Source organism: Solanum verrucosum, unplaced genomic scaffold (genome assembly GCF_900185275.1).
Source record: "Solanum verrucosum unplaced genomic scaffold, falcon-dt-bn FXZP01000262.1, whole genome shotgun sequence".
NCBI classification, from domain to species: domain Eukaryota; kingdom Viridiplantae; phylum Streptophyta; class Magnoliopsida; order Solanales; family Solanaceae; genus Solanum; species Solanum verrucosum.
In genome coordinates this window covers 792,571-917,930 of record NW_026020366.1, presented here as the reverse complement: position 1 = coordinate 917,930, position 125,360 = coordinate 792,571, and the positions used below count along the sequence as shown (strand labels likewise).

The 125,360-nt window shown below is 35.3% G+C and overlaps 3 protein-coding genes across 3 annotated transcripts; all 3 read right to left on the bottom strand.

Moving 5' to 3' along the window:
• Positions 1-37,263: 37,263 nt before the first annotated feature.
• LOC125837888 (uncharacterized) lies at positions 37,264-96,694 on the bottom strand. Its single transcript, XM_049516961.1, is given in 36 exon segments — positions 37,264-37,731; positions 38,415-38,474; positions 38,553-38,665; positions 38,751-38,909; positions 46,628-46,748; positions 48,685-48,852; positions 55,924-56,034; positions 56,177-56,330; positions 57,515-57,850; positions 67,115-67,299; positions 67,423-67,521; positions 67,924-68,187; positions 71,927-72,103; positions 74,942-75,235; positions 75,357-75,524; positions 76,254-76,595; positions 76,816-76,985; positions 77,077-77,227; positions 79,158-79,230; positions 79,346-79,530; positions 79,640-79,942; positions 79,944-80,019; positions 82,636-82,754; positions 82,916-82,975; positions 83,080-83,188; positions 83,337-83,415; positions 83,514-83,601; positions 85,484-85,548; positions 86,302-86,454; positions 92,943-93,049; positions 93,185-93,267; positions 93,380-93,470; positions 93,568-93,704; positions 95,743-95,832; positions 95,942-96,109; positions 96,477-96,694. Coding segments are annotated over 36 exon segments (5,475 nt in total). The 5' UTR covers positions 96,690-96,694; the 3' UTR covers positions 37,264-37,527.
• On the bottom strand, positions 73,105-73,457 carry LOC125837906 (uncharacterized). Its single transcript, XM_049516980.1, has one exon. The coding sequence runs from the start codon at positions 73,446-73,448 to the stop codon at positions 73,134-73,136; it is 315 nt and encodes a 104-aa protein (XP_049372937.1). The 5' UTR covers positions 73,449-73,457; the 3' UTR covers positions 73,105-73,133.
• A 22,772-nt stretch (positions 96,695-119,466) lies between the features above and the next one.
• LOC125837903 (blue copper protein-like) lies at positions 119,467-121,724 on the bottom strand. Its single transcript, XM_049516977.1, has 2 exons — positions 121,476-121,724; positions 119,467-120,120 (listed from the first exon to the last, which is right to left on the bottom strand). The coding sequence occupies exons 1-2, from the start codon at positions 121,669-121,671 to the stop codon at positions 119,615-119,617; spliced, it is 702 nt and encodes a 233-aa protein (XP_049372934.1). The 5' UTR covers positions 121,672-121,724; the 3' UTR covers positions 119,467-119,614.
• Between the last annotated feature and the right edge of the window lie 3,636 nt (positions 121,725-125,360).

Sequence of the window (125,360 nt, the reverse complement as noted above, 5' to 3'; positions counted from 1 at the left end):
ACCCTCACCGTCAATGTTAAAACCTTCAAATGGATATTGTTGCTTCACATCACAATTGACGACTTCGACTTTCTTCTCTTTCTTTTTCACTTTCTCCTTCTCCTTCTCTTGCCCCTTCTCCTTCTCCTTCTCCTTCTCCTGCTCCTTCTTCTTCTCCTTCTCCTCCTCCTTCTCCTTGCCTTTTGGGTTTGAGTGTGATACTGGAGCAGTAGTCATTTATTTTTTTCTTTCACTAATTATAGATAGTGATTGGGAAATAGATTTTTTCAACCTTCTACACTTCAAAGGTTGTGAAATCTTCTTGGATGTATGGACATCAATATTATAAGTCATTTCCTTAAAAATATCAGTGAGTTCTTTAACACGACTAATAAAATAATCATGTTGCTGCTCACATTCTTCGCATAGACAAAAATAACATTTGATGTTAGAAGAGGAAGCAACACCAATAAAAGATTGAACTGTTGTCATGGATGAAGCTTCTTGTATCATTTCATCTACAAGGTAAATAAAAAAAGGTTGAGAGTTTACAATTGATTATAAAATAATAATGGGTAGTAATTTATACTTATGTTGATACAGATGAATATTATGTTGACAAATGTACCTTTTGTGGCCACAAAATCTTCTGTTACTACATATGACCATTTTGTTGCCCTAACACATAAATGATATGTTCCAACATATGATAACTCTGTTGGAATATATACCAACATATCACTATTCAGGTTTGCCCAATTCAAGATTTAGTAATAAAATGAAAATAATAGAAACATCCGTATGTAGCCGCTTCTTCTTGCTTTCTTTGTTCAATTATTATTGTTTCTTGATTTGAGATTTAAAAAAGTGAAAACCTAAAATGAAGATAAAGTTTATTTTTTGTTCATGAAAAATCAAAATTAGAGTACATCCTTTACCTGAATAGAGATAGAGTTTTTTTACCATGAAAAATCGAAATTAGAGTACATCATTTTGCTAATTTGTTGTTATTTGGGGGAATTTGTTGATGGAGCACGAGCTTAAAGAAAGATCGCCATCCTATTATAGTGTTCTTACTTCTTAGTGTTAATGTAGACCCAGCAGAATATAAAAAGTTAGTTAGCAAGGGTGTGATGGAGTTTACATTTTGTCCTAATTGTATTCTAATTATGAGCATAGTTTTGTTGTGTGTTTGGATTTGGTTGCTAACTAAATTAGAGTACATCATTTTGCTTTAGCCTTATAGAACCATCTAGACAAGTCTGCAACTATCTTATCTATGCACTTCCTCCTACAAAGACTTCAAATTTAACTCAACATCATCGGGTCTATTCTTGTGATGTTGACAATTCTTTTGAACTTCAGTATTCGTTAAATACAACCTGCTATTCCAGAGTACTTTTTTTCTCAATCTCCCCCTCCAAGCTCTTTTCATCTTCTTTGTCTCCGATTTCAGGTACGATTCTCTCATTTTCCTAGAATCTTCTGGGTATTTTAGTTCTCTTAAAAATTTGCGATTTCATGACTGCATTTCTTCTTCTTTTTGTTGTCCTATTGTGACAATATTATGCGAACATCATAATGAAAAAGTTGAACTTTTGATTCCATCTTTTTTCCATTCCCGATTTCAGTATTGTTTGACTAATGCGTAATCATCTTAATAGAGAGAGAATTCAATTATGCTTTGTTCTCTATTCTGATACAATAAGAAAGAAATTTGGCACACAGAGTTCTTGATTGAGCTCATTCTAAGTCTCGGCTGAGAACTTTGATTGTGTGCATTTACAGTCCATCAATAATGAAGTATTTGTAATATAACCTGTAAGTTTCAACATCTGCATAGAAACATATAAGTGAGGAACTGTTGCTTTAGGTGTTTTCTTTGACTTTTGATACTTTGGTTGATTGTGGTGTAGTATATTGCAAGTCTGACATAAGCACTGACGTACTGTCATGAGAAGCATGCTATTCATAGGGATATAAAGCCGGAAAATCTATTACTTGATCATGAAGTAACATCTTGATAAGTACTAACCGCCTTCCTTTGCCACATCTGGTAAGTTTTATTAGCACCATTTGCCAGAAGCAAGAAAAATGAACACACTAGACACAATGTAGTTTTTCGATAAACCAAGGAGTGTCAATATGTAATATATATATACACACAAAACAAATACTTTTACCTAGACACACAATGTAATTTTTTGACAAAGGGGTGTCGATCAACATACACCTCAGATATATGTGGTTCCGCTACTGAGTGCAAGGTGGCTCCAACACGGACAATGGAGTAACACTTTGAAATATTCGCTCATATGTTCCAACTCTGCAGGCATTCAGATTTCTCCTAAGAATGATATTACTTGAGTTATTGCTTCTCCTCTGAGTTGCATTCCTATCCCATCCCCGCCTATTCAATAATGAGAGAGTGATCAGACCAATTAGGTGTCTAGCAGTTGGTATGTAGGACGAGCATTGTAAAACTTTGAGGTCGATTAGTCCTATGCTAAAAAAATAGTTGAACAGAAATTCCTTTATATACTTTGATAAACAATGTTTCTGGTTTGGAAGGATTTGAGGATTTCAGGTGTAGCTATATTGAAGTTATTCATTTGTCAACAATGACTTTATTTGCTAAAACTTTTATACTTCCAATTTCTTTTTATCATATGATTGGTTTTATTAGAAGCAACAAGTAAGTGTCGGCATCCCTTTAATATTTTTCCTTATTTTCTTTTGCCTTCCCCTAAACATTAGTCTTTATCATACTTGGATCTATAGTTATTAACATTTTCATGATTAAATTCTTGAATTTTACGGTGGTTGACTTCATAAAAAATAAGGTGCAAGCTAGATATAGTTCATGTGATTCGACGCTTTGACAAATTGCAAATCATCTGATCATTGCATGACATGATAGAATACTTTTTTTTTTTAATGACAAGGAAAATCCGCAGTCGCTACCCTTTGGGTGTGCATAGGGTAAAACCCTCGCTCCTAAGCAATGTCTCGCAAACCACACAGGAGAGAGGTAACTCATACTAGGCAAGCCTGGTGTGATGAGCTCGACCCAGAAGGCAAACCCCTTGCTTTCGCTGGAAAGGGATTTCGAACTTGAGACTACAAGATGGAAATCCCAAGCCCTAACCATTGGGCCATCCAAAGTATCAAAAGGTGAGCGATTAGATCTTCATAAGGTAATTACTAAACCAAGTATCATATTTTTTATTCCAATCAAATTTGAAGATTTTGCCTGGACATCATGGAAGTGGAACATTTAAAAGTATTCTTGGTATTATATTAGTGCTTTGGTGTTATAGTAGAGAGACAAAGAGTACCGATTGAAGAACTATAGTTGCGTACATTATTACTACCTCACCGGTAAGTTACTCATTCATTTTTTTTCATGCTTTTAAGCTGACATTCAATTTCTCCATTTCTTATATTTTATAAATTCACTCATTCTTGAAAAATAAATGTATAGCACTTCACGTGTTTGTTTGTACTTTGCGAGATTTCATATAGGGGAATTGCTGATAATTTCCTATTCTAGATATATTATGTGACGAGGAAGAATGAGGTAGGCTAAACGAAGAAACAATCTCCTATACTTATGTTCATACTTTTTTTTAGAAAAAAGATAGTGAAAGACTAATCACAAGACTGTAATTGCATTATATTGTAAATCTGCAATAGTGTCTAATTAAATAGATTACTATGTTTATTTTTATTTTGAATAGTAGAGCATATGAAGAATTGTCTTTACAATTTATATAATGTAAATAGTTTGAAGCTCTTGTAGATATAAAGAATTGAATGTGTCATTTTGTAACCAGGCAGCATCATTAATTTTGCACAACTTGTAAAATGTTGTCGTTAAATGCATGTAAATAATAAGATTCTAGATTTTGCACATTGTGGAGTTAAATTTTGAAAGGATAAAGTATATATAATGTGAAGTTTATGGTGCTAGGTAAAATTTTGTATTCTGAAGGACACAATCCTGCAACAAACCTCAAACCTATCCAATATATAACCAATTTAAGAACAACTTGAAAGTAGATGGTTAGCAGAAGAGCAGGTTCAAAATTGGCAATTCACTATATATGTCCTTTATAATAAGTGTTCCACCATGACAGTAGCAATATAAAGATGTGCTTGGTGATGCATTTCTAAAATCTTACTACTCTCACTGACGAAAAGGACTGTAAAATAGTTAACTACTTACGGAGTTATGGTGATATATAATTTGATTTATGATGATATAACAACTTCAAAAGCATGTTTGAAAAATTCAAGAGTTATTAGGGTTTTAAAAAAATTATTCTATAGCTAGGTTGTGGGAAGTTTTTGAAGCTACGGCAAATGGTCTTTTATTCAGTAATTTACTTAGTTGAATCCAAAATATGGTCAATGTTTTGATGACTTGCAAGTGAAGAAGCTTTACTTTCAAATCAAATGCCAAATAGTAACAAGTAGTTTATAAATGTCTTGTAGTATTAGATTAACGGGAGAATTTTGTATTATTATTTTGTTCTAGCAATGTATCTTGTCTCTTCTCTTCCAAAGTAGATGCTTCCATGAGTTTATAAAAGTGCGCTCCTTGGTAAAAAAAAAGAAAGTACATTCTATAGTTCTTTTGACATTATAGCACTACTATAGTCCTTGGGCTGAGGGCTATTTGAAACAATCTCTATATATCAGCAAGGTAGGGGTAGGGAATGCGTACACTCGACCCTCTTTCAACCCCACTTGTAGGATTATACTAGGTATGTTATTGATGTTGTTGTATAACTTGAAGTTGATTGGTGTTTATCTGCATTTTGAAGGCGGGTTATTCAAGCTTCTAATACATTGTTTTGTGATGATATTGTGGAGGCTAACAATCTAACTAGGGACTATCCTATATATTACTCAAAACTAATGAAACATGATTGGTGTGTATATTTAACATATTGAGATGTAAATATATTTTTTATGTTCTAAGGTGCCAAACAACTTGATACAATCCATCAGTTGGTACTTCAAACCTATCGTACAAATTAAGTCTTTTTGCCTAATGCTTCTTGTTTTGATCTTGAATTGAGAGGATTGTTTTACCAACTGTATGTGTTCTCATTCATTTTGCAGATAATTTTAGATGTGTAGTATTTGAAAACCATTGCTGATAGACTTCCCATTTTACCCATTTATATTGCATAGTATGGAGATTTTGAAGGCTGAAGAGTGAAAATATCTACTCTTTTAACTTTTATGCAAGTGAGAGTTGTCTGAGGTGGAATTGTTCCACCAGGGACTTCCAATGGTGTTGATAAGTTCATATGTTACAATTGGACAAGATTTTCCGTCAATGAAGTCGATTTTGGTTGGTGAAGACTTTTATATTAGCTCTATCAAGACTCAAGAGGCGAACATGTCAATTCAATTAAAGCATAAGCTCAGGCACACTCCGCAAAAACATTCTCTCTCCTACTTCTTAGGAGAGAGAGACCCCCCTTTTTTTGACCACGTTCCGGTGGCAGCTTGCCGGAAACAGCCAACTTTCTTTCTCTCCTTGAGCTATTTCCTTCTGATTTAGCTATCCCCTTGCCTTTTCTTCACTTCTAAACCAGTACGGTGGTGATTCGCTATTCTAGCAATGGACAAGAATAGGATTTATTTCAATGCCGGTTTTAAATCTTTTGACATTACGAGATGGAGCTCTGGAAAATCAACCTGGTACGAATGGGTAGAAAGGAGTTGCAGACTTATGAGGAGAACCTCCATAAGCAATAAGATCATGGAGTGGATTTGCTTCACACTCAAAGAAGCTTCTAACGACCAGAAGAAGGTAGTGAGGATATGGAAAATTACAGAGAAAGATGCTGAACATTTTAGTACAAGGAAACAAAATGAGTATGGAAGATTTATGAGCATTCTGTCACTAAATAGAGAAGGAAGATCAATCTTGATTTTATCAGAAACTGCCTTAAATGCAGGTTGGTGTGATATTGCATATAAGATAGAGAACTTCATTAATGCCCCCAAAAGGCAAGAGATTGTAGGCCCTCCAAGATTGACATAAACCAACTACCTCTATGCTAAAGCTGTACAAGAAAGTAAATGGCCTTCTAAGACCATTCGCGAAGCAGAGGTGAGAAGCAAGAAGGGTAGAATAGAAATAGATGAAATTTCAGACCCTCAAGGGAAAAGACTACTGAATAGATGTTTGGTTGGTAGTATAGAACATGATTGCAAAGAAAAACCTACATTGGCGGATATAAGTGGTCTAACCTAGCCTGGAAAAACACCTTTGGGGTCAATATATGAGATGCATGATGATAGATTTTTATTCGAATTTCCCAACAAACATATGGCTAAACAAGTTTTGAAAGGTCAATGGAGCTGGAGGATTATGAAATTCAATCTTGTAAGGTGGTCACCGACAGTAGGATACACATCGAAATCTAATATTAAGAAAGCAAAATGGATTAGAGCAGTCGGGGTTCCACTACATCTCTGGTCTCACAAGGTCTTTTACGAAATTGGTCAAATCTGCGGGGGTTGGGTAGCCACAGAAGAGGAGACAGAAATCAGGAACCATTTGAAGTGGGCAAGAATTCTAGTGGCTAACGACGGGAGAAGTGTGCCAACTGAAGTCTTGATAATCCACAATGGCATCACTTTCGTTATCACGATTTGGGTTGAAAACAAACCTAGATTTGAATATATGTCGGAGTTGCACAATGCAGTTATTGGAGAAGATAACACAAGTAATTACCCAGTCCATGAGTTTACCCAAAAGACAAAGAAAGAGAATGTCTGTGGTAAAAGTCTGACTGTTCAGAAATCCCACCTACTTGAGGATTTGAGTGTCAAAGATCACATAGGGGACTCACATTATACAGCTGGATCCAGTGGTCCCATTGAAAACACATGAGGAGCACATGCTGAATTTAAATGACTTAAATTTTTTGGGCCAATTCCAGAAGTCCAAAGAAACTTCTTCATTTAATTTAAAAGATGGGTCTGATCTTGCAGCCCAAGTAATAAGTAATGACATAACACGTTTTAATTGAGGCTATCAATGACTCCTTCCAACAAAGCTTTGATCAATGGACAAGGAGGCTCCATCAAATAGTGTCGAAACCATCAGAAAGGAGGTCGGGGAAGAAGATTCTACCAACGTTTTGGTAGAATTAAGAAATCAGGGGAACTCGAGGGAGAAGGTATCTCAAGAGGAAGGTGACAAGAATGAAATCATGGTGCACAACACAACAGAAACAGAGGAAAATTGGGACATTGAAGATGCAGAACCATTGAGTGTTCAACTGAGGTTGTTTATTAAAGAGAAAGAGAAGGAAACCTCACTGTGGGTGAGACAAAACTTGTTGAAATTAGGCAAATTGTTGGGGGAAGATTTCCAGGGACATGAGTAGGAATCAATGGAACTACTATTACAAGTCGACAGTTGTAGAATTGCAAGAGGAATGGAGTCAGATGCAATGTGCAGGAAAACAAGATTCAAAGGGGAGCAGGAATTAAAGAGTTTAGTAGCTTTTGATGTGAAATTCAAAAGCGGTGGGGAAAGAATTAAGGGGAGAAACAATTTACAATCTGTATGATGCAAATTAAACTAGTTTCATGGAATGTGAGGGGATTAAATTGCAGGGACAAAAGAAGATTAGTCAAGAGTATATTGGCTAGTTGGAATGCAGACATCATATGCATTCAAGAAACAAAATTAGAGGGGAACATGACAGAAATAGTTAAACAATTGTGGGGTGGTAGATGGGTTGATTTTACTTGTTTGGAGGCTAGTGGGACAAGAGGGGGAAAATTGATGTTGTGGGATAGCAGGGTATGGAAGGGAGAGATTCTAGAAATAAAATCATACACTCTCACTTGCAAGTTTGAAGCTCAACTCCGGAATTTCTTCTGTCACGTTACAGGAGTTTATGCTCCAAATTGTTATATAGAAAGAAGATTAGTTTGGGAGGAAATAGGGTCGGTTAGGGGACTTATAGAAGGGCCATGGGCACTCTGTGGGGATTTTAATGTATGCAGATACATTTCTGAAAAAAGAATTTGCACTAGAAGAACAAAAGGAATGAAGGAGTTCTCAGATTTTATTGAAGACATGAATCTCATTGACCTGCTCTTAGAAGATGCAAAATACACATGGTTCAAGTGGGACCTCCATGAAGCTGCTTCAAGAATTGACAGGATGTTGATCTCTGCAGATTGGGATGATAGTTTCAATAATATGAATCAGATTCCCTTGCAAAAGATTACTTCTGATCACACCCCTATTGCTCTACAAGGGGGATCTTGGCAAAAAAAGAAGAGTTACTTTAAATTTGAAAATTGGTGGTTAGGTACTGAGGGTTTTATAGACATAATTAAAGGTTGGTGGAATAGTTTCAGCTATGAAGGAAGACCTGATTCATTCTGGCCTGTAAGATGAAAGCTTTAAAGAACAAACTCAAAGAATGGAGTAAAAGTGAGCAAGCGAATCTAGGGTCACAGAGGAACACTTTGCTAAGGAAATTGGCTGCTTTAGAGACAATTGTCGGGATAAGAATGCTTACAGATGAAAAGACAACAAACAAAAGTGAATTGTTGCTTGAGTATGAAGAGTTGATCAAGAAAGAAGAAATTTCTTGGAGGCAAAAATCAAGGGCACTATGGCTAAAAGAGGGGGACAGGAATACCAAGTTTTTTATAATGTTGCCAATGCTAACAAAAGGTACAACAGTATAGATCAACTTTGTGTGCAAGGAAAAATAATTCAGAAGAATGCTAGAATTGAAGGGGAGATTGTGGAATTTTATCAAAGCCTATATACAGAAACAATTTATTGGAAACCAACTTACCAGTTTCCAAATTGTCCAGTTCTATCAACAGAGGAAAAGGAGAGTATGCAAGGAAGTTTTGAGGAAGAAGAGGTGTTGAGATGTCTAAAGATGTGCGCTGCAGACAAGGCACCAGGGCCTGATGGTTTTACCATGGGATTTTTTATCAGATGCTGGGAAGTGGTGAAATATGTTATAATGAATGTTTTTCATAATTTTCATGAGAAAGACATGTTTGAAAGGAGCTTCAATGCTACATTTATTACACTCATTCCAAAGAAGAAAGGTGCCAAAGAGCTAAAGGATTTCAGGCCAATAAGTTTGATAGGTAGTATATACAAAATCTTCTCTAAAGTTGTCACTCCCCGAGCCTACACCCTGGGCGGGATCGGCACTCGAAGACCATTGCTGGCCCCAAGCGAACCCTTGGCCTGACTTACTTAACTCAGCGGAAAACCTAACTTAACAGAATAACTCCATGCAATGAAAGGTCATAAAACAACCCAACAGATAAAATCTTGGCCAAAAGGCAACTCGAGTCTCAAAATAGAATATTTATATATATACATAGATGAGAGACTCAATACTAACTGACTGACTGACTGTCTATGAAACCTCTATAACACTGAGATGGATGTTGGGACAGATCCCACAACATCCTAATAACACAAAACTAAGAGAATAAAATAACCGAGACCTCTGGAATGCAAAGAGGCTCACCACTGACTCTGGGGTGCTCAGCTGGATCAACGGCGTGCTGGATGCTGATCCTGGGTACCTGCGTCTGCATCATCACAAGATGCAGGCCAACTGACATCAGTACATTGAATGTACGAGTATGCGAGTTGGAAAACTAAACAACAACTTAAGCTTGAAAAGGATACAAAAGAAAAATTACCTTGGCTCTATTCAATTCATGAATAACTGAACTCAATATAAAGAAATAAGACACATACAATATATATAAAGCTTACAAAACTATTTAAAATATGATGTCAAAATCATATTCATAATATCATAAAAATACCATGCTCCCTCTCAAAGTCTACTTGTGCAATGCATGAATGAAGTCCATACCCCCATCCATACTAAGAAGAACCCCGCGAGGAACCACACAATTTCTACTGTGGGAGTTTCTCTAACCGACAACCACCACTATAAGCCTAAGTGGTGATACAACGTCTTGCCCACGCTGCCAGAACTGTCCTATACTTTGCCGTCATATAGAACGCTTTAACTTAGTGGATCCACTAGCTTAACTTTACGTGATCATCTAAAAAGTATGACCCGTTAAATCCCATGTTGGGTACATGGTTCTTATGGAGAGTTGAGTTAATACGAACTCGTGTCCCCAATTCGGTGCTCAAGACTACTCCCAAAAATATACTTTAGCTCATATGTTTTAAAATAAACTTCTTTAGTTTGAGATAATTGGTCAAAGCTTAGCCCAAAGACTCTCTTGGAAAACATAGTTTCTTTCTTACTCCAATGTAAAAACATTTATAAACTTTTTTGGGAATACTTAGTTCCCTAATAACTTTTGAGAAAAGAACTCAACTCTATACTCTTTACTTAACTTGAAACTCTATACTCTTGGCTTAACTTGAAACTCTATACTCTTGGCTTAACTTGAAACTTGAGCCTTAAAACGAAGTTAAAACGTTCAATAAAGACTCTTGAAAAACTTTAAAGACTTGCTTTGACTTACTTCTTAACTTCTAAGCTTGACTCTAACTTCACTTGACTTTGATCCTAACTTTTCTCAAATTGGATTATGAATTCAAGGGTAATGATCTCATGTTTATGGACGAGTCGGGATGTTTAGATGTACCTTAGAGTGTTGGAAACAACTATAAAACATAGGTACATTACCAAGGAACATGCATGAACAAGTGGGGAAGAAATGGGGAGAATTGGCATCCTTGGTGCTCTGAGAGGCACGGGGCGCCAGCCCTCAGACTTCAGAGAGGTCTGCTGGGCGTTCTGCATGGTGCGCCGCCCCAAGGATGGAAGGGCAGAAACTCTTTTGGGGCGCGCTGGCTGGCGCGACGCCCCAGCCTTTTCCTCGAAAATCCGACTTTTCTCCTTTGTTTTTCCAACTCTAAACCTTCTTAACTTCAAAGGTTCCAGCCCCAAACACTTAGAATCATAAAACCCCTTAATATATAATAGATTCAACTTGAAATCACAATCGGAAACATGCACCAAACCAACAAGAAACTTCAACAACACAACCACAACTTCAACAAACACAACTAATCTTTTCTCGAAATTAAAACGAGTTTGGCGTGTGGGGGATGAACCAACCCAACACTATAGTCTCACATACCTTAATAGGGATCACCCCCGACGAAAACCACGACGATCTCTACGAACCTTGATTCTTCTTCTCCTTCTCTTCTTCTTCTCCTCTTCTCTCTCAAAGCCCTAACTCTCACTTTAAAAAGGAAAAACTGATTTAAAATCAGTGTAAAACCTTAATATAACCAAAAGAAATGGTTAGGGAAAAGACCAAAATACCCTTACAAATTCGGACTAAACTACCATGTGCCAACAACCCAACTTCCAAAGGGCTTAACTCACTCATACGAACTCAGAATCGAGCAAACTCGGTGACGTTGGAAAGATCATTCCAAACATAACTGGAAATACACCTAAATCATCCTGATCTAGGAGTTACGACTGCTTGAAGTTGACCAAAAACTCACGTTTTCCCATACTTGGCTAAATTTCCAGATTGTGAATTCTTTCCAAAAATGAAAATTTCCAATTTCAGGCTTCTTCATAGTTATTTCAAATTGCCGGATGTTACAAAAGTACTCACAGAGAGGTTAAAATGAGTGATGGCAAAACTAGTGGACTCACAATAAATGGCCTTTATTAAAGGAAGGCAAATCATGGATGCAATTTTGGTAGCTAATGAAGTAGTGGGATCCAAACAGAAGTAAGGAAAACCAGGGATTCTTTGCAAACTTGACATAGAGAAAGCCTATGACCATGTCAATTGGGCCTATCTATTGGGAGTGCTAAATAGGATGGGGTTTGGACAAAAGTGGATAATGTGGGTAAAATTTTGCATATCAATTGTGAGTTTTTCAATTATCATCAGTGGTTCACCAACAGGTTTCTTCAAGGCACAAAAAGGTCTAAGGCAAAGTGACCCTTTGTCACCATTCTTATTTTTATTAGCAATGGAATGCCTCAACAAAATGGTCAAAACAACAAATATGAATGGGTGGTTGAGAGGTTTCAATGTAGCAAGAGAAGGAAGGGATAATCTGGAGGTGACTCATTTGCATTATGCAGATGATACCCTTATTTTTTGTGATGCAGATGAAGAACAAATCAAAATTTTGAGGGTGATATTGATTCTCTTTTAAGGGATGTTAGGATTGCACATCAATTGGGGAAAGAGCTTTCTTTATCCGATCAATGAGGTCACAACCATGCAACCCCTAAATGCAATTTTGGGAGGAGAGATTGGTAGTCTTCCAACAATGTACTTGGGTATGCCTTTAGGAGCAAACTCAAAGTCTAACGAAATCTGGAACAATGTGGTTGAAAAATGTGAGAAGAAATTGGCAAGGTGGAAAAGACAGTACTTATCACTAGGGGGTAGATTAATCCTCTTCAACTTCGTGTTAGATTCCTTGCCAACTTATATGATGTCTTTGTTCCCTATACCAGCAAAAAACATTAGTAGGCTAGACAGAATCAGGAAGAAGTTTTTGTGGCAAGGAAATAAAGACAGGAAAAGCTACCACTTGGTCAAATGGGAATCTCTGATAATTTACAAGAAGTTTGGAGGTTTGGGGATAAAGAATCTGGATACTCATAGTAAGACACTCAAAATGAAATGGCTATGCAAGTATGCCAATGATAAAGAGACATTATGGGGAAGAGTCATAGAAGCTAAGTATGAGGAGGAAGACAGATGGATAACTAAGGAAATTACAACTCCTTATGGAGTTAACTTATGGAGATCCATCAGAGATCTCTGGAATGAACTGAAGTGCTTCTTCAAGATCAAGGTGAACAATGGGGCTAAAACTAGGTTCTGGAAAGATTAATGGCATGAAGAAGACAACTTAGAAAAGTTATTTCCAGATATCTACTCATTAGTACTACACCAACAGAGTACCATGGCAGAATTATGGACAACAGAGGGATGGAGATTCAACTTCATAAGGCAATTCAATGATTGGGAAATACCAAGAATGGTAGATTTCATCAACAAGATTGAGCAATTCAGTGGGTTGGAAACAGATGAAGATGAACTATAGTGGAAGAGAGATGAGAAAGGCACATGCAAAGTGAGCAAAGCGTACAGGAAAATGAACCACAACCAACAGCCAAACACTTGACCATGGAAGAACATTTGGAAAACCAAAATACCATATAAAGTGACATGCTTTGTGTGGCTTTTGGCAAAGGAGGCAGTGCTTACGCAAGAGAACCTAATGAAAAGAGGGATAGTTTTAAGCCCCAGGTGCTTCTTGTGTGGGGAGCAGGCAGAAACTGTGAATCATCTATTCCTACATTGTAGAATCACAGGACAACTATGGAGATTGTTTTTGAACCTCAGAGGAATAGCATGGAGCATGCCTGGGAAAATTACAGATGCCTTAACAAGCTGGAAACAAGCTGGGTTGTTGGCCAAGAATAGAGGCAGGTGGAGGATAGTCCCAACAAGCATTTGGTGGACAATATGGATGGAGAGGAATTCTAGGTGTTTTGAGAGCATAGAGAACAGTATGCAACAGATTAAGCTTAATTGCATCTTGCTACTGTGTTTTTGGTGTAATCAATTACTTTTAAATGATCCTATATCTATCATTGATGTTTTAGACTCATTATAGACATAGGATCATAGAATCATAGATGTAGGTAGTACTTTGTACGTAAATATGGGGCTTCTACAACTCTTGTAAGATTCAGATTCTAACATATATAAAAAAAGTTAACAGTTTCAAAAAAAAAGAAACATGTCTCAAGTATAACATAAATACAGTCGATCTGTAATTATCTGCAATTTTCCTTGTGCTAAACTTGTAAACCATATCAAAATTGTCAATTCGAAGGAATGAAAATCTAGATTGCATTTGATGTTTAAGCCATTGACTTCCATGTTGGGCCCGTGCAAAGCACAGGCATACATATCTAGTATAGATATAAAAATTATGAGGTTGTGTCTGAGAGGATGCGGTGGATCTAACTATTATTTTGAACAAAAAAATATGTTTAAAATTTCTTTTTAGTATTTCGTGTCAAATTTAATATATTTTTATTTATTAATTTTAATAGAAACTAATTATTAATCAAAATTTAAAAAAAGAACCTCGTGATAAAGAAGGCTTAGACCTTCAAAAGAACCTCGTGATAAAGAAGACTTGGAACTTCAAAGAAACCTATAGCACTGATTATTTGTAGGTGATGGTTGTGTAATGATTGTATCTGCACTTTACTACCATAAATATATATTATTATTTTTAAAACAATCAAGTAAAATATAAAGCTCTTCTAACTATTTTAGTTTCTTTTTAAGTGAACACATGTAACAGTTGTACATGTAAATAGGCTTGATAATTTATATTATTATTTATTTGTGCAGACTTTTAATTCATGAATTTCAAATAATTATATAAAACCTCATTATTCTGAAACCTACCTGTCACTATTAAAAAAATTGCACTATTAATTTGGTGTCTTTATTCTAGTATGGGTGAGCTACATGCCTATATAGATCACAACTGAGTTGTTATGTAATATTTATCAAGCTGTTTTATTCTTATAACGTTCTTGTTAAGACACTTTTCTTCAATCTTATTTGATGTTTTCCCTGTTAATTATTGTGTATCTTGCTCATTGCTATAGTTTTTCATTGATTGTTTTGTTGCATGGATGACTCATAGCTAACCCAAAGTAATGAATTTCATCTTGGCTGTTAATATTGAGCAGATTTGTACTTTTTAAAGTTTGCTGTGAGGAAATGTTATTTATTGAAGAGCCAAATGATTGTTGTAATGCATCCAAAAAAATAATAATTCAAGAGTTTATAATGTTGAGTCCACGCTAAGCACAGATATAGATTATCTACTATATAAAATGCATGTGGTGTGATTTTTTACTGCTATTGTTACGCCAATAATACTACAAGAATGAAAATAGTATATTGCTATGATGTGAAGAGAGAATTTTGAATACTCATATATTCAAAGTATAGTTAGAAAGTTCAATACATAACTTGCAAGTCTTAAAGTAGGGGTGTACAAGTCAAATCGTAAAGTCAAATTGAACCGATGAACCAAATCAAACCGAAAAAAAAAACCGATTTATGGTTTGGTTTGGTTGGTTTGGAAGTTAACAAAAAAACCGACCACTCTTGGTTTGGTATTAAAAGAAAAAAAGTCAAACCAAACCGAACCCAAACCAAACCAACATAATATATATATATATATATATATATATATATATATATATATATATTATTTATAGATAAAAAATATTATTTATAATCTACTTTGTTGATATATTTTTAGTTAGTTTATAGTTTTCAATGTTTATATATTTTATTTCAAATTTGGGTTGTAAAATTTTGTAAATATTATATATATATATATATATATATATATATATATATATATATATATATATATATATATAATTTTATTTTATTTATAGATAAAAAATATTATTTATAATCTACTTTGTTAATATATTTTAGTTAGTTTATAGTTTTCAATGTTTATATATATTTTATTTCAAATTTGGGCTTGTAAAAATTGTAAATATTTTATTTTGTATTAAGATCCGAAGTTACAATTATATTGCTATAGTTTTTCAAATTCAAAGTTAACAATTTACTTTGTAAATATTTTGTTTTGTATTCAGTTTGCCTCTAGCCTTTAATCTTATTAATTTAACATAATGAACGTTGATATTTCAAAAAAATATATTTTGTACTCATGTGAATTTTACTGTCTTTTCAAAAATTTCTATTTATTTAACATTTTTTAAATTTAGCTTATCACACAGGTAGTGAAAAAATATTTGATCTCTTTTTCAAATACTGTATAGTTGTAAAAAACCGGAAAATCGAAAAAATCGACTAAAGCCAAAACTGAAAAAACCGGTTTTATGTGGTTTGATTTGGTTTTTAGATTTAATAAACCGACATAATTGATTTTGATTTTTCTTTTTAATGAAAAACCAAACCAAACCGACCTATGTACACCCCTAGTCTTAAGATAACCAAAGTATTAAAAACTGACAAATAAAACTCTAAAGTTTTAAGAGACAATAATGGATGACAAAGACTCTTCATCCACTTGAACCACATAATTAACAATGGTTGATAATTATTTGGGTGCATAAATTGTACTTTATTATTTTGCTAGAACAAATTAAAAATAAGTGAAAATATTTTTAAAGATATACATAACTTACTCGAAAATTATTAGGGGATGGGTAAAGTATGAAGAGAATAGTGAGGTGGTATTTCACATGACGTTCAACTCACCTAAATATTAGGTCACACGAATTTTAGCTAAGGAGTACATCCGCTAGAAATAGGGATATATTTATGTCATCTCTATGATTACGAGAGAAATCTGTTTATTAATTAAACGATTATAATATTAAAAAAATACACTTAATAATTAAGATCTAAAAATGACCTACATTAAGTACAAATAAGTCGGCCTTATATGTTTGCAATTGTTAATAATGTTGAGAGTCACATTTATTTATTGAAAGTTTGAAAAGGATAATGTTACACAAATGATGAGGGGAAAATATGTATTAAAAAAATTCCGCTGCCGGGATTTGAACCCGGATTCTTCAACAAGATAGAATTGCCAGTGCTACAGCGGACTCATTTGGTGTTAGTAGTGGGAACACTTTTATTTGTACCTTTAGGAGAAATTTATTTCACATTTGTGCACAAAACAACCTTAAATTACATATAACCCCCAAATTTTTTCTTTGAACAAATAAAACTTTTATTTTTCCTCTCGATTTAGGATAATGCCGCAAACTTAGGGAACACTTTTATTTGTACCTTTAGGAGAAATTTATTTCACATTTGTGCACAAAACAACCTTAAATTACATATAACCCCCAAATTTTTTCTTTGAACAAATAAAACTTTTATTTTTCCTCTCGATTTAGGATAATGCCGCAAACTTAGGGAACACTTTTATTTGTACCTTTAGGAGAAATTTATTTCACATTTGTGCACAAAACAACCTTAAATTACATATAACCCCCAAATTTTTTCTTTGAACAAATAAAACTTTTATTTTTCCTCTCGATTTAGGATAATGCCGCAAACTTAGGAAAAAAATTCATGGTATATATTTTCTTCTCTTTCTTTATTATTTTACTATCTTTTTCCCTCCTAAAATTTCTAACTTATTTTGTCGTGATTTGTGAATATCCCTTGATGATATAATACAAACTTAAATGAAGAAGTGTATATTAATATAGTTAATCCAACTTGTTGGAAAACTGGGACGTTATAAAGTAATTATTATTGTTGTTGATGTTGATATTGCAAACACACCTACTATGCTAGTATTTGAATATTATAGTTGCATATTAGAAAAATTGCCTAATACTGTCGCCAAAATTTACTAAGATTTCAATGTAAAGAAAAGGATTGTTACAAATCTATTGTTAGAGATGAAATTAATCAAGAACAAAAAAGAACGTATATCTTGATCTATGCTAATGCATTATTCTAATTATTGTTGTTCCTTTGTCTTCTTGATTTTCCAAGTTATGTGTTGAACTTTCTAACTATACTTTGGTTTTCATTCATATTGCTTGCAACCTAGAGAAAGTGAGCTTACTAGATCAGTGAGTAGATAACACTTGATCCACAATCATTAAAACATGTCAATGCATAGTATTCAGAAAACATAATAGATATGTCCTTATTTTGTAATGCTAAAAAGTCGAATCATATCATGTATACATTAGTCAAATAACATTGCGGTAATAAAAATGGAGTGAGGGTGTCATGGACACCCTTCGTCGAAAAAAAATAACACTGCGGTAATATCCTTCACGCGTGATGGCAATTGAGGGTAACCAGTAATTTCATAGTAGTCCTTCCCGATAACCTCAAGTCTAAATCACTTTCTATCAAAATCCAATCGTCGTCTGTATTTAGGTACTTGATTGAAAAGATTTGAAGTGGTATATTAAGTCTCTTTTTGACTTCCCCCTCCAATTCTACGCCGGTTAATGAAGAGGAGAGATCGAATTTTATGATATCACTTCCACATGTAACCTCTCCGGTCATCATCACACTATCATAAGGTTGTCCTGTAAGACGAGATGTTTCGTATACCAAATCATGATCTGCCCCTTTTTCTTGGGAAAGATGAGAACATTGTTTATCTCCCTCACCCTGTAGAGATGTCCCTTGGCTAACATGGTGATAAACCTTTCTAGTCTTAAGATGTGGCCATCTAGATGGACCATGTTGTTTACGTATTCGTTTCAATGTTGATGGACTAACTGCAAGTCCAGAAAAGGTATTTTAGTGAACCTATGCAAATACCATACAGATATATGAAGGATAAAAAAAAGCCCCAAATAAAGATATATAAAGGATAAAAACCTCAAATGCTCGTATTGCATTGTATGAAGCTATATGCAATGATGGAGCAATGCAATACAGAATAGAGCTAGGGAAAAGTATAAAATAGAAATACTAAATGATAAATTAAGACAAAATGAGAAGGAAATATTGAAGGAACAACATTGATCATTGTACAAAATGTGTCTTTTCATTTTACCTATATGATACAATAATACAAACATGATTATTTAAAGTAACAATACAATAAAATAGAACGAGTTACCATTTAGAGCTTTAGCAGTTTGTTTAAGAGTCATGCCAAAATGCTGCTCCACAATCTGTCGAGTTATCCCATAATCTTTTTCTATCCTCTCTATTGCATTCTTTTTCTTTGAATGACTAATTCTAGATCTAGCAATATCCACATTCGATTGCGAATCAATTTCATGGGCAACCTCTAAGGGTTGTTGTGGTGTTTGTTTGTCGAAAAGACGCATCAAGTTGTGCTTTCTCTTTCGAGTTAAATCGTCCAAGCCAATACTGTCACGACCCGATTTCTTGATTCATGATAAACTTGTCACAACCCGATTTCTCAAGTCATGATGACACCTACTATATCCCACTAGCAGGTAAGCCAACCCGTAACCCGTAACCCGAAACCCGAAACAACAAGTAATGGGTCTGAGGGTAGAAACTAAACAAGAGTAGGCAAAATTTAAGATAACATATAAACAAGCGAAAGCAGACCAAAAACATATATACAAGTAAAGATCCCTCCCAAAACCTGGAAGTCACTAGTACAGAGCTATTAACAAAATGAGTACCAGTCCCAAAATTGGACCACAGAGACTGAACTGTCTCGAAAGGTAAAAGACAACTCTATATATACAGATTGAGACTGAAATAGTACAAAACGCCGTGTGCTCACCCCTGTCTCCGGATCAAACTACTCTAAACTGGAGCAATGCTGGCCACTGGTGCTCGGACCTGCATCACGAAATAAATGCAGAGCGTAGCATGAATACCAAAACAACAGGTACCCAGTAGGCATCATAGGCCGACTGAACTTGAAAGTAAAGGCAATATGAAAAGAAGGAATAACACAAACCGAGGTCAAGAACAAACATCTAACTAACAAAGGAATGCACACGAGTGTAGAAAGAACTAACTAAAGTAATCTAAACGCTAACTACACCTAACTGGACCCCCATAAGCCCAGAAGGTACACTCGTGCGCAAGTTTAATTAAAACCCGAACGGACCCCCATAAGCCCGACAAGTACACAGAATAACTATAACTAAAGAGAATAGCATATGAGAACCAAGAACGGAGAACATCGAACCAGAACCTCAACCCCAATTAGTAAAATTTGACAGTACGGAGGCCGGACCTCGAACCGGATGCTCACCAGAAGTACCCAAGTAACCAATCACAAGTATCAAGTAACTAAGGCCGGACCTTTAATCGGATGCTCTATATAAATATTTGGCAATAAAGGCCAGAACTTAAACCGGATGTTTTATATAAATATCTAGGCAATAGAGGTCGGAACTTAAACCGGATGCTCTACAAAGGTGTCAATGTAGCTGCTGAAAGAGTCTCAATCGATCCATACTCATAAATGTCTGTGGAACGCCGTCCACACTTAGCCAATCAATGTAAGTCCTTGAAACCGAATCGAAAATCAAATTTAAATGGTGAAGCAGAACTAGTGTCGCCGATGTAACTCGTGAAGCCGTAACATCGGGGAAATAAGGATAACTATCATCGGAGCAAACAAATCACCTAGCTAAAGCCCAAACTATTAGACTCAAGTCTGCTACATCAATCTACAGGGATCTAAGCCGGCCGAGCGGCGTCGGGGCAAAACTAAGGCCTATCGGATCCGAATCATGTATTTCTAAGACAAGCCCTAGTCAAACCTAAACTAAGGCCCAACATGCTTCAAATAAACAGTAATTAAGCATGCAAACACTCCACATAGCTCACAGTTACCCAATAATTTCCGAAATAGGCCGAAAACATTATTACGGTTATACGTGATTCAATAACTACCCAACCCAAATCCCAACTAATCAACATGTATTCACATTCTCGAGCTCAATCTAAGAGAGAGAAACCGTAGCCTACCTGTAGGCCGATCACAATTGCTCCAAAATCACTTCTCCGGAGCTTTCCCTATCCGAACAGCCTCGCAACGCTACCCCGCTATCAAAAATAGAGTCACAACGTTATTACGGTTGTTTAGACACCAAAATCACAACAAACAGAGATGGGTCAATTTTGGAGTCAAAACGAGAATCGTGGGACCCGCATCGAACTGTCCGAATTTGACTCCATCAAGATCCCTAAACAACACCCCAAACTTGTGTTCCAAAATGGAACACAATTCGGGGCTCAAAACGCAGCAAAACCCAACAAGCAAGAAAACCACACTTAAATCACTTAAAAGAAAACATTGCAGCAGTCTAAACTCAAAATATGCAAGGATATAATGGTGCCCAACACTCCTTGAACACTCTACGACGAAGCCACGACAATTTCCAACATGTGATACTTTGAATCACCCAAAACCGAGCTAAAATGAGTGAGATATGACCAAAACAAGAATGCCAAAAACAAAGGCTCGAAAAAGGGTACAACAGTCAGGTTATCGCGAAATTTATCTCAAACTACGTGCACCCGACAACTTCCGAACACTCTACAGCGAAGTCACCAAAAAATCGAAGTTCCCGCACTTCGAATCGCCTAAATCGGTTGAGAGATGAGAGAGAGATGAGGGTTTAAGTTTGGGAATTGTTGCTGGTTTTTCTTCATTTATAGCAGATTTTTATTTTTTTTTCCAAAATTAAAACTATGACGGGGTGCTCCGAACTCGTTCGGAACCCCGTGCACACAAACAAGATATGCAACTATACCAAATTCGATATTTCAGACTCAATGGCACAGTTGGAATTTCCATCAGAGGTCATCTCGTTAAAAAGTGGCTCCCACTTCCAAAAGCCATTTTAACCAAAAATCACAAAAGAGCTCAGAAAAATATCGAAAACCTCGAGACACAAAAGAAGGGTCAATCTAGACCAAACTTGACATTCCAAAGCTAACCGCGCTGATGGAATTCTCATCCGAGCGCGTTTGCTCAGAATGTTGACCAAAGTCAAACTTAGGCTTAAACTTAAAGTTAAAATGCATAATCGCACCGACTCACACAAAAAATCTCGGGAGTCATGCCGACCATGCTACCAGCCTAAAATGACCCTTCCGGAGCTGATGGAATCGTCAGAAATGGATTCCGATGTCATCTTCTTGAACTTTTGATCGAAAATGATCATTCAAGGTTCATAAGCTCCAAAACACAAAAACTCGCACCAAGACCAAACGAACGACCGGTGACCGAACTGTCAGTCCCAGCAAGTCATAAATGACTTGGGGTCGCTACAGGAATGCTCTTAACGACACACAGAAGGCAAGACACAGAAATGACCAGGAGGGTCATTACAAATACCCATCAATTTCAGAGGTATTGATCCCAACGGATGCAAGATCATGGTAACTGCGTTCGGGTTGGGATGATGGAGCATAACATTTCATCAAATGTTCAAGTTCTTCAAAAATTTTGTTCCTATAATCAATGCAAGTTTGTTTGGTGCTAATGTACATATCGATAGCTGCACCTAACACACCAAAACAAGAACTGACACCATAAATGTGAAAAGACGGAGTTACTCAGCACCTTCACTTTCAATCCTAAGATTGTGACTTCTAGTTCCCTCACTTTCCAATTATAATTATTCTGCAGTCCAAGGAGCAAAAACAGAAGAAAAATGTGAGAGCTTTTACTAAGGGCCCTTTGGCCATGCGATATGGTATCATGATATGGAATCATGAGATGAAATTGAAGTTTTGTTTGGACATGCGATATGAAATTTTTGTATTGTATATTTTCTCATAAACGTAAAAATTTCATAAGTTGCAAAACTATTAAAATAGCCCCAATTGTTTATTCAATCTTATTAAATAAACAAAAGTTTATAAAATTGCATAAGTCTTTAATATAATCCTCTCACATAGTACGAACAATTTTCTCACGTTCAACGCATTTCTCGATCATGTGACCAAGAAGATGAACCAACATTGTTACTTTGAGCCATTTGTTGGTCAATATCATCCACAACTATATTTTCATGCTCATAGACCATAAATATTTCATCAGTACTTTGGTATTCTCGCAAATAATTATGTAACACTGCACAAGCTATGAAAATTTTCACTCCATGTTCAAATAGATATAACTATCGTTGTAATAAATACAAAATGGTAGAAGTAATAAATTAAGTGTTGGAGTAAATGAACATAACAAATTATTACTCAACAATCAATTGGTGTGAGTTAAAATGATTATATGTTGGTGAGAATAATAAATTTAAAAAGTAATGATGTGATTACATATGAAATGAATGGTTAGTAGATGTAAATGTGGGGTTGTTTTAACAAAATATAAACTCGAGGATCAATTTTTGTATTAAAATATCTCAAATCATGATATGGAATTTCCATATAATTTAATATCATGGTGTTTGGAGAATATGGATTCACATCTCATGATATGGAATCATGAGATGGAATTAGCGTAAAATCGCATGTACAAACATTGATTCCATCTCATGATATCATATCGTGATATGGTATCATATGGCCAAACGCCTACTAAGAAAAAAACACCACAAATATTCTGCAAAGGGTTCAAAAGGCTCTCATTTTCCTCATTAATTAATATACTTACCCAAACCTTTGACATTTCCTTGTCTTTTTTTATTAAGGCCCGTTTGGCCATGCGATATGGTATCATGATATGAAATCATGAGATGAAATTGAAGTTTTCTTTGGACACGCAATATGAAATTTTTGTGTTGTATATTTTCTCATAAACATAAAAATTCCGTAAGTTGTAAAACTATTAAAATAGCCCCAATTGTTTATTCAATCTTATCAAATAAACAAAAATTTATAAAATCGCATAATAAATTATTACAAAGCTATTTGTTCTCCACTTAAGTAATTGTTTCATCTAACTTTAATTTAATACAAAAAAATGAATATAAATTGTAGTATACTAGTCTTTAATATAATCGTCTCACATAGTACGGACAATTTCCTCACGTTGAACTTGCATTTCTCGATCATGTGACTAAGAAGACGAACCAACATTGTTACTTTGAGCCATTTGTTGGTCAATATCATCCGCAACTATATTTTCATGCTCATGAACCATAAATATTTCATCAGTACTTTGGTATTCTCGCAAATAATATGTAACACTGCACAAGCTATGACAATTTTCACTCCATATTCAAATAGATATAACTACAGTTGTAATAATACAAAACGGTAGAAGTAATAAATTAAGTGTTGGAGTAAATGAACAGAACAAATTATTACTCAACAATCGGTTGGTGTGAGTTAAAGTGACTATATGTTGGTGAGAATAATAAATTTTATGTCGGTGAGAATAATAAATTTTAAAAAGTAATGATGTGATTATAAATTTTATTTACATATAAAATAAATGGTTAGTAAATATAAATGTGAGGTTGTTTTAATAAAATTTAAACTTGTGGATCAATTTTTGTATTAAAATATCTCAAATCATGATATGGAATTTCAATATCATGGTTTTTTGGAGAATATGGAATCACATCTCATGAAATGGAATCATGAGATGGAATCAGCGTAAAATCGCATGTACAAACGTTGATTCCATCTCATGATACTATATCGTAGTATGATTTCGCATGGCCAAACACCTACTAAAGATCCAAAGGACCAGAAAGCACATTAAAATATTATATATATATATATAAGTCAACAAGAAAAGGTCTAACAGTGCGATGAATACACGTGTGCACACTTATCTTTGGCAAGTATAAGCCAAGATATGAGAGGTTACGTTGTACGAACACAGTTGTAGGTGCCTGTACAAAAGACTTCAACAATTGTACTTTATAGCCACCTATAGGTACTTTCAAATAACTGTCTTACCATTACTCAACTCCTACACCTTAACCAAAATTTCCTCCGACTCGATAAAGCAGGGTAAAAGACCTCAAAAATCATGGTTAACCCTTTACTTTGTCTATGTTTGCCAAGTTTTGCTTTATACGTTTGTCTCCTCTATTTTTAATTGTCTCATTTAAGCTTCTTTCTCTATTTAAAAGAGGAGATGCATTTATGTAAGTATTACAAGTGTGGAGGTCTTCTTTCCTTCGCACAATAACATATTTGATGGAAGTCCTATTCAATATGTATGCAGAAGATCCAATTTTATAGAGCATCAAATGCTGACGATTTTACTTGGTAAAATAAAATACAAACCAAAATTCTTATCTTTAGCGGGACAAAAGAAAAAATATGCCCATGATATCTTAAGATTGCTTTCTATGCCAAAGAGTTGATCCAATTTTATTTCCCTCTTTTTTTATTTTGACCTATTTTGGTTAATGTAAACATAAATTCAAAGATTAAATTCTCATTCACCTCACACACCATTTTACTTTACTTATAAAAAAAAAATGAACTTGTGTACCCAAATAGATACTACTCCTTCATGAATTTATTTTGAATTGAGATTTTTTTCTTAAAAAGTATGGACTTGTGCAAATGTGTATTTGGATTAGTTAGAACATGTATGACAACTACGATGAAAGTTCAATTATAAAAGAACCACTTCCTTATATCTAGATCTTCTGATATTATCATCGTGATATAAAATTGTAATCTGTGCAAATTGTGAAGTTCTTTCTTAATTATTATCCTTTGCCCATCATTCTTCAAGAATAACAAAGATCATTTTCAAGTTTGAATTTGTTCATTTGGAATCTGGGTACTTCTACTTCATATTTATTTGATATGAATATTTTCCTTTCATTTTTGTTGATACAATTAACATAAACTTGCCCGACTATATCTGGTGCGTGGCCTTTATAATAATATGCAAGAACAACAGATAACATTTTCTAGGCACCGAAAAGAAAATACTTACAAAGAGTTGAAGAGTTTACGTTCTCTATGACATATTGGATACTCCAGAAGTTGTGACACCACTAGAGTTTGAACGATAGATTGTAAAATCATTACGTTTTGAACAACTTCTTGAGCATTTTTCTTCTTTTTTTTCTGTACAAGTTTTTTTTATCCTTTTTTTTGTACAAGTTGTTTGAGTTGCGTTAATGCTTGAGACTTTCTTTTTAATTATACTTAGATCATCCCTTATATTAAAACATACACACAACTTGAATTAATTAAATCTTTGCTATTGATGCTTTTATAACTGAATAATCTCCAGCAATACTTTATTATAAAGAACAAACAATTGTGCTGGGCCGTGCTGCCCTTCTATATATATATATATGTATATACTGGTTGGACAAAGCCCGTGCTTACCAACATTATATATTTTCAGGATAAAGTTAATTTTTAGGTGTTTGGTGTAGTCATATAGGCCCAACATTATATATTTTCAGGATGAAGTTAATTTTTAGGTGTTTGGTATAGTCATATAGTGCTGAAGGATAGATAAAAACTTAACATAAAGCCAAAATTGCATTGCTTGTATCCTAAAATGTTAATATATTGCTTCAGGCATCTACTTACAACCTGAAGAACATGTCGATGACAAAACTAATAATGTCAAGTCAGATTTAGGTTTAGCATCTAATAAATTAAATCTCAAACTATCAAATAAGGAGAGAACCTTCAAAATTGAGACATACTTGCTGAAGATGCAACGAAACTAATATGTAGGTATATTATTGCCAAAGTATAGCTAACAAAGTACTTTACTTTTCACTATACCTTTATTAATATATCGGCATTTCACATATCAAAATAAAATAACATAAAAAATAAAAAATAAAAATGCTCATCTAATAGACAAATCTCAGCGCCAATCTGAGATCATTAAAGCTCTTTAGTTAACCATCTTCGTATTTCTTTGGAACATACATATGGTAAATTCATGTCATATGAAGCTTTAAAGGTTCGTCAGATCTAGAAAGAGAACCGCTCCACCTGGGAATCCCATATAATGCCAATGTCTATAGTATAATATCAGTCCTTTCATAAGTTTTCTTGTAGGGAGAACCTGCATGACAACTCACCTTATTAAGATCCAGGAACAAACTTAAAGTAATGGACATTCTGATTTGCCTTGCCTGAAGCTCTTGGATATAAGCCTTTTATGGACGTTTTGTTGTTCTTCTTTGATTCTCCAAATAACTGACTTAACTGTTATGGACATTCAAACTAACAAATTTATTTTAACTGTTGATCAGCTTAGTGCGAATTCGTCGTCAAACTGAAGTCTCACCATATACATTCAACTGAAGAGTAACAACTTTTAATTACCTCAACATTGGAGTTATTTCATCTACTCACTCTTAACATATCAAAAGAAAAAAAAACATATTTTAATCCTCGACATTACACAAATTGCAAGTACTACTCAGAAAAAAATAAAATAAAATAAAATTGCAAGTACTACTCAACAATACAAAACAAATAGAATAAGGGTCATGCAAAGCTTATACTCCGCAATTTCCCTTCTATGATCTAGTTACTATTGGGAGAGTTAAAGATGCTTACTTTGAACATGACTTTGTCAAATAGAATAAAAATATTTTGAGTTGTTAATCATGATGACTTATAATACTTTTTATTTAGTTTTTAAATATGTACATTTAATCGTATTATGAATCTCTTTTAACTTGGCTTGCTATTTTGGACACCTTTTTCCTATTTTATCTCTTTATTTTGAGTCTGGTATGTGTTATATGAACCTGGCTCATGTTATCATCATCAAACGTATTTTGAGCAATTCATTATTCATCAATTTCCCCCTTTTTGATGATAACAAATATACTCAATTTCCCGCACCTGTGTCAGCAAAAGACTTTCCCCTTTTGACATATCAAAAAAAAAGAATAAAGATCATAACAGCAGGAGATCATAATAAACTCAGAGTAACACTAAAGGCAAGATAACAGACAACGAACACAATCTAAGGATATTAGTCATCCAAACAAGATGCAAAAGATCAGTCAAGCAGGGATAAAGAACAAATCAAAACATGATGCACAATGTTTTAAGCTCGGTGAAGAGCTCCAACACAATATCCAAACCATACACAACACAAGAAGCAACAAGATTGTCTCCAAATAAGCAAATAGGATGAGTTGGTATAGGGAATCAGGACGAGGAAGGGGGAGGGGAATGAGATGATGCCAGGAGCTTTAGAAAATTATCCACTTGAGTATTACTATCCTGTTGTTGCTGCAGCAATTGGTCCTTCAACCGAGCAACTTCCCCCTGTGACTCAGCCAGGTTAGTGTGCATAGTCTCAATTTCAGTACGGAGGGCATGATTCTGTTCCCTGGCAATATGAAGATCATTCAAAAGACTGGCTACTGGGTCAGTAGCCCTTGGAGGAGCAGTAGGAACCTGGTCGTTGTCATCAAGTAGCCTGCAGTCAACAAGAGTAGACCTGTTCCTGTTCAGAACCAAATGATCTGCCACACCCGGTAGAGATCTGCCTTGGCTAACATGGTGATAAACCTTTCTAGTCTTATGATGTGGCCATCTATATATATCATATACTTTACATATTCGTTTCAATGTTGATTTACTAACTGCAAGTCCAGAAAAGGTATTTTAGTGAACCTATGCAAATACCATACATATATATGAAGGATAAAAGCCCCAAATACAGAAATATAAAGGATAAAAACCTCAAATGCTCGTATTGCATTGTATGAAACTATATGTAATGATGGAGCAATGCAATACAGAGTAAAGCTAGGGTAAAGTATAAAATAGAAATACTAAATGATAATTAAGACTAAATGAGATGGAAATATTGAAAGAACAACATTGATCATTGTACAAAATGTGTCTTTTCATTTTACCTATATGATACAATAATACAAACATGATTATTTAAAGTAACAATACAAGGGGTTACCACGTAGAGCTTTAGCAGCTTGTTGAAGAGTCATGCCAAAATGCTGCTCCAGAATCTGTCGAGTTATCCCATAATCTTTTTCTATCCTCTCTATTGCATTCTCTTTCTTTGAATGACTAATTCCAGATCTAGCAATATCCACATTCGATTGCGAATGGGCAACTTGTTGTGGTGTTGGTTGTTGAAAAGAAGCATCAAGTTGTGCTAGCTCTTTCGAGTTAAATGGTCCAAGCAAATTCTCATCAATTTCAGAGGAATTGAGCCCAACGGATGCAAGATCATGGTAACTGGGTTCTGGTTGGATTGATGGAGAATCATTACATTTCATAAAAGGTTTAACTGCTTCAAAAAGTTCGCCCCTACAGTAATCAACGCAAGTTTGTTTGGTGCTAATGTACATATCGATAGCTGCACCCAACACCAAAACAAAATATTTTATTAGTCTAATTCAATAATGCATATATTTATTTCAATTTGATGAGAGTCAATCATGTAATTAGTCATACTTACTAATATTACCTTATAGACGATATTTGTTGTGCATTTTTCTTGTCATCTAACCAGATATGTTTTGCATGTGTATTCCACGTTAAACTATTTAGATGTATTTTTTAGAACTATTTTTTTTATATTAATTTTTATTTGATTATTTATAACATAATAGATGGCATTCTTATTGTTGGCTCGCATATTTGACTTCTCTATTGATTGTGTACATAAATAAAAGATAGTTATCTTAATGTCCATAGTTAACTAATAAAAGTTTCTTTTTTTTACTGGAAAAACTAAAAGTTAAAATTAAACAATATATTCTATCTATGAAATCATATATATAATCATATTTTTATCTTACACCCAAAAAAGATATAGTTCATATACTTCAGCACCCTGTTATGACATATATAGGGGTGGTATAATAATATGAAAAATTATTGGTCAAAGGTTAATATAAGGAAAGATGAAAAATTGATATGATTAATGTAATAACTATGAGAATTCATAATATTAAAACTAAAGAATGCAAAAGAGTGTGAATAACGTTTGCAATAATTAGTAATAACTAAGAGAATTTATAATGTTATAACTAAATAATTAATGTGCAATAGCTGAATTTCTAATAAATTTTATACTTACATAAATAAATAGGGCTTTTAATTAATGTTCCCATTTTTTTTATAGTTATTAGATTTTAATTTAGTGTAGGGACAAAATGAAAATATTTATCCAATATTACTGAATATAAAATTTATTTTGTAAATGATAAATTTTAAATGATTCATAAATATCCACATATTTTCAAATTTGTTTTGAGTTGTTTTTTTTAAAAAAATATCATAACATTATAAAATAATTTATTTTGAAGTTAGAAGATCTTGTTAGCTTTATGATACATTCGTGACATATATAATACTTTTATTTAAATATAGATACCTACCTCTATATACATATTTGCATTAATAAAAATATTTATCTCATAAAATTAGTTATTAAATAAATAATAAAAATTAAGCTAACATAAACTTAAACTGGCATTATTACAAGTCATATGAACTTTTCTTCGTCTAAAATATTGAAATTTTAAGAATCAGTAAATAAGTAAAACAAAAGGCCAATGTTTATATAGTAATAACTGTTTTGAAGCAAACTTCATGACAATCCAAATCACATGAGTAGCATTGATAAATAAAGTCATTCTTTGTCTTGAGCATCCAAAAAATAAATCTTGACAATTATCTAACTCTTGAGAAGTCTAATAATTTTGGAAAAAAGTTATTCAAAAGCATATATCTACATCACAAGAGAAAATGTTAACAAAAACAAATGAATTTAGACTACATCATGTTAACTTCATATATTGGAATATTACATACTAATGTATATGTTAAGTAAAAAAATAATTATTATATCATCAAAATTGTTTTCATCAAGTACTCGAGGTTATGAAATATACCTTCTTATGATAGAACGATTTAGTTCATTAGAATAGTGGTACCTCATATTCCGCTAAACTTCGGACTAACTCAACATCAATAAATCACACGGAAATTTTATAATATTCAAGAAGAAGAAGAAATGTAGAAGATTAAAAAAATTATTGTTGAAAAATGAGAGGAAACCCCTCTATTTATAGTCAACAAAGGGTAGTATGAACAATTGTTTTTTGTGGCTTGTCTGAAAAGTCATGACGTTTCAGAGAATTCACAATACTTTGGAAAAAGCACAACTTAGTGAAAAAGTCACAAATCTTTGGAAAAGTCGCAACTCATTGAAAAATCACAACTCTATGAAAAAAGTCACAACTTATCGGAAAAGTCTACAACTCATCGAAAAAGGCACAACCTAAGTTAGGAATATTATAGTAATTTAACATTCAAGTTAGGAGTTCATGCTTTTAAGGTAATATATAATATATATATATATATATATATATATATATATATATATATATATATATATATATATATTATTATTATTATTATTATTATTATTATTATTATTATTATTATTATTATTATTACCCTTATCAGGGCCGGATCTACTAAGGCTCGTGGGGGTGCCACGCCACCCACGAGCTTCGGTCAAAACGTGATGTATGTATAGGTGTATATATGTACAATGTGTATAAATAAACAAATGCACCCATAGAACCAAAAGGTGTTGTGGTGCCACTAGTAAATGACTCCCCACCTTCCAGACGCGGGATCGAGTCTGGGAAATGACTTTTTGTTAAAATAAAAAAAAACTCGTAGCCTCGAATAGATGACGAATTCAGCTTCAACAATGCATATTTTGAAGATTATATTTCCTTTTTTCTTTTTAATTCTAGTTGGCTTAGTTTTAATTAGTGATTATTATTGACTAATTTAATTTATTAATCTTTGATTTTTTTATAATTTGTTATTAGTTATTTGTTTGATGGAGAAGTGTTAAAAATAGCTTTAAACTATGTCATATTGAATAAAGATATTCTCTATTAATAGTTTGATTAAAAAATGTCCATATTGTTAATAATTTGTTCTAAAAATGTCTTCACTATTAATAGTTTGATCCTAAAAATTTCTCTATTGTTACTTTATTGTGTCAAAAATACACTTTTTCTAATGAACATAATATTTTTTTTTATTTCTCTAATGAACATAATCTTTTTTTATTTTCCTAATAAAATTATTATTTTTAAAGAATCTCTTTCTTGTTTCTTTTCTTTTGAAATGCTTTTAACTAAAAAACTTTGGAAATAGTAATATTTTTCTTAATCTCATTTTGTAATTTAAATATATAATGTCATGTACTTTTTAAATAATATCATAGTAACTTCATCTTTAATTTTTATTTAGATATGATAAAATTCTTTTTTCCTAATAAAATAAAAATATTTTTATTTCTTAATCTTTTTAAAATTATTTAACTAAATATTTTTCTTGTAGCTATCGCAACTGTGGAAATATCATTTTCTTCCATGAAGTAGATAAACAATGAAATATGAAATAAGAGTGGTGATTAATATTCAAATGATTTGTTTAGTTTGTTACATAGTAAGTGATATATTTATAAATATAAGTAATGATGCTTTAATTTATCGTTTTCGAATTATGTAAACTCGTCGTGAACTATTATAAATGAATAATATATATTTATAATATTAGTAAAATTATTTTTAAGAAAGTTATGCTTTATGGATTTTGTGCGGAATCGAAACTTAAGGTTGATTTAGTGATCTAAGCAACATGTCTACTTGGCACCCAGGAAGTTCAAATTCTGGATCCGCCTCTGACCCCATATATGTAGTCTAACAAGAAAAAGACTAATAGTGCGATGAATACACGTGTGCACACTTATCTTTGGCAAGTATAAGTCAAAATATGAGAGGTTGTACCAACACGTACAGTTGTAGGTGCCTGTACAAAAGACTTTAACAATTGTACATTATAGCCACCTATAGGTACTTTGAAACAATTGTCTTTTACCAATTACCGTTACTTAACTCCTACACCTAGGGGTGTTTACGGTTTGGGTAAAAATCGATTCAAACTGATTAAATAAACCGATTTTCATTTGGTTTTACATTTTTAAAACCGATAATATTTGGTTTGGTTATGAATTTGTTTAAAAAAAAATCACAAAAATAACCAAACCAAACCGACAAATTATATATATATATATATATGTTCAATAAAATGTATTCAAAAATAATAATAAAAAAAGACATTAAAACCTAGCAAAAGGCCCATAATTTGAAGCCTCATTCAATAAAATACAACTACAAGGATCGTAGCTTTTTGACTCTTAGGTCAAATTCAATGAAGTACTATTGCAACACGTTCTTTTGAGGTGAAAAAATGCAGCGGCACTTTTCATCAACTCTTTGAGATTTGTTTTCTATTGCAACTTGCAAATTAATTTTCTACATCTCTTCAACCATTTGTCATAGGTAAAGTATTCATTGTTAAATTTTATTAATAGGTTGTCTACTAGTAAATCAAATTTCTTGATTTTTGCTTGATTTTAATTTTTGATTTCTTTTTTTCAGATTGAAACAATGGAAGTTGAAGGTGGCTGAAAAAGAAATTACACCCACGCTAGCAATAATTCGAGCACATGGTAACACACTTCAAACTTCTACAAGTTCTACTACGTGAAATCCTCCTAAAAAACAAAAAAGAACTACTGTTTTTGGTGCCATGGAGGGAGTGGTAGGGAAACATCACAAATTTGGAACCACTTTGAAAAATTTCTTGATAAGAAAGGTGAACAAAAGGGAAAATGCAATTATTGCTCTAAAGTACTTTCTTGCCCTAGTAAGTATGGAAATTCTAATCTATGGACACATATAAACAGTAATTGTGCCAAATCTCCTTACAAAATCATTGATATATGCTTAAACCTATCAAAGAAGGGGGACAAGGGACTTTGGAAAAGATTGTTTATAATGTTGTCGAGGTTAAGAAGGCCATTGCTGAGTTTGTTATTCTTGATGAACAACCATTTAAAGTTGTAGAGGGGGAAGGGTTTAAAAGATTAATGACACTCATTTTGCCTAATTATGAGTTACCTTCTCGCATCACCGTTGGTAGACAATGTTTGCAGATTTATCAAGAGGAGAAAAATAAGCTTATTAAAGATCAGCGTGTGTGTCTTACAAGTGATACTTGGACATCAATTCAAAATTTGACCTATATGGTCATTACTGCTCACTGGATAAATGATGAATGGAATTTGCAAAAGAAAAAGGGATAGGAACTTTGAATGAGCATACTGTTTGTAACTCGGTGCATACAACTTTCTCTAGCATATTTAGTAAAGATTATCAAAGTTTTGGGCGACCTCTTTTGGTTTAACATTGTAGAGACAGTATGGCTATATAAATTTCTCCAAGAAATGATGAGATATTTTTACATATGGTTAATAACCGAATAATCGAACCAAATCGAAAACAATCAAACCGATAAATATATATTATATTTGGTTTGGTTTGATTTTGATAATTTTAAAACCGATTAAGTTGGTTTGGTTTTGGTTTTAACCAATAACCGATCCAAACCAACCCGTGAACACCCCTACCTACACCTTAACCAAAAATTTCCTCTGAAGGGGTTGCTATTGAAGAGCAATACAAAAATTTGTTTGACTCTCGAAATTTTATGTGTGTCACATAAATTGAGATAAAATGAGTAACATATATTAGACCCGTATATTCTATCGATGCCACATAAATTAGGACAGAAAGAGTAACATATATTATCTAAAAATTATATGAAAAGTACTATAAATTACACTTACAATACTTACAAATTGAGCTCATATATACCCTTACCGTTATACAAATGACTCACATATACCTCTACCGTTACAAATTGAGCTCATATATATCTTTCATCTAACAGAAGTGAAAAAATTAGTTTAAAATTTATATTTATATTTTTGACTTTTAATTTTAAAAAATTTCATGTAGGGGTATATATGATCCTTCTAGCAAAGTTCAAGGTATATTTTAATTTTTTTCATTCATAAATTGTTTTTTGACCTTTTTGATTATAATAATTTGAGTTTCTTATTTTTTTCTTTCATTATTTAGTGTAAAGAAAACAAATTTGAAACTAATTTTTTTGGCTATATTATAATATTAAACTATTTTTTCGGCTATATTGTAATTTAGTTCTTGTATTTGTAAAACAAATAAAATTGGGGCATCTATAATAAATTTTACAAGAAAATTAGTGAAACATAAATAAATTTGACCATCAAAATAATAAATTCAAATTAGTCATTGAAACAAAAAAGTCAACAAAAATACGTATGAGGAGGATCAAATATACCCCATCTGGATTTTATTTTATTTTAAAAAAATATTAAAAATTAAAATTAATTTTTTCACTTCCTTTAGAGGAAAAGGGTATACGTTAACCATTTGTTTAACAATAGGGGTATATATGCGCTACTCTCATAACGACGAGTATATCAGCTATAAATGACAAAATTGAAAGATAAATTAGGTCATTTTCCCTTGTATAAATAATAGAGTATATAGGATATAAGTGCAAGTGAAAGTTATTAGGGACTAGGTAATTTAAATTAAAGTATTAAGAGAAAATGGTCTAAAGCCCCCCCCCCCCTCCCATCTATACCCGAAATTTCAACTACACACTCCAACTTTATGAGTGTTCTATCACCCCTGAACATTTTATTTGTCTATTTACTACACACTTGAGTGCTGCCCAGTCCACATAAACCAAATAATGCGCGTGTCCCCACCCACTTCAACCCCCAATTTTTGTTTTTTCTCCATTTCCCTCCTAAAAACGTAAGAAACTCCAAAAAGAGAAGTTTTTCATCTCGTTTTTTCCATTTGAATCGAAACTTTTTTGGTGATTTATCGAAGAATTTTTGTGTGTATTCATCCATACAAAGCTTATTCAAGTTTTCATTTGCCATTTTTAACGAATTTCGAGAAAATTCAAAATTCAAATTAGAGACCCTAAATAAGAAATTAGAGCAGATTACAAATCCTAACTTCAAGATTTAAAGTAGAAATGAATATAAACAACTAAAATCTACCATAGATTGAAAGAAAATCGTGAAATTTTCAAAAAAGGAACAAGGATTAATGTTGGGGAAAAAGCAAAAATGGTTTATTTAACTTGGGAAATATGACCATGGAAGAAGTACACTTTTTTTAGTCAAAATTTAAGGCTATTGCCTCTTCTCATGCGCCTAGAGGTGGTGTTCTCACCTCCTATGACAGGTCAGCACTCAAGTGTGTAGTAAATAGACAAAAATATTCAAGGGGGTGATAGGACACCCGTAAAGTTGAAGTGTGTAGTTGAGATTTCGGGTATAGGTTGGGAGGGTTTAGACCATTTTCTCAAGTATTAATCATTACAAAATCAAGTTCTAATTCACATAATTACGACCTTTACACAATATCACCCACTAATTTATATTGTTATGTATTTGAAACTAATTTTTCATATAGAATAAAATATATTTTAAGTAATACATGACAGGGAGTAATAATTGTGGCAGAAGGGTAATTTTAGGCTGAGAAAGTGAGTATATTTTTAATTTAACATTCAATAGACAACTCTCTGTTTTGTTGCGCAAGAAAAAAAAAAGTGTTAAGAGACCTCCTAGACCAACACTAGAGAATAGAGATCCTTTTTAACCGGCTCCCATTTCGATTTAGAGTTTGGAACGAAGATTTTATTTTATTTTTTCCATTTTGATTTAGAGTCTGGATAAATTTTTTATTTTTTTTTACGCTTCCTAGAAATCCTCACCTTTTTACTCACTAGTTGACTCAAACTCACAACATTTAGATTGAAAATGAGGAGTGTTTACCATCCAAGCAACTCCCTTTTGTCAATGAAGATTCTTTCAATTGGATGATGAACGTAATAGATATCGACTCAATCCGAAAGAAATTACGTAGAAGCTTTACAAAATTATTATAAAAAAACTTACCTCATTGTTATAAATCAAGTCATTGAATATTTCAAATAAACTCCTAAATTCAATACTCTCCTAAAATTCCTAATAATAAACCAAATCCCCTACACCATTGGCTACAAACGCTTTTTGACAAGCATTTGCCTCATTGCTACTAAACAACCAAACGAATTTTGAACATCCTCTGGAAAAAGTATGGTTAATAATCTCACAGATACTGAGGCCATGCATAAAGACCATAAAATGAGCTTGGTTTTATGATTTTTTCAACTACATTTTCTTTAATTGAATGAACATTCTGATCCTTGATTTCTCAAAATACTTCAATTAGAACACACAAAAAATAAGCTATTTCAACAACCTTTTGTTCAATTTCTAGTCAAATTCTCATCAGCACGGATCAAGGGAATGGACCCCTAACCTCTTTTTATCTTGTTAGTTAAGCACTAACGACCATGAAAACAATTGTGCTATGAAGCCGCCATGCCAAGCATATTAAGTTCACATTTAAATAAGTAATTCCTAGGATAAAATGTAGATTTAAGTCACTAAGAATGGAACCAATTTAATTCATTCTCAATAGCCATGAGATGATCATTCAAAGCAAAAAAAATTATTGACGAATGCTCGCTCTTACTACAATCGTAGTCTCTTTTCCCCCGTGGATAGGAAATGCATGTGGAGGAATGATAATGAAACCCTACTGAGAATTGAACTTTATATGTATCGAATGTAAAGTAGCAATTATACTGGTAGGTATCGCTTAACGTTTAGATAGTTACCAAAATATAACTTGACAAATGTGAGACATCCTAAATAATCATAAATGATGACTGTTCAAGATCAATAAGCAATGAAATGATGTAACAAAAACATTCATAAAAAAATTTCATTAACATTTCAAAAATTCAAAGTTACATTGATTGATCTCTGCGCAATCACTTAACCATTAATAATTGACTTGTCATTACATTATAATAAAGTAATGTTCACCTTTGCTTGACAAGCTCAACATCTTTGAATTTGATTTTCCTTTTTTTCTTTTGCTACCAATTTTCTCCTCTGCGCGGGATGGAGAGTGCAGCCTCTAGCAGATCCAAATGAAGCGCAACGGGTTCTGCATTCCGTACAACGGTGTCGCTGTAGTCCAGATATAATCAATGAATTCAACTTGAAACTTTGTGCTCTTTTTCAAGGTTTTCGAGGATGTCGATGCATCTCTTGAGCAAAGACTTAGCATGCTCATTCTTTTCCATTTCATAGACCTGAACAAACTCGCGGCTGAATGCCACTTCTCCACCAGGCAACTGCCTGATAGCTTTTAGTAAGTTCACCATTTCCACAAGGCACTCTGAAGCTGCTATGTGAACCTGAGTTTGTGCATGGATAACAATGTTTGAGGTTCACAATACAAACAAAAACATTAAAACTCAATCGAAATAGCATCACCCCAAACCTTCTAACAAACTTGAGCAAGAAATCATACTATATCCCCTTTCATTTCCTTAAAAAAAATTCTATAATTGAAATTACTAGTCATAAATTCCCTTTTTATGAGTAATACTAGTCATAAATTCCCTTTTTTTGAGTAATACTAGTCATAAATGTCTGCTGTTGAGCTTTTCTCAAATGGATGACGAGATCAGAGATTATTTCAGAACATTTAACATTTCTTATTGAATGCAGAAACACTGCTAAATGCATGCAGTGGAACCTAGTGGAGCCAGGAAAGGATGCCAAATCTATAGAACAGTTACCAAGTTCTATCACCCTAGACATAGGATTGGGTGACCAGAAGACAGGATCGCATAAAAATAAGTATACAACAGCTATCCATAATTAATTGTCCTAAACAGCAGAGAAAAATAGCTGAATTACTGAAGAAAGGATGATATCACAACTGAAAAAAAGAAAGCTAAGGCAGGAAGAGACACCAGCATGGAGATATCTCCATTCAACGTAATAACAGACAATCAGGTGTAGATAGTCGATGAGATGAAATAGTAGTAATGACATATGTGAAAGATAGGAAGGCATAATGAAGATGACATACCTGGGCAATTTTTACTGTTTGTATAATTTCAAGTACTTTCACAGAGGTTTTGCAGAACAACTGGAAAGACCAGAATTTTAATTAGAATCCAGGTACAGTACAAGTGAGGACAAAATGCAACTTTGGGATATGAATCACCTCATGGGCAAAAGAAACTATGCTGGCATATTGAGAAGAATCTTGAGAACCAGCTGTCTCAGTGTGCAGCTTTGAGCAGAGCTCTTTAATTGACGAAAAAACAGACACTTTCACTGCAGAAAGGAAACAAGCATATCAGAACAGGCAAAACTGTTTCACTCTCATGGTAAGGATAAATAATGTTGTGAAGGCAAATACCTGGCCATGAAAAGTTTGGTGAAAGTGAAATTAAGAAAAAATCAATCAAATTCTGCTGCTGTTTAATAATATCAGGTGCCCGTGCTATGTGAATGCATGCTGTTACACAATTTACTATCTTATCATGCGCAGAAGAAAAATCCTCCTTCTCATCTCCTCCTGCAAATAATAAAAAGACATAATCAGACAAATGACATTGAGCTTCTTGCATCATTTGTCGTCTGGATTTAGAAGCATTGAACTATAAGAAAGTTTTTGGTGGTTTGAGCAATATGATGGTTTCCTTATCTGAATACACCGAGTTTCCTAAGTAAAGGAGTCACGTTAGCAGACATATCAGCAATTTGCATCTATTGTCCAAACTGATAACTCCGTGCTGCCTATTTCTCTGATAATAAATCTCTTTTCTCAACTATTTCCTATTCTAAATCCCTTCTGGAAGTCACATTGACCAATGGATCCAAGACCATGACACTTGGAGTAGGTCACTTGACCCCTTTACCCTCTTTGACATAAGATTCCTCTCATTATGCACCTGGTTGCCTCTTAATCTCATCCATTAGCTGTTCATCTCAAACACTAAATCATGCAGCCACCTTATTGAATGAATTTGTTGTAAGATAAGATTGTAGCATGGGAAAAATAAGAGATATTGAGCTTAATTAAGAAGACGGACTTTACTAGCTCAATCTTCCAAGATCACCCACAGATTGCCTTTTAATCAACTCCTCGGAGATGCTTTCATAGACGCTGAGTCCAACCTATTTAATTTTTTTAAAAAAAGGTACTTTGTTCATTCTGCTTATTCACCATAAACTGTGAGTCATCTCAACTCGGTAAGCATACTCATTTTTATTTTTTTGACAAAGGTAACAAGTTTGTATATAAATCTTCAGCACTGAGTCTAAGATACAAAGAATTTGAGCTACATACAACTGAGTAGGCTCAGCAACCCAAAAAAGAAAACCTATCTCTAAGACCTTATCTCATCTTACAAGGATCCTAAGATGTCTACAGTTGCTACAGGATCATCTATATACTCCGAACTACACCAATAGCAAAAAGTGATAATGCAGTTTATTTTAATCCTATGCAAAGGACTACTGAAACATTGAAAACATCTTGAATTTCTCTCCTTCCAAATGGTCCACCATGTCACTGCTGGGAGAATTCTCTATCTGTTTTTGTCTGTGCTACCACTCCCCTCATTGTTCAAGCTTACTAGAGCCTAACCTACCCTTTTGGGCATAGTCCACCTTACGTCTCTGAAACTAGTAAACAAGTTCCACAGTTGGCTAACCACTTTACAGTGTAAAAACAGATGGTTGATTGTGATAAGGCACGTATCTTCCATACTTATTCAAGGAGGAAGAAGCGAAGAAAGATAGGAGAAGATAATGATTTGCATCTTCTCAAATTCTTGTCGGTTTCACCCATGGAGCAATGAGCAGTTTCTTACCGTTATTTGGCAGTTACTTATGGTTACTAGTAGTTATCTATCCTTATCCTAAATAGTTATAAATTAGTTATAAGTTATCTATTATATAATAGGAGATCTAGTAAATAAGTAGACAGATGGTAATACATCTTTTAAATGCAGAAAAGGTTGTTCTAAGAGATACGAGATACTTGTCTCTCTTTGTATTTTCTACTGTTCTACGAGATACGAGATACTTGTGTCTCTCTTTGTATTTTTTGTTGCTTTTATCCAATAAAAAACCTTGGTTCCTATCATTGGTATCAGAGCAGTAAGATCTGCCATGGTTAATACACGAACCATTGCTTCCCACACGGAACCTATCATGTTGACTCCTGATCATATTAGCCAGCAATTAACCACTATAGCAGTGAAATTGGGAGCCATTGACACTTTGGCTGCTGATGTGGCTGCATTAAAAGCACAAAACATGCAAAATCAGCATGGAAAATCTAAATTTTTAGTGGAAGAGGGTGAGGTTGATAGCACTTGGAGGCATCACGAAACTTATCGATGTTCACCCACAAAGATGGAATTTCCTAAGTACGAGGGAGGAGATCCTCGAGGTTGGATTTTGAAAGCAAAGAAGTATTTTCAAAATTATCAAACACCTAATGATTGCAAGGTTGATGTGGCTTCAATGTATTTGGAAGGAGATGCATTGGATCTTTTTGCTTGGATCAACAGTGAAAGAACAATTTATTATTACTGGGCTGAGTTGGTGAAAGTTATGCAGGAAAATTACGGACCCGCTGAGTTTCAAAATCCAGATGAACATTTGTGTAGTATCCAACAGACTGTATCAGTGTTCGAGTATAGGCAGGAATTTGCAAAACGGGTTGCCCGTGTGCAAACTTGGCCAGAATATTGTTTGCATGGAGTTTTCCTTAGCGGACTCAAAGAAGACCTTTGTGTGGATGTTAGGAATCACAAGCCTCGATCTGTGTATAAGGCGATGAGTTTGGCCTTAGAATATGAAAGAAAACAAGGACTAAATCAGTCCACTAAGGTACCTGCTACCTGCTGGGCCTTCTGTATCAAGACCTTCATCAATTGGGACTTCCTCTCCGACGGCTTGAGAATCCTTTAATTTTCAATCATCCCGCCAACCAGTCACACGCCCTTTTCAACAGTCGTCTCTTCCAAACAATCGCCCACTGAATTCTGAACAACAAATTCGGCGAGAAAAAGGCCTATGATACCACTGTGGAGACAAGTTTACCCCTGGTCATCGCTGCAAACCTGGGACTTTTGCACAATTGGAGTTAATGCAAGGGGAAAACCATGTGCAAAGTGTTGAAGGTAATCATAATGAAGACATACCCCCTACTGATTTGGGGGAGATCTCTTTTCATGCAATTTTGGGCAAAGAATCTGCTTCAACTTTTAAACTTCAAGGCACTCTTTGCGGGCATAAAGTGTTGATGTTGGTAGATAGTGGTTCGACAAATAATTTTGTAGCAGAAGAAATTGTCACGAAACTTGGGTTGGCAGTCCAATATATCCCTACTTTTGGTGTCCAGATAGGCAATGGTGAAATTATCAAATGCAACAAAGTTTGTCATGACCTGTCATTAGAGGTTTCTAACTTGGTCATAAAGCACAATTTCTTCCCTTTTTCCTTCGGTGGCGCAGACATGGTGTTGGGTATACAATGGCTAGCATCCGTGAACACAATACAAGCCAATTGGAACGAGATGTTCCTAGTCTTCCAATTGAATGAGAAAACTTATAAACTTCAAGGCGTTCCTCGGAAAACACTCACAACAACATCTTTCCATTCAGACCTTGAAGAACAGATGTTGACTAAAGATGCTATGTTGAACCTTATGAAGGCAGATTATAAGCACATAGACCTCTCTTCTAATGTTGGTGATGCTTCTATTTTATGTCTTCAGCCATATGGCCAAAAATCTGTGTTAGCTGCATGGTTTCCAGATTTTCACCTTGAGGACAAGTCATCTTTCCAAGAGGGGTGTACTGATAAGGCACGTATCTTCCATACTTATTCAAGGAGGAAGAAGGGAAGAAAGATAGGAGAAGATAATGATTTGCATCTTCTCAAATTCCTATCGGTTTCACCCATGGAGCAATGAGCAGTTTCTTACCGTTATTAGGAGTTATTTGGCAGTTACTTATGGTTACTAGTAGTTATCTATCCTTATCCTAAATAGTTATAAAGTAGTTATCTATCCTTATCCTAAATAGTTATAATGTAGTTATCTATCCTTATCCTAAATAGTTATAAAGTAGTTATAAGATATCTATTATATAATAGGAGATCTAGTAAATAAGTAGACATATGGTAATATATCTTTTAAATGCAGAAAAGGTTGTTCTAAGAGATACGAGATACTTGTCTCTCTTTATATTTTCTACTGTTCTACGAGATACGAGATACTTGTGTCTCTCTTTGTATTTTTTGTTGCTTTTATCCAGTAAAAAACCTCGGTTCCTATCAGATTGTCTCTGACTTTTGCTCACAAAAAAAGCATCTTAGACACATTTGTATGCCCCTCTTGAGTTAGAGTAACCTCTTTCACTACCAGCCAAGTGAAGACTACCACTTTGTAGGGAATTTTCACTTTCCATATAAGCTTCCAGGGTAAGAAACTAATTTGAGACCCCATCTGATTCGAACTCTTATAAGCAGAGCTGACTGTGAAAAAGCCTTTATTATGGCATTTCCATCTGAGTATCTTCTCCTTCCTTTGCTCTTGTATACTGCTCTAAGGTGCCATAAAATTCGGCTAGTCTTTCCACCTCCCAATCTTGCATCAGTCTTCTATATGTCAGGCTCCACCCTTTAGGAGTCCATACTTCTTGCAGAGTAGACCTCTGTTGCTGATTTAGTAGATAAATATCTGGAAAAAGTTGTTTGAGACTGCCACTTCCTAACCAATCATCTTCCAAGGACATGATCTTCCTTCCACTATTTACATTGAAGCTTGTTCTTTCAAAGAAAACATGCGCCAAGTTTCTGATTGACCCCCACATATTGATGCCATAAGCAAAAAATACTTCTTTAGTCTTTCAGAAATCTTGCTTCTCATATTTTGCTTGGATCACCCTAACCCACAGCGTCTGCTCTTCTTTAGGGAATCTTCACAGCCATTTTATAAGCAAGCTTTTGTTATGTTTTCTCAAATTTCTGATACCTATCCCCCATGCTTTTAGATAGGATTACAGTTTTTCATTTAACTAAATGGAATCCTTTGTACTCCTTATCTCCTTTCCACTAAAATTTCTCCTTATGGCATCAATTCTTTCTTCTACTTTGGCTAGAATGGGGAAAATTGTCATCAAATAAGTTGGCAAGGCATCTAAGACTGAGTTGATCAAGACTAATCAACCCCTCTGGACAAATATTGTGCTTTCCATCTGGACAATCTCTTCTTGCATCTCTCCACCACTCCATTCCAAATATCTTTGGATTTGCTTTTTGCTCCCAGAGGCATCCCTAAATAGATAATTGGCAACTGCCCTATCTCTCCTCCCAAGACTTCTATATGTTGTTGGATTCTATTCACTTCATTGATTGGGAAAATGTGACTTTTCCTCCAATTGATGTGGAGACCAGAAATTGCTTCAAAAAGAATAAGGATTACCCTCAAAATCTTGAGTTGTTTCTCCTCTGCATCAGAGAAGATAAGAGTATCATTTGCATATTGTAAATGTGTGACTTCCACTCTTGCATTCCCATCCTTTGCAACATTAAAGCCCCTTATCCAACCATTAATGTGAGCTGTCTTTATCATGTTATTGAAACCTTTCATTTGTCTCAGTCCTCAATCAGAAAGGAAGAAACCTTTCGGAGATCCATTTATTAGCACTAAAAATCTGACAGTACTTATGCAAAATCTCATCCACTTCATTCCAAATCTCATCCTTTGCATGATTCCAAGCAAAAAGTTTCAATTGAGATGATCATATGCTTTTTCTATATCCAATTTGCACATAACTCCTGGAATCTTGTCATTTATTCTTGAATCTAGACACTCATTAGCAATGAGAATTGCATCAATGATTTGCCTACATCTCAGGAAGGCTATCTATTGTGTTTCAACTAGCTTATGCATCACTTTCTTTAGTCTTTCTGTGAGAATTTTGGATATCAGCTTGTAGTCACTTCCTACTAAACTGATTGGTCTGAAATCTCTCAATTCCTTGGCACCATTATTTTTTGGAATGAGAGCAATGTAAGTTGCATTAAAGCTCTTCTCAAAAAGCTCATGTGAATGAAAGTTTTGAATAGTTGCCATCACATCTTCCTTCACAATCTCCCAGCATTTTACAAAAAAACCCATAGAATACCCATCTTGACCTGGTGCTTTGTCTATGACACAAGTCTTAAGCCCAAATAGGACTTCTTCCTTTTCAAAAGGTCTTTTGGCAATTGTTGTTGTTCTTCTGTATTGATAGAAGGGCAATGATTCATGTTGTAAGATGGCCTCCAGTTCTCACTATCACTATACAGCTTCTGGTAAAAGGATACAATCTCTCTTTTGATGTCTGCAGCCTCCTCCAATTCTTGTCCTTCTACTACTAGTTTATCAATGTGATTTATCCTCTTGTGAGCATTTGAAATTTTCTGAAAGAACTTAGTGTTCTTATCCCCTTGTTTAATCCACAATGTTCTTGATCTTTGTCTCCAAGCTATCTCTTCCCTTTTTGCAAAATCTTCAAAATCTTTGACCACATTTGCTTTCTGGACAACTTCTTCTTCCGTTAAAGGTCTACTCTGCTGAATACAATCAAACTCAATAATTCTGGTAAGCAATTCCTTCTTTTTTTCTAGATTCCCATATGTACTCGCACTCCATTCTTTCAGTTTGGACTTCAGAGCTTTTAACTTGAATTGTGTATCTACATTATTACATTGAGACCATATTTATAGACACTCCCTTAGACTCCTTTTTCAACTAGGACACTACAATACAATCATTTTCTGAGTAGGATTCTATATACTATTTCTATTTATATTCCTATTCTAAGTAGGATTGTATATATTATTCTTGCTCATATTCCTATTCTAATACTCCCCTTCAAACTGGTGAATACAAGTCATATGTACCTAGCTTGTTACAAATATGGTTAATACGAGGACCGATGAGAGGCTTGGTGAGATATTTGCAAGTTAATCACTTGACTTCACAAAATTGACACACAATCTCAATGTGCTTAGTCTTCTCATGAAATACTGGATTTGATGCATAATGTCGATAAAACACATAGTGATAAATTCCTGAATTACAGTGTTGAACTTCCCAAACCAAGCTTAAGAAGACTATTTTAGACCATAGAGTGACTTACGTAATCGACATACAAGGCTACTAAACTCCCCCCCCCCCCCCTTCCACGAGCAACAAAATTAGGTGGTTGCTCCATATAGACTTCTTCACCGTGCAACAACCACCGGAAAGTGCTCAAAATTTGGTACAAAATATATGGATCGTCTCTAAATCAATAGATGAGTTGATTTAAACAAGAAAGTCACTGAAAATCTGGCCAAAACATGCTCATGCGTCGGAGTATTAGATTTGATGGCTGAAAGTGGTCACAATCTGAGAAATAAAATTATATAGGTAGGCTCAGAATGATGACACGACCTTACTGAGAAAGAGATTATATGGGTAGGGTCGAAATGATGGCACAACACTACTGAAAAATAAAAATTATATGGGTAGAGTCAAATTGACGGCACGACCCTACTAAAAAGGAGAAATTATATGGGTAGGGTCTCAATGATGACACTGACCCTACACAAATAAGAAAGGATTCACCGAAAGGAACGGTGCTACACAAATCAAATATGAAAAAATAGTCACCGAAAATATGGCATGGTGCTACACAAATCAGATATGAGAAATTAGTAACCAGAAAGATGACACAAAGACAAATAAGATATGAGAAAGTAGTCACAACAATGATGCACGGTGCTACACAAATAAGATATGAGAAAATTGTCACTGGAAAGATACATGGTGACCCAACTTTTGCTAACATAATCGTTGGCCAGACGGGTGACATATATGGATAATAGCTGCCTGCCGGCAGCGGAAGCTCTTTGATTCTCTACCAAGATTGTAGAGGCTCGATACCATGTGAGAAATATTGAAAAAGAATATTATTGAATTGTGTATCTACATTATTACATTGAGACCTTATTTATCGACACTATATTAGACTCCTTTTCCAACTAGAAAACTACAATACAATCCTTTTCTACGTAGTATTCTAAATAGTATATATTATTTCTATTCCTATTCTAAGTGGGATTGTATATATTATTCTTGTTCCTATTCCTATTCTAACAGATTCAAAGACAATAAAATATGCATCATAAATTGTTGTACATCTTTAATGAGGGAAATGACAAATAAGATAATTCATGCAATACCTCCTCTAAGATCACTGGACAAATTATTCTGACCAGTCGTATTAATTTGCAGAGTGCACATGTCAAATAATTGTGGAAAAGCTTTATTGAAGAAGTCTGGATTATTGAACGCCTTTAAAACCTGAAAGGAGAGATGACCAAAGGAAATAGTATTTAATGCCACGAAACATGAGGAAGCTAAAACATTACACAAAATGATCAAATATTAAACTAGACAATAAAAAGCAGAATCTAGATAAAGCATAAGTAAATTACTTTCTACCCAAATTATTTTGTAGTGTATATGGAAAGCAAGCAAGGGTGCAAAGATCATCCCTATCGGCATACAACATATGTACTAAATCCACCTATTTTGTCCAACTTTTATCCCAAAGCGCATTTGATTTGTTGAAACTTTCAGTACAGCAGTATAATGTAAGTTCCTTGCCTTTCAAATTATAGCATGCAAACAACAACTATGCCTCAATCCAAGAAATTTGGTGTCAGCTGTATGATCCTCAGTAACCATGTTGCTCCATTTAACTATACCATATGACATACATTTCCTCTAGAAAACTAATCCAAGCAATTTGGTGTCAGCTGTATGATCCTCAACAACTATGTTGCTCCATTTAACTATACCATATGACATAACATTTCCTCGAGGTAGAAAACTCTCTCTGAAAACATTCTGGAATTTCTGATTGAATAGCAAGGAGTCCTCAAGACAGTTCCAGTTAGCCAAAACCCAGTGCTCCAGCTTAACAATACATGCAAGTATTCTATTTCATTGAAAGCTTTGCTTTTAGATCCACATATATCTATCCAGTTATCCACTTCTTGCTATGCATAATTTTCACCTTTCATCCCTTTGGTGCAAAATCTTGAACATTCTTGACATAAGTTATGGTTTTGAGCATTCTTCAACTATTGGGGATCTTTTTACCTAGAAGAGAGATTGTGTGTGCGGGGTGGGGGATCAACTCACCTGAAGGTTTCAGAAGAGTTAACAAACTTAACAAGCAAATGTCTTAATGAGACTTTGAACCTATACCACATACATACTGCTTCAGAATATACCTATGCAAAGTAGGCGTATAGCATCATGCATGTCAGTACCTTTTCAGTTCCCGCTGCACAATAAAGTTCCATTTTCTATATTTACATTATCTAAAGCATATTTTATTGGATTATGGAAGAAGCTAAAAGATTGGATCTTCAAAATCCTATCTACCAGTGTTGAATGTGTCTGAATGATGTGATACTATTCAACTATGAAGGTTTAATTCATTTCACTTAAGGGTGGTTTAAATTGTGTCACAAGGGATAACAATCCCAGGAAAAGATACAAGATTATTTTATCTTGCGTTTGGTTAAGATTTTGCTTCCAAGATTAACAATCCCAGGATTATATATAACACAATTGTATACATAATAACACTATTCTTCCTATTTTACCCTTGAGAGTTATTAGCCTTGAAAGTATGAATTTGACCAACATAGGAAAACTAAATGATTAATTCATGTTCATTGGCAAATTTAATTAATCAAAATAAAATAATTTATGTTCATTTATTGAAAACTTAACTTCAAGAAAACGCTAAATAAGGGTACAATGGTAAACTTACATAATTTCTTAATAGACGTGAATCTAAAATGGTGACATATAAATAGGAACAGATGAAGTATAATTTTATACCGCAATCAATGTGGGAAGACAATCCCAGGATAAGACACTAAAATGACAAATATGCTTTTCTCCAAAGCTCTCTCAACTGAAACTTTTATCTACTTCCCATGAAGTGGGTTCAGAACCTGAGGTCTCAAGCCTCAAGTTCAAATCCAAGTAGAGACAAAAATCACTAGGTGATTTCTTCCCATCCGTCCTACCCTTAGTAGAAAGAGTTATCGAGTACCTGTTGCATGTGGGAGATGGCAGCTAGCCCGGACACCACGGTTTTATAAAAAAATGAAAATATTTCATAGACAGAAGATTATTCACATAACTGCTGTAAGATATTTCAGGCAAAAAAGATTGCATTTCCCTGCCTGCATGAATAAAGGTGCTCAAACAATACCTGCTCAAGACAGGAGAAAGCTGCTTCACGATACTTCTTCGTTTTCTTTGAACATGCAGATAATATAAGACTCAAAATGGCATCTGGTGTGTTAGGATCAGCAGCAGAAATTGATTTATGACACGACATACAGAGTGCAGATAACGCAGAGAGTACTGCATCCTTTCCCTGAATCATATCAATGCATTTTTCTGTTAAATTATCACTATGATAATAATTAAACAATAAGCACGATATTCTGTACGGGTTTAAGTAAAAGATCTGGGTGATAAATTAAGCCTTCAAAGATTGCAAAAAGGGATGGTTACCAATACATATCATTCAGCCATCTAGTTTACCAAACATGGCCAAAGTATACACTACATATACACTCGGTTGTATATGGTGTGTATGTGTGTGTATATTAGAGGTATAGGTATGTATATTAGTATAAATTATACACTACATATACGTTGTGTACATAATTTGTAAACTAGATGGGCCAAAGGCATTGTGCTGTAATTTTCTCTTGAAAAAACCCTAAACTATCGTGGTTTGACATGATCTCTCGCAACACAAACTTGAATCTGCATCAATAATATATTGTAATATGAAGCAAGTTGTAACAAAAATATACCAGTGTGATCTCACATATGGGGTATGGGGAGGATGAGGTGTACGAAGACCTTACCCCTATCATTGTGGGGAAAAGAGGACATTTCTGATAGTCCCTCGGCTCAGGAAAAAAATAAATTTCAGGAGAGTTTTGAGAATGCAACAGTACAAAATCTATGATAGAAATATTAAAGACAGAAAAATACTGACATCAAAACTAGTAAAGTCTAAAGATAACCAAAGCATAATAAACAACCATAGTAATACAATGGACAAATAAGATAATGTTAGCTAGGTGCTCACTAGAATCATGCTACCACTGAAAAGAGACAATAACTCGACTACCTCTTATCTAGGGTCATGTCCTCAGTGAGTTGAAGATGTGTCACGACTCATGTCTTGTCTAATTACCAGTGCATTCTTCCTTGGTCTACCTCTCCTCAGAACTGTCATTCCCAACCTCTCACAACTCCTCATTGAGGAATCTATGTTCCTCCTCTTCACATGTTTAAACAATCTCACCCTCACTTCCCGCATCTAATCCACCACGGAGGCACTCCAATCTTGCCTTATATATCTTTGTTCTTAATCTTGTCTCTCCTACTATGATTAGTTATCCATCTAAGCATCGTCATTTATGCTACCTTCATCTTCTCAGCATGAGAGTTCTTCAGCCAACACGCTGGTACAACAATGTCGGTCTAACAACTACTCTATAGAACTTACCTTAAGTATTGTGACATATTCTTATCACATAGGACACCAAATACAAGCCTCCATTTCATCCACCTGGCTCAAATATGATGTGAGATATCCTTGTCGATCTCCCCATTTCCTTGGATTATAGACCTAGGATACTTGAAGCTTCTTCTCTTGGGGATGACTTGAGTATCAACCTTCAGTTTCTCATCGCCTCTTGTGATGTGTCACTTAACTTGCCTCCGTGTATTTTGTTAGTCTTGCTCAACCTGAGGCATTTAGACTCTAAGGTTGTAGTCTATCACTAACTTTGTTCCATATCTCGTCAATCAATATTATGTCATCTGCAAAAAAAAATACACCATGATACCTCCCCTGGGATATGCCGCATACTTGTCTATCACTAAAGAAAACAAAAAGGGGCTAAATGTCGATCTCTGATGCAACCCCATCACTACCGAGAAGTGTTTTGGGTCTCCTTTGTTTTTACTCGGGACTTGGCTCTATCATACATGTTCTTTATTGTTCTAATGTGTGCCATGAGTACACCTTTAGACTCCAAGCATCTCCACAAAACCCCTAGTGGACCTTGTCATATGCCTTTTCTAGGTCGATGAGCACCATATGCAGGTTTCTTTCCTATCCTTATACTACTCTAATAATCTCCTAACGAGATGAAGGCCTCTGTAGTAGTAGATCAGTCTGGCATGAATCCGGATTGGTTCTTGAAAATAGACACATCCTCCTCATCTTAATCTCCCCCATCCTCTCCCAAACTTTTTAGTGTGGCTTAGTAGCTTGATGTCCCTATAGTTATTTTATCACCATTATTCTTGTACAATGGAACCACAGTGCTCCACCTCCATTGATTGGGCATTTTAGTTGTCCTAAAAATGACATTAAACAATTCAGTTACACATTCCATACCTACTTTGCCTACACTATTCCAAAATTCCACCAGGATCTCATCTAGTCCGGTTGCTCTTCCCCTCATCATCTTACAAAATCACCCATCACAATAATCCTATACTCGTCTCATTTAAGAGTATATAAGTACGCATGTCATCGTCGTCTAATGTGTGCCTCTTCCACCAATACTTTTGTTATCCTCATCTTTGACACACTTCACTTGATCTAGGTCGTGGGCCTTCCCCCTCTCTCCACTACTATAATATGAAGTGTTACACATAATTTTCTTATTGGATTCACTGCATATACTCATATTCCATATTAATTGGATTTAAACAAAAAATAATCATAATACTGATCTTCGTTTACGAACTGAATTTTAGTATGATAAAAGAATAACATGGGATCATAATTCAAAAATCACTCTAAGATGAAATTCCTCCAACTAGAACTCTTTTACCCTCTGATTTTAGATGATCACAACACTAACAAAGTAGGAGGATTACAAACTAGTCATTTTGGAAGTATATGATCATTAATACATATCAGTAACATATATACATACACACAAGCAACACATATACAAGCAGTTTGATGATAAGCAAAGCATGATGTAGTGATCATAGGTAAAAAAAAAATACTATTACAATATTTCTCAAAAAGAAAAAACTTTTACAACATGAAAAAACATGTTCTTTTTTTAAATTGGTAACTTTATGAAAAAACATGTTATGAAACAACATAGTACTTCCTTTTGCTTCATTTTATGTGATAGTTGTTAGTTTGAAAACATAGTTCAAGACATAATTTAAATTTTATATAGTATTGTGGCAATGTTGTTCATAACAAGGGAGACATTCAAAATTGCAACTACTAAAGGGGTATCAAGTTGCTAGGCAACACTATGAAGGTGTGGGAGAGGGTGGTGTTGAGGTTGAGGTTGAGGTTGAGGAGGCTCGTGAGTATTTTGAGAACCAGTTCGGATATATGTCAGGACGCTCGACTACAAAAACCAGTCATCTCGTAAGGAGACTAGTGGAGCAATATAGGGAGAGGAGGATCTTACATATGGTGTTCATTGACCTAGAAAAGACTCACGACAAAGTACCTAGGGAGGTGTTTAGAGGCTAGTAGTGTACCTGTTGTGCACACAAGGTCGATTAAGGACATGTATGATGGAGCTAAGACCCAAATAAGAATAGTGGGAGGGACTTAGAGCAATTCCCAATGTTGATGGGGTTGCACTAGGGATCAACCCTAAGTCTGTTTTTATTTGTCTTGGTGATGGATGTATTAACGCGACAAATTCAAGGTGAGGTGTCATGGTGTATATTATTTCCAAATGACATAATTTTGATTGACAATACTCACGAAGGAGTTAATGCTAAGTTGGAGTTTTGGAGACAAACCCTGAAGTCTAAAGAGTTTAGGTTGAGCAGAGGACCAAGACAAAATACCTAGAGTGCAAATTTAGTGAGGTGACACACGACACTAATGTGGGAGTGAGGCTTAATACACAAGCCATCCAAAAGAGAGGTAATTTCAAGTATCTTGGGTCTATTATCTAAGGAGATGGAGAAATACACAAGGATGTACGTATTGGTGTAGGGTGAATGAAATGGAGGCTCGCATCCAAAATCTTGTGTGATAAAAAGTTGCCACCTAAACTTAAAGGCAAGTTCTACCGAGTGATGGTTAGACCAATTATGTTGTATCGGGCAGAGTGTTGGCCACTCAAGAACTTTCATATTCAGAAAATGAAGGTGGCAGAGATGAGGACGTTGTGATAGATATATGGGTTTACTAGGAGGGATAGGATTAAGAATGACGATATCTAAGACAAGGTGGGAGTGACTTCAATGGAAGACAAGATACGGGAAGCAGTAGCCTGAAGAAGTATTGGGAAAAGGTGATTAGATGGGACATGACACAGTTGCAGTAAACTGAGGACATGACCTTAGATAGAATGGTGCGTAGGACGCAAATTATGATAAAAGGTTAGTAGGTAGGAGTGCATTGTCGTGGTGCCCTTACTAGTAGTCTTAGGGCTATGTTTGTAGTTTCTTATTCTTCGATTTTGTTGATATTTTTTGTTTCGTGTAGCTTGATTGTAGTATTATTTGGTTGTAGTACTTTCTGCTACTATTTGTTGTTAACCCTATTGTTTCTTGTACTCCATTACGTTTTTCTTTAATCTATTTATGTCTTGAGCAAAGGGTCTATTGAAAACAGCCTCTCTATCTCACCTCTGAGGTAAAGGTAACGTCTGCATACACCACCCTGCCCAGACCTCACTATGACATGTTTTTTTTATTTTATCTCACGGGTTGTTTGATCGAACAAAGTTTAAGACATTGAATGGGTCTATCGGAAACCTCTCTACTCACCTCTAAGCAAAGGGTCTATCGAAAACTGAACATGTTGCATTACTCCTCTGCTTCATTTTATCTGATGTTGTTTGATTGAACAGAGTTTTAAGAAAATAAGAATTTGTATTATATATGTGAGAAATATAAGAGACGAATATTATTGAATTGTTGCATCTATATTATTACAGAGAGACTCTATTTATAGACACTACAATACAATTCTTTATCAAGTAGGAAACTATACACTATTCTCATTCCTATTATTATTATTCATATTTCTATTCTAAGTAGGGTTGTATATACCTATTCCAATTCTAACACTCCCCCTCAAGCTGGTGCACACAAGTCATATGTACCTAGCATAGATGTAATTAATATGAGGAACGTGAGGAGCTTGGTGGAGATACTTGCAAGTTGATCACTCGACTTCACAAATTGACAGTCAATCTCAATGTGCTTAGTCTTCTCATGAAATACTAGATTTTATGCAGAATGTTGATAAAACATAAAATGATTAGCCCCACTATGAGTCATGCCAAACTCTTGAATTACTATGTTGAACTTCCCAAACCAAGCTCGAGAAGACTATATCAGACCATAGAGTGAACTACGCAATCGACATACAAAGGCTACTAGACCTATTCCAATTCTAACACTCCCCCTCAAGCTAGTGCATACAAGTCATATGTACCTAGCATAGATGTAATTAATACGAGGATCGTGAGGAGCTTGGTGGAGATACTTGCAAGTTGATCACTCGACTTCACAAATTGACAGTCAATCTCAATGTGCTTAGTCTTCTCATGAAATACTAGATTTTATGCAGAATGCTGATAAAACACAAAATGATTAGCCCCACTATGAGTCATGCCAAACTCTTGAATTACTATGTTGAACTTCCCAAACCAAGCTCGAGAAGACTATATCAAACCATAGAGTGAACTACGCAATCGACATACAAAGGCTACTAACCCCCCCCCCCCAAGTAACAAAATCAGGTGGTTTCTCCATATAAACTTATTCACATTATAGCGGTCGCCAAAAAGTGCTCAAAATCTGGTATAAATATATGGATCATCTTGGAATCAATAGATGAGTTGATATTAAACACGAAAGTCACTGAAAAGCTGACCAAAACATGCTCATGCGTCGGAGTATTAGATTTCATGGCCGAAAGTGGTAACAATCTAAGAAATAAAATTATATGGGTAGGGTCGAAATTATGGAACAACCCTACTAAGAAAGAGAATTATATGGGTAGGGTCTAAATGATGGCACGACCCTACTGAAAAATCAAAATTATATGGGTAGAGTCAGATTGACGGCACAACCCTACTGGAAAAAGAGAACTTATATGGGTAGGATCGCAATAATGGCACGACCCTGCACAAATAAGAAAGTAGTCACCGGAAAAAATGATGTTACGCGAATCAAATAAAAAGTAGTAAACGGAAGGATGACACAGAGCTACACAAATTGGATATGAGAAAGTAGTCACCAGAATGATGGTACGGTGCTTCACAAATTAAATATGAAAAAAGTAATCACCGGAAAGATATGCTCTAATATCATGTAAAGATATATCACCTAGGCCTAACTCAACCCCAAAAACCAGTTCATTACCCAACCAATGTGGGACTGTTACCCGCTCTAACACCCCCCCTTCACGCCCAGGCCCGACTGAAGCGTGGAGTGAGAGTCCAAACGCAGATGGACCTTACTCTGATCCCATTTGAGAAATATAAGAGAAGAATATTATTGAATTGTTGTATCTACATTATTATAGAGACCTTATTATAGACACTACAATCTAAGTTGCTCGGACTCGGGTGCAGGTGTTCGATACGGGTGCGAATCTAGAGATCGGATCCTTCATGATTTAATTTTTAAGATTCGGGGATTATGGATACGGGTGCGGGGATTCGCCTAAATATAATTAAAATATCTAAAAATAAAGTTATAAAACCTAAATTATGAGATATTATGATGAGAACTTGAGGAGAATCTTGGATAAAGATTAAAGGAAAATGAGTGACATAGCAAATTCTATATAAAAGGTATTCCATTTTCTTTAGTTTCACCTTAGCTTTTGTATTGATTATAGAAATCATTAAAACTGTCCAGACTTTCTCCATCGATTTTGGTCAAAGTACCCAAAATTAGTTGACCAAATCGGACACGGATCCCACACCCATGTAGTGTGTCAACACGGGTGCGGCACCAAAAGTGAAGAGTCCGAGCAACTTAGATTACAATACAATCCTTTATCAACTAGGAAATATATACTATTCCTATTACTATTACTATTCTAATTCTTATTCCTAGTCCTATTCTAAGTAGGATTACATATACTTATTCCAATTCTAACAATATAGTGGCACGGAATATATATATATATATATATATATATAGATATATGACCAAGTGAAAAGCTAGTTTGGCTGTGAAAATATTGCAAAATTTGAAAGTTGAAAAAGTTTAGTGATGTAAATTCTTTAAAAAATTGTGAAATATGCATAAAATAATATTACTATCAACGGAATCATGTTATAAGATCTTGGAACATCCCAAAATGGAAAGGCTACCATATAAACTGGAATGGAGTGAATGAGAAGAAATAATACCAGTTTACCCAAGGAAATAAAAAGGTAAAAGTACCAATTCCTACCTCCCATATGCGTCCAGGGATTTCTTTCAAGAGGGATGAGAGGAGCACATGGTGCTGTGAGGAAACCACCTCACCAAGGATGTCACAGAGCTTACTTACTGCCTGAGCAGCCTGCATGATGAATAGGATAGTAAAACTCTTGAAACAGCCCAAAATACCTTTTTCGCTAAGGTGCAAGGGGAAAACTGCAGATAGTTAAATTTCCATGCACTTATCTAGGATTGGGAGTGAATATAAGAAAGATCATTAGTACCTTCTGTTTACGAGACCATGAGGATGACATAATTCCTCCACTGATAAGCTCAACGATCTCCCCCAAGTACAATTGAAGAGTAACCCGTTCACTACTCATATTTTCCTCCCACATTTCTTCATACAAATTAGAAACAGATTTTTCATCCTCAAATCTGCATAAGATTATTTATTGGTTCAATTGATAAGCACTGGTCATAGAAAATACCGTTAGGAGAAATTTAAAATACTTGGCATTACAACCGGACAAAACCTGCAAGCTCAAGTAGAAGGTTCAATTATGTAAATATTGTTGCAAGTATTTAAAAATTGTTCTAAAAGAGGGGGATGGGGGTACTTGTTACCATTTCCCAATAAAAAGGGAAGGTGGTGGAGGTAGAATAAACAGAAAGTTCAGAGTTCACATTGACTACTACATCAGGCTGTCCTACCACTAGAAGTTCAAGAACTTCATAACACTTCCATTTTAAAATGACATAAAATATTTGTCAAAGGTGGCCCTTAAGTCAGTAGCCAACAAATAAAGCACCGGACTCAATCAGAATTACCAAGGAAGGAAAATATAAGGATCATGATCATTGAATAATATCAGAAACTGGACTTCAAACCATAAAGAAGAACGTCAATCATTAACTGGAAGTCTAAGGACAACACTTGACAACAGAAGATTTAGTGAAACAAGAGGGCATATTCTTACGGAGAATTGATAGAAAGAAACTGACAGCAAAACCTACCAGTATGCAAATTTGGGGGGAAAAAAAGAACCAAGAAACAGCATGCAAGATTGACGTTAAAAGCAGGTATTATCCTGACCTCGAACTTACAAACTTCTCCCAAATATCCAAACTCAGAGAATTGGGCAATAAAAAGTGCCATTCATGTGTAGAACAGGATACCAGATAACTGGTTCCCTAACTATACTACTCCGGAGAGAGAAATTAAATCCATTTTATGTATTTGAAACAAGATAATATAATATTCTTGAATTCGCTGTCCCAGTAATATTGAATTTGTTGTCATGTCAAGAGAAGTTAGCATTGTCCCATTATCCCAAATCCATACTGCTTAGGTTGTCATGGCATGTAAATTTTTATGTTCATTTTTACATTTCTATACTTCGTTTGAACAAGATAACATGGCAATATATAGATTTCTTCGATAATTAAGGTTACCTCATTTTATACACATAGATGCGTTGTCATGTAAGAAGTGACAGCAAATTCAAGATTACTGGGACAATGCTAACTTCTCTTGGGAAAATTGACATAACATGAAACAAGATTACATAAAATTCACCATCACAGGCTATGAAATAGAGAAAGGAAAGATAGAGTCTGACCTTGAAATAAATATTACTGGCACAATCACATCATTATATCCACCCAAAACATCAGTAGCTGAGGAAAAGTAGCTTTTCAATAAAACTGCACATGCAATCTGTTCATTCCTGTCCCCGAGATGTAAAGCAGCAGTGTCTTCAATCAACTTCTGGGCCTGGGAAGGAGTTGCATACTTCAGAACTGTGGCACAAGCATTTGCAAACGCACGTTTTGAAGTAGCACTTCTTTCCTCCTTAACAGCTTGAAATAGAAGTCTCAGTAGCATGGTTGTAAAAGGTTTGATATTTACGCCAACTTTCTGCGCTAACAAGCTTATAAAATTTGCAACACCAACCCTGTCAATAGGAGAACAAATAACATGACATGAGAATTCAGAACTAGATCAATGGCGGTTCATCACCAAACAAATAGGATCTCTTCAATTTTTGAGATCAAAAGGTAATTAATCATTCAAGTCACACATACAATACAGAGATTGTTGGAGAGATGTGGAGTATGGAGGTACGGTACTCTAATTTCAGAAGAATGCTCAATGACTGGGAAATTGAGAAATTGACAGAGTAGCTGAATACAAAACCAGGTGGGGTTATTCCAGGGTACAACAGACAGTGAAGGATTAAAATAGAGCTCCAGATGTTACTTATGCAGTGAAGATTCAGAGTTAAATAGCCACGTGTCTTTACACTGTAGTGTCACTTCTCAACTGTTGCAACTATTTTTAAGTATAGTTGGAATCAGGTGGTCTATCCCAAAAACTACAACTGACCCTACCGAGGTACTGGTACAATCAGGGGGGAAATTTCAGGCGAAAGAAATGGTGGAACCTCATCACAGTTTGCATTTGTTGGATAACCTGGAAGGAAAGGAATGCCAGGTGTTCCATTTTGAAGGCAGAAGCAGGCAAGCAGCTCTACTCAGAAGTTAAAAATGAATTGTATCTTGCTGATTATGTTTTGGTGCAAAGAAAATTATGTAAATGATGATGAATCCATAATAGACTTGATAAAATCCTTGTAAGAAGAGCAAGGATAGGTTTTTGCTTACTTTTGGAATATGTAACAGTGATATCAAAAGCAAAAAGCACAAAAAAGCTCTAAGGTTTGTTGGAGCTTTAAGTGCAAAGCACAAATAAAGCGTGAGCTTTATTGAGAAACGGTGCAAATAGAGAAAACATACAACTATATATATGTTCAGTCCAAGACTAATAATTATAAGCATAAATAACAAATATATGGACAAGGAAATTGATTGTTTTTTTTTTTATAAAGCTAACTTTATATTCATGTCAAAACTCATCAGCAGAGCATGATGAGGTGGGATTTACAGCCCCACAGGGGGTAGTTTCAAAAGCCGAAACTGGGCAAAAACTTTACAATTGAGCTATAAAATCCACTAAGCTATCTACCTCCCCCACCAAATCCTGTTTACACCAAAAATACAGCAAGCTCAAGCTATTCATCTTGATTTTTTGAGTGTTGTTAAGTTTCCCATCGTGTGATCTTTCATTCCTTTCCTTCCACAATATCCACCAAATGCAGGCTGGGATGCACTTCCACCAGTCTTCTTTGGATCTTCTTCTTCTGCCCACTCCTTCCCACTATCTCAGCAAGTCTAAAGTAGTCTCGGGCATTACCCAGTTAACTCCAAGTATACATAAGAACATGTCCCACAGATTTACAGCTGTTCTGCAGTGTAAGAAAAGGTAACTGTTAACTTCTGCCTCTTCCCCACACATGTAACACCTTGAGCAAATCTGTATACCTCTTCTTTGTAACACTTCATGGGTTAGACATGCTTTCCTGATTGCCAACCAAGTGAAACCTGAAACCTTGTGAGGGATCTTGATTTTCCAAATTAGTTTCCAAGGCCATTCCACTTCCATAGTCTGATTAGAATTTAAACTCCAGTAACAAGACTTCACAGTGAAAATCCCTTTTGCATTTTCCAGATTGGAGTGTCAGGACCTTCAGTGACACCTGGAAATGCATTAAGTGTCTATAGTAATTCTGCTACTATGTCAATCTCCCAGTCATTTAAACCCCTCCTAAAGATCAAATCCCAACCTTGAGTGCTCCACACCTGTGCCATAGTGTCCATCTGTTGTAGACTCAATATATAAAGATCTGGGAACATGATCTTCAAATTCTCTTCTCCTAACCAGAGTTCATTCCAAAAACTGGTTTTCACCCCATTCCCAATCCTAAAGGATAGATTGGGGATAAAAGATGGCCAGTCTTCTAATTGTCTTCCAAACAGAGCATCCAAAAGTACCATTTGCTTCTTCAGTGATCCAATTGTTTTGGAGACCATATTTATGTGATATGAATATCCTCCACAAAGCCAGATCTTCACTACAGAACCTCCATAGCCATTTCTTCAACAAGCTGACATTCTACGTACTCAACTTTTTTATACCCAAACCACCCTGAATTTTGTTTAGTGTCACTACATCCCATTTAACAAGATTATACCCAAGCTTCTCTTTATTTCCCTGCCACAGGAAGATTCTTCTTGATTTGTTGATTTTCTTCTCTATACTTCTTGGTATTGGGAATAAGCTCATCATATAAGTAGGGAGTGCATCCATCACTGATTTGATAAGAGTTATTCTGCCTCCCAAGGATAGATACTGACTTTTCCATCTTGACAACTTCCTCTCACATCTTTCTAGTACTTCATTCCAGACTTCCACCTCTTTGTTCTTTGCACCAAGGGGCATTCCAAGGTATTTTGTTGGGAGGGAGGCTACCTGACAGCCTAAATTCTCAGCAAGCACCTGCATATTTGCCACCTGGTTAACTGGGTATAAACAACTTTTATGCCAATTGACATGCAATCCTGATATTCCTTCAAAGATGGTTAAGATAGCCCTCAAGTGTCTTATTTGATTAACTTCAGCTCCACAGAAAACCAAAGAGTCATCTGCATATAACAGGTGTGAGATCTCCATAACCTCTCCCCTATTTGCATTTGCACAAAACCCTTGCAGCCACCCATTCTCATTTGCTTTCCTGATCATGGAGTTGAGGCCCTCCATAGCTAAGATAAATAGGAATGGTGACATAGGGCACCTTGTCTCAACCCTCTTTGTGACTGAAAAAACCCTTCGGGATTGCCATTAATGATAAGGGAGAACTTCACAGTAGATATACAAATCTCAATCCAGTTGATCCATTTATTTCCAAAGCCCATATCTCTCAAAATCTTCAGGACGAAGGACCAATTTACATAGTCATAAGCCTTCTCAATGTCCAGCTTGCATAAGACTCCAGGTAGATTTTGCTTCACCCTACAGTCCACTAATTCATTTGCTAGCATTGATGCATCCATTATCTGCCTACCCTTCAGAAAAGCCATTTGATGCTCATCCACCAATACCCCAATGACCTTCTTCATTCTTTCTGTGAAGCTTGGCTATGATTTTGTATACTCCGACAATCAGACTTATTGGTCTAAAGTCCTTCAACTCTTCTGCTCCATGCTTTTTAGGGATTAAGGCTACAAAAGTGGCATTGAATGATTTCTCAAAAGTTTCCTTCTGGTGAAAGTTTTGAATTGTCTGCATCAAGTCCTCCTTCAAAGTCTCCCAGCAGACTTTGAAGAAACTCATGGTGATTCCATCAGGCCCAGGTGCCTTGTCACCATCACAGTGTTTGATTATATTTAGCACTTCATCTTCACTGAAAGGTCTTTGCAATCACTCTTGTTCCTCTTGGGATATTCTAGGACAATTCACATTCTCAAAAGAAGGCCTCCATAGCTCTGTTTCAGTATAGAGTTTTTTATAGAACTCAATCATATTCAACTTAATGTCTTCTGGCTCTTTGACCTCCTCTCCGCTGATTATTAGTCTGCTATATTATTATATCTCTTGTGAGCAGTAGCCATCCTTTGGGAAAACCTAGTATTGTTGTCTCCCTGTTTCAACCATAGAATCCTAGATTTTTGTCTCCACCTAGACTCCTCAATTTTTCACAGTTCTTCCAATTCTACCAAGATTCTAGCCCTCACCATCAGCTCATCCTCTGTCAGAAGTCTTGAATCTTGTGCCAGATCAATGTCACCTAATTCAGATAACAACTTGTTTATTTTAGTGCCTAGTTCCCCACCTACTTGCTTACTCCATTCTTTGAGTTTCTATTTCAGCAACTTCAGTTTCATACTAAGCTTGTAGTCAGGGCAACCTTCAACTACAAACTCACTCCACCAACTATCAACTAGCCCCTTGAAACCATCCACTTTGAGCCACCAATTCTCGAACTTGAAGTAGGACTTATTCTGCCACCAGTCCCCACATTGTAGCATAATAGGGCTATGATCAGATGTCACTCTAGGCATTATCGTCTGCCTTATATTTTTGAAGGTTTCTTCCCATTCCCTTGAATATAAGAATCTGTCTAACCTGGCTGCACTGTGGTGGTTGGCCCCTCTGAACCATGTAAAATTCCCACCTTTTAATTGACGGTCGTGTAATTCCATCTCCTCAATCCAGTTGGAAAAATCTTTCATCACATTTGTGATCCTACTGCATCCTCTTCTTTCTGCCATGACTCTAACTGTGTTAAAGTCTCCACATGTGGCCCATGGACCATCACAAATAGTTCTAACTGCAGCTATTTCCTCCCAACAAAGTAGCTTCTCATCCCTGGTATGGGGAGCATACACTCCAGTGAGGTACCAGGTATAAAGGTTTTGAGTTGATACAAATTCATAGGTGATGGAGAATTGACCAGCTTCAACTAAAGTCCCTCTCCAAACTCTGATGTCCCACATCATAAGGACACCCCCACAGCTACCCTCAGCTTCCAGGTAACCACATTTCATCCATCGGCATGACCATAATTGCTTAGCCATTGCTTCAACTTCCTTGCTGATCTTTGTTTCTTGAAAGCAGTAGACATCCGCTTTCCATTTTTGCATTAGACTCTTCACCATTATTCTCTTGTTTTGATCGTTTAGCCCCCTTACATTCCATGTCAATAGTTTGACTTTCATTTAAAAGTTAAACTTAAATTCCTCCCCCTGCTCCTGTTGCCTTCCATTTCTTCATTAAGGCTGGATTTTAAATTTCTCAGTTCATTTTTCCCAATTCTACTCTTTGGAGTAGACACTGCCTTACCAGACCCCTTATTATCCAACATTGATTTCCCCTCATCGATCTTCATTAATAGGGCTATGGTTTCTTTTTCGAAGCCTTCGAAAGCTACCCCATAGGTATTGCTCAGCTCTAGGATATGAGAATTGACCCAATTTAATGCTTCTGTCTCGATAATTTCTTGAGAACTTGGGAATTGAATATTGACTGGGTCAACCTCATGAATCTGTTGTATCTGCAAGTTTTGTTCTGCCTCTCGCATGATATTAGCTGTTCTTATTTCGGATTCTTTTCTTGTCTTGGAGCATTCTTGATTACGAGTCGTTTCCTGGTTGGAAACATTTTTCGCATCCCCTTCTTTTTGCCCCATCGTGTCTTCCTCCACCTCGGCTTCTTTTTCCCAGTTTTTGAAAGCTTGCAGGAACTTAGATGCCAGGTCTTTAATTTCTCTAAGATCTTTCTCCCCCTTCATGCCTCTCTCACGTGAGAAGTCATTTAGACTTTTGGGCTTTTTAGTATTATCAGTTAGATCTGGCTGTTTGTGATGTTGATTGTGTTTTGGGCCTTGATTTAATAAGGGCGAGAACTGGCCCAAATTTACCATTAAATTTGAATTAGAAGTGGGCCCAGGTCCTTTGTCCTTTACTGCCACCCCACGTGTTTTAAAGCTGGCAGCCCCATCAGTCCTTCTATTAGCCACTGGATAATTCCTCGAGAATTGTTGGATAATAGGGGGCGACTCACTTTCTTCTCCAACAACGTATCTCACCGGCAACTCTGTCCACAATTGCATGGAGAAGGAAATTCCAGCATTGAGGATTGTCACCTCTTTCGGGATCCTCGAACCGTCACCTTCAACCCTAATTCTTGCCCATTTAAGGTGATTTCTTAGTTGCGTCTCTTCCTCTGTTTCGACCCAACCCCCGCAAAAATCTCTAATGGATTTGAAGATTGTCTGCGACAATAGATGAAGTGGGAGGCCTACAATTCTAATCCAGGTCGGGCTTGGCCCATTCTCTCTGTTTGATGCCACTATTGTTGGTGTCCACCAGTCCAAACGGACTTTTGTGTTACACCAGACCCAATCCCCTGCAATCACTTGTTCAGCCGTATCTCTTGTCGCAAACTCGAACAAGAATTTTCCACCCCCCATCTCGTAAGTATTCAAACCATGAGTTTGTCTCCAATTCTTGTTGGTCCAACCCCTCACTTCCGACAGGGTAGGTATGGTCATATCCCTTCCTTCAAAGCTTCCAACTAAGCTTCTCTGTAGGACTTCATTATGGGTATTTGGGGCCATTCGTACCATTCACCAGCCGTATCGCTAATTCTCTCAATGTCAAAAGACTTGAAACCTATCACAAAATAAATACAATCCTCCATAATAGAGGAAGATTTAACAGAAAAAGGATGAAATTGAGGGTTTCCGGTGATCGGAAGGACCACCGAAAAGGGGATGATGAGGTGAATCTAAAACATATTTTGGGAACTGTGAGGAAGATGTAACAGAAAAAGGATGATATTGAGGGTTTCCGGTGATCGGAAGGACCACCGAAAAGGGGATGATGAGGTGAATCTAAAACATATTTTGGGAACTGTGTCTAGGAGAAAAGTTAAACGCCACAGTTTTCTCTTTTTAATGGACAAGGAAATTGGTTGTTTTTACGATAAAGTGAAAAATCAATGGTTTAGCGTCGCCTCTTCAGGAAAGGCTTATTCACAAGGAAAAGTATCTCTTAGAATCTTGATGACGACATTGAAGAGCACATTAAGCGAGGTGAAGTGCTCAATACGAGCCTCACTTCAGGGTTTAAGTGCGCTTTAACCGCGCCTTTGATAACACTGATATGTGCGTAGTTACTGTTAGAAATGAAAATGAATATGAATATGAATAGTATCCTTCTTGGTAAAGGCAGTGTTATGAAAGGCGCTCGCCTTTCGCATTTGGCGACAAGGCAAGGTGAGACAATTTGAAAATGGCGAGCTATGGCGACGAAAAGGTGATGGCGAGGCGACTGGCTTCGCCTTTTTTTTTGAAGATCTGATATAGTAATTAAAAGCCAAAATTAGGGTTTTTCTTGGGTATTTTTGAAAACTTTCACCTTTGCGGCCTGCACTCCTCTTCTCCTCAATAGCGACCCCTTCGAGTGTTGAGGTTCTTCGCGACTGCTGCCAAGTATGAGACCTTTTTTTTTTCTTCTTCAGTTCTTCTCTTCTTCTCTTCTAGTTCTTCTCTTCTTTTCTTCTTCTTCTCTACTCTGTTTTTCAGTAGTGAGTGGCTGAGACTGTCACTGTGCTCTGTTTTCCAATGGTAATGTAGTAGTGACCTGAGTGCTCTGTTTTCAGTGGTAGTGAACTGAGTGCTCTGTTCTGTTGCAGTGCTCACTGCTCACTGAACTCTGCCTATATTTTTTTAAAAAAAATCAATCCTTCTATATTTATTTCTTCCCTACTCAATTTAGTTTTATACTAAATAATATAATATTTGTTTGTCCATAAATAATGAATTCAATGGCCTCTTATGGTAACAAAAAGGACATTGGAGTATTGCTTTTAGAGTTCTAGTATTGCTTGTCAATTGTCTTATGAATTATTGAGTCATTCAAGTTCTAGACTTTTAATATCTACTATTAGTTTTTGAATTGAAATATTTGCTAATGAATGTTACTGTTATTGAGATTTTGGATATTTATATATGAAATTACATATTTTAAATATTTGGTATTAATTGGCGCCTCAATTCAAAATGGCGAGCGCCTCGCCACGAGGCGAGGCAGGCCCTTTTCGCCTTTCGTCATCCAAAACACTGGGTAAAGGATTGTATTGTAGTGTCTATAAATAGGGTCTTTGTGTAGTAATGTAGAAACAACAATTCAATAATATCCTCCTATATTTGTCACATGGTATTAGAGCTTCCGTTGTCAACGGGTGGCTATTACCCATATATGTCGCCCGTCTGGCCAACGATTATGTTAACAAAAGTAGGGCCAATGATATACGCATCAACCCCATATTCAGGGGAAGAAAACTTAGTCAAACAGATCACCGTGCATCAATATGCGGTGACTTCCTAGAGTTGTTTTGTGTTAACCCCATATCCGTCAGTATTTGTGTAGCACCGTGCCATCTTTTCGATGACTACTTTTTCATATTTAATTTGTGTAGCACCGTGCCATCTTTTCGGTCACTATTTCTTCATATCTAATTTGCGTAGCATCATGCATCTCTTCGGACTACTTTTCATATTTAATTTGCATAGTACCATGGATTTTTCCAAACTACTTTCTCATATCTGAGTTACATAGCACCGTGTGTCTTTTTAGTAACTCCTTAGATTTGATTTGCATAGTTTCATTCGCCTTTCCGGTGACTCCGCGAATCTTATTTGCGTAGGGTTGTGTCATCATTCCGACCCTACCCATATAATTTCTCTTTTTTCAGTAGGGTCGTGCCATCATTCCGACCCTACCCATATTATTTCTCTTTTTCAATAGGGTCGTGCCGTCCATCCGACCTTTCCTATATAATTTCTATTTTCTAGTTGGGTCGTGCCATCATTCCGACCCTACCCATATAATTTTATTTCTTAGATTGTGACCACTTTCAGCCATCAAATCTAATACTCAAGTGTATGAGCATGTTTCGACCAGTCTTTCAGTGACTTTCGTATTTAATATCGACTCGTCTATTGGTTCCAACACAATCATTTATTTATACTAGATTTTGAGCACTTTCCGGCGACTGCTGCGAAGAAGTCTATATGGAGCAACCACCTAATTTTATTGTTCATGGGGGAGTTTAGTAGACTTGTATGTCTATTATGTAAGTCACTCTATGGCCTGAAACAGTTTGTGCAGGCTTGGTTTGGAAAGTTCAACACTGTAATTTCACTCTATATTTTATTGACATTATGCATCAAATTCAGTATTTCATGGAAGACCAAATACATTGAGATTGGCTGGCAATATGCATCAAATCTAATATTTGATGAGAAGACTAAGCACATTGAGATGGATTGTCAATTTTGTGAAGTCGAGTGACCAGCTTGCAGATATCTCACCAAGCCCTCATCAATCCTCGTATTAATTATATTTGTAACAAGTTAGGTACATAGGATTTGTATGCACTAGCTTGAGGGGAGTGTTAGAATAGGAATAGGTATATACAATCCTACTTAGTATAGAAATAGGTATATACAATCCTACCTAGAATAGGAATAGGAATAGGAATATGAATAGTCATAGGAATAGGAGTAGTCCTACTTGGTAAAGGATTGTATTGTAGTGTCTATAAGTAGGGTATGTGTAATAATGTAGAAAAAACAATTCAATAATATTCTTCTCCTATATTTCACACAGTTACCAGCACAACCTTTGTGCTTTGATTTTAATACAAATGTTACTTTCTCAAAAAAGAGACAATACAGAGAATAAGATAAATGTAGACTAAAATCCAATCAAATTGCAATTTTCATGTAAAATTACATATGGTACTTGCAAAATACCTGGTATTTAATCCAACACCAACACGAACTAATTGAACAACACGAGGTACTAATAACTCCACCGACTGGGAATCAATAACATCAATGCAACGATCAAGAGTTTCCCACATTGGTGAACCCTTTGCTATTGATATACGGAGGTTTTCAAGCTTTTCGGTTTGTATACCAACATTTGCTGCATGCAACTGAGATAAGGGAGAGGCCCGAAGAAAAGAGGAAAACATTAGAAAATGAAAAGAAAAATAGAATAATGTTCCAGACACTAATAAGTACCAAAGCAATATCAGAAACCACAGAATTTGCCAGACCTCAACGTAATTTAAACCTTGGTCTTCCAGGCTTGATAAGCTTTCAAGCATGCAGCAGACTAGGTCAGGTAGATGTGGCCGAAGTGCAACACCCGCACCCTGCAATTATTGAAAAAGCTGTTAAAAGAACCAAATTGGATTGTTTGAAGCTGAAACGAACTTATTGGATCTACGCAAGCAAGAAAAAGGTGGGATATTTGCATGGGCACTAGATTAGAATAGACAAGTTTCTCTTTCATCTAAAACATCTTCTACCATATACACATGATGATCGCCAACCACCAGCTAAGAACTTTAACATTCAACTCTGATGCAATAAACCAAGAACATTACAGAACGAAGCAAAGAAAATTCTTCTCAGTCAAGTATGCACAGAAGCACCATAATGATCTGACTGAAATGATTGATAGAGAAGGAAAAGACATGGCATTTTGAGTATTTTAGAAACTGGAAGGTCTACAAGACAGACTCATTAGTTCAATTTTCTAGATAGAATGAAACCTTTGTGAGTTTTGTAACCACTCCAATGGATGCCTTGCGAATGCTTTCAACTTTACTCATTATGCCTTCAGATAGCAGTAACGGCAACACAATCTCCATTGTCTTTGTTGCCTCTGAAACTTGTGTGAGAGAAACATCACATAATCTCAATGTTAGATTAGTAATAGCCCGGCATAATCTGTCACCCGAATTTCGTACAGACTCCTTAATGTCATCCATCGCACGGTAAGCAGTAGTCCATATTCTTTTTAAGTGCTTCTCAACCTATATCATATGCAATACTGACATTGTCAGATAAGGCAACAATTATGCTCTCTGCAATAAGGGATACCACAGATAAACAGATCAACAAGTACATCAAATTAAAGGATATGAACGATATTCCAAACTATAAAAACGCAAGACTGGAAAATTCCGGGAAAAGCTTATTTATCAATTGCTCCCTTACAAGCAATGCAGAGTGGGAAGAGTAAGCCATAATTTACATCCAAGAAAGTACCTCATTCTGCTATGAATACACATGACAGGCTCCTCCAAGGCTTACCAAAACTACTTTCCTAGTCGCAAAGAGACTTATTTGAGAATGGATCTCTAAACCCCATCACTGGAACAGGTTTTGGTGTTTGTTCACCTGATATTACATTATCATCCATTCTTCATGTACCTGAGTTTCCTGCTATCTGTTAGCCCCATCACCGAAGAACTAAGTTGTACTAGTGAGTTCTTCCTTAACCACTGTGTTTTTAAGGATCTTCAAAAAAGGAACAGGATTGGCAGTTGTAAATTGCATGACGACTTATAACTATTTAGTTGGGACTGGAGACTCTAGTTAAGCCCTTTTTTGGAGGAAATGAGGTTGTCAATCAAGAAATAACCCAGTGGCATTGGCGGTTGGGGCACCCATCCTTTTTGGTTTTACAGATGTTGTACCCTAATTTGTTTTCCAGACTAAGTTTGACTCTCTGTTTTATAATGCTTGTGAATATATCAAAGCATACTAGAAACTCTTACCCTTTGAGTGATAATAGAAGTACTAATATTACGATTATTCAGCCGGATGTCCGAGGTCCTAAAACTATTTCTTTGCCTGAAAATTGATAGTTTGTTACCTTTATTGATTATTACCCTAGGATAACCAAAACTCCAAAAGTGAGGTTTCTCTTGTTTTTAGTCATTCCATAAGATAATTTGTACTCAATTTGAGCCTCGGATAAAAATTTTGTGAACTGAAAATGGCACATAATACATAGATAAAAGATTTGGTGCTTAAGGGAGTTCAATGGGATAATCCATCAAACTAGTTGTCCCTACACTAGTGCACAAAATGGGGTTGATGGAAGAACAAATAGGCATCTGTTCAAAGTGGCAAGATCTCTTATGTTAACCCTGAATCTATCAAAAAACCACTGGGGATGCCATTCTAGTTGTTGTATATCATATCAAAAGAAATGCCACTCAAAACCCTCAATCATCAGAGTCCTCTTGAGGCTAAAGGGTGAGAATAAACATATTATTCCTCCAAAAAATGTTTAGGTTTGGTTCACACTAGGAGTTCTAGGAAACTTGATCTTAGAGCCCTTAGTGTGTCTTATTGGGTATTCTCCTACACAAAAAGGCTACAAATGATTTCATCCTCACTCCAGGATCTATTGTCAGCATGCATTTTACATTATAAGAATTTGAGCTATTTCAGTCTTACACCATCACCTCTTCAGAGGAGAGCAATAAGAAGAAAAGATGATTCCCCCTAGTTTCACGGTTAAAACCACTACCCGTAGGGAAAAGTGAAGTTGGAGAAAAAACTCAAGGGAAATTGTTGGGTGTTGGATAAATATGCTTCGATAACTTACTCAAGAAGAAATAGAGCAAAAAATCTCATAATGCAATATGTCAAAGTTGAATTCTCTTCTACTGGTGAGTTATCTATATTTCTCTGAAAACGGACACACATCAGGGCATCAGGCTTGATCTTTAGATGACAAAAGATCTACATCTGATTATTGTACACTCGCAGGAGGAACCTAGTTACTTGGAGAAGTAAGAAGTAAAATATAATTGCAAGATCAACTGTAGAAGCAGAATAGAGTTATGGCCGAGGGCATTTGTGAGCTTCTTTGGCTACAAAAGTTACTAGAAGAATTGATATTTTTCAGGAAAAAGAAAAGGAAACTTTCCTTGTAGTGCGACAACAGAGTTGCAATCTATGTCACCATTCTTTAAGAGAAAGTTGCAATCTATGTTACCATTCCTCAAAATAAAAATTGCAATCAATTAGCTCAGAATCTTTTTCTTTTCTTTTTTGAGAATTATCAATTAGCTCAGAATCTTGTTCAACATACTGAACAAAACATATTGAAATTGATTGGGAATTCATGAAATAGAAAATTACTAGTGGCACCTTGAGTTCACTTCATGTACCTTCAGAAGAACAGCTAGCAGTTGTACTTACAAAAGGCCTCAGCAAAAGGACTTCTCATACTCTGGTTTGCAAGGTGAGTGTTTACGACATTTTTGCTCTAACTTGAGGGGAGTGTTGATTGTGTTAATTCATTAGCATGATTTTTTTTTTATGACAAGGGAAACCCGCAGCCGCTACCCTTTGGGTGCGAACAAGGTAAAACCCCTGCTCCTATGCAATAGCTTGCAAACCACATAGGAGAGGTAACCCACACTAGGCAAGCCCAGTGCGACAAGCTCGACAGAAGGCAAACCACTTGCTTTCACTGGCAAGGGGTTTTGAACTTGAGACCTCCAACATGGAAGTCCCAAGCCCAAACCACTGGGCCACCCCGAAAAGTAATTCATTAGTGTGATTTTAGGAGATCATTTTCCCTTTTCCTAGCGTAATTATACGAAAAAAAGTATTTTTTTTATTTCATTTGATTGTCTTTCCTTAATTAGTTAAGATTTACTTGTATAATACCCCTTTCTCATGGGATGTAAAGGCATACTGAAATACAAAAAAAGCATTTTCTTCTTTCTTCTTTATCAAATTTTACAATATCTCACCGCATCACCAAACTTTCTGATCCTATCATATTAGTTATCTCTTTTGGTATAGCTTTTAGAAGCATCAACAAACTATCCAATGTGACCAAAAGAAACTGCCCAACTGTTTTTAGTTTTTGTAATACAGAAACCACTAACTCATTTCAGAAAATGTTTAGTAAGTGAGGGTAGACCAAGTGGACCTCAACAAGCAATTATGATGGACAATCAAAACGAGTAGTCTGCCCTCTCAAATTGCAAGGTTCTGTAATCCTCAGCTTAATTTACTTTTGTGCTCAGACTTGTCAAATTAAGAACATAACAATAACATATTCCCTCTGTCCCATTTCTGTGACCCTTGCTTTTCTAGTCTGTCATAAAGAAGAATAACACCTTTCTTTATTTAGAAATAATTGAACTTTAAAATTCTCATTTAACCCTTAATGATATGACTTTATAGCCACAGAAATGTGTGGCATGTTTTAGACCACAAATTTCAAGTCTTTCTTTCTTGAATTTTGTGGCCAATAAAACACTACTTCATAAAATGAGACGGACGAAATAATAAATAAGAAATCATATTTTGGGATTTGTAAACCTTTTTTTTTTGAGAATTTGTAGATATTTTTACCATTACATCATGTACAATACATAACCTTGATGCTGGTAAAGAGATACAAAGCTAGTCACCAGTACATGAAGAAAATTAAGTGTTAGTGGGAACAGTTTTCTGTATAGAGGATAAGTTACTTCTGTCATCCTCCAAATTCCTTCTCTAGATCAAGTATAATAACCTTTATTTTTGTTAAGTACCTCAATAATAATTATCTCTTTTTCTTCTTTCCTTTTCTTTTGACAAGAGTCATATATGCAATTGTTTCCACCCTATAACCTCAAAACTTTGACCAACTTTCTCGATCATAAGGCTGAATATCATTCTAATCAAGATTTCTAAATGTTTATCACAGACAAGTGCAATTTCCTTGAACATAAGATGACAAATCAATGATTTTACCTGATCAAATTTACGTCCTTGGATTACATCTGAAACCGCTAGACAAGAAGCCTCTCGTGATCGCCAAAGTCGGGATCCGCTTTGAGTTAAAAGATCATCCATAATAAGATCAAAATGCTCATCAATTGTCTTTTTTGAATCAGGAATCAGTGATCTCCAAATATGTGTCATCGCATCCTAAAGGAAAAGATAAAATAGTTCAAAAATGGGCATCGTCACTACAGCCAGTACAATATCAATTTCCTTAATACAAAAAATAATTATAACAAACTGCATGGTAACCACCTTTTCTTTTTAAAGAAATAACTGTTCTTGTATTCAACCATACTGTTACTCAGAATTTTCACAAATAGGGAGAAGGAGCTCGAGAGATTATAGCAGGAAATCTGCTACACTGTTCCAAAGAAAAAAGAACATGTACAAAGATGTTATCTCCACTCTTAAGTGGTAGGAAACAGAAACCAAAACCGAGTTTAAGAATCTGCAAACAGAAACAAGAAAGGAGGAGAGAGCAGAGAGGAGGGAGCGTAGAAAGATAACATTTTGAAAGCTCTAACACTCAAGCTGCAAATTCAAAATTAAAGCTACCAAAAGGAGAGGTGGACTTGGACCTCTACTATTTGAGTAAATTTAGGAAAGAAAAATTACAAAAGGTGTAGGTGAAAAAATGGGCAAAAATATTAGTTGAATAAATACTTGTAACTTGACATTAGAGCATCCTACTGAAGTTGCAGTTGTGGTTCCATTAAAATTCTATTGATGAGCAGGGAGACATGGCTGCTTGCAATGCTTTCGTACATTCCTCATGTGGAAGATGTCCACAGCCAGATATGGCGACCAGTCTAGAATTTACAAGTTTTGATGCCATCACTTGAACAAATTTTATAGATACAAGTGCATCTTCAGCTCCTCCGATTACCAGAACTGATAAACTTTCAACTGTTTTTAGCAGTTGTGCTGCATTTTCAGGTGAGAGGACTGTCTCAGATGAATGTTTTAATACCTCGTGGAGTGCTTCATCTCATCCTTCTTCACATACTGAGGGATTGTATAGGCTCAAAACATCAGTTGTCAACTTGGTGGCAACATATCATGCACGTCTATTAACAACTTGAGTAATTTCTGTTCCCAACAGTGGATGCACCAAGTGCAGTTTCCAGAGAGAAGTACAGAATAATATCCTTGCAAAGGCTGGAACCAGTTCTCCTCACAGGCTAACATCCAATAATACAATCCCCTTAATAAGGACATTAATCGAATTCCTGGATGACTGAACTATTTGTGCAGCCTTCAGTGCAAGCAATCCACCCCCACCATCATGACCAGCAAGTACAACTGAAGTAAAACCCATACTCGAACAAAACGAGAGAAGCAGGTCAACCTGACTTTCAATCTTGTAGGGATTAGGCAATTGATTCTCCTCCCAGTCTGTCTGACATGGCCTAGATGTCAATCCCCATCCTGGCCTGTAGAAGGCTGTGACTGCACAACCTACCTGTCGGGCTAGCTCATCCATCATCATTCTCTAAGAGAAAACCCCGGCTCCAAAACCATGCACTAGAACAGTAACAAACTGATTATTTCCTTCAACATCTCATACTGGGAATGAACATCCCACCTTACCAACATCATCTTCATCACCAGTTTCATCTAGGTTAAAACTAGGGAAGTTGGAGACACATCTAAAAGAGGCATAGAGAGAGTGTGGGTATGAAATTGACTACTGTGGCACCTCCGAATACGATAATCAGTTTTTGACAAAACATGCAATGGGTGAGCAGAAAAAGGTCTGAAAGACAAAGAACGGTAAGGTGAGCCAGGCAAGCAAAGTTTGTAATGAAGAGAGACCCCAAGGCAAGAAATGAATGAACTGTCAACATCAGCAAGCAATATAGCAGGGACTTTCCCATCCTCATGAGCTGATCCAGCAAGTTTTCTCCTCATATCACTCTCAGTTCTTGTTTTACCTGTCGGAATTGGAGATTGTGGTACCTTAATGTATGAAGAGAATCCAACTTTGCACGAAAGGACAGCTTCTGGATCAACTCGGTGAAACAAAAGCTTCCTCCTTGCTCAAAAGATTGTTCTGTAAGCAATTACAGCATGTCCAAGAGCTAAGACTACCGAAGAAAGAAACAACACAGGCACACCCCCATGACTTTTTCAGATGAGGCCTTTGCCTTGAGATAGAAGATGAAGCTTCAACCTCCAGATATGAATTGACAGAAAATACAAGCTTTGATAGAAAGAAGAATAATGGAAATGATGGAACAGAATATAACCGTTCCGAGGTATGGTCCATGCGAAAGAGCAGGGACATCACACAAAGAATAAACACAGATGATAATAAGAGATATCTTCCTCTTCAGGTAGGGCTTCGTGAAATAATAGATCGAAGAAGAAATGAAATTCTAGATAAATCCATGCGACAAGGCGGCCCAACGGCCATATCTCGCCAGCGGCAAACAAAACGCCGGTTAGCGATGATATTGAGTCTCGATATTGAACGTGTTCCGGGTCGGGCAGGGTATCCATTATGAAAATATGTAAATTTAAGACAGAAAAGTAAACAATTTTCTCCGTTTGCAAAAAAAATTCTTCTGTGTCCGTCTGTTGAAAAAATATAGAGAGGAGACTTTTGGTTTATCGCCGGGAGTTTTTTGAACTGTTTTTCTCTCCCCTTTACATCACACCCCCCTACACACCTCCCCCTGCTTTCTTGGGCTTTCTTCCTTTGCATGGTAACCCCTTTTTTCCCTCTTACCACAACTTTTGAGAAAAGCATAAGCTTATAATAACAAACGAAACATTTCTTAGTTTGCAGCTAAAACTGCCAAAACAATCACAGACAGTAGGATATCAGCTTATTTAATACAAAAAATTAACATAACAAATCACCTGAAACAGCCAAAATGATCTTTATGGTTGCTTGAATGGAATACTATTAAGTTAAGCCCCTAACAAACTAGGAGTACACAGAACACCAGCTTGGCACAAGCACTTATATGGAAGTACCTGCACATTCTTATCAGGATCGTACTGATAACGAAGGAGTCTTGGAACAAGAGCATGCAAGTAAGGTTGCAGAGCATCCCCGGCATGCTTGGCTATCTTGGAGAATCCAAAGGCTGCACCTCTTTTAGAATTCAAAGATGCCTGATAATTGGCTAAGTCCATGAACTTATAAATCATGTCCGGCTGCCCCATCTCGTTTGCCAAGTTGCAAAGCTCCTTGTAAGTACTTAGTTTCCCTCCACTTGGACTTTCACCAATTGTACCCTCTTGAAACACTTCAGAATCTTCTACAAGCTAGGAACAAATTTAAAAAAAAAAAAAAAAACTAATTTCAGAGCAAAAAATGGGTATTCATAGTATAACACACGAGGAAAGATTGTCAAGAATTAGAGCAAGATAAAAGTAGTCATCAAACCTTAACAGCTCTTTTCCTCTTCCCAGAGCCAGTAAGAGTGCCAACAAGAGCATTCACTAAGCTTTTCTTCATAGAAGCATCACCAAGCTCATACACAACACTAAGTCCCTGAGATGCCAGCTCCTGTGTAAGCTCATTCTGCTCAGCCAGAAGGTGAGAGAATGCTTCCTACAATAGTACAAGAGTCATTGGCTCAAAAGGCTCTTGTAAACTGTTTTCTTTGGAAACATCAAAATAAAAGGAGGTTACTTTGATGGCTATAGATAATTGAAGAAGCATAGGCTTCACAGTTTAAAAGGCACTCCAGTGGTTAGTTATTAAAATTGTATTTATCAGGGGAAGAGAGATGCTTGAAGCTGTCTCAACATCACTCTTCAAAACAAAATTGTGACTATCATAATTGAGACGGACTATGAAACAATAAACATGATCTCTAACGGGAATGATTATTATCAAAAATGTAATAGATGACTGCAAATTATACCTGACTAGATTGGGAAACACAAGGATTCAGTGTATCGGCTAACCTGTTGGCGGACACACTAGCTAAGCATGGAAGAAAAATCCAAGTTTTTGGTTTACTTTTGTACTATGATACACTGCCATCTTTTGTATTATTTACTTATGAATCAAATAAGAAATCCTATCCCTAGGAAGTCAAAGCTTGTAATAGTTTCTAGATTTTACTAATAATATATCCCAATAATCAAAAGAAATAAAAGACTGTCCTGGCAGCATATACAAAAGGCTAATAGAGCTGAAAAGCAATAGTTTGAGTACTTCTCCCAGATATACAACAACATTAGGATTAACCCCAAACCAGTTCGAAATTTTTCCCAGGTATGTATTATAAGATTTTGCTATGGAACTGTCAGCATCAAGTTAAATTCAAGATACCTGGATGTCAGGAAGCAGTTTCTGGATAGCCTGGTGCTGACCACAATACATTGTCAGCGATAAAAGCCAGACAGTGCCAGCACAGCGCTCTTGTTTCCGGCTACTGTATAATAGATTGTCAAAAATCTTTCTAGTGATTGCATCTCTAACTGTACCATGGCCATCTTCATTGGCTTCAGATTCCACACAGGTAGAACTTGTAGAAGACACATCTCCCATCAAAAAGTTCGAACTCATGGAAAGTGAAGTGTAGTTACTCTTAAGAATCATGTCAGCAGTAACAGGAACACCACCCCATAGAAATGACAATGCCTCCCCAGCAGCAAACAAGATATCTTCTACCTGATCAACAACAAAATAGGAAACCCAGATGGAAATGAAATAATGACAACTCAATGTATGCCACGCAGGAGCACAAGAAAGAAATTATTTAGCAGTGATATTATTATAACAATTAAGAAGGTGTTTTCCTCCAGCTGTGAACCTGAGAAAAAGAGTGTTTGTGCATGTCACCAACATAGAGTAGACCTTTGGGGCCATCAATGGAGGAAATTTCACTTACCTTTGACTGGCTTAGACTGAAAATCAGGTCAAGAGCAATATTTAGATGCGAAGAGGATAATTCCTTGACACACAAGTGTCCCAAGGAAATAACAATTTTCTGCACTGCTTTCACGTCCTCACCAGCAAGTAGCTTGCTTAACTTTTCACGCAAGACAACCAATATGGGAACTGCAGTTTTAAGCTTGGTTAAGTAAAATTATACTACAAGCATGCTTCACATACAGATTCTATAGTGGCCTCAATAAATATACAAACACACCTGAACTAGAGTCTACCAGCAGGAGAGGCAATGGGATACAAAGTCCAACATGGCCCAGCGCTTGCATTGCAAAAGAAGCCAATGTGGCAGTCTCTAAATTGACAACATCGACCAGACATTTAAGTGTACTCTGGAGTAAAGCTTCTGGGATCTGTCACATGTAGAAAGAAAAGCAGCACAAAGATCTATGTAACCAACAGGAAAGCTTATCGAAACAAAATCAATAAATACAAGATCTATAATGAAATAAACAATTAGTGCATAGGTTTATCCTCAAGTTGTGTACATTTAAGATAGTAAACCTTTGAAAAAAATTTATCGCATATTTTTTATTTCTAAGTTACCATGCAATAGATAACTCTCAAGTCTTAACGATGTCAATAAAATCAAAGCATCCATGAGATCCCATATCAGTAACTATTGTCTTTATGCTAGACTATACACAATATTTTTGCTATCTGGCTGTCCTGCAAAGCATGCATTATTAGGTTTCCAAAAGCTGCAGTCTTTCATTTTGCCAGACAAGCCTCGAAACTAGAATTATCACTAAGAACATGACTGCATTCATTTCTACAACATAATCAGGTTGTTGGTCAATTTCAGGTATTCAATTTGATAATTGGTTACTCAAATGAACATGTGCTAAATTTGCTCCTAGTAGATTCTGCGACTGCAACATTCTCTCCTAAACCAACCATCCCTCTGTTAAGTGAATTACCCCACACCTAAATTACATTCCATAAAGAAAAAAGTGGTGCTATTACCTGATTATTGGTCAATTTCAGGTCTTAAATCAGGTGGTTGCTGACCAAGTAACATGTGCTAATATCAGTAAAGATTGTAACAATCTGACCCCTCATTCTGAGTATTTGTGTACCAAATCATGTTTTTTGAGACTTTGAATAGGTTGGATATGTTTTGGAACTTGTTGGTAAAGTTCGGGTTGAGACCCAAGGGGCTCGGGATGCTCTTGGACAAGTTGGGAACTTAAAGGGTAGCATGTACACAGACCTTACCCCTAACTTGGTCCTACTTACCAATTAAACAAAACTAACTTGGTCCTACCCTGAGAACTGACTGCCGCGCTACCCTGAACAAAAAACCATTTTTTTTTAGAAAGTTAACATTTTATAGACAGCAATACACCAATGGTGTATTTCAGTGGTAATTACATCAGGAGTATACAGTAAGCAAAACCAAAAGATCTATCATCTATGCCCCTCCTAAACTATCAAAAAACCAATTTAACGCAGTTCCACTAATTTTTTCCAGTTCCGTTACCCTTTACTCCAAGCCTTTATAGACCAAATGAGCAGAAAAGGATGAGAAGGCCACCACTAAGGATTAACATACAGCTATAGCATCAGCGAGCAAGAGGGTGTCAGAAGCAGGTCAGGCAAACCAGGCAGAGAAAGAAGGATTAGAGGAAACAAGACGATTGGAAAGGAACTTCAATTTTAAACAAAGAAGAAATATTTGGTCGTTAAAGGTAGGAACCATGCAAGTAGGACAAAAAGAATGAATGGTATCTGGCTAGGAAGCATAAAGTGGAAGCAACTTCAAAATTTTAATAAAAATTGAATAAGCTCTAGTCGTTCTGAGGAGACAACAGTAATAGAGAAAACCAATTTTGTTTATCCTACCTTAATTCTTACACAATACACCTACACCTATAATACACTATAGAACATGCAGAATTAAGTATGACCAAACTCTGGAAAATATGGCAATGCATAATTGCTTTGACTCATTTATGAGATCAGCATATTTCAGTCTCAACTTTGACTATCCACAGAGGGTTGATTAGGAATTGGAAGTTAAATGATTTCACTCTTTTTATGATGCAGAGCCGGTGTACCACCTACTCTTGAAGCATTGTTTTAGGTCATACTGAGGAAGAGAACCAGAGTTATAATACATGAAGCATATATGCAACAACTAAACTCGGCTAACAAAGTATCCATCTAAATCAAGTACACTGATGTTCTACAATGCATTTTACATCAATTAACAAAAAGCACCTGGATGCACATTGCAGTAACGGTTCTTGACATGCAAAATGCCGAAGGAAAAAAACTTACAGAAACAGTTCTTGACATGCAATTTGCAGTAACATAGCCTAAAGTACATAGCACACCATGCTGCATCTCGAACCTGGAAGAATTGATAATGCATTATATCATCAGGAAGCCAATGCAGTTGCTCCAACAAGGGAGATGATCCACAAGAAGCAACAAACAGCTAAATGTTTAATAATCCAAGCTACAACCTTAACTTAGGTGTTGTACCGATTGAGGCAATCAATTCACTAATAAGATCAGACAAACTGTGAAGAGGAAGTGAACAGGAAGCAATTCCAATTAAGCGAGATATAGATTCACGTGTATCAAAGTCAATATGCCCCAGAAATTGCTTCATCCATGCAACTTTATCAACATATCGAGAAGTTATCACCTGTCAATTATATTACAAGACCAAAAATTCCTGAACCCATACATCAGATATAAAATGAGAATTTAGTGTGGTCCTCTTCTTCTAGCATTCGAGGGAAATGTGAGCCTACCTGGGGCATATGAGATCCAACAGATATAAGCGCTTTGGAGGCATTAGCATGCAGGTCAACAGAACCTTCGTAAGCCATTGCATGTTCGAGAAGCAAACATAATTTCTCAACTGTAGCGGGAAAATGGGCACCTTCCACCAAATTATTCTGTTTCATATCTGCCTCAAAGCACCTCAACAAAAACTTGATCATAGCCACATAAGATTTTGATGGAAAAAGAAGCTTTGAACCTCCCACACTAGCAGAATCCAACACCACAGGCTGCTGTTGGATAATATAGTCTAGCATGTCAAAAAGTTTTGGGGTACTTTAAGTTGAGGCTTTTGCTTACTGCTTTCCTTTGATCTTCATCAGGAAATAAACCTTCTAATGCAATTTCCCTACGGAACAGACAAGTTGCACATTTGAAGACGGTGTATAGAGAGAGGAGATAATATTGCTATTAACCCATCGAAGAAATCACCCAACAATACATTGCACGTAACTTGAAAAGAAACTATAAAACAAAAGATACTGTTTCAACAATGAGGAATACCATGTCTTCTGTTTTAGTTACTTCCTACTTTCTTTCCATCACTACTAGTCTACTACTAATCTATCCTCCAGAACCCATTTGAAAGGATAAAGAAAATGAGCAGCCAAATATTTGCAGTAGACAGTTTTTCCAGATAAACACCTAGGGAATTACAGGAAGCTATTTCTTCTGACTTCATCTTTGCAATCTTAGACCCTAGAATCCTCAGACTATCTATGGGCTAGCTTACATTCAGTGGAGGAAAAACTTCAAGCATTTTCACTCCATGCGACTCTCATTTTCCGCATTAGGTAGGGAATCCACATCAATTAGACCAAATTCCAGAAAATTAAAATAGTGGAGTGAACTTAGATAAATTTCAAAATGCACCAACCTCCTCCTCCCTCTCCCCTCTCTCCCCCCAGAAAAAGAAAATTACATAAACAAGCACCACAACAACCATGCCTTAGTCCCATACAAGTTGGGGTCGGCTATATGAATCTTCACTGACCATGTTCCACCAAATGAGGAGGGAGACACAATTTTTTTTGGGGGAAGGGAAGCACACTTTACTGTAAGAGGCTAAAATTTGTTTGATCAAAGGGCTTTTCCTCCTCCATTGTTGAATACAATCTAGCTAATTGCATTTTACAATTAGGCCTAAGAGACCATAAACTATTTATCAACAGTTTAAGCTGGTAGAGAGAACTGAACCTGAACATTCATGTTCTGCCAGCTCAACCACAACACTTGGGCAAGGCCTTATTGACAAGTTTGTTACATATTCTCTGGTAGAAGAAGAGTTACAAGGGCAACATGTCCACCTACATAAAGTGAACTATGCATAAAAGGTCTCTAGATGGATCTCTTCAGTGTTCAATTGAAGCTACAGTTAGGAATCATCCTATCAAAATAGCACCCACAGAGAAGCCAACACTGTTCCATACCCAGACAAAAGCAGACGGCAGTCACCTACCTTCGAATAATCAGGTGTTACCAAGTGCAATTTGTTCACACAATTGCCAACTTCCACAGAGCCTTACCTCAAAATTGAAGTACAAATTACTAAAAAAATATTCTCAAGTCGTACACATTTGATGAGAAGGTTGTATAATGTGGCATAGGAATATCTTTGGTAGCGACTCACGATATGAATGAAACTTCTGGTTGCAATAAAGCATCCACAACGCCAGTATGTGGGACGAGCTCACTATGAATAGTTGTCCCAAACCTATACTTAGTTTTCCAGAGTTCTCACATCTCCATCCTCCATTCTACCATCATTATTAGCTTGCAACCACTAACACAAGTGGAATACATTCTTCCACTTGGAGCATCCAAATTACAAAATTAGTGCAGAAACACACATGCTGACCAGAAAAAAGGGGAGAAAGCTTCAAGGAATGGTGTTACAGTTAAAATTAAAGTAGAATAGGTTCATCACTCAGAAGGAACAGAATCACCAAATGACTAATAGAAATTTTTAGAAAAGGTAATAATTTACTGATGTTGTGGACAGTTTTATCAAAAACGAAAAGTGCAAAAAAGTTCTAAGGTTCGTTGGGGCTTTAAGTGCAAAGCGCAAATAAAGGGTGAGCTTTATTGAGAAAATGTGCAAATGGAGAAAATATACAACTATATATATGTGTAGTCCAAGATTAATAATATAGGCAAGATTCAGGAATAACAAATATATGGACAAGGAAATTGATTGTTTTTACGATAATGTAAAATGTCAATGGTTTAGCGTCGCCTCTTCAAGAAATGCTCTTTCACAAGGAAAAGTATCTCTTGGAGTCTTGATGACGACACATTAAGTGAGGCAAAGCGCTCAACGCGTTTTGAGCCTCGCTTCAAGGTTTAAATGCGCCTTTGATAACACTGGTTGTGGGATTTAAGTCCCGGGATACAAGTAGTACACAAAAAGTAGAGAGCCCATGCCAATATATGGTTTTCTAGAAATTACTCAGCATGATTGATAGAATTATTGCCATAGAATTCCACGGAAAACTGATCTACTTTTCAAGTTAGATACAATCATTTATGTTGAGAAGCATAACCATATATCAAGGATTAATTGTCAAATGCCAGACTGCCATTCTTTATTACATCCCAAGAACGAGAAACCAAAAGAGATACAGATTATCTAAATTGACAAGTTAACCAAAATTTCATGTCATTGCATTGAGTAGACTTACAATTGAAGCATTAAGCTACATAATGAGGGAACCTGTAAAAAGCTCAGCAAAGATTCTAATTATGCAAAAGTACTACTATGGTCGTAAGTGAATATTGTAGAAAGATATCATACAGTTGCTAAACAAGAATCTTCAATAATGAGGGAACCTGTAAAAAGCTCAGCAAAGATTCTAAATATGCAAAAGTACTACTATGGTCATAAGTGAATATTGTAGAAAGATATTGAACAGTTGCTAAACAAGAATCTTCACTTAATGTTAATCAGCAAACCTCATAAGCTAACCTTATATCCAGCTTAGTGTCAGCAGCTCCAATCATACAAATAAATCGGCTTGGGCAATGCTGCATGTCAAACAACAAGGTTGCCCATCTCATAGCACAAAAGCGCACTTCGCTTTCCTCCTTTTGAAAAACAAAACGAATTAAACAATAAATAACAGCTTGCATCAAATTAAACAATAAATAACAACCTGCATCCATATTAAATACAGTCCCTCAAGTTGACAGAAACACGCATAACACTGGAACAAGAAAAAGGAATCAATAGTACAAATGTATCCTACCACTTGAGAACTTCTCAGAAGGAGCGCCTCCAGATCATTTAATACATTTTGTGGTGCACCCTGAAAACCAAATAGCCATCAAAAGATGTAATAAAAGAAGAAGGGTGGAGACATAGAAAACTTAAATATATGACAAATAGTATTGACAGCTTAGAAAGTAGAACCTTGTAAGCAAAAGCAAGGGAATTTGTTGCTTCTTGAATAGTAAGACGGAGAAATTGGGCCTCAGATTGCAGGGCAACAAAGAGCCTTGAAGCAACATCGACTTTATCTCTGTAACAAATTCAAAAAGAAAATGGCACATCAAAAAATATCTAATTTAGCTGCAAACAAAAGAAAGGCCCGGGGGAAGGGAGGGGAGGGAGGTCTGGAGAAGAAAGGCAGAGTGAAAAAGAAAACACATATCAGAAAATGTACATACCTAAAAAGTTGAGGCATCCTCTTAGCAAGCAAGCCAATTGCTTGGAAGGCAAATGCTTTCGTCTCCCGCGCAATAACATCTGGACAGATATTACTTGTTAAAAATTATACTAAGCCAATTATATCAATCTCAAAGGGCTTAGCCTAACAAAGTTCATTTTTATATGAGCAATAGCACCTGATTCTGCTGCCGAATAACCATCAAGAGATTTCAGAATCCCAGACAGTATAACAGGGCCCATAAGCCTCAACTGGTCCATTGTTCCCTGCATATATTGATAATAAAGTGTCAAGAGAAATTAAATTCAATGAAATTGCTTCAGTTATCAAAGAATTGGTGTACATAAGAAGAGTGAATTGTCACTGGAAGCCAAAGACCATCTTCCTCAGGCAAATCTTGGCATTTTCAGCATAAGCGAAAGTGGATCTCCAACTCTCAGGTTCAATAGAAGAGGTCAGTTCCCCTTCTTGTTCTTCCAATTCAGAAAGACTTATCGAAAATCGCCCGTTGGGTTGGTCCGACCAAGAAAGGCATGGACTTTTGGGCATTGCTTAGGTCGATCTAGGCTACCTAGTGATTTACAAGCATCCTCGCTGCACACTTTCTATATTCCATAAAAAATTTCAATCTCCAATCAATAACCAATTACCTCTCCAATCAACATGACAGTCCGTGATGGTCTCAACTTGAGGGCCTCGCCTTGCATAAACCTTACCCACGAATGAGTCTATAACAGTCAAACCTTAGACTCATATTATATTCTTTTCTTGTTGGACACTAACTAATAACTGAACTTTGTTAACACTTGATTCTCATATTGTCACTTAACATACTAACCAATGTTGGATGCATTATGGGAAAAGGCAAGTAGTGCATATATAGGGCATCATATTACGGATGATTCTCACATTAAATAATGAGCCTTTAAGGACAACCTATCCATAAAGGCATTATAAAGGAGAATGATGATCTTGGCTCGATTGTTCATAATGGTAATTGGATATTATTCGTCATATCTACACAGTGCTAATGAGAGGACACCTCTAAGTGATCTGCTCCCAAGTTTTGGTTCAAACAGCAAAGGTAGTATTGTGCTAACTATGCGGTAGGCACACCTGAGCTTGAACACTAATCAGTGAACCAAATCTGATATTTAGGTGAAGAAAAAACTACAAATGGACTCATTATCCACCATGTTTCAGAATTGAAATACAACGAATTTCTCAGATGTCTTTTAAAAAGAAAAACTCTAGTTGATCATCACAACATTCGGGGAATAATTGAGAGATATACTTCAGAGGAGTTATCTAGTATTGGAAATAGTAGGAATTGAAGTTTATACAAAAGATTTACATGTACACTAGGTGCAGATGATAAATTACAGAGAGGACCAAGTATAAGTAGGTCCAGGTGACCTTATTACATATGTAACTTAAGGGAAAGATGGGATGAAGGGCAGAAGATATGGAGTATAACAGCAAAAGAGAAAGTCTCTTTTCCTCCACATAGAGAGTAATCTGGGAATGCAATAGTTAGAGCAAGCAAATCTTAGACATAGGGAACATATTGTTATTGTAACTTTGTAAGTTAGTATTGTTCATCCAACGAGTGCAAGAAAGATGTACATTACTTATTGTTGCACCATAGTGTCGTTCTGAGTTGGACTAAGGAAGCATGGTACCCAGATGAAAGCAGCAAACCTTTTCTTGGACAATTTGGAATGATAGGATGAAGAGGATGTTCCAATGCAATGGAAGGAAATTAAGGAATATGAAAAGTTCTTTCATGCTCCATTTATGCATTTGGTGAAAAAAAAACATTTTTGCATATATGATTGGATACAGCAGTCAGGAAATCAAGAAGAGCACTCAAAGCCACATCATGCATATACTTTGGCACCTTCACGGTGAACTAGTGAAATGAACTTCAACTTATCTAGTGAAGCCATTCTCCAAGCCTCTATAATCATGAAAAGGAGTCTTTAATTTTTGGAAACAAATGTTCTCAAGTACCCCTAACTGTTATCGCACTTCCCACATCTTTCTTTGACCTATATTGGACAATGTTTGAGCTCCTTTATTAGCACATGACAGGATTGTTGAGCTTCACTATGTTGTGAGAAATTCACATAGGTCATGAAATCTTACATGCTTGAAGACCCATACAGTGAACTCCATCCCCAATTGCTTCAACCTTGACGTTGTATTACTTCCTATAAAAGCAAGAAGTATAAATGACTTGTCTTCTATAATAGTAAGACTGGAAGTTTGAAGAAATGACAGAAAAAATCCTAATAGATGTACTAATGCAATAAAAGAATAAGATGCAGCACTTTATAACATGCAAATTAAAAAAACTGCTCTATGTTTGAGGTAGCATAAATAGAAAATTGAAACATATAGCTCTTGGCACACCCCTTGAAAATTAGATTGATTGGGAAGCTCAATATGCCCTTTAAATAATTTAAATTGGTAAATCTTGTGACTTGTAGTACCTTTTATGTAGTTCTTAAATATGTAAATTGTTTTTCAAAAATCTTTAAAATTGTATGTCCGAATGCATGGTCAAAACAAAAAAGCTTGACTTTCAAAATCTGAACTATGTATATAAATTGGGACGGAAGGAGTACTTTCGTAGCCCACTCTAGAGAAAATCAGAAACATAGAGAAAAAACATCTTTTACCCATATGAGGATGCAAAATAATACACATCACAGAATGGTAAGAATAACCATTCTAGACAAGCAGAAATCTCAGAGTAGGAGTCTACATGAGCTTAAATCCTACATTTGTGTGTATAAAAGAAGCTAAAATACCAGCACACAATCTTGAAGAAACAACGCAAGCCATAAATGAAGTTTTGGACGTTTTTATGGTCCCCTTTAAGAGATGACTCTAATGCTTTACAAGATGCGATAATGGTTTCCGAGCATATCCCAGTTCTATACCAAAGACAGGATTTTTACCGTAGATGCAGCCAAAAATACACTGTAGAGTCAACGGAAAACTGTTTGCTGCAGTTATTGATCGGCAAAAAATAGACATCAGTTTTGCTCTCAAAGATGGATTTCCAGGACTAACTCTAGACTCTGGTGGAATTTGGTCAGTTCCAGCGGTACCTATAAATACAGCTACACCGTTAGAACTATCTGCATCTGATAGAGCAAAACAATTTCTTACTCACCAAGATATGCATCAGAAATAAAAATTGAGGCAAAAAAAGACAAAAGCACTTAGGGGTTGTTAGCTAGCTGGTTAGAGTATGGAGGTATTAATTATGAGTGAATTTATGTATTATTTTATGCAAGTATTAGTTATGCAAAGATTAGTTATTCATGTATTAGTTATACATGTAATAGTTATTCCACCTTCTATCTTGCATAAAATAATACATAAATTTCCTTCCTAACTTATAAATGTACTAGTTATGGGGGTTTCTAAATTGTCAACCAAACATCGTATTAATTTTATACATGAATAACTTACTTCATATCTACCTACCAAACGTCGTATAAGTTATACAGAAATCAATACATGAATAATTTATTTCTTATCCAACTACCAAACGACCCTTAAAAAATCATTTTCAATAACACCAATGAGTGAATGGTACCAAAAACCTTTGTAGATATGTTCCTCACATGATAGTTGCAGGTCATGGTGGAAGTGGGGGGTGAATAACCTGTTAATAACTTGACTAGTTCCCTTTGTTGTGTGACTCTTTGTTGGACATTGCACTTTGGGGGACAACAAACCTACCTTCACATGTATGTTTCTACTTTCTGAATGATCTATTTATATGGTACAAATGTTACTACTTTCTGAAATGGAACTGTTCTGATGGTAGTAAGGATATCTGAAGTGAGCTAAACGTATTTATGTTAGAGAAATGATAGTTTCCCTTCTAGTATTGGAAGTCAATTTGATTCCATAAATTGTTATATTTGGTAACATGTTATTCGGAAGAAAAATATTTCCCTACAATTTTTATATTCGTGAATAATTGATTTTTAATCAACACAGACTTAGCTAAAGATAGGGCATAATATAATGGAGGAAAAAGATCATATGGTTATATCTACTAGTGGGGAATACGATTTAGAGGTGTTTGGATTGGCTTAAAAGTTGGTCAAACCTACTTTTAAATCAGTTTTTTACTTCTGAAAGTGTTTGGTAATATAAAAAATAACTTAAAATACTTCATCAAAAAAAAATAACTTAAAATAAGTCAAAAATGACTTAGAATAAGTTAGGATGTGTTTGGCAAGGTCAAAAATGACTTAAAATAAGTCAAAAACCAAAAGTAGGTCTCTCCCTACTTTTTATTTTTTGACTTAAAAGTCATTTCAGTTTTACTTTTTATTTTTGACTTAAAAGCTACTTTTTTTAAGCCAATCCAAACGGGCTCTTAGTCTAGTTAGAGAACTTCTACTATTATTAATTTTACTATAACTTTTATATATTTGACTTATTTTCACTTTTGTTTTTATTTGGTGATGATCACATGAGTTGAGCCTAAATGGAGAAGGAAAATCCGTACAGTTGACCCAAACTTATTTGGGATTGAGGCGTAGTTGTTGTGAATATTTGATTTTAAGAGTCTATAATACATGGTTTAAGCTAAGGAATACGTAACTTTTAATGGTTTGAACCAAGATTATTGTTGTGCATATTGTTTGTTCATTGTGTTGAAATAAGTTAATATTGCATAGAACTATTCTACTAGAAAATAGATAAAGCTATCTTTTTTAATAGCATACCATGTTTTGGGTTCTTTTTTTTTTTTTTATGACAAGGGAAACCCGCAACCGCTACCCTTTGGGTGCGCACAGGGTAAAACCCCTGCTCCTATGCAATAGCTCGCAAACCACATAGGAGAGGTAAACCCACACTAGGCAAGCCCGGTGCGATGAGCTCGACCCAGAAGGCAAACCTCTTGCTTTTGTTGCAAGGGGTTTCGAACTTGAGACCTCCAACATGAAAGTCCCAAGCCCGGTATGTTTTGGGTTCTTAAAAGTCTCTACTTCAGTTCCGTGTATAGAAGCATTACTTTAGAAAAGAAAACATTACAATGAAGACTATGAAGTCTTATCATGCCGCCTAAAAAACATTTGGTTGAAGTTAGCAAGTTGAAGATGAATGGTCCATACAAGTCTTGACACAATGAAAGGTGGTGGAAAACCAGAAACACCACTATGCCTTATTGAGAGAGGTGATATGGGTGAAATATGGCACCATGGAAGGGGAGTCAAGAACAAGAAACATCACTATGCCTGCACCCAAGGGTGTGGCCTAGTAGTCAATGAAATGATGAAGTGGATTGAACACCATGAGGACTCAAGTTCAAATTCCAGCAGAGACAAAAACACTAGGTGATTACTTCCCATTTCGTCTAGTCTTGGTGGATAGAGTTGTCGGGTACCTGTTGCTGGTGGCAGGTGCCAGGTTGCAAGTATCCTGTGAAATTAGTCGAGGTGCACGCAAGTTAGCCCAGACACCATGGTTAGATTTTATATATATATATCACTATGCCTTTTGGGAGTGACCTTCAAAGAAGGGGTGGGAGGAATTTAATGTTTGTATCTCATTCCGTGCTGGGACTGAGATAGGGTTAATATCTAGGAGATTATGGTGCAGGAACAACATGTTGAGGATCACTTTCCTAAACATCTATAGTATTGTCGATGACAATCTAACAGGTCCAAAGATTACATGTGCAAAGCCTATTTTGGGATCTCAAATCTTGAAGTAACTTTGATGAATTGGATATAATAGAGTTTCAAAGTCTACTTGAAATGATCTATAACCAAACCTTAGCAGCAGAGTCAGAATTCTCGGGGTTGGGTGTTGGAAGCAAGGACAAGCTCTTGGATTGAAGTATTGTATGTTTCTAGCAAAACAGAAATAGTGTTTTTCCTCATATATTAGCTTGGATTCCTAGGGTGAAAAAAAAGCGTGCTTTTCAAGTGATTAGCACCTATGGGTGCGGTTTTGATGATCGAAAACATGAGAAAGAAGAGGATCACATATGTTTGTTGATGCTTCCCGTAAACACTCGAGAGAGAGGACGTGAATCATCTATTCTTGCATCGTCAAACATGATGCAACATCACGTCTGTGGTGGAAGCTTGAAGATGGTTCAAGATACAATTAACTATGTCGGAAACTGCAAAGAATGAACTCTAGTTGGACCTTTAAAGGATAGAAAAGAAGATGTCGGGCGTGGGATATTGCTCAATTAGCACTTAGAATGTAGACAATATGGAGAAAAAGAAATACGAGAGCTTTTGAAGCAAAAAGAGCTCGATCCTTATACATAGCTACATATGAGGAGCAGCTTCATGTTTTGATGTCTTTATGGTGTGACACAATTTCCATTCCTTGTTTCTCTTCTGGCGACTGGTAGAGAATATTTGTTGGGACAATTTTACACTTGTCTTTGTTAGTAGTAAAGTTCTCCTCTATTGGAAGTTCAGATGTTCTTCCTCACATTTCCCCCACCTAATATCCTTTGAGGTTGAACAAATTGGTCTTAATAGTAGGATTACTTGTATTTTCAAAGGATCTTGAACTTCTCTACTTCCAAAGAGTTCAACAAATAGTTGATGGGACAATTTTTCATCTATCTTTTTTAGTAGTAAAGTTTCTCCGTGTGTTCCAACACAAAAGTACATATGTTCTTCGTGACAAAGCCCACCTAATACCCTTGCGATTGATGAACAAATCCCACCGCTGACTAGTCACATTATAATGTAGAAACAGATGGTTGATTATCACTGCCTTTTGTCTACACAAATAACACCAGGCTTGAACATATTCATATTCCCCCTTTTCTTAGGTTTTCCTGTGTAAGGACAGCTTCTCTGGCTACTAACCAAGTGAAGCATGTCATTTTGTATGGTATCTTTACACTCCAAATATGCTTCCAAGGCCATAAATTGAGTTGAGCTCCACTTTGGTTCAATTTTTTTATGCTGAGTGGACTGTTTCTGTGTTTTTGCCAATTAAGTGTATGTTCCCCCTCCGGTAGTCCTCTGCATTGCTCCAGAATATTAGCTAAGTCTGATATTCAGGGCATTTCCCAATCAAAAAGAAGTCTTCTGAAGGTGAGGTTCCAGCCCTGTCCAGATCAAAGCTCATTCATTGTAGCCCCCTGTTGTTAATTCAAATCATACCTGTAAGAGAATAATTGCTTGAGGCTTCCTTCCCAACTAGTTGTCCTCCAAAAATAGAATTATCTCTCCCTCCTTTACATTAAAAATCAGCTTGTCAATAGAGTTCCCCCTCAGGTTCTTTGTAACTCTCCACAAACTTGTACCATAAGGATGGTTCATCAAAAAACTTTCATTTCCATATGTTTCCTTTAATACCCAGCCCCATAGTGCCTGTTACTCCCTAGTAAACCTCCACCGCTATTCTGCTTTTTCAAGTTTCTCACTCTGAGTCCCCCTTTATGGTTGCCAATGGTCAGAGGTTCGCATTTAACAAAATGGCATCCTCGTTTCTATTTATTTCCTCACTAAAGGAAATTTCTTTTCAAGGTTTCAAGCTTCTTTTCTACACTTGTAGGTATAGGGATAAGGGCATCAAGTAGGTTGGAAGAGCATCCAGCACAGAATTTATGAGCGCAAGTCTACTACCCAAGGAAATGTAGTGTAATTTCCATCTTGCTAATTTTTTTCTCACACCTTTCCAAGACTCCAATCCAACTGTCTCTTGATTTGTTTTAACCTCCCAAAAGCATCCGAAGATAGATAGTTGGGATAACACCAACTTCCCCTCTCAGTATGGTTGTCATATGTTGTATGTTTGGCACCGCATTAGCTGGAAAGTTTTGACTTTTCATCCAATTAATATGAGCTCATAAATGGCTTCAAGGCTCTCTTCTACATCACAAAAAATCAAGGTGTCATCTGCAATATTGAATATGAGTAATTTCCAGCCTGTTAATTTTGATAGTTTGCCACATTGAAACCCCTTAATCCATCCATTGCCCTGTGTAGTTTTTATCATGTTGTTCAAATCTTCCATAACTTGGCTCGATCCTCTTTGAGAAGGAAAGAAACCTTCAGAAGATACCATTGATTGAGATGGAAAATCCGACAATACTTTTAAAAACTTGATCCAGCTTATCCCTAGAGCATCTTCAATTCAAACAGATACTCCTCAAATTTTACCACTTGCCTTCACCTGTAACTCAGAAAATAGCTCTAGGATTTGCAATCAAAACTAAAAACCTGAAGTCTAAAAACAAATAATCAGAATGATCCCTAAGTTAATAAGCTAACACTGATGGTGGAGGTTGGCCAGAATCTCACCAAAACCAAAGAAGTTGAGTTAAAGAACAAGGTCAGTGGAGCTAAAGCACAATGCAAGAATGATGTGAGAACATTGCAGATTTTCTACGCTACTAAAAACTAAAGGAATCAGAACAGCTTCAGATTCTGAGGATGCCCCAAAGGAGAAGTGATAAAGAAATGGACTTTGGGCCTAACTCGACCCCAAAAGCTAGCTCATGAGGGGAGGATTGCCCAAAACCATATAAGGTGTTCATGTTCCCATCACACAAACGATGTGGGACTCCAACATCCCCTCCCCCCCCACCCCCACGCCCAGGACTAGACATCTAGAGTAAGCACAATATAAGACGGGAGCCCAACCGCCCAACATTAAAAATAATGAATTTGGATGAGCCTGGATCTGATATAATGATAAAGAAATAGACCTTGGGCATAACTCGACCCCAAAAGTTACATCATAAGGGAAGGACACCCCAAGACCATATAAGGAGTCCATGTTCCCTTCCACAAACGATGTGGGACTCCACCACCCCCCACGCCCAAGACTAGGCATCTCAAGCGTGGACAATACAAGACGAAAAGCCAACACGATAAAAATAAGGAATTGGGATGAGCCTGGATTTGATATCATGATAAAGAAATGGACTTTGGGTCTAACTCAACCCTAAAAGCTAGCTCATAAGGGAAAGATTGTCCATGACCATATAAGGAGTCCATGTTCCCATCCCACAAATGATGAGGGACTCCAACACCCCCTAGGCCCACGATTGGTCATCTAAAGTGTGGGAAATATAAGGCAAGAGGGGAAACATCATAAACAATAAATTGGGATGGCTTGGCCCTGATACCATGATAAAGAAATGGACCTTGAACCTAACTCAATCCTAAAAGCTAGCTCGTGAGGGGGGATTGTCCAAAGACCATATTAGGAGTCCATGTTCCCATCCTACAAACGATGTGGGACTCCAAATCAAGACAAAGCTCAGAAAAATGGAAAAGTACTGGTGTTGTTGACCTGATTATACTACAAGCAAGGATTTCTACAAATCCTTGGTAAATAATGTGAAATTGATGAACAATCTCCACAAGCTTTTGCAATTATCATTCTATACTATGAAGATCAAAGCGCAAAAAACAGTTTATCAGGGAATTGCAAGTATAAAAAGTCCACTCTTCCAACCCTATGCAAAGACAACCTAACAGAGATATATTTTCTTTCAATTCCAGCACTAATAAGATGTAATCAATCACCGGCGTAACATTATCAGGGTAAAACAAGTTGCATTCTAACATAATGTATATCATACCATTAAATAGCACAAACAGTTTGCTCACGAGGTTTGCATCCTCCAAATTCACACCAGAAGCATTCTTCTTGTGAAGCTCCTCTCCTCTCTTAACAATAGACTCTTGACTTTCAAAGAAAACCAAAGAAGCTCATGTTATTTATTCTGAAATCAGAAACGGGAGCAAAGACATTCAACTAACTAAAACAAAACCTAAACACATCAGGTTCCGCAGAATCAGCTTCGAAAGAAACAAGAAGTACCAATCTGCAGAGGCAGCCACATAGAGGGGATAAACAAGTTCTGTAGACAGTTCCATAGCTTGAACGATATTCAAGATTCCCAACTGCATAATGTGAGATAGACCAACAATAAGTTTTCTTCAGATAGTCAACAGAGATGGACAAAAATCTATCCATGTAATGTTTACAGAATGGTACATTAAGCTACTGAATCACCTTCACATTTCTTAAATAGTCATTTGTCAATTGTCGTTTCCCAGTAACACGATCACATTGAGCAATCGAAAGTCCGGCAGGGCAAGCGCCGCTGTAATGATAAATTTTATTTTACAACAAATTAGTCAATTAGCTTCTCAAATGTCAAAATTACCAAACTAACACACTCATATAAACTCTAATCCAACCTTTGAGAAGTTGGTTGATATAAAACCATGTGAAGGCAAAATTCAAGAAATATCTTGTGGTCTGGCAGATCACCAGATCTTCTATACTTTGCCGCTACTTCATCACTTATTTTAACAGAATGGCATTCCCCAATCACCTGAAAATCAGAAAAGATTTCACCTAGGACTTAACACAGATATGATCAACGTCTTTTGTTGTCTTGTGAATAGAATCCAATGTGATAAAGCACTTTCTAACAATTTATCAAAGGATCTTCACTAAAGTAGTCAATCTGACATTTTTACACTTCTCAAAGAGCACTTTGAGCAATGCAGAAAAATGATGAATCCAATATAAGCACCATATGAACTTCAATATCTAGTAATTAAAATAAAATAAATTGTTTACATGTTTAACTAGTTCAAAGGTATTGAAACCATTGGCTACAGAGAATATTAGTATCATGCAAATGTTCTCCAGGAATTTTTCCTAACAGTTTCAACTGCATGGTCCTGTTAGGTAAATAACGAGCAACATAACAGCATCTACAACAAAACTTCTAATCTGAAAAAAGCTTTAGCTATTGCTTGGACCATTACCTAATACAAACTCACAGAGCCACAGTTGGTATTTCCTCATAACACTATACATGCTTGGTAACATAATACTTGCAAGATGCACATATTCATCAGACAGATATAATATAACCCCTGTTGACATTCCTCCATCCAAAGCTAATTGTATAGTAACAATATTCCCTAGGCAGAAAGCAGAGCATAGAAAGCATACAGAAATGTAACCTATGGGAATGTTTGGCTGTCATAAAAGATCAGCAGAAGTGGGAGAAAATAACTTTTTTGTATCCTAAGCAACATATTTATCCCTTAGTTCCCCATGTTACCAACTGATGGAAGATGTACCTCCTCCTTGCAAGACTCACAAGAAAATCCAGGAAATATCATCTACTCCATATAACATGTCTCTCTTTTTATTGCTACATCTTTTCTTCTTTTTTTTGAGAAGGCAACATTTTTATATAACGATTTGCCACATAAAAACTGCAGTTGTCCATAATTCTAAGGGAATATAGGAAAATGCACTAAGATATAACCTACTTACAGACTAAGTTGCGAAGACTCGGGTGTAGGTATCCGACACGGACGCGGATCCGGGAGTTGGATTTGGAAAAATTTAAATTTTAAATTCGGGAGTACGGACCCAGGTATGGATATGGGTGCTGGGATTTAGCTAAAAAAAATCAAAATTATAAAAATAGAGCTTTAAAAATATTCTAAATTGATATCCTGTAGAAAATTTACATGCATGTTGTAGAATTCAATCTTTCATACTCCAAGATGGGCATTAAAAAACATAAGTTAATTGTCAAAAGTTAACATGCTAATAATTAATTTAGGGGGTGTTTGAGTTGGCTTTTTCTAAGTAGCTAAGCTAAAAGCTAAAAGTTAAAAGCTATAAGTTGGTTATACCCAACTTTTGGCTTTTAGTTTATTTTTGTACTTTTTTAGTCAATCAGGTAAGGGTTGACCAAATCCCGCACCCATGTCATGTTCGGCAGCAAAAATGAAGAGTCCGCGTAACGTAGCTTATAAAGACCTAGAACATCAACAAAAGATTCTCTGTCTTCCATACATTCATGTTTACACCAGAAATAGGTAAGTGCTAGGCACTTCATTGTTGTATAACTACATCTTTGTCTTATACATTGTCAACCGCTCATGAACTAATAACAATGGTCATTATTGTTTATGGCAAATTTGTTTAAGAACAATATTGTACTTCAGTCATTTTTACTAGAAACAATATCGTCCTTAATAATATACATTCATTTTACTTTATGAATATATATACACACACACACACGGATATATATGTATATTCATTTCAATCTGTCTTAAGAAAATATACATCAAAATCATTAGAAAGAATATTCATAAGATTGTGCGCACCCTGCTATGTCCGAGTATTTAACATATATGCTTAAATTTTAGAAGCAGTCCTCTAAGTCTCTAACTTCCCCACAAATTTTTGGACAACAGACACCTCTACTAGAGTCACTCACCTTTTCCCTACTGTTCTTTCCTACATCTTTCTTGCAGAATCTGACAACCATATGTAACTAAAAGGAGAACAAAGAACCCCATATATTCTAGACTAGATGAAGATGATGTGATTACCTTGGTTATGACCCTTAACAGTATGTCTTGATGTTGAAGAGGTAGCTTTGAAATGTTAGCTAAGAAGTTAGGTGCCATATTTTCTTTATCCTGCAACAATAGATAGTAGAATCAGCAAGGTAATTACGTCTGCCTTGCAAAATGATGTCAAATTCACCCAAATATATATATATGAGCTTCACAGCATATTAACTCATACCTCCTTTCTTGTACGATCAACTGCCATCTCAACATACATGATGCAGAAATTCCTAACCATCGATGAGGCATTAGATTCCATATACAACTGCCACAAGTCAGATAATGGCAAACCAATGTCATTCTGGTGCTTCACTCTCTTGTTCACATGGCTTAGAATCTCAAGTACCTAATGGAAAGAACACAAGTACAGCTTAACAAGTGTTCAAAAAATTAAGCAACAAACATACACTACCACGCAATTCAAATTTGAGAATGCAACTAAAGAACTTCATAGGGAGTGCAAGACTCATCACTCATCCCAGGCAAGAAGCATACTGCCCATGTTTAGTGAAGTACTAAGTAAAGCAATTAAGTGTCAAGAAAAGATAAAATTGAAAGACCCATTAGGGTATAAGTCTTGAGAAAGGGGAAAATGATTAGTTTATATTAGTCCTACCACTGATATAGAGTAATTCAAGAAAAGAGAGTAAATTTGGTTAACAGGAATCAAAGAAAAGAGAAAATTAAGAGACCCAATTGGGAAACATCATTACTTTGTTGCGGACAAGAGGAGCAGGAGATGAAAGGGAAGCAATGGAGAGAGGGAGAAGTTTGGTGAGCAAGTCTTGTAGCTTGTAGTCATCGCAAAGTGCGAGCCTTGTGAGCATTCGATCAAGAAGTTCCTCTATCTCAACAGCTGATTTTCCAGATAGCATAGATGACCAAGACGATGCCGTAGTTGAAGAGGAAGAAGAAGAGTCCGCCATTTTTATTTTCTTTTCTTTTCTTTCTCTGTTGTCTGTGTGAAAACCTTGGAGAGATCGTTTAATGTAGGTTTTGTACCTGGACTTCGCAAAGACCCCTCTCCCAAGTGATGGTTTAAAGTATATACGCTAACCTCTTTCTCAAGAAATTGGCTTATACATATTTTTTCACCAAACTAGTTGTCCCCAAATGTTGGGTCTTCATTTTTTTGTTGTTCCCATAAGTTTAAATAATAAGTTGGGGCGGCTCAAAATCGAATTGAAATTAATAATGGGTTATTGGTTCAATGATTTCAGTAACGATTTTGATTTATTTTATCATTGGATTATGTCTGAGATTTTTTCTTAATAGATTAACACCGATAACCTAATACCAAATTAAATAATTATATTAATATTGTTTGATATATAAAGTCCCTGACTTAGAGTTTAGTTTCATATTTTTATTTTTTATTGTCTCATTACTCTCGGTTATTCTACAATGTGGCATTGTTTGCTCTTGAGCAAGATGCAATATGGCAACTCATGTTCATAGTTCATTTGGTTTGCACCTTGTTTTTAAGTGATTTTCAATTTTTTTTGTCAAATCTTAACAATTAAACCGATAACAAAACTAATAACGATCAATAATCGATAAGTCAATATCTTAATGGTCTATAACGGTTTAGCATGTCTACAAATCGATAAGACGATAACCGATAAACTGCAAAACCGAACCGACCAATACAATATGCTTTCTTTTATTTGAAGTAGTGTAAAAATATATTTTTGTCCTTTTACCCCTTAAGTATTTTTAAAAAGAGCAACTTACAAAAACGAGTAAGTGGCAATTATTTTAGGGTTATTAGATTAGAATAGCTATAAATATTATATTTACCCAAAATAACTATAGTTTCCGTCTAAACTTCGTTGTATTCAAAGTATTTGTAGGTATTTAAAAAAAATACAATGATACAGTTTTAAATATGATGCACTAAATAAGGGGGGTTTGTTATTATAATTGTCCTTTAATTATGCCATTTAAACTCTCAACTTCCCATTATTAAATTAACAAGAAATAATGACCTCTTCACAACATATACTTTATATTCCTATGAGTTTAACAAAAAAATTGGGATACAACATACTCAAAATCTGATTTCTTGCATACAATAAATACATTATGTGTATATTTAGCATGTTAATACAACTATTAAATACACACATGAATAGTATAGGTATACAAATGATAGTTATACATAAGAATACAACAATTTCACTAACATACATTGGATACAACATACTCAATATATCCACATTTTAAACTTCTTTTAATAATTCAATACATGTGACAATGACATCTAATACAATATAAGTATCCAAGTATACAAATATGCTATTGTATAAAAATCTAAAAAGTATTTAAAAAGTAGTAATTTCTTCCTCTTATTCAAATTATATAATATTCATATGAATACAACAATTGACTAACATACTTTGAATACAATGAACTCATATATTTGTTTGAACAATATAAGTATTAATGTATGCAGCCTAGCAATATGGCAAAATGAAACTAAAACAATACAATTATACAAGTGCAAAATCCATCAATATGTCATTACGAATCTTTGTTTGCTTCTCGATCTCCTTTGCAGTAATAGAGCTTGAAATTTTGGATTGCTCTTGAGTGATACACAAATCAAGCGAAGGTACTTTTTTTGATAATTTATCAAAAAAATGTGTACATCTTGTGACCCTCTTCAAAGTACTAGCTTTCGTCATTGTAATGGTGAAAATAACCTCCAATCGAAACCCTATAAAGATAGATGAGTGTATACAATTATAACTTTTGGTGAAAAAGGGGGAAAATGGAATTAGAATATCTCTGATGAATCTGAATCACAAAATAGCTCATGAAATCATGCAAAGGATCATTAATTGTAAGGAAATTTGGGGAAAGAGACGATGATTTAGGGATAAATTGAAAGAGAAACTTTGAAGGTGGAAACTAGGAACATTGAAGAAAAAGGGGGCTGAAAAAACATGATTAGGCGTGTAGAATTGTATTTGCAATTTAATAATTAAATATATTCATAAAAAAAAAGTATATGTGAGAAATAAAGGAGAAAAATATTATTGAAATTGTGTGTCTATATTATTACATTTAGACTTTATTTATAGACACTACATTAAACTCTCTTTTTTCAAATAGGATTCCTATTCCTATTTTATTCTAAATAGGATTGTAATACTATTCATATTCTAACACTCATCATCAAGCCGATGCATACAAATCATATGTACCTAGCTTGTTACAAATGTAATTAATACAAGGACCAGTGAAGAACTTGATAAAGATATCTCCAAACTGATCATTTGACTTCACAAATTTTATAACAGTATCTCCTAAGAGTATCTTTTCTCTGACAAAGTGGCAGCCAATCTCAATGTGTTTAGTCCTTTCACGAACACGAGATTTGATGTGATATGAAGGGCCACTTGATTATCACATACAAGTTCCATCAGACCAATTTCGCCAAATTTTAACTCTCTCAGCAACTGTTTGATCTAAACTAGCTCACAAGTTGCTTCAACCATTGCTCGATATTCTGATTCTTCACTAAATCGAAAAACCACACTCTATTTCTTAATCTTCTATGACACCAAATTATCTCCTACTAAAATACAATATTCGAATGTCGTACGTCTATTAGAGGGTGATCCTGTCAATCAGCGTTTGTATATCCAGTGATATACCTATGGCCTTGATCCTCGAAAAATAGTCCTTTACCAAGAGTTGACTTTATATACCGTAGTATACAAAAAATTACACCCCAATGACTATCACAAAGATAAGTCATAAACTGACATACAACACTCACAGAAAAGACATGTCAGGTTTAGTCATTGTGAGATAATTCAACTTTCCAACCAGTCGTCTATGCCTTTTAGGATTACTGAGTGACTCTCCCTTGTTGACACTCAATGTTGGACCTCCACAATATACATTAATCATCGAGCTTCTTCAATTTAAACAATTTGAAATAATTAGTTTTATAAAATTTCAAAAATAGTTCGCAAGTTATTTTAAATATTTTTGTCACTTTTTATAAAAAAAATTAAATAATATATGTGTTTTAGATAATTTTATATATAATTAGTACATTTTATAAACATTCGAAAATCATCTTAGAAAGATTTTAATTTTAGTAAGTATTTTATTAAATTAGATTAGTTTAAATTATGGTTATAATTTTGAATCATTAGTTTACAATTAAGTTAATTATTTTATTTCGTTAAGATTAAGAAGCTCGTTAATTAATTATTATTAATTCGTCTTATTTAAGTTTTTGCCGAGTTTGTTAATTTAACTCAATTTGGCTATTTCTTAAACTTCAAAATCTAACCCATCTTTGACCCTCAACTTAACTCAATTTTGAAGCCAAATTTTCAGTGGCCCACTTCATAACTCTCAAGACTCAATTCTTTTCACCAATTCCTCCACCAATTGACCCATATTTTAAGCCCATTCCAGTAACCCATTTCAATTCCATCTCCAACAAAAAATGCCCACCAGCAAATCCAATGCAATACCAGCAGACCCCTGCACACGTTTTCTTCTTCCAGCGAAGAACACGTACATTCCAAACTCCAGGAAAAATCGAAACCCAGCATAAATCGATTTGAGTCCAGCTCAAATTACGCGTGCGCGTCATCTTCCTCATATTCCCTCGTACAATTCCAGCAGGTGCATCATCGTCCTTCGCAGCCAGGTGTCGAAATCGTATGTCTTTGGTTCATCCTTGCCCTTGAATCGGATGGATACCATTCTCATTCCGTTGAGAATGGTACGAATTGCAGTTGTTGGCAACCTTATCCTCAAGGGAGGTTTGAACTTCAAATTTTGAAAATTCATCTGATTCCCCACCCGATTTTACCCTCATCTTTTCCCCCCAAATCTGCCCTAGCTCCCTCTATATAAGCCCTTCTCTTTTTTAGTGTTAGAGGTTGGAGAAAAATATTGAAGAGAAATATCGAGAAAGTAAAAGAAAAACTGAGGTTTTACACTTAAGAAATTCGAATACAATTCTTTAGTCTCAAGTTCTTGAAAGGGCCTTTATTCGAAGTCGGTTCGGACATTCTGATTTGTCGTTTAAGTTTGAAGTTCTCGGATTTTTTGTGTGGTGGTGGACGTCAGTCGTCTCCAATTCGTCTCTTCTTCTATTTCGATGTGATGTTTTCCAATATCGTAAAATTCTCGTTATGTTGTTATTTGTTATTAGATGTTAGTTGGGTGGTGATATTAATATAATACATGTGTTCTTGGCCGATTTCATGGTGTAATTATCTCACTGTGAACTAAAGTTTTTGCCGCCTTGCGGATGTGTTGTTGCTTTTATATTCTTTTGTTCGAATTTGTTATATCATTTGCCTCTTATTTGCTTGTCTGCTTATCTAGATGTAGTAAAATTTATGTTTTTCTTTCGTTATCTTTTCAAAAATGAGACAGATCTCGGAACAGATTAATTTGGAGGTAGAATATTGTTTTATCAATTGTTTGTCGGTTGTATTCATTCGGTTCTCCATTTTGCAGTTCTATGAGTGTCCTATTGTTTAGTGTGTTGTGTTTGAATTGAATTTAAGTCTCCATTCTGTTTAGATTTTAGTCGAATGATGCCTATCATTTGCAATTTTTTTATGTTTGCTCAACTCCAAGATGAGTGCTTAGTTTCGTATGTTAAGAGATATGTAATGATATATGCCTTTGTATGTGTTCACAACAGTTTCATTTCCATCTTAAGATTGCTCACTAATAGTTTATATTCTCCATTTTCTTAGTTAACTTACTGTATGGTTGGTAGACATTATGTTCCTATTGTTTAAGGCATTACTATGAATATTAGTATCATCCTCCTTTAGCATGTCGTGATGAATACACATATTCGGAAAAGATTGGATTGTTTTATTTAATCTTAAAAATTAGTGTGAACTTGACCGTATCTGTCTTTGTTATGCACAAGTTGTGTGTTGACCCATTTATTTTATAAGCAGCCTATCTACGTGCTTACTTTATTTATTCCTGTTAAAAAATTTCAAAGTTTGATTGGTCTTTATTTTTCCCAGCGCATCTTTTTTTGATTTATGTTAATTTGGATATATACGTCTCATTTCCTTCCTTTGTATAATCTAGTATATTCTCTCCCTGTTTCTCTTAATTGGTTTATAAATTAACTCTTCTCCCTTTACTTTGTTTGCATATGAAATCTGCCCAAGTTCTACATGAATTCCTATGTTCTTCCTTGCATCTCGAAATAGGCCTAGGAGACCTAATTCTCTTTTATCGAGTCAATCGCATCAATAAAATCGAAGAATAGGTTCCGTAAAGTTGACGTACAGGTGTTCGGAGCGGGAAAAGAGGGTGGATACGCATAATATACAGTGATATACATCAGTCGTATACACTGTATATTGCATTGAAAATGCACTAAAAGAACCTTAAATTTTCAGCTTTTGTTTTTATGTAATTATTGGGCCAAAAACCCATTTATTTTGATTATTATTGTGTTAGTCTAGGATAGATACCAAGTGTAAAAAGCAAAAATCGGGCCTAAGTACGGGCCCAGGCGAACAGAAACAGGACTTGGTCCCAAATCCTCTCTTCTTTATTACTAAATTGCCCTTGCGTTTATTTGTTTAAATTAATTCTGAGGTTTTTTTCACTAATTCAATTTCCCAAAAGATGAATCAATCATATCTTTTTAAAATTAAATTAAATATATTTTATTTACTTGACTTTAGAATGCTTAATTTTTTTACTTAAGTAGCATCCTTATTTCCCTTCCCCTAGGAAAATGAGTTCAAAAGTGGTTTATTTCCTGTATTTATTCAAGTATGTGTATTTTTTTATATTTTCATTAAATTTCTGTTTTAATCTTTTGGAAAAATAGTTTTCTTGATTTTAATTTAAAAATTAAGTGGCGACTCTTAAAAACTCATCATTTTTCCTATTTTAAATAAAACAGAATGGCGACTCTACTGGGAATTTGAATGGGTTCTAACCTTAAAATTAACTTATTTGGTTATTTCTTTAAACTGCTTAGTTGTTTCAATTCTTGTAAATTATAAATTGTGGCATTTCATGGCATTGATTTCGCCAATAGGCAAATAGTTTACATTAGGAAAAAGGTGGTTACGTGGCTTTCCACGATTGTCCTTCAGAAAAACACATTTGAATTCTTTTGAAGTGATAAATGAATAGTTGGCTTGTGGGTCATCCAACATTGTTTATTATACTTCACCTTGTAGTTTGTCCAACTCTGGTAACAAGGTCTTCTCTAAACCAATTCTTAGTCAACTAGTGTAGAGCAAAACCAAATTCCTTTTAGCGTATTGAACTAAGATAACCCAACACCCAAGGCGTGTCGGGCAAATTAGAAAGACAACCTTGAGTCCAAAAAGGCCCACGGCCTAAACGGATGATCATACTTATGTGTTTAAATTTGACAGATATATACGTTGTTTGAAAAATCGTTGTTCCTAGGGAGTTGGGAGTTTAAATAGTTTGTACTAGTCGAAGAAGGGGTTGTACAAGCTACTATTCCATCCAAAAGTGTGGACATCCGGAGACGACGAGAAATAAAAAATGAAGGACCTTTTATGGAAGCATAGTTTAGGATTGTACCCCTGCGTGAGACTAATTATTTGTATCCCATATTCCCCATTATGTATCTCCATTCAGTTTATTCACAAAATTTGTATAAATTTGGGTTTTTGGGGCAATGGATTGTTTCAAACGACGGTATACATCCCTCAAATCGTTAGGTCTACCATTGGCATAAAAGGGTCACATATCTGTTTAAAACACGCAATAATTATTTATGTGTTATAACTGCTTGTGTGATTATGTTACTTTATTTGGACATATTCTAGCCAACTCTTTTGGAGATTTTCTAGAAACCCCTAAGCACAAATATCAAGTCACTATTGAAAGTACGTCCAAATACTCTTTGAGTCTTTAGTTTCCCAATAAATTCAAATTTCATTTTTTCAAATCCTACTCTCTCATACCATAAAAAGATTCACTGTCTCAAATCAAAAGAGATTAATGGGTCGAACTACGTAGGACCTGAATTCTCCCTCGGAGATACGTAGGCAGCCCTTCAAGGCTCGATCCCCATTTTTGAGAAATCCTATCTTGTCCAACTCTTGCAATGAGATTGGAATTTCATCTCAATCGAAAATTAGAGGTATATCAATGAAAGATACAATCGACTTTGTCTCGACTCGAGTCGACTTTTCTGATTCACTAAGATCAAAATCAAATAGACAAATTCATGTCTATTTAGTCATTTCTCTAAATACGTGGGCTAGTTTATCTTCAAGTGGAGCAACTCTTATGTGTTTGTGGTCATATGTGTGATATTTTGTATTATTTATCATCTACATAGACTAACACGTTTATCTTTTGAGTTATTTTTTCCTTGTCAGGTATTTAGAACCGGTCTATGTTGATAAGCCGGCTGAACACCCTTATTTTACAAAATCTAAGGCTCTCAAAGATTCCTTCCTTGATCAAAATTCGCAAAAAGGAAAAACAGTAATGGGCGATAACAATGAAGAGATTGGCCTGACTAATGTTGTTGTGGCTCAGCCCACTGTCGCTGATCAAAATGAATTAATTATGCAATTGATGCAACAGATTGTCGAAATGAGGGTTGAAATGCAAAGAAGACAAGATTTTCTTAATCCAACTTTCGCTTTCAACCCTCCAGGAGATGGAAGACAAGTTGCATTGTATTCCTGAAGTCAATGGGTTGAGTTATGAGGATCAGTGCATCCATCCGAATCTGGACCTCCCGGAAGGATTTAAAGTGTCAAAATTTGACACTTTTGGAGGAACAAGGAATCTCTTGGCGCACCTGAGCGCCTACTGTGACCAGCTCGTGAGAGTCAGAAGGAATGAAGTTTTATTAGTGCGGCTCTTTAGCCAAAGTTTGAATGAAGAAGCCTTGAAATTGTTTACTTCTCATGAGATAAAGCAGTGGTCTAGTTGGAATGCACTAGCTAAAGATTTCATCGAACGGTTATCCTACAGTGTGGAGATCGTTCCTGATCGCTATTCTCTGGAGAGAATTAAGCGAAAATCCCCTGAAAGCTACCGTGAATATGCGTATAGGTGGAGGAAAGAGGCCGCCCGGGTTCGACCTCCTATGTCTGAGACAAAGATCGTTAAAGTGTTCATTCAAGAGCCAGAGTATTATGACAGGATAATGTTTCTCATTGGAGAAAAAATTGCGGAGATAGTCAAGGTGGGTGAGGCTATTGAAGATGGAATTAAAATTGGAAAGATTTCTCGCATTGCCGCCCCAACCAAATCTTCAAGGTTGTTGAAAAAGAAGAGAGAAGATGTGTCTTCTATTTCCTGCGCATCTGATGGAAAAAGACACTTCAGAAAATCCTCAACTTAAAAAGGTTATCCTCAAGCTCCTCAAAATTCATATCCAGCTTGTTATACCCAATCAGGTTATCGAACTCCACCATCGAGTTACCAAATCTTACCTCCTAATTACCAAATTTCACCACCGAGTTACCAAATTTCACCTCTTGTTTACCAAACTCCACCTCCACATTACCAAGCTCCACCAGTTAATTGTTCAAATATCCAATCAAGTTACCAAACTCCACCTCAACACTACCAAAACACCCCTCCTAGCTGCCGAGCTCCACAATACCCAAATTTCCAAACACAATCATCAACTCACCAAAAATTTCCAAACTACCGTCAAAGAACTTCACATCCAGGAAATAATTACTATCCTTCTCGCCCAAATCTTGAGAAGAAACTTTCTAGAGTCTTTACTCCTTTGGTTGAGAGCCGAACACAACTTTTTGAGATATTGAAATCAGCTGGCTTGCTATAGACAATTAATCCAAAAAATATCAATGTCAACTCTAAGCTTTATAAACCCGATCTTCATTGTGTTTACCATTCAGGAGGTGCTGGGCATATTACTGAGGATTGTATCAACTTGAAGCATAAAATTCAAGACTTGATAGATCAAAAGGTCGTCACTCTTGATACTGCCACTCCTAATGTCAATAGTAACCCCATGTCGAATCATGGAGAGGTGACTATTCATATGATTGAAGTCGAAGAAGATTTGAATGTGGAGAAAGTCATAATCTCAACCAACCTTGAAAAGCTTGAGAAATTGTAGTCCCTCCAATCAAAACAGATAAATCCAAATTTGTGATCATGGCACCTCATCAAACTTTTGCTTTGGTGCCAAAAGAGGGTCAGAACAAGCAGAAGATCGATCAAGCTTTTCCAAAATCATTGTCTCACTTATATCAATCTTTCCTAATGCCAAATGGTCTAGGCGAAGGAATAAAAAATTGGTTCAAAGAAGGTGATATTATGCTTGAAGAAATGATTGAGGCACCGGTCATACTAGATAATGAGCCAAAAGAGCAAATGCCTAACTAGACATCCGTTCCACTCTTGATTCTTCGCTTGTCTTGGTAGACATAGACAATTTTATATGTTATTTCTAAAAATTGATGGTGTTTCGAATGAGGCTCGAGAGTCATCATTTACTCTATTTTTGCCTCACTATGTTTTAATCTCCCTCCAAATATTTTGAAAAAGGCAAAATGATTTATCGTCATGGCAGAAGGTCTTATTTTCTTATTTCAAACTAAAACCTCCCTTATTGCAAAAATTTGCTTTACTTGCTTTATATTTATCTAACAGTATCTGTCTATGATTTCAGTGAAAATATTTTCAAATCTGTCAATATCATGTCATGTCACAAGTTGAATGAACAAAATGGGGTAGATGCGGAGGAATTTGAGGACTACAATCAGAAGATCATGGTACCCAAACACCTGGTTGAGGAGTTCAGACAGTTCGAAAGTCACGATAAGCCAAATTCAGAAGAGATCAGAATAGTGAATCAGGAAAATGATGAACGCATCAAAGAAATCAAAATTGGTGTCTATCTAACAAAACAAGAAAGAGAACACATTAGTTTGCTTAGCGAACACATTGATACATTTGTTTGATGACATCACATGTTTGAACATGAACATTAGATCTCACAAGTTATCAATCTACTTAAATGTTGTCAAGAGATATTATATGTGAGGTTTCAGTTCGTATTTCTGTTATTTCATTGTAATCGTTTTATTTGCTTGTATTCGCCTGGTTTAGAATTTATCCCTTTGTAATGAATTACGTCTGGCCTGAATTCTCAAGAATGAGATACTTAGGCGGCCTATGTCGGCCTTGGTCACCCCTTTGTTCCTTTTTAATATTTCCGCCTCCTGTACTTAAACTACGTTCGACCTGAATTCTCAAGAATGAGATACGTAAGCGGCCCATGTCGGCCTCGGTCGGTTCCTTGTTTAATATTTCCTATTCATGTTAGTCCTCAAAAGGAGAACTACGTTTGACCTGATTCCTGCCTCAACGGGATACGTAGGCGCCACGACGACTCGATCATATCTCCCATAAGATTTCTATTTTTCTTTACAATAGAAACTGGGACAAAATTTTTGAGAGGGACTCAAAAATTCTAAAGAGGAAGATATTTTCTCCAACAGGTCAAGATTGAAGATACATTGTACATCTGGGACAAAATTTTTGAGAGGGTCTCAAAAATTCTATAAGTCTTATATCAACAGTTTGAGATACCCCAAGACATCTAACTGGGACAGAAATTTTTAAGGATGGCCTCAAAAATTCCTTCAAGCATCACTAGAAGTTTGTAGTAAATTTCGAATATTTCGAGCATATTAGAAGTTTAAAGCTAACTTCAAATGATCTCTAGCATCGTTAAAGTTCATAGTCAACTACAGCAATCTCCGACACCTTTGAATTTCAGAGTCAACTACAAAACTTCCCAATTATAGTAGATTTCGGGAGAACCATGTCAAAAATTTCCCAAGCTTTAAGGATTTTTGAATTCTCCAGAACAAGCTATCGAGAAGCAAGAGATTAGAGCGATCATCTTAAGATAGCAAGACAAGGAGCAAACGATTGAAGAAATCAACATAGATTCGTTTTTTTTATAAAAAAAAAAGCTAACAATTTTTCTGTGGATGCAGGTCTATAAGATTGCCTCAAAGTTCATCATATTTCTCCATTCAACGAATATGGAGAAGTCAAAAGGGCGAGGTGCTCCCCAAAATTGATGACTTTTCTATGGATGCAGGAAAGTCATTGGAGTTTTTCAAAAGAAAAAGAAAGAGTTCAGAATACGAGCAACAACACCTCGTTCAAATTCTTAGTGAAACCTGAGTCACAACAAAATAAAGTGTTCAATATAGGAACAAGCGAAAGCATCATTCTCAACATATGCGATAGTGTGAACTACCTAGAGGGACATCGTCTCTACCACCCGGATAGACATTCCTAGAGTATTATCAAGTGTGATAATACCATCACCCAGAGGGACATCATCGTTATTTTATCAATGAAATATCATTACCCTACCGACGGATCTTCATCATCATCAACATCATCATTCTATTGATGGAGCATCATCAACATCATCCTATCAATAGATCAACATTATCCTATCAATGGATCATCAACATCATCCTGCCAATGGATCATCAACATCATCCTATCAACGCATCAACATCATCCTACCAACGGATCTTCATTATCATTGTCTTACCAATGGATCAACATTATCCTACCAATGGATCAACGTTATCCTATCAATGAATCATAAACATTATCCTACCAATGAATCAACATCATTCTACCGAAGAATCTTCAGCATCAACATTATCATTCTATCGATGGAGCATCATCATCATCATATCAATGGAGCAGCATTATCATCCTATCAATGAAGAATCATTATCTTATCAATGAAGCATCAACATCATCATCCTATTGATAGAACATCATCATCATCCGATCATGTAGCAACATTATCCTACCAATGGATCAACATCATCCTACCAATGGATTATAGTCATCTTACTAATGAACGTCATCAAGAGAGCTATCAACATATTACATCAATCTATCTCTTATTACTTCACATCAAAAGAAGAGTACATTGAAGAATTATATTGGAAATACGAGATATAAGTTTTATTTGCTCAACGTCAAATTGAAAGAAAGTTGACGTCAATTATTTAAAGGGAGCAGCTAAGTGTCCATATGGTAAAAGACATTATCTCACCATTTGAATTACAGTTTATGCTAATGAATTTTATCTCACTCTTTGTCGAGAGTATCCAAGAGGATGAATTCTCAAAACAAACCACAGGTGCGGACGACATAAAAAATGATGCAGCACAACATGGAACTTTTTCTTAGCAGCGAACTAGGACACAATCCAAAGAGGAATGTCAAACTCTTAGGACGCAAGCTGATGAGCTTCCACCACAATCAAACCACACTAAGGCATGTGGGTTTTTCTTTAGGATCACCGATTTTAGTTTCACATTCGAAAAGTTCTGGTTTTCACCGGAGGCATCATTCCAATCTGAGTGACAATGTACCAAGATCTTTGGAAATTATGTCCGTGTAAGTTCTTACTTATGGATGTGAAGAGCTCCACATTCATGACTAAGAGGTTACAAGCCTCTTTTTCATACTCGACTTGTTTTGTTACTCTTCCCAACCGAAGGTTATCTTAACATACTAAGTTTCATTTTCAACCGATTGCGTCAAACTACAAGCATCCTGATTCCTTAAGTTGAGGGATATGTAAGCAGGCTCAATGTTGAGAACTCAGCTGTATTCTCATATTCTCTCTTAAATCTTATTCTCGAGCATTTCAGTCTCTTCATAATTCGATATTGGAATGACTTTTGAATTCTTTCAAAATCGTGCGTCAAATCAAGCGTATCGAACTACAACTGGCCTACATTCTCATATAGCCTAAGATATGTAGGAAACCTATTTTTGGGGTTCGGCCATAATTTCTAAAGTCTGTACCAAATTCTTTTTCCAAAAGATAAATATGTGGTCGGTCAAAATTAGATTTGTCAATTTTATTTGTCTCAAATTTCTTTCATCAATCCAAGTCAAACGAGGGACAGTTGTTGACACCCAATTTCGGACATCCACAATATACATTAATCATCGAGCTACTTCAATTTAAACGATTTAAAATAATTAGTTTTATAAAATTTCAAAAATAGTTTGCAAGTTATTTTAAATATTTTTGTCACTTTTTATAAAAATAAAATAAATAATATATGTGTTTTAGATAATTTTATATATAATTAGTACATTTTATAAACATTCGAAAATCATCTAAGAAAGATTTTAATTTTAGTAAGTATTTTATTAAATTAGATTAATTTAAATTATGGTTATAATTTTGAATCATTAGTTTACAATTAAGTTAATTATTTTATTTCGTTAAGATTAAGAAGTTCGTTAATTAATTAATATTAATTCGTCTTATTTAAGTTTTAGCCAAATTTGTTAATTTAACTCAATTTAGTTATTTCTTAAACTCTAAAACCTAACCCATGTTTGACCCCCAACTTAACTCAATTTTGAACCCAAATTTTCAGTGGCCTACTTCATAACTCTTAGACTTAATTCTTTCCACCAATTGACCCATATTTTGAGCCCATTCCAGTAACCCATTTCAATTCCAACTCCGACAAAAGATACCCACCAACAAATACAATACAATACCAGCAGACCCCTGTACGTGTTTTCTTCTTCTAGCGAAGAACGTGTACATTCCAAACTCCAGGAAAATTCAAAATCCAGCAGAAATCGATTCGAGTCCAGCTCCAATCGCGTGTGCGCGTCATCTTCCTCATATTCCCTCGTACAATTCCAGTAGGTGCATTGTCGTCCTTCGCAGCCAGGTGTCAAAATCGTATGTGTTTGGTTCGTCCTTGCCCTTGGATACCATTCTCATTCCGTTGAGAATGGTACGAATTCTAGTTGTTGGCAACCTTATCCTCAAGGGAGGTTTGAACTTCAACTCGTTGTTGTCCTAGTCGCTGCACGGAGGAAGGTAACGCTTCCCCCGTCATAATATTCTCTTCGTCTCTTCTTCTATTTCGATGTGATGTTTTCCAATGTCGTAAAATTCTCGTTATGTAGCTATTTGTTATTAAATGTTAGTTGGATGGTGATATTAACATAATACATGTGTTCTTGGCCGATTTCATGGTGTAATCTCATTGTGAACTAAAGTTTTTGCCGCCTTGCGGATGTGTTGTTGCTTTTATATTCTTTTGTTCGAATTTGTTATATCATTTGCCTCTCGTTTGCTTTTCTGTTTATCTAGATGTAGTAGAATTTATGTTTTTCTTTTATTATCTTTTCGAAAATGAGACAGATCTCGGAACTGATTAATTTGGAGGATCAATATTGTTTTATCTATTGTTTGTCGGCTGTACTCATTCGATTCTCCGTTTTGCAGTTCTGTCTTGTTGTTTAGTGTGTCGTATTTGAATCAAATTTAAGTCTCCATTCTGTTTAGATTTTAGTCGAAGGATGCCTATCATTTGCAATTTTTTTATGTTTGCTTAACTACAAGATTGGTGTTTAGTTTCGTATGTTAAGAGATATGTAATGATATAAGCCTTTGTATGGTGTTCACAACAACTTCATTTCCATCTTAAGATTGCTCACTGATAGCTTCTATTATCCATTTTCTTAGTTAACTTACTGTATGGTTGGTAGACATTATGTTCCTATTGTTTAAGACATTATTATGAATATTAGTATCATCCTCCTTTAGCATGTCGTGATGAATACACATATTCGTAAAAGATTGGATTTTTTTATTTGATCTTAAAAATTAGTGTGAACTTGACTGTATCTGTCTTTGTTATGCACAAGTTGTGTATTGACCCATTTATTTTATAAGCAGCCTATCTATGTGTTTACTTTATTTATTCCTGTTAAAAAATTTCAAAGTTTGATTGGTCTCTATTTTTCCCAGCACATCTTTTTTTTTATTTCTCTTAATTTGGATATATACGTCTCATTTCCTTCCTTTGTATAATCTAGTATATTCTCTCATTGTTTCTCTTAATTGGTTTATAAATTAACTCTTCTCCCTTTACTTTGTTTGCATATGAAATCTGCCCCAAGTTCTACATGAACTCCTATTTTCTCCTTTGCATCTCGAAATAGGTCAAGGAGGCCTAATTCTCTTTTATCGAGTCAACCGGATCAATAGAATCGAAGAATAGTTTCCCTAAAGTCGATGTACAAGTGTTCAGAGCGGGAAAAGAGGGTGGATACGCACGAAATACAACGATATACATCAGCCGTATACATTGTATATTGTATTGAAAATGGGCTAAAAGAACCTTAAATTTCCAGCTTTTGTATTGTTGTAATTATTGGGCTAAAAGCCCATTTATTTTGATTATTATTGTGTTAGTATAGGACAGGTACCAAGTGTTGGGCCAAAGGTCCAAAAAGCAAAAGTCAGGCCCAAGTATCGACCCAGGCGAACAGAAACCGGACTTGGGCCTAGATCCTCTCTTCTTTGTTACTTAATTTCCCTTGTGTTTATTTGTTTAAATTAATTCTGAGGTTTTTTCCCTAATTCAATTCCCCAAAAGATGAATCAATCATATCTTTTTAAAATTAAATAAAATATATTTTATTTTACTTGACTTTAGGATATTTAATTTTTTTACTTAAGTAACATCCTTATTTCCCTTCCCTTAAGAAAATGAGTTCAAAAGTGGTTTATTTCCTCTATTTATTCAAGTATGTGTATTTTTTTTAAAATTATTTAGCCAAATAGTTAATTACCGAATAACCGCATGTTAGCGGATATTTCGGGTGCTTTCAAATCCTTCCCGAAATGCTAATATGAACCCTAACCCCCTTTAATATTTTCATTAGATTCTGTTTTAATCTTTTGAAAAAAAATTGTTTTCTTGATTTACTTTAAAAATTAAGTGTCGACTCTTAAAAACTCGTCGTTTTTCCTATTTTAAATAAAAACACCTATGTCCCGAAAGGAGTTTAACATTTGGATCCATAAGAGTGTCAATGAGTTTACATCCCATCATTTTTGTCTCCTCGAGAATGTCTAAGGAAACTTGCATTGAGAAATAACAATATCTGATCTAGACTAAGCAACCTTATTACCTAGAAAATATTTTAGTTTGTCAAGGTCTTTAGTTTGAAAATGCTTAAAGATATGTTGTTTCAAATTAGGGATATCATCTTGATCATTGTCGGTGATAACAATATCATCAATGTAAATAACTAAATAAATACATCAATTTAATGTAGAATACCGATAAAACATAGAGTGATCAGCTCCACTATGAGTTATGTCAAACTTATGCATTACCATGCCAAACTTTTCAAACCGGGCTCAATGAGTCTGTTTGAGACCATAGAATGACTTACGCAATCAACATACAAGGCTACTACTCCTCCTGAGCAACAAAACCAGGTGGTTGCTCCATGTAGACTTCTTTCGCAAAATCATTATATAGAAAAACAATTTTAATGTCTAACTGATGAAGAAGCCAATGACGAACGACAATTATAGATAGAAAAAAATGGACATATGTTATTTTAGCCAAAAGAGTGAAAGTATCACTATAATCGAGCCCAAATATATGAGTATATATTTTGACAACAAGGCGAGCCTTAAGTCCACCAACCTGACCGTCTAGATAAATTTTGACTGCATAAATCCAACGACAACATTAGATTTACCTACAGGAGGGAGACAAGTTCCCAAGTACCACTTATATGTAAAAGAGACATCTCCTCAAGCATAGACTGCCTCCGAAAGAGAAAATTCTTCACATATAGTCTTAGGAATGATGATAGAGGACAAAGATGATACAAATACATAATGGGGTGATGAGAGACAATGATAACTCAAGAAAATATAATATAAGTTAACATTTCTAATGGATCATATACCTTTTTGAAGTGCAATAGATTGGCTAGAAAAAGGCAAGTCCATAATAAAAACAGGGTTCGGCGCATGATATTAATCATCTGGATTAGTGTTGAGTGTGAATGACGATGATAAGTCAAGAGTGGTGGCACTACAACCGGAGATGTAGAAGTAATTGTAGATTCTTTAATAGTATATACAGATAAGACCTGAGGTAAAGGTAAGACCTCAGAGACATCAGAATGATCAGAAGATGTATAGTAAGGTTGATGTAACGACTTGGAAAATGATAGAGTGAAACTAGAGCCTCACATGTGAGTTTGGAGTCGAGAACTTAATGAAATGATTATATTTGAATTTGACCCAAAAGTTCTTAAAAATGTGCTACAGAAGTTACCGGAAACTTGTTTAGCTGTATATTAAAAGATCCGTTTCGTTTTTCGAAAATCCGACTTCATATTCTTGTTTAGGGGGTCAAATTGAGTGGGAAATGGGTCTAACCCAAATTTTAGAGCAACCGTATCAAAATCCGAAATTTCCAAGTGAAGCCTTTTTCGAGGGTCTACTTTGGAGGGTCATATCTCCTAGCACACAAATTATTTGGGTGGCCAATAATATATCCATGGAAAGCCCTTTGAGTTAGCTACCTAACTCACTTCGTTTCACCTCATTCGGAGTTCGGACGAAGAAGTTATGCCCATTTTCGTAAAATCTGTCCGGCAGAAAAAGGTAAATTCCAGTAGCTGATTTTACTGTTCATTTACTGTTCACCCACCTGAAATTTTTTCTAAGTGTTGGACCATTTTTTTCAAAGGACTTATATTATTTCCTATATACCATTAGTTCATTCCCATCCCTAAAAACATTTCCCTCTCTACAATCCTCCATTTAAGAAGAAGAAGAAGTGGGAGCTAGGGCTTTGGATTCAAGGCTTTCTTCATCAAATTTCGTGGGAGATCATAGCAAAGGTATGGTGGTCTTGATCCTTGTCTAATTTTCCATTCAAGGAGCCAAATCCAAAGTTATTTCAAAGTATGAAAAATCTAGGTTTTCACTCAATCTCATGGGTTCTTCCACCAAATGGTTTTAAAAGGTTTCTAATGGCACTTTATGGTTATATTGTTGTTGTATTGACGATTTAAGATGAAATTACTTCATGAACCCATGATTTCTCTCTATTCCTAGTTTATGCCTTTATGAAGTGGGTTGCTAGATAATGAATGTATGTCATTACCCATGCTTATTTTATGGTGTATTGTTGGTGTATTGGTATGTGAGGCTTATGGCCTTAAAGGCATAGTATGAGAAATTGGAGTGTTACCATGACATTATACGAATGAGAATTCAATGAAGATAATGTGATCATGTTATGAATGTAAAGGTGTTGTTGTAGGTTGTTCACTGGTTTGGTTGCATAATTACTACCCTATTTTCCATGCTCTTTGATTTCATTACATGCCTTCAAGGTGTTTGACAAAATGTCCAACTATGGAGAATTGATGAATCGATGCTTTAAAGTTTGAGTTATGAGATGTATGGAAATCCAGAGATGTGTTGATGACACTCATGAATGTTGATGATATAATATGAAGGATTCTTCAATATAAAGTATACCTTGAATTGGTAGGGCTTATGCATCATTTTCTTGTATAAATGATTATATTGTTGATTGTTGAATCCTTGGATCGGTAGGCTTATGGCACCCTTCCACACATGCTTATAATGAACCTTGGATCGGTAGGCTAATGGCACCCTTCCATTAATGATAAGTAATGAACCTTGGATTCGGTAGGCCTATGGCACCTTTCCATAAAGGTTAATGATGAGACTTGAATCGGTAGGCCCATGGCACCCTTTCAAGAGGAGTTAATGAGCTTTCCTAAATGTATCTTGAATCGGTAGGCTTATGGCACCCTTTCATGTGTTAAATAATGTACCTTGAATCGGTAGGCTTATGGCACCCTTTCATGTGTGATGATGTCAAAGTAATGAACTATTCTATGGGAATGTAGGCTAAGCACCGAGCGGATTTGGTTAGATGGAAACTCCCCCGACAGTTAGGCATGAGTTTCAATGATCGTCTACCTTATCCCATAAACTATGTGCCCGCATAGGAAGCTAGTGGATCCATTAAGCTATATATACCGGTCTTCCTTAGTCAAGTAGACCACCTCTTTTCGGTGTGGGGATTCATGACACCGGATTCCATGACAAGCTCTCATGGTCTATGTCGGTTAAACGCTTACTTCCCATCATGTGAGATTTCATTATGGTTTCTTGACAGGTTCTACAAAGTGTAGGTAGTAGTATGGGATGCTACCTATACATTGCACGAGTAGGCTTGGAGAGGGTCATAGTGAGTTTCTCTAAATCCTAATGACTGTGACATGAATGTACCCTAAATGAGGTTATTAAAGAATGTTGGCTCTTAAATGCTTAATATGTTATGCATGTTATACTTGGGTTATATTACGAGTTATTTTCCCTTGTCATATCTTAATTAATGATATACCTCTTATGTATGAATATTGTGCAAAGGTGAAAGAAATGAATGATAAGTTACTTTAAGTGACCTAAATGTGGTGCCTTAGTATGGATGGTGGTATGGGACGTCATCCATACATTGCACGAGGTATAGCATAAGGGTTTCTTGAGGTGAAGGTCCAAGGTAAAGGTTTTCATGTTGATATTGTTTAAAGGTGATATTATGACTTGATGTTATGCTTGTCTTGTATGTCTTTTATGCTATTGTTCATGATATTTCAAAAAGGTGGCATAATGCATGGTTTCTAACTAAAATGTCCATTTTTAAGCATGTTTTGCATGGTCATCATACTTAGTACATTTTGTGTACTAACCCATATTTTTCATATTTTTACTATAAGTGTAGGTTCCGGCAAGTGATCCCTCCTAGCTAGTTTGAAGTGTTGGATTGCTTTCCTCCAAGACTTGGTATGTCCTCATGGATTCGAGGACAAGACTTTTAAGTTCTTTTGTTCATGTAATAGACTTCTTTTGATTGTAAAGGGCCGTGTCCCTACTTATGTTTTGCGACTGTGTCTAAGATGGCCATGTGAGACTTAGACTTCCGCTGTGTGTTTTTAAAGTTGTTTTAAGAAGTTTAAATGTGTGGATGTAAATAAGTTTTTTTTTATTATTCCGCACTATTTTCATTATTGAATGCAATGAATGACTATGTGGCTTGTATAAGACCCCTTCGGGGTCGAGTACGCCTTGTTACGACTTGGGGGTGCTCCCGGGTCGTGACAGTTGAGATTCAAAGAATATGACATCGAGGGACATAAGATATTGACGAAGATCAGGTAAATAGAAACGATACTCTTTTTGAACTCGAGAGTAACCAAGACACATTTGAAAGCACGAAGGGCTGCTTTATCTTTACCAGGGATAAGTTATGAACAAAACATGTGCTCCCAGAGACACGATGAGGGATAGAGTAGAAGATGAGAGTATTCTTTAATTAAATAACAAGATGCAAGGACTGTATTGTCCCAAAAATGCAACGAAATATGGATTCAATTAGGAGAGTACGAGTAATCTCAATGAGATGCTTATTCTTCCTTTCTGTTACACTATTCTACTGAGGGGTATGCAAATGAGATGTTTGGTGAATAATTCCTGAGGGAGTCATAAATTCCTAAAGCTAAGAGGATAAGTATTCTAAGGCATTATCACTACAAAAAGTACGAATAAGAACACCAAACTCATTTTGTATTTCAACAAAAAAACTTTTGAATTTAGAAATAACTCAGAACGGTCTTTTATTAAGAAAATCCAAATACATCTTGAATAATCATCAATGAAACTAACAAAATAACGAAAACCTAAAGGTGAACTGACTCTACTAAAACCCCAAATATCATAATGAACTAATGAAAAAATAGATTGTGACGACCCTTAGTACTATGGAAAAAGGTAGCACATATGTGTTTCTCAAGTTGACATGACTCACAATGTAATGTGGATAAACTAGGCAAACTAGGCACCATCTTCTGTAGCTTGGATAAACTCGGATGTCCCAAACATTTGTAAATTAGGGCTAGAGAATTTGTTATGGAACATGTTGTAGGAATTTGAAAAGGTTAGATAGTAAAGGCCTTGTAATTCATATTCTGTGTCAATCATTTGTCTTGTACTGTGGCCCTACATGAGGAAAAAACTCATCAAAAAACAATTATGCCACAATGTAGGATGCGTCAAACAACTAAAGATGGGAGAATCGAGGACATAAAGAACAAAGTCTAAAGTGACAGAAGAGAGGGGTTTGACTTTGTTTGGATCTCATTGGCTATAGTAATAATTGGAAGAAATTGTGAATAAACAACATCATACAGAAGTGATTTGTTTACAAAAATATGATCAAAAGCATATGAGTCCATGACCCATGACCCAAGACCCAAAAGTACTAGACTGCAAAACACAAGCAAAAGTATTACACGCAACACAAATAGAAAAAGAAAAGGAAAAGTGACATACGATTATGCAAGATGGGTGTCATTATTACGAAATCTAATTTGTGATTATTTCAAGCTCATATCAATTAATATTGTTTCGGGTAGAACATAGAAGTGGTAGGAAAATGTAATTTTTTATTGCCGTAAAGATATTTTTTTGTCGGATAATATGGTGACTAGCAGCCCTCTCCATTTTTCCTTTGACTTTTATTATCTTTTCATCATCTTTATTGAAAAAATTAAACACCAATGATGAAATTCATTACCAACGCAGTTCAAAAAGCATATATTTGTCGTCAGAAAATGCTTTTTCACTGGAAAAGATGGTAGCTAAGAGTAACCATCGCCCTCTTTCTTTTTCTTTTCATATTTATTACCTTCTCATTATTCCTATTAAAAAAACAAACACGACGACGAAAATGACTATCAATGTTGTCATAGAAGACCGGAGAAACAAAGAATTGAATAGAAAATAAAATTTGAAAAACAGGAAAGGAATATAAAAATGAAAAAGTACAATAAAAAGAGAAAAAAATAAAAATAAAAAACCTTAGTTCATCTCTCTCACTCTCCTTGAGAGTGAACTATATTTTCACTGTCAAGTGGCCATAAATGATATATTAATACCAATATAAAATTGTTTAGAAGGGTCATAAGAGTTCCGCAAAATTTAGATATCTTCTTAGCAAACAAATACTAATTTAACGAAGACTTTATATATTTTCTCTTTAATGAATAAAATTACTCCAAACAAAAAACTGGAGAGAGAGGAACATCTCCATATTCCAGGTGGGACTTGTTACCCAACCTTTCCACATGCATTTGTTCTCCATTAACTAATTTGTAATGGCAATCATTAATCCAATTATAAAATATCATGATTAACTAATTTCACTTTTAAGTGGAGTAAATAAACTAGATATTTTATGTGATTAAGTGTATCTTTCATGCAAAATAAAATATTGAGACACATTATACTTTGTTTGGATGGTTGTTATCCCATTATGTTATATTATGTTATTTACAATGTTTGATTTTTATTGTTATTTAAATTTTATTGTATCGTATCGTTTAAATCCATCGTTAGGTAACGACGGAAAGACCCAATCTATGTAACGTCCGATTTGGTGTGATTGCGCCATTATTTTAATATTTTCTTCTCATTTTATCTTTATTTATTATTTAATAATCATATTTCATCTTTTATCCTATCTTTTCATAATAGCTCTACCCTTTAAACTACTTTTCTAGTAGATTTATCACTCAAATTATAATGTACGACATTATGTAACAACGAAGTACGATACAATCAATCCAAACATTGTATTCATTAAAACAATATAATACGATACAATACAACACAATATAATACATTATGAAACAATAATTAAGTAACAAACCTCTCAACAAAGTGTTAAAGTTGTTCATTTATAATAATAACCATATAACATTATTTGCTTCTATAAAAAAATCTTTGTACTATAATACATACATACATACATAACTTTGTTTACAAACCAAACGGACTCCAAAAAGATAGTAAATCCAAAAAATGAACCAAAAAAATGAAACTAAAGTCCTATAATCAACAAATACCAAAAACTAATGCAAGCATAACGAATACCCAATTCAATTGAATACCTAAAACCTTAGGAAACATCGATAGTGAAATCGAATTTGAAGGTTCAGGACTATCATCAGTACTAACATCACGTGGATGATCGAACGAAGCAGGAACAATCGTATCCGGTGCTGATTCTTCATCACCAGAAATCGGACTAATCGGAGCCATTGAGTCATCGTCAGACGGATCCTTAAGGGCTCGAGGCAATCCTTGACCATACGTTACGTTTATTTTAAAATGTTGACCATTTTCGCACTGTTCGCCATCGTAATCGCTAGAGAAAAAATATATAGGTCCAACTTTTAATAGTGGCACTGCTACTGAAACTGGAAAAATTGAAGTTGAAGATGGATCTGCAGATACCCATTGTGTGGTATCATTGTCTAAGGCATTGTTGTAGTCACAATTTTTGTATGTTGTAAAGTTGTAAGTTTGAGTGACTGAATGGTTATTGTCTGTATTAAATACTGCATAATTAAACACACAAAAGAAAACGATTTTTTTAGTAATTAAGATGATATTCAAAAGTATAGGGTGGAATTAGGACTAGAGGTGAAAAAAAAATGATTTAACGTTTATGAATTTAGAATTGAACTCTTTGAAGTTATTGAATTTTAAACTAATAATAATATGTACATATATTAAAGAGAGAAGTATTGAAAACCCTCTTAAACTTGACGTGAAATATTAGTTTCATCCTCAAACTATTGACAGCCTTAAAAACACTCATCTATTTGACTAACTCAGAAATAGATAAAAAAATCCACCCTTTGCCCAACGTTTGGCTCTTGGAATCACATCCATTAGTGGTTGGAACAGCTTGTAAAATCCAACAATTTAAATGCACTTCTGATTTGTCACATGTCATATCAAGTAGTCTCAAACTCTTATAGGAGCGCTAGATTCTTAATAAAAGTCGAGAAAAATGTTGAAAACATCCTAAACTTGATGAGAATTTTAGAATGTGGTTCACTCACGTGGTACCTAGGTCTCTAGGTCTGGCCTTTGCTTTGCTATGAGAGAGAATGATGAATTGGCTTCTATGTTTGGAACATGTGCAAGCATATGCTCACTACATGTTACTTGTACAATACCTTATCATAACACACTTCTACAACTAACTTATCAAACTCTAAATAATGCCAACAAATACAGCTGTTTGTGATCAATTAAAAAAAACTTCAAACCATCAAAATCAAGTGAGGAATTGGTAGTTTCAAAAAACAAAAAGTTAGTACAAAGATCAATGTATTTGGTAAAGTAGTTTGTAAATCATTCATCACTCAAATAAAATTGTCAAAATTCAATTTTGGATATATAAATTCAGATCCATCATATATGTAAGGGAAAAAGGCAAATATACCCCGAACTATCGTAAATGGTATGCAGATATCCTCCGTCAAATTATTGGGACATTAATGCCCCTGCCGTCTAAAAACTAGAGCATATAAATCAAGATTGTTCCATGCTTTATTTTTGTTACACATTGAGATACAGAGTTATCATATAATGGTGCCCTCTACCCCACACAAAAAAGAGAGAAGAAACTTATGGACACCAATAGTTGGAATACATTCAAAAAGCTTCAAACTAAATCATCTTGTAATAATTAAGTTATCAGTTCATCACAACTTAATAATTTTAGCTTAAATTTTATAAATTTAATTATGTACAAGTAATTTATTTAGAATTCAGTAAACAAAAGTAATTATGATCCAAAACACATTAAACAAAAATTCTAGCTCTGCTCTGATTAAATTATATAAATCGTGTTTACACTGTTTATATAATATATAAGTTAAATATTAAGAAGAAAACTTACTTAGAAAATCACCAAGGCTGAATTTTTTGTTAGCAACCCATTTGTCATAGTTAACATGAGGCTTTTCAAGATTATCAAACCAACCTAAAGAATCACCCACTGTGTAATTCTTGTAAGCATCAACTGATTTTGAAAAGGAAATCAAAATAAGGACAAGAAGCCATGAAAGTCTATTGTTGAAAATAGTTTGTTCCATTATTCTTTGTTTGTTTGGAAGAACAAAGAAGAAAGAATAAAGGCAAAGATGGAGTATTAGTTGTTAAGAGAAGTGGTGGTACTAGCCTTTTGTGCTTTTATATAGAGGACCTTGTTCCTCTCTTAAATTTACTAAAATGGTTCTCTTTTTAGTTTAGCTATAGTTTCTTCTTGATTGTACTGATTTTTCCCAAATAAAGGCATTGTTTATGTTTAATTATAAAGTCTTCCCCAACCACTACTTTCTTTCATAAAAAATATAAGAGAGAATAGCATCTTGAAAATAACATAAATTATTAATTCCGTCTACAAACGATTGATAGCCTTAAAAAGTCTCTCTACTTGACTAATTAAGCTTAGATACACCTTTGATCTGTCACATGACATAGCAAGTGCCAAATGGTCTCAAACTCTTGTAGGAGCATGAGACTCTTAATAAAAAGGCGAGAGAAGTGTTGAAAATACCTCTAAACTTGATGAGAATTTGGAAGTATATTTCACTCATGTTGCAAGATCGGAGAGTATTTAAGGTTAGTTAGTCAAGTAAATGAGTATTTTTAAAACTGTCAATAATTCGAGAATAAAACTAATAATTTATGTCAAGTTTAAGAATGTTTTCAATACTTATTTAAAAATATATGACGAAATGTGTTTGCACGTATCTCAATTATTTTATTGTATATATGTTATCAATCCATTTACCCACCAAGACAAAGCAAATTGAAACAAAAAAACTATTTCATTGTCTCATAGATCTAGAATGATATATGTGGATTCACAAGAACTCATTGGTATTTATAAATTAAAATATTTAACAAATATTTATAATATTTGATCGTAAACTAAATTATTATTGTATATTAATTTGAAATAGTTATAGAAACCTGATTTGCTTTATTAATTGCTTGGCTAGACTCTTGGATGTGTGTGGTATTTTTCCTTCGAATCTCTTCTTTACCCATTTTCAAGAAAATATGCGATCGTGTATTATAAATACTTCACGCGTTTCATATTTTCTCGCTTATATATATAATATATATGTATATATATACACATTATTTTATTTGTCCAATTATTATTTTTTTAAAGAAAGTTTTATTATAACTTTTCTTTTCTATCTTTAATATTGAATAATTATCTAAAATAATAATAGTCAAATATATATATATACACACACATTAGTGATCACATGCAACTTATATTAAGGCGTAATTAATTCCTTACCTTTTTATTATTTATGATTTTATGTCTTTGAACAAAGAGGCGAATCTAGGATTTTTCAAACATGGGTGCACCCAGAAAAATGTATTAAGTGGGAATTGATCCGAACATGGATGCACCAAGAAAAATGTATTCAGTGAGAATTGATTCTTAATCCTCAAGGTCAAAAGCTCAATATTTAACCATGTGGACCAGATAGATTTCTTATAATACGGGTGTCAGAATATAATAATATACAAATTTTAGAAAATATGTACATAAAATATCTAGTTTTACGAAAAGACCACGGGTTTCGATGCCCTATTTTTTACCTTTAAATTCGCCACTGTTTGAACGTACTCTTTTAATATCAAAAGCAACAACCTGTATTACATATTAGTTTTTTTAATATCTAAATTTTAGATAACATAAAAAAATTAGATTAATTCATACATCAAATTAATGAAGTAAATTAGTGAAAAAGAGCCCTTGGCATATTCCTGAGTACTGTATCAATAGATATTTATAGTCGATTAAAACAGCTGTCTAATCTAACTATTAAGAGTGGACCCCTATGTATACTTATACTATTATAAAAAGAGACATTAAATTGAAGTTGGGGCAAGTAGAGTTTGGTTTGATGTCAAATTCATTGTAATATTAGCTCATTTTAATTAATAGTTTTGTTAAATAAATAAGGAGATGTTCCATATTTAGGAATGAACCTTTTTTCGACTCAAAATGTATTTAATGATACGAGATGTTTAAGTTGTGAATTCTACTATGGTATATTGATGTTCTTAAATGTTTAGAAACTTGGGCTATGAAAAAATGGATTGAAGAACTATGGACAAATTGATAATAGGGGGATTGGGTACTTTTATATTGATGAGGAACATGCCAAATTGATAGTTTCATTATTTTATTGAGGAGAAAAGACATAAAGACACAATTAAAGTTGTCTCGTATTTTTATAAAGACACCTTAGCTTTTAAAGTGTCCTATCACCTAACAGAACTATTTAATATCGTTGTAAATGGGTCATTTTGACCCATTCCCTCGTTTGGGTTGTTACCACGCACATGAGGCGCATCATTCAGTGTTTTCACTGCCATGGACCAGTTTAAAAGTGCCACGTGTCATTTTTTTATTATTAATTATTTAATCAATTTATGTCATCTTCCCCAATTTTAAACCCAAAAATAGTTGTAGGTAGCCCTAATTTTTCGATTTCATGGTTTTTCCATAGCAAGATCAACGTTGGTTCTCTCTGTTTGACGACTTCATCATCTTCCCCAAGAAAATAAGGTAGGAATTCGTTTTATCTTTTAATTTCCAGTATAAAACGTTAATTTAAAGTTTTTTATGGTTTAATTTCTTCTGAATTTTGTGATTAGGTTTTGATTGAAAATGTCAAATACAATGTTGAATCGTATTTGTAATGATGAGAATGATCCGATGTTGCGAGTGAAATTGCGATGCAAAACATGGTGACTTACTATCAATGCCACCTTCATGGTCGGAGCATAATCCAACTCGAAGATTTTGATCTTGTCCACGCTATCGTGTATGTTTCCTAATTCTTTTTTGGAGATCTTTTGTTTATGTATTTTTCTTTAATTTATTTTTTGCGTATTTTAGGAGGATGCGTGCAACTTCTTTAGATGGAGGGATCGCGAAGATGTTGATATACGATCCAAGAACGTAATTCCGAGATTAGCAAAGAGAATTAAGGAGTTGGAAAAAGTATTGGCATCTTATGAAAGTCATGTTGAAAGTAACCAAGTCGTGATGAAGGAGAAAAAGAAGAGCAAATGTTGTAACTTGAAGCTAATTATCTTGATTATTATTGTGTGTTTTCTATTTTTAAGTCTAACCAAGAATGTGAAGGATGGAAGTTGTAGGTGTGTGCAACCAAAATTGCCATAGACATCTTTAGTTACTTTCAAGTTTTTGAAGTCGTAGGTGTGTGTAACTAGAAGCTAAGCTAATTGTCTTGATCTTGCTAGTTGTAGGTGTGTGTAACTTGAAGGATGGAAGTTGTTGAATGCTCAAGTTATTGTTGGTCTTTGTTGTTGAAATAGCTATGATTTGAACAAGTTGTTAATGTATTTGGTTCTCTTGTCTATATTATTGTGGCAACCATTTGAGAAACTTCAAAAATATGTTCAACTAAAAATAAAAAGGCAAAAACAAAACTGATCAAAAAGAGGACTTCATTTCAACATAATCATTCAAGTTTTGTTTGGTTACACGCAAAATTGAGTTTGATTCCAACCAAAAACAACACCAAAATACATAATTAAATTTTGTTTGTCAAAATGAACAAGACAACATCAAAATGCCCTACTTCCATGGCACAAAAGTCATCCTACTTAAAGTTGTTTGGCTTTGACTATTCGCAGTAGCAGCAGGTGCAGACCTAGTTTGGATAACATTTTCAGCCCTCATTATTTCTAGGTTGCTACTGGTAATAGTTGTCGTCCCCTT

Coding starts and splice junctions, on each gene's coding strand:
- LOC125837906 (XM_049516980.1), bottom strand. CDS start 73,448: ATGATGATGGATGAGCTAGCCCGACAGGTAGGTTGTGCAGTCACAGCC.
- LOC125837903 (XM_049516977.1), bottom strand. CDS start 121,671: ATGGAACAAACTATTTTCAACAATAGACTTTCATGGCTTCTTGTCCTT. Junction 120,121..121,475: donor CAGCCTTGGTGATTTTCTAA/GTAAGTTTTCTT, acceptor TTAATTATGCAG/TATTTAATACAGACAATAAC.